The 144,179-nt window shown below is 41.0% G+C and overlaps 9 protein-coding genes across 12 annotated transcripts; 7 read left to right on the top strand and 2 right to left on the bottom strand.

The window, feature by feature from the left end:
• Positions 1-2,670: 2,670 nt before the first annotated feature.
• LOC308073818 (speckle-type POZ protein-like A) lies at positions 2,671-18,667 on the top strand. Its single transcript, XM_080412991.1, has 12 exons — positions 2,671-2,867; positions 4,400-4,482; positions 8,584-8,717; positions 10,357-10,478; positions 10,687-10,838; positions 11,009-11,136; positions 12,453-12,630; positions 13,542-13,597; positions 14,734-14,856; positions 15,755-15,897; positions 15,998-16,051; positions 16,791-18,667. The coding sequence occupies exons 3-12, from the start codon at positions 8,640-8,642 to the stop codon at positions 16,933-16,935; spliced, it is 1,179 nt and encodes a 392-aa protein (XP_080269117.1). The 5' UTR covers positions 2,671-2,867; positions 4,400-4,482; positions 8,584-8,639; the 3' UTR covers positions 16,936-18,667.
• A 10,284-nt stretch (positions 18,668-28,951) lies between these two features.
• LOC308106034 (neurexophilin-2-like) lies at positions 28,952-51,458 on the bottom strand (the record flags this gene model as incomplete). Its single annotated transcript, XM_080457031.1, has 2 exons — positions 51,408-51,458; positions 28,952-29,716 (listed from the first exon to the last, which is right to left on the bottom strand). The coding sequence occupies exons 1-2, from the start codon at positions 51,450-51,452 to the stop codon at positions 28,952-28,954; spliced, it is 810 nt and encodes a 269-aa protein (XP_080313157.1). The 5' UTR covers positions 51,453-51,458.
• A 10,390-nt stretch (positions 51,459-61,848) lies between these two features.
• LOC308073552 (UDP-glucuronosyltransferase-like) lies at positions 61,849-73,317 on the top strand. The gene is made up of 5 exons (XM_080412511.1): positions 61,849-62,799; positions 64,904-65,035; positions 67,326-67,413; positions 72,158-72,377; positions 72,658-73,317. The coding sequence occupies exons 1-5, from the start codon at positions 61,939-61,941 to the stop codon at positions 72,938-72,940; spliced, it is 1,584 nt and encodes a 527-aa protein (XP_080268637.1). The 5' UTR covers positions 61,849-61,938; the 3' UTR covers positions 72,941-73,317.
• Positions 73,318-73,456: 139 nt separating this feature from the next.
• On the top strand, positions 73,457-79,125 carry LOC308073556 (granzyme-like protein 1). Its single transcript, XM_080412515.1, has 5 exons — positions 73,457-74,153; positions 76,029-76,176; positions 76,748-76,886; positions 77,535-77,798; positions 78,156-79,125. The coding sequence occupies exons 1-5, from the start codon at positions 74,105-74,107 to the stop codon at positions 78,315-78,317; spliced, it is 762 nt and encodes a 253-aa protein (XP_080268641.1). The 5' UTR covers positions 73,457-74,104; the 3' UTR covers positions 78,318-79,125.
• Positions 79,126-86,398: 7,273 nt separating this feature from the next.
• On the top strand, positions 86,399-88,469 carry LOC308106064 (E3 ubiquitin-protein ligase TRIM39-like). 2 transcript variants are annotated; one of them, XM_080457072.1, is made up of 2 exons: positions 86,399-86,473; positions 86,684-88,469. In XM_080457072.1, exon 2 carries the CDS (start codon positions 86,693-86,695, stop codon positions 88,334-88,336), a length of 1,644 nt encoding a protein of 547 aa, XP_080313198.1. In that variant the 5' UTR covers positions 86,399-86,473; positions 86,684-86,692; the 3' UTR covers positions 88,337-88,469. The 2 variants fall into 2 exon arrangements, with proteins under 2 accessions (XP_080313198.1, XP_080313199.1); XM_080457073.1 differs by having other exon boundaries at positions 86,412-86,473; positions 86,691-88,469.
• Positions 88,470-90,478: 2,009 nt separating this feature from the next.
• Positions 90,479-94,191, top strand: LOC308073553 (granzyme F-like). The gene is made up of 5 exons (XM_080412512.1): positions 90,479-90,584; positions 91,687-91,834; positions 91,938-92,085; positions 92,481-92,747; positions 93,260-94,191. Exons 1-5 carry the CDS (start codon positions 90,536-90,538, stop codon positions 93,419-93,421), a joined length of 774 nt encoding a protein of 257 aa, XP_080268638.1. The 5' UTR covers positions 90,479-90,535; the 3' UTR covers positions 93,422-94,191.
• Positions 94,192-96,304: 2,113 nt separating this feature from the next.
• Positions 96,305-100,232, top strand: LOC308073557 (granzyme B-like). Its single transcript, XM_080412516.1, has 5 exons — positions 96,305-96,434; positions 97,666-97,816; positions 97,909-98,047; positions 99,113-99,376; positions 99,495-100,232. Exons 1-5 carry the CDS (start codon positions 96,386-96,388, stop codon positions 99,651-99,653), a joined length of 762 nt encoding a protein of 253 aa, XP_080268642.1. The 5' UTR covers positions 96,305-96,385; the 3' UTR covers positions 99,654-100,232.
• Positions 100,233-100,350: 118 nt separating this feature from the next.
• On the bottom strand, positions 100,351-114,151 carry rabl3 (RAB, member of RAS oncogene family-like 3). 3 transcript variants are annotated; one of them, XR_013932007.1, is made up of 9 exons: positions 114,087-114,151; positions 112,712-112,803; positions 111,826-111,955; positions 111,154-111,268; positions 110,751-110,901; positions 110,015-110,086; positions 108,260-108,298; positions 107,657-107,987; positions 100,351-100,741 (listed from the first exon to the last, which is right to left on the bottom strand). XR_013932007.1 is itself a non-coding variant. In XM_080412518.1 (8 exons), the coding sequence occupies exons 1-8, from the start codon at positions 114,130-114,132 to the stop codon at positions 100,991-100,993; spliced, it is 702 nt and encodes a 233-aa protein (XP_080268644.1). In that variant the 5' UTR covers positions 114,133-114,151; the 3' UTR covers positions 100,351-100,990. The 3 variants fall into 3 exon arrangements, 2 of the variants coding, with proteins under 2 accessions (XP_080268644.1, XP_080268643.1); XM_080412518.1 differs by lacking the exon at positions 107,657-107,987 and having other exon boundaries at positions 100,351-101,047; XM_080412517.1 differs by lacking the exon at positions 100,351-100,741 and having other exon boundaries at positions 106,602-107,987.
• LOC308073554 (granzyme-like protein 1) lies at positions 104,058-106,511 on the top strand (the record flags this gene model as incomplete). The annotated part of the gene is made up of 5 exons (XM_080412513.1): positions 104,058-104,106; positions 104,659-104,806; positions 104,890-105,043; positions 105,965-106,228; positions 106,353-106,511. 5 exons carry the CDS (start codon positions 104,058-104,060, stop codon positions 106,509-106,511), a joined length of 774 nt encoding a protein of 257 aa, XP_080268639.1.
• Positions 114,152-144,179: the final 30,028 nt, after the last annotated feature.

Genomic DNA, 144,179 nt, shown 5'->3' with positions numbered 1-144,179 from the left:
TTATTACAAAACACTATTTTGTCCATTTGAAAATAGCAGATCTACAAGCTCACAATGGGTCGTTTTTATACATTTTGAACTTGTGAAATGGGACATTCTGCACAATGAGTAAGCTACTTTTACTTTGGTACTTTAAGTATATTTTGATGCCGATACTTTTGCACTTTTACTCAAGACATTTTAAATACGGGACTTTTACTTGTACAGGAGTATATGTACATTGCAGAATTGATACTTTTACTTACTTTACTTTACTTACTTTTTCCACCACTGAATATATAATGTGACATTTTATGCAATGCCGGTGTTTCGCCAGTCAGTTTACGAGAGGAAGTGCATGCCTTACATTCAAGGCAAGAAACACCCCATGCTGCCTGTGTGAAGCGCCTATCAGCCAGTGTTGCCAGGTCCGCTTATTATAAGCTACTTTGGGCTTGTTTTTCTGTAAAGTTGCTATGCTAGTAAATATTGGTTATTAGTTGCGGGTTGAGTTTTTTGGGGTCTTGTTTCTAAAGTGTAGTTGCTTTTTGGGCTTGTTTCTAAAGTGTAGTTGTTTATTTGGGCTTGTTTCTAACGCGCTTATTTGGGCTTGTTTCTAAAGTGTAGCTGTTTATTTGGGCTGGTTTCTAAAGTGTAGGCCTAGTTGTTTATTTGGGCTTGTTTCTAGTTGTTTATTTGGGCTTGTTTCTTAAGTGTAGTTGTTTATTTGGGTTTGTTTCTAAAGTGTATTTGATTTGATTATTTGGGCTTGTTTCTAAAGTTTTGATTGATTGATGTACTTTATTTAGTAAGACATGAGAACAACAGTACATGGAAGTACAAATTCACAATACAAGGTCTACTAATCTGGAAGACTCATTAAGCACAAATTCACAATACAAGGTCTACTAAACTGGAAGACTCATTAAGCACTGAGCTTGTTTAAGATGAGATCCCCATGCACACAAATCATGATGAGTGTAGTTGTTTATTTGGGCTTGTTTCCTAATGTTTAAACCAGTGGTTTACAAACATTTTCATGTCAAGGACCCCCAAATTAATATGTATTTGTCTACAGACCTCCTGTGCCAGGGTCAGGGACCCCCTGTACCAGATTTGAAAACAGCAGATCTACAAGCTCACAACGCGTCGCATCGCGACTGCAGACCTCTCAAAACAAACTCAGGTTACTATAGGCCTCACACCCAGAACTCACCTATAACCCCTGGTCCCTGCTCATTATGCTGGGTGGGATGGCTCAGGGTAGAGGACAGAGTACAGCAACTTGCAATGGGCCTGGTCTGCAAGATACGTGAGAATACAGGGATATCATATCCATGTACCTGGCTGTACCAGTGGTTTTCAACCCTTTTCATATCAAGGTCCATTATTTGTTCGGCATTTGAGCCACGGACCACAATTGGATGAGATTTAGACTCTCAGAACCAAAACGTAGAATATTTTGTTATCGTTGGATACGATTTTGTCCACAATTCCATGCTGTATTGATGTGGTGCCATCATAGGAGAGACAGGCCAACGTTGATCAAAATAACAATTCTTTAATTAAGTAATGCAGGTGTTTAACAATAATTCAACTCTTGAGAGCGTAAAAATGAAACCAAATGGACCCGTAGAGGTCCATTTGGTTTAATTTTTAGACTCTCAAGAGTTAAAGATCTACCAACTCTCCATCATTTAGCTGGGGACCACCTGGAACCCCCTCAAGGACCACTGGTAGTCCCCAGACCACTGGTTGACCACTGACCACTGTGTTAGACTATTCAATAGCGTAAAAGACACACACAGGCACAACACCAGAAGGAGCCCCACTGATCTCACTCACCCCAGTTTTGGCACAAAAATGGGGTCAAATTTGGTCTACTGCTATGTCGCCAGAACCACAGAACCACACAGAACCACACACCACACACCGCTCTAAAAGAGCACCTGCTACCGGTGACTGCAAATTGTAACTGGCCCCTGTAAAAAGTAAAAGGTCTATCACTGGAAATGACCCCCCCCCCAACTGTTTACTGTACATATCTTTCTTTCTTATTATTACTCGTATATATGATGTTTTTGCATAGTATTGTAGATCTGTCATTAAATGTTTTGATGAATTGAGTACACAGGACCCTAATGGAAACAAGCCATAGCGCTTTTTGGGTTTAAAATCCTCTTAGCAGACCTTGTATTGAACTATACTTTCCTGTGCTTTTTTTTTGCAAACTGCTAATAAAGTATTCAATCAATCAATCAATCGATGAATTGAATACAGAGAGCAGAGGACCTTAATGGAAACAAGCCCTGAGGGCTTATCTGTGTTATCCTTTTAGCATTATTTTTGTATAAATCTGTGCCACTGTGCCTTGTTTTTACAAACTGTTAATAAAGCATTCAATCAATCAATCGATGAATTGAATACAGAGCAGAGGACCTTAATGCAAACAAGCCCTGAGGGCTTATCTGTGTTATCCTTTTAGCATTATTTTTGTATACATCTGTGCCACTGTGCCTTCTTTTTACAAACTGTTAATAAAGTATTCAATCAATCAATCAAAAAAAGAAAAAAAGAAGTGCTGCTGATGCGTGGCCTGTAGTTGTTTCTTTTGGGCTTGTTTTCATAGACCCGCGGCTGCTTATTTCTCACGCAAAACCTGGCAACGCTGCTATCAGCCCCCAACAAGCAGCCAGCTAGCTCGAAGCTTTTTAGCTAGCCGAGCTGCTACAGAGCCATCCTGAAACATTAAACTAGACAAAGAAAGCCTAGCACAGCACACAACAAACTGGGTGAAAACCAACACGCCAAACCGGTGAAGAGAGCCGCCCTGGTAACAACACCCATACCGGCTCTCTTCACACCCACTGGAAGCATGAAATATAAAGGTATTAATGAACGGTGCTCCTTTTCCTCTTTTTGTATCTTTAGCTTTATGGTGTTAGCTCTATGGGTGTTGCTACAGCTAGGAAGCTAACCTAACGGTTAACCGTTAGAAAGTGTTGTTTTCTCTCCAACCCGGCAGACTAGGCTAGCTTTAGCACGTATGGCTAATATTGTTAGCTATAGCACATCATTAAAAAAAGGCCTGCTTTTTGTTTCTTTTAATGTGATTTAAGGGGTTTTTAAACATCCTACGTGATGCAGGTTATAATAACTTCAGTTATGGCCGCAGTTAAAGGACATTTCGTGTAAACTGTTGATTTTGAGGATGATGTTGTTGACGACTCGTTGCTAACGGCTCGTCTGACAGTTATTTTATAACGCGAATCAAGTCGCGAGTCTGTCTGTCTGTCAGTCTGTCACACGACAGACAGCGACATAACTGTCGTATGTTCTTCTCCAACATAAATGACGTTTTATCTCAACGGGGCGACAAAAACCCCCGTCGACGTCAACACTTTATTCAGTCGAAAATGACGTCATATTAGCTTGGCGTTAACTAAGTATTATTATTAAGCGTTAAATTAGTGAGCAGCACAATTATAAGTGACAGTTGGTGGAAGTATTGCGCATAGAACATTACGTATGCGGTTGCAGTTTACTACTATAGATTATAACCTGGACTAAAGGTGTCATACATACAACTAGCTGTGATTATAAACGTTGTTAATTAAACGTCAAGAGCTGAGTTAGCCTAAGTTGACGTTAGCATCCCCATGTTGAGGTTTTTGAGAGGTGGTACTTTGTTATTGTTCTGGGTGTGGGGGGGGGGGGGGGGGGGTTCTATTCTAACCCTCACTGTTTTACAACCTGTTTTTTAATTGAATCAGATAACAGACTTCTTGTACAGCCAAGTCAGTCACGTGTGTCCTCTGTTCAATTAAGTTGTTAATTATTGTTTGCTAGCCTAGCTAGCCGACTAGCAATACGCTAGTTAACTTTTAACATGCCTGGACAAGAGGAGAGGTTAGCAAAAAACATCTGAATGGAAGCTAGTTGGACTTGCTACTCCCAAAGGCCCGACACACTAACCAATCAAAGCCTCACTGTTGATTTAACTCTGAGGAGGGTAGACACATTTTGACCAAATTTGGTTATATTTGTGCACAGTAGTCACACATGCATAGACTATTAGAGGATTTTACTTTGTAGGCAATCAAAATGACTGTCATCCCAATGGTGTTTGAATTGCACAACAGCAAATTAATTGAGTTGGTCTTAATTGTATAGTAGTATTGTGGCATATCTGTCAGGGATTATTACAGCTACTTACCTATGGTTACAAGAAACCAGTCGCAGTGTCAACTAAAATTATTCCACTTACCAGGCAAATAGTCCAATACATATTAGTAAATTAAGACATTTCTTGCCTCAGTGCCTCCAGTAGTAGTCACTAATTATTTGCAGATATGTTCAACAACAGGGTGACCAGCGTCTCTTTCCAAAGTCTTACCCTTTTGTATGTTTTTTCTTCTAGAGTGGGATCTGTTGATAGGGCCATGAAGTATCCAGTGATAACTTAGATATACCTCATATTTGCACATTTCAACCATTCAAAGGGTGAGTATAGCCTATATTCTTCTACAACTTGTGTGGTATGTCTTAGATTCTAAGACATAACATAAGTTGAAATGGAATTGTTCTACTTTCAAATGGTTTATTGGGGGCTCCTTAAACAAAAGTTGCATCGTTCATTTATTTCACCTCTCATACCAAATGTCTTGTAGCCTGCAACTGTAACATCGATAATTAAAGTAACTATTTTTCTTGGCAATAAACATTTGTAAAGTGATGTATTGTAGTTATGGCAATGACTTAGACAACAGGTTGGAAAATAAAGCCAGTGACAGGTGTGTAAAAGTGAACATGAAGTAATTTTTTGCCCCTCACTCTGAAATGAGTTTGACAGACACCCCTGTTTTAGAACATGGAAGCAGTGGTTTCACTGGTTTCTAGGTTTCTTAGATTGGGCTGATAAAACCTCACTTTTGCAAAAGGAATTCAAGTGCTTGGGAGTTGTTTAATTGCCTTTCTCCATTTCTTGTAAATGTTGTGTTGACTGTCAGGGCTTAATTTGGAACGGTATAATAACATGGCAGCCTTTTGATTGTCTTGCTTTAACCATTAGCTTAAATGTTTGGCTTTACTTCGATAAAGGTCAGTGGAGAGTAACGTACTCTACCACAGCAGCACATCTATCGGAATTCCTGGAAATTGTATGCCTGAAATTCATACATACAGATTAGTCACCCCATGGAGACTTGAATTCATGGATATTTTTTTGTTTTTGTTGCATTCCTAAACCAATAATTTCATGACCAGCAGACCGGTATGCAGCGGTTCCGGTAGGAGATACAAAGGAGACTCTTTGTGTCTCCTACTGGAACTGCTGCCGGTTATCAAATTATTGGCTTAGGAATGCAACAAAAACAAAAAAATATCCATGAATTCAAGTCTCCATGGGGTGACTAATCGATAGATTTTTTTTTTCATTTTTGGGGGTGAACTATCTCTTTAACTTTGACCGTATCATGTTTATAGCTTTAGACACACTAATTGAATCAAATCCATATCCACATTGTTTTAAACATTTGCCTCGATTACGATTATAAAAAAAGAAGTGAAAATAGCAGATCTTCCTATGTTTTTGGTTAATTTCCCAATCCTAGTCCTCAATTGTAGTCTCGTAGAGAAACCTGGGCAATCCCGCCCGGAATAAAACTCATGGCATTGCTGAAAAACATAAAAAACTAACCCTCTCGGTTAAGTCCATTGCATCCACTACACACATCAAGCCTACAAACGCTTCTGTTGCTTTCAATTCTGGGGTAACGCCTGCAGTTTTATGTGAGCTCAGTTGTAATAGTTTACTTCTAGTTGTGGCAGTATAATGGCAAACAGCATAATCTTGACTCAGCCCTTATATGTTACCATTTTGTAAAACCTCTTAGGAATTGTAGATTGTCTCACAGGTTATTTAACCCATTTAGACCCGAGGCTGATTTTAAAAAAGCCTTCTAAATCCTAACCTAAGTTTTCAGAAAATATATTTTTTATTCAAATCAGTTTTTGAATAATTCCTGTAGCTGTATACATGACAACATCTAAAATGACACGGATGCTTTCCCAGTTTTAAGACATTCACGTATAGGCTTTCCCTTAATGGATTAAAGGTAGGGTAAGTGATATTCTTTGGTTAAAACAAACCTTTTTTTGTTAAAAGGTTAAAGCACTATATTCTGATTAGTAAGAGTGTTTGTTCAGTCGCAGGGGTCTCTCTGTCTCTCCAGCTCTTTAATAATCAGAAATGTAAATGTTCAGGTAGGTTACAACATTTCAGCCAATCAGGAGAGAGTACCCATTCATCAGTTGTGTCCCAGTTCCAATAGGGCATAGCAGTGGTGGCCATTTTCTGGTTCCACTTCAAAATACTCAATGCATTTTTCCCATGGACATTTACAAAAATATTTATATCAATTAATTTAAGCTCAGAATCAAGCCATCCAGGGTCCTGGTGAATCATGACCATAAAACGTTTGATTCTGTGAAAACTTTTTTGAAAACGGCAAAACAAAGGGTATTTATTAAATATAGTATATCATATAATTAAATATAAAATAAAAAAAAATCACAGAAAAAAAATGTTTTATGGTCATGATTCACCAGGACCCTGGATGGCTTGATTCTAGGCTTAAATGAATTGATATAAATATTTTTGGAAATGTCAATGGGAAAAATGCATTGAGTATTTTGAAGTGGAACCAGAAAATGGCCGCCACTGCTATGCTCTATATTGTCTGCTCATTTCTTTGTGTCATCACTACCAATTTCACGTTTAATCTGTATCCTGACTGAGTTCTCTATCCTGATTGGGTAAAATTGGTATCCTGAAAATGCATTTTCTGTTGGAGAGACATGGAGGCTCCTGTTACTGAACAAACTCGCTATAGCAATAAGTATCAGAATAGGAAGTTCTCAAATTCTGCTCGGACCCGACGTTTTCGGGCTGGGCCCAAAATCTATGCTAATTAGCCGGGTCGGGCCGAGCCTCGGGTTCCGTGAAGAAAAAGAAAAAAAAAGAAATTATTTACCCCCAAAAAAGAAATTTCAACTGCCCCTAGCGGCCTAACGGTAAGGCCGAAATGGCAGTGGATGTGTTGGATGCAGCTTTAAAGGGTAAGACCACTTTGGTAGAGGTTTGGGTTTTGTAGTTACCTTGCCATGATGTAACTCCAAAGGTGGGCAAGAAATCAAAAATAATTGCTCCATTGATTAGAAATTGATTATTCAAAATATGCTCCTCATTGACTTACATTGTACGGTAAAACAGCTCTCAAAGTCACTCTTTTAGCACATAAATGAACCCAAACACGGCTGAATCAGACAATATAGAGCTTCACCAAACCCAGTACTGTTTGTTTTTTTAATAAAAATGTCAACTTCCTGTTGATTTTACTATTTGAAGTTCTGGATCCGGATCCGTGGATCCAGTCCGGGTTTTCTACTTATTAAAAATGGCAAAATCAACAGGAAGTTAACATTTTTATTTAAAAAAAAAAACAGTACTGGGTTTGGTGATGTTCTATATTGTCTGAATCAACTTTGTTTGCATTCGTTTTTGTGCTAAAAGAGTGACTTTGAGAGCTGTTTTACCGTACAAAGTCAATGAGGAGCATATTTTGAATTATCAATTTCTAATCAATGGAGCAATTATTTTAGATTTCTTGCCCACCTTTGGAGTTACATCATGGCAAGGTAACTACACAACCCAAACCTCTACCAAAGTGGTCTTGCCCTTTAAGTGAACTACTCAGGTATCTAGTTTGTCACCGTCCGAACTTCCTAGCCTGTGTTATTAAAGAAAAAACATTGACGATGGACAACTCAATCTGCGAAAGTTACCGTTTTCAAGATGTTTTGGCCATTATCTCTGGAACAGAACGTCCAATCTACTCCGTTTGAAGCTTGTTGCATGTGTAACTTTGAGGACATTAAAGGGGAATGGACCACAGTTTTTCTTACCTTTTCTATGATATGTCTTTAGGATGAATGGTACAGTAGAAATATTTCATAACTCCATCCCGGGTCCGCCACAGCTTAAAACATGTGCCAATAGGCCTTGCGTTAGATCGCGTATTTTAATGGCTTTTTTTATTTGTATTTTTTTTTAGGTCTGACGTTCATAGTGACAGAACACTATGCAACTGAAAAAAAGGAAGTCTCGCAAGACGAGATTAAAATCTCGAGATTTCAATCTTTCAATCTTGTCTAGCGAGACTTCCGTTTTTGCATAGTGCAAGGCCTATTGGCGCACGTTTTAAGATGTGGCGGACCTGGGATGGAGTTATGAAATCTTTCTACTGTACCATTCATTCAATGACATCGTTTCGCGTTTCCGGCCCTAAAAGTATGGCAATTGTTCGGGCCGAACCGAGCCTCGGGCTGGCCCAGTTGGGGCCGGGCCTTAATTTTCAGGCCCGTTTGGGAACTCTAAGCTATTTAACACTTATTTTAACCAAAGAAAATCTCTTACTCTACCTTTTTTAATCTGCAAATGAGAATGCTGGTGTTGGAATATCGTATGATATCCTTATATCAATTGTGTGCAAAACGTCAATCACCTCCCTAACCATTGTTCTTTGGTCCTTTTTTTTAATGAAGGTCAAGTGGGACGTGTTCAAGGGCATCAGTGGTTGTGCTGAGGGGCAAAGCTGGCGATGTCACGGGTTCCCACCCCCCCTCCACCGGGGGAGATGTCAAGTGGACCTGTGGCAGAGAGCTGGTGTTACACACAGGTATGTAAAACGGTGCTTCAGACACCCGCCTAAATGCTGTTTTGTGCATATGGCTTGAACTGCTTGAACCCTAGCATCCCTATTCTGGGCATGTCATAATGTGTGAACATTCTGCGTTAGTAGCAGATCTACAAGCTCACAACACTTTGCGATACGTTGTAGAGCTTGTGAATTGGCAATTTTTGGCAAAGAGTTTTTGGGCCATATCGTGTGGTGCCTTATCTGAGGCACCACACACATGTGTGTGAGGCCTAATCTTATTAAGCATCTTTTACTGTTTTGAAAAACATTTTTAAATACTGAAAATAGCCGATCTACAAGGCAAGCTCACAGCGCGTCAATGTAGATCGGCTATTTAGATAGGGCCCTTGGTACGACTGGCTTCAAGTACCACATTGGAAATAAGTGTTTCATTATGCTTTTCTGTGTATATCCTGGGTTTAAGTTTCTATTGTGATTACTTGTATTTCTTTCACCAAAATATAATCAAAATCAAATAGATGACTGACATTACAGGATTTCTACAGGATCCACTTTGGAGCCATTCCGTTCCCATGTGGATCCTGAGATGCAGAAAGATTGAATTTCTTGACTTAGTTCTCAAGTGCCGAAAAATAAATTAAATAGAAAAGCTATGCCCAATATTATGAGGCCCTAATTCAAACCACTATGAAGCTGTAATAGATTTTATAACTCGTGAATCTAAACCGGAAGTATAACAGGAAGTATTATGTACTATTCTGTTCAAGCAAGTCAGGGAGTTTTATTGGGCTTATTAGATGCTGGAGGAGGCAACGCTGGCTTTGCCAGGCCTCATTCAGCTACAGTTTGAAATGCATCGTCGCTTCAAGTTAGTGCAACCGATATTCAAACAAGGGTTGGGTCATAGAGCACCAAAGTCTGACGTAATTTACACATCCTACCTGGTTTGCGGTTTTCCACCCCCATTCTGAATTCCCATAGACGTGTTTAATATCGTGTCAAATAAGAACTGTGTTCCAAAAATAAACAAATGTTTGATATGAAGCATCAACTGACGGTGAGAAAACGATAATGTTACTTCCGCCGAATTAGTAACATTTTCGCCAGAAACAGACCATATCAAATATGAGTGACTGACTATCATAAACGATACAGAGCCTCCTCCCTGACAATATCGCAGAGACAGTTTGTTTATTTTTGGACCACAATTCTTATATGAGACGATTCTATGATGACCCAATGTTATTCTCCATAGAGAAATTACTTTACGAACCAGGGGATGAACGAGTGACGTCAGGACTGTCGTTGACATCAGTCAGAGCAAAGAATGTTAGATTATTGGATCACCAACATGACCATAGTCTGGACAAGTTGCCCATGTGCCTGTACTCTGTTCTTGAGTAGTATTCAACTTCTGCTTCAAGCTGCAATGTTGTATATACCGTAAATGTGTGAATTCTTCTTTATTTTAATAACCATCTGAGATACTTTTATCTACATTTTCTTATTGATTTTTATGAGACATAACAGACCGATACATCATCAAGACATAACAATAAGACAAACAAACACCAGACTATAATGCATAATAAACGTGAGTAATTTATCTCAATTATTAATTACGTTTTCTTTTATATTTTGTTATTATATTCTCAAGGTCAAAGTTGTGAAGTTTTCCTATATGTGGACCATCAACAACTTCAGCTTTTGCAGAGAGGAGATGGGAGAAGTGTTGAAGAGCTCAACCTTCTCCTCTGGGCCTAACGACAAGATGAAATGGTTAGTACTCAGATTATAAGCTGCTCAGAAGAATACATGGATTTATTGTATCCGTAATGGATCTCCTCTAAGCAGGAGAGAACATCACCCCAGCAGGCTTATCATGGCTTTGTGTTTTTGGCAGAAATGATGAATGTTGTTAATGCTGTAACTTGTGTAGTTTTTAACCATCATTGACATGCAGTGTTTATCTCTGTTTACTTGACAGGTGTCTCAGAGTCAATCCAAAGGGACTTGATGATGAAAGCAAAGATTATCTGTCATTGTATTTACTGCTTGTTAGTTGTCCAAAAAGTGAAGTCAGAGCAAAGTTCAAGTTTTCCTTATTAAACGCAAAAAGAGAGGAGACAAAAGCAATGGGTGAGTACAAGCCGGCAACACAATATTCAGTCAAATGCATGTGTTCGGTACTGCTTTTTTAAAATTGCCATTACTGCTTTTGTATTGACATTTGTGATGTACTAATTTCTCAAACTCTGAAAGGAAATATTGATACTTAACACTGTCGTCGTCGTCCCCCCTCTTTATAGAAAGCCAAAGAGCATATCGATTTGTCCAAGGCAAAGACTGGGGCTTCAAAAAATTCATCAGGAGAGATTTCCTGCTTGATGAAGCCAATGGACTGTTGCCTGATGATAAGCTCACACTTTTTTGTGAGGTAATTGATACTACAATACTTTACTGATTATTATTTACTGTCCTTCTCTTATGGCTAGTGGACAGTAATAACGTTTCCGTTTTCAATGCTTTGTTGAACCCTGGTTTTGAGGATAACCTTGTGACCAGATTGGGGTTAATGTATCAATAATACTTGGATTATTATCCTAATGGCCAATAAAAGTCAAGAAGGGGGTATACATTTGATTTTTCCTTCATGGTGTCCTTAAGCATAAGCAAACCCCAGTTTCTCCAGCGGAGGTATGGTGATCAAGAGTAGATGGATGGCAACTATAGGGCAACTATATCATGTGAATTTGTCTAATTACTCAATGGGAGTAAGCAAACTACTCCTCTGATTTATTGGGCCTACAACTACACAGACTTGAGAAACCTTTTGCACAGCAGTAGCAACATTGATTAACGGTGGTTATGAATTTCTATAGTAATTTATGGAACCTATTTAATCTCTCCTGGACCTTTGTCCAGGAGAGAGCCCAGACTTTGAGAAATCCTTCTGAAGAGTGTAAAGGTGATAGATAATGTTAATTAAATTAAATCTGTCTTATCTTATTCCTGTCGATATACATGCTATATTGTTGCCATTTTATCTTGAACATTGTTGCCAATCACTTCTAGGTAAATCAAAGTCTTAAAGTGAAATTGCGTTCCCCATGTGACAATTTATGTCACTAATTGCAATTGTAAAACAAATAATTGAATTCAACGTGTTGAGAAGAATACATGTTTTCCAAGGTGTCTCTTTAGAGGGAGTTAAATGAACTGTGAGAAAAAGAGGGGAAGTCTGTACACTGTTTGAGCTCCCAGTGGAAGAGTCTTTTTTTTTTAAATGAACTGTCCAATAATTTTGATGCAAACGCAATTAGTCAAATATTGCAACGACTAACTGCCAATATGCCTGACAACGGTCCGAGCAAGGTTTTAAATTTTGAGGGGAAATTGGCAATTTCATAAGCAAATGAGATTGAAATCGAGGATGGAATGTCTCTCCTCATTAATTAGGCGTTTCAGCAAAGTTAATTAATTTTGGTTACAATTGGCTGTGTTTTTGCAATTAAAATCCCCTCCTGTTTGTAGGTTCCTCAGTCTGCAATGGGTATTAAAAACACCATTAAGGAGCAGAAATTCGATTTGTTCGACCTTTTAAAAACTTTTTTACAAAAATAAATGACACTCTGTGCACTATAAGATGTCATGCTAGGACCTTGGACCTGAAAACCATTGTTCCTTGACAATTATTGTCTTATCGTTGTCATGCTTCAATACAGTTATCTCTGTGCGTGTGTGTTTGTTCAGGTGAGCGTGGTCCAGGACTCCGTGAACATTTCAGGCCAGTCCAACATGAACATGCTGAAGGTTCCAGAATGTCAGCTGTCTGATGACCTGGGGAACCTGTGGGAGTGTTCTCGCTTCACCGACTGTAGCCTCTATGTGGGAGGGCAGGAGTTCAAAGCTCACAAATCCATCCTGGCAGGCAAGACCTTTCTTTCTCCCACGGCTGCCGGCACTACTATACCCGAGTAGGATACCGGGAGATGAGCCCCGCAGTAGCTGAGCAAAGACGCCCCCTATGCCGCTCTTTTCTTCGATAGCCTCTCCTGGAAAGCCATAAGTACCTTGATAGGCTACCAAGGGTTTGGCTTCCTGGCTTGATTTTATTTTTTTGCAACAGCCCTCTTCTGCTGTGGGCTCTAATCCACTCGGCTAGCTCTGCTTGGCCCAGCTTGGCCTGGCCTGACTGCAGGATCAGGGAGATTTGGAGGGCTCTCTTCAGCTCTTTCTCTGCATTAGACATGGTGGCAGCTGGTGTGGCCACAGGGCTGTGGTCAGAGCACGAATGCTGATATAAAACGGCAACTGTTATGATTTATAGTAGCGCTTATTCGTTCACATTCCCTACTGATGTACATTGTACTAAGTCAAGCTGGTTTTGAAGGAAGATAGCCTTGCCTTTTTTTTTAAGCCACTTGCTTGTCAGACGAAGTAATATATTGTCGCTGTTGGGCAAACCTTGTATGAGCAAAAAACATTACTAGTTATTTCGCTACAAGCACTTGTTAATACTTTATAAATAAATAAACAGACAGACGTAACCTTTTTCAACCTGGCGTTCCTGTTTTGGGCATGTCATTGTGATGCACTGTGAGCTTGTAGATTGGCTATTTTCGCTACTTTTGTGCAACACTGTCATACAACAAAATGTAAAATAGGATATTAGTTGATTTAAGAAACATAAAAATGAGATGCAAGGTTTCTGCACGACAGGGACTATATCATAGGCCATGGTTGCCCATATAATTAACTTGTTATGCTAACTAATATGATAAATGCTAGTTATTGTGATTGTGTTGTAATGCTTGTTTCCCCTCCCTTCTTTTCTTACAGCAAGGTCTCCAGTTTTTAATGCGATGTTTGAACATGAGATGGAAGAGAGTAAAAAAGTAAGAATTAATAGTTTTATTTACTTAGTTGACAAATCTATGCTGTTTAAACAATATTTTTTTAAATGCTATTCTTTTATTTAAGTCTTGTCTTTGTATTGGTTTGCTGATGTGTGCACAAACCCACTTGTAACATACCTCACACATTGTGTGTGTGTGTATATATATATATATATATATACACACACTCACTCACTCACGCGCACACGCACATTAACCATTAACACATTCCATGCCAGAGTTTAATCTCATAATGTACTCACCAGTGCCAGCGTTTTATTGTTTTTTTCATGTCGCCACAGACCTCGCTAAATAAGTTAAAAGTGCGCGTTCATTTGGTTCTAAACACACAGCGGATCTGTGAGAAACGGCCAGCGAAAATAGTTTCCAAATCCGTGCCGCCATCTTGAAGATACAGCAGATCAACGCTAAACAGTGATCAGCGAGGAGAAAAACAACAACCGAGAAAATCGAGTTTTAAACAGGATCCCAGACAGGAAGCGGATACGATCGAAAAAACCGGAACCCGAATAATTCTGTTTCCGACCGGAAACCGGAAACGGAAATGGATCAAAAAAAATCGGAAAGTGCACCTGGGGCAATTTCAATGGGAATCGGCGGTTCGCGTAGATCTACGCGACTGGCACGCTGCGGCTTTAAATAGGTTCGCGTAGATCTACGCGACTGGCATTCAATGTGTTAATTACGGTATTTGTATTCCATTCTTAATTTATTGTATTTACTGCTATCTATAGCAGTGATTCTCAACCTTTTGAATTTCCAGGACCCCCAGTTTGATATGGCTTAGGCCATGGACCCCCATGTTTATATCCAGAATAGACAATAAAATCCTCTCTGTTAATTTAACTGAGTGTTCAAATGACATTTGAATGGGTCCATTTGGTTCCGTGTGTACACTCTCCGGTAAGGTCCCTGGACCTCTGGTGGTCCCTGGACCTGACGTTGAGAACCAGTGGTCTGTCTATTGCAGCTCCTTTACATGTAGCTTGAGCATAACGTTTAATGACGCATTAATCCTAATGTAGATACTTGGAAGAACATTGTTAAGAACATTTTGTGGTTCCTGAATAATGTGTCATAATATGGAACTGAACTTCTGACCTTGGTCTTTCCAGAATCGTGTTGACATCAGCGACGTGGACCCAGATGTTTTCAAGGAGATGATGGGCTTCATCTACACAGGCAAGGCTCCAAACCTGGAGAAGATGGCTGACAACCTGCTGGCGGCAGCAGATAAAGTAAGTCTATGTTCTGATAGTCTGGCGTGGACAGACTATGAGAGATCTCTGCCTGGCTACTGATACGTCTGGCGACATCACAATTCAATGTAGGAGCTAAAACGGGGTCGGAAGCAATATGAAAAAATAATAATAACTGCATTGTAGAACCAATGCAGACTTTTAGGACTGTGCTTCACATTGGGATGGTGATGTGCTTTCTTTTCAAAGCTTGAGTTTGTAGGTTTGTAAGCAGCCATTCTTGCCGGTGTTCTTGCGACCCACACATAGCTTGAATTTAGCTTTCCCCAGACATATCGGTAGGTGCGGTGGAGATCTCTGATTGTCTGCTTTCTTGAGACTAATGTTGTGCTAACATTTACAAAGAACATTACCTTGTTCTGAAATGTATACGATTTTTATCAGGGGGATTTGGGCTCAAGGTGTACAACTTTCTACATTCAGCTTTTCCCCCCTATAATATGCGGCTTTTTTTGTCTCATTATTGAATGATTGATTGATAAATTAATAATGTTGCCTAAAGACTCGGTAAAAGCACTGTTGTACTTTCCCTAGATACACCCATTCTTTGATAATTGCTTCATAGAATTAGCCGACTTTGAGGCCACTGATGTGAATATGATTGGCGCATCCCTAGTAAGTTTCACATTTTAGGAACAAGTGCCGAAGGCAAAGTCGGGAGTAATTTTTGTTTTTTTCTTTGAACTCTTTACTGAGATGTTCACTATGTCTTGTCCCTAATCTTCTGTCCAGCCATATACAGGCATAAAAATCCGTAGGCAAGCGACCATTATCTTTAGATTAGATGTGCATTGGGACACTGCAAACTCAAACTCATTGGGTCGCATGCATCATGGCCATAACCTTAGCATTCTGTGTTGTCCTCCTCTTTCCGCAGTACGCTCTGGAGCGTTTAAAGGTCATGTGTGAAGAGGCCCTGTGCAACAGCCTTTCGGTGGAGAACGTGGCTGACACCCTCATCCTAGCAGACTTGCACAGTGCCGAGCAGCTTAAAGCACAAGCCATAGATTTTATCAACAGGCGAGTATCTCACAAAAAAAAAAAACTCCCAGTGATAAATTCCCGCTGCCATTTCTGTTTACCAGCCCTGAATGCTTACCTTTTTATCTCCCCACCATAGGTGCAGTGTCCTGAGACAGCTGGGCTGTAAAGATGGGAAGAACTGGAACAGCAAGTATGTAATTAGCTGATATATGTGACACAAGATTTATAACGTACTCTTATCTCTTCCCCCGACCAGATGCATTAGAATTCATTGTTTTAAGCAAAGGCAGTTGAGCGCACTCTTTGTCGGTGAAGTGGCGTATCTTTGTATCCTATGAGTTATTAATAGACTCGCACCGGGATAAGCTGCAAAGGAATATTTCCTGAATTTAAATCAAAGTTTTTCTTCAGACTGATTTAGTGTGCTGTTGTTGTAGGACACCTTGAAATGTTTACTTATTAGCTCTAATGCTTGCGGTGTGTGGGGAGACACCGCACTGAAATTAATCTCGGGCGATAAAAGAAAAGTGTCAGAGCCTCACACGTTACCGATGGTGCTTTTTTGTGAATTCCTCAGATGGCTCGTCAGTCATGTCCCTCTAATTTCCGGTGATGCATACAATTGCAGACCTCAACCCCATTACTAAAGTTTGTATTTACATTAAAGATGGTGACATTTTGGTCAAGAGGCCTTCATCAGACCTGTGTAAACACTTGCTTTGTAATGGAGAGACGGTTGCTCTCATTTGTATGCATGGATTTCCCCTCTTTCAAAGCAGCACCTTTTTTTTTCTTCCGAGCTCAAACCTTTTTTGAAGCCTCTTATTTCCTTTGCCATTACGATCTCATTTATCCAGATTGATTTTTAATGTGCACATTCTTGACTGAGCGTTGTCTCTTCCCTTTTCTCTCTGTCTATGTGCTTACAGTCACGCTACGGACATAATGGAGACGGCAGGCTGGAAGTCAATGATCCAGTCCCACCCTCACTTAGTGGCAGAGGCCTTCCGCGCGCTGGCCTCAGCACAGTGCCCACCCTTTGGTTTGCCCAGGAAGCGCCTAAAACAGTCCTGACCGCCCCGCTGTGCACTCGGACTTTTACTGGAGGAGCGAGGCATGGGTTTACAAAGCAAGGACTGGGAAGAGTATGGCTTCTAATTCCACCACCACCCCAAAACCCATATGAACAGAGCAAGAACGGAACCTTCTGGAAGAGGGGAGAGTTGGGAGGCTGGCAGGTGGCTGACCCAACATCCACGAAGGGGGGGAAAGTGCAGTCAGTTGTCTGCTTGCCTCGCTGCCCCAACTGAATCCTCTTCAGTCTGGGTAGCCAGGCAAGTTGCTACTTATTGTTTTTCCGTAATTTTCAAAATGGCCTTAATATATCTGCCATTGCTCTGGAGCTGCTCTAGAGTACTTTTGTCTATTTTACTGTGTGCCTGCCTTGTCACACAGACCAGGCCTCCTCCAGATTGCACTAGTTCCCATGAATATAGTCATTTTGATATGGAGTTCTATAGGAACGTATCGAGGGTTTGATTAAATGGGAAATATTATATATTTGTAATGTTTAGCCCATTTTGCGACTAGACATTAGAAAAGCATGAACTCTTTCAGTGCAAGGTCAATTCTTTACACTTTTTAAAAAATGAATATGCCCCATATTGATGGCACCATTTCTATGTAAATGACAGTCGAACCCATCTTCAGAAGACCCGTGTACAAGAAAGTCTGTTCTATTGCATATGTGTGGGGGAAAAAATAATCATGCAGCATTATGAAATACCCTGTGTTGATAACCATTGTGTGTAAGACAGAAAAGAAATGTCTATACTCTGGCCCAAACCTGTTAAATCATATTGGAAGAATAGAAAAAGTATTTATCCAGTCTCCCATCTGATTGACATATTCCAGAACATTAAGTCTGTGAACTGTTATAGAGTCAATTTTCGAGATTTAGCTTTCCATAGTATTACCAACTTGCAAATATTATATATTCTCAATATATTGTGGTTAACAAAAAAAAAGTGGAAAGACTAATGCATGGTCCTGTATTTGTTGAAAAGAAAGTGTCCAAGTACCAATTATGTTGTTAACAATTTGTATTATTTTCTGCAATTATCTGGGAAAAAAAAGAATTGTGCGGAATTAATGATTTGAATATAGTCCATGCGCAAAATGTCCTCCAACATGCTTGGATTTGTATAGGATGCTGAGCATCACTTCCATTGGCACTGTTGAGCTTAATTTACACCCCCCATCGCAAGGCCGCGTCGCCAATTGCCGACGAGAACCAATCGCGACGTGTTGTTGGCGCGTAGGGATGGGACGATATGAAAATTACATGCAAAAATAATTGTGATTTAAATATATTATCGCGATAATCAAAATTTTCTTAAAAATGTAAAATGCCACTTTTGTTAACCACTTGAGCATCCATATTCTGGGGGGAGCGTTTGCCAAAAATAGCCGTTCTACAAGCTTGTAGATGGGCTATTTTTGGAGAATCGATTTGTGTAGAGTGAAATAAGCGTACCAAATGCGCTCCTTACAGGTCCGTTTTAACAAGTATTGTGGATATAAGTGGTACTGAATTTGCAGCTCAAAAGCTATGACCGAGAAATTCCACGATAAATTAACAATCTCCACGATACGATTATTGTGAGCTTTGTTTTTGTCACGATACATGATAACGATTATCGTCCCATCCCTATACACACCGGTTCTTATCGGCAAGCGACGCGTCATACTACTTAACGGAGTATGAATTAGGCTTTATTCTATGTATGTGTATGGATGATGGGGGCTGGGGGAGGGAGGGAGGGCGGGTGGGGTCAGGAGGTCACAACGTTGATTGACTTAGTTTCTTACGTGGCGTGGTTGGTATGACAGACGCATTGGAGGATTTTTGTAAATGAACTTGAGTAGCATCATTTTTACATGGTATTACTCTCATCATTCAGTGTCATGTTGAGATGTGAACCTTTTTTTTCCTTTTGAAGAAAAAAAAAAGACGAAAAAAACAATGAAGTTGTTGTCTGCCAGAATGCCTGCATTAACCCATTAAAACAGTTTTCCAGCATTGTAGAATTGCCAGTAGTTGTCATTTTTAAACGTAGAAATTGTTAGCCTGGAAACCAGACGAATCTGCCAGTGCAAAAAAAAATAAAAAATCCCTCGAAGATTTGGTCTGGCCCGCTCGGTTTTGACTAGATTTTCTGCTCCCTAATTTGTGGGGCACTAATCAGGGCCCAGTATGCAAATATAAGGCGGGTGTATCACCAGAGGCATTTTTTTTAATCTTCCCCTTGGAAATGCAGGTTCCACACAGAGATGCCAGACTAATATCTATGCAGTGATATTAGTCTGGCCATGCCAGGCTAAGACATTTTCACTGGTGGTTTTAACCCCCCCCCCCCCCTATATTTAGTAAAACGGACCTGAGTTGCAGCTGCGCTTTTTTTCCACGCTACACCAAATCTCAATGCTAAAAATGGAAATGTAAGTCCCCCCCCACCCCCCCCCCCCCCCCCCAGAATAGGGACGCTGGGGTTCAAGTGGTTAAGTTGCCCAGGGGAGCCATTGGGGGTTTTCAGGGTCCCTTGAAGACCATACATCAACTCACATGCTTGATATTTATTCAATCCTCTTTCCATATGTCTCTGTATATTTATCAATTTATTTGAGGGCCCCTGTCAGCTAGGTTCTATACGTTTTACCTCTATACATTGCCAACGCAGCTAGCTTTTTCTTCTTTCCTTTTAAAATGTATTGATTTTTCTGATCCAAGCATTGTTTTGTTGCTAGTTTGCACAATTCCTTTCTGTTCATCTGCTGATCAGCTCCCCGGGTTGAGCACATAACAGTATCTGCAATGCAGCACCACGACTGTTGGAAATGTGAAGGATGTGAGCGTTGCTTTGTCTCCTCCAGTCAAATGAAAGAGAAAATCAGGAATTCTAAGGAAGTATAGGTATGTCACTACTTCTCCTTCTGTTGTGCTCTCAGCAGTAAATGGGTGTCAAGAGCTGTTATTCTTTTGGTGCACATTAAACCGAAGGAAGTTTGGATAACATTTTAATGCCTTATACTCCCTACCTCAATATAAGTCCATTTTATACACTGACACTCACTCCTCACTGGTCACAAAAACTAGTGGCAGTATGGACTTATATTGAGGTACATACATAACTGTAACTTGTAGTCTTCTTCAGAACTTCCATATCGCTCTAAAGTTAACTCATAACACGAAATGGCGATTATTGCCATGTAGACGTCGGATTCTAACTACGTTGACGACTTATAAACTACTCCTAATATGTATCGTAAAAGTGCTCAGCTTACGTTGGGCAAAGTGGAAATCGTCTGTCGGGTAGAAACCTCATATGTCCGAAACGACAAAAGTAGCAGATCTTCAAGCTCAAAACGTGCCGCTTTGCGCCGCATTTTTTGCTTGAAGATTTGCTACTTTTGTGTGACGCTGTAGTATGATCAAGTAGGGCATTCATTTACGAAAAAAAAAGTTTCACCAAAGTTGAATATGGAGATGGGCGGTTTCTGCCCGACTGCAACGAAATATTAGATGGCACGACTAAATAGATGGACAGCTTGTTAAGCTGAGAAGCGCTATGTCAGAACTTGGTGTTCTTGTGGGAAGAAAGTAAAGCAATTGGCTGCTCGCATTAAAGCTATTATTTCATTTCGTGTGTGTGTGTGAGTGCCCATGAATAGGCCTCTAATTAACCCATTCAATCCGGGAACGCATCTTTGTCATTTTAGATTTCTTTGGCTATTCAAAAAATAGCAGATATACAAGCTCATAGCACGGCAAGAGCTATGAGCTTGTAGATCTGCTATTTATTTATTTTATCATGAAAATTTGTGCAAATCTTTGAATATATATATTTTTTTAAGCGAACATTTGTAACTCAAATCTTTGCTTCTGGGGGTCCCTGGAACAACATTTTGAGATGGGGGGGGGGGGCGGGGTGGGTACGTGGCCAAATACATTTCAAAAAATGTTTTCTAAATCCTAACAGTATGTTGCTATATCAGTGGTGCTCCAACTTGTCAAGGACACCCAAAATGATATATATATTTGGCCGCGGACCCCCATCTCAAAATATGTTGTTCCAGGGACCCCCAGAAGATCTGAGTTAAAAATGTTAGCTTTAAAACATATTTATTTGAAAAAAAATCCACAATCTTTCAAAAAATAGCGGATCTACAAGCTCATAGCGCGACACTCAGTGCCGCACTATGTAGATCTGCTATTTTTTAATGGCCAAAGAAATCTTAAAATGACACTTCCCGGTCTTAATGTATTAAAGTGAGCAACATGCAGCCTTGTCTGGCTGGAACAAGAGATTTCTTCATCAGCGGTGGGTGTACGCTGATCCATGTCCGCCCCTCTCACCGAGAAAAGCCCCGATATTATCTCCCGTTTTGTAGTGTACACCTCCCCAACCTTTCATCTCTTTTCCTTTTTGCCTGTTCTTCTGCTCTTTTCCTTTTTCTATAAACCGCATATAGCTTGAAAAGGAGACACCTTAGTGTGGTTGTCTGACAGTTGTTTGAGGAGCTGCTTGACCTGAATTCTGTTCTTCTGTTTCTGTGATGCGAATTTCAAGCTGTTGATGACGCGTCACACTGGTCAGCAATTGTGTCTGTTGTGCTATACTCTTGAAATCATAATCTCTGCCGGGCGGGAACGGCCGGCCGGGACCGCCGGGTTGGATTATGTTTTTTGCCCCCATGATGAGTTGACATTCTCTCTGCTGGAGTCATGTGATCATGACATGATTTATCAAGTCAGATTTTTTTCATATTCGAATCTGATGAGCTTTGATTGTCTTCCAATGTTTGCGGGAGGAGCCCGTTTAGCCAAAACAAATCCACAAATCATGCGACATTTTTCTGCCCCAGATTTTAATCACTCATTGAGGGGCCTCTAAACCAGTGGTTCTCAAAGTTTTCCATATCAAGGACCACCAAATTTGTTTGGCCGCGGACACCCATATGAAAATGTTTTGTGCCAGGGACCCTCAAAAGAGAAATCAAAATTATGAAAGAATTTTCAAATACTTTCAAGTTTTTTCAAAAATAGTAGATGTATAAGCTTGCAGTGTGGCACGAAATGATGCACTGTGAGCTTGTATATCTGTTATTTTTTTTAATCAACGTATAAAATATGGATAAGGGGTTAAAATGTATTAACATATTTTGCTGGCGACCCCCTGGAACCCCTCAAGGACCAGCAAGGACCACTTTGAGAACCACTGCTCTCAACAACACGGCACCAAAATTGATTTGACTTCCACTCATAGGGGTGCTACAAATGTTGCAAAGGCATTATCTTTATGTAGTTAGAATATGCAGTTGGAGCCATCTCTCATAACGTTGCTGTCAGGCAGAAACCTTGTACTGCATGTCCATTTCAACGGTTTATGCTAATTCATAAATCGCTGCACTGCTTTGTCATGTGAGATAGTGTAGCACGGCGAAAGTAGGGAAAATAAATGATCTACTAGCTCGTGAGGTATTTTTTGAAAATGTTTGGAATTGAAAATAAAAGTTTCTCTGCAGGTTTTATCAATATTAAACGAGATCCTGTGACTAATTGGGTCCATTGGAACACAGGTTATGTTTTCCATTTCCTGAAAAGTAAAACTTTGGACATGTGAGGTTTCCACCAGACAGTGACGATAAGTGACCAATCTCAGTCTCAATACCCTTAAAGGTTGAGTCCGTATTTTTCACGACCTGCCTGGGATTGAACACGAGTCCTCTGCACAAACGGCAAATTTTTACTTTGAGCGATCACAGAGAGCACATTTGGGAAGGAAAGTTCTTTTTTTCCATTTGAGTTAATTGTTGTCAACCCAATAGTACTATCTGGATCTATGAATGTCTCAATAGTAGAGCAGTATAGACCACCTCCAACCACCGCAGTTCTTAGTTATATTGCATTAAAGGTAGGGTAAGTTATTTTCTTTGGTTAACCCATTAAGACCGGGAAAGCCTATACATTGTTATACCTTTTTAAAACCGGGAAAGCATTTGTGTCATTTTAGATGTTCTTACATTTCTTTGAATAAAAAATAGAAGATTTTCTGAAAACTTAGGTTAGGATTTAGAAGGTGTTTTTAAAATCAGCCTCAGGTTAAAATAAGTGTTAAATAGCTCTATATTCTGATAGTGCTCATTGCTAGAGTGTTTGTTCAGTAACAGGAGTCTCCATGTCTCTCCTGCTCTTTATTAAACAGAACATGCATTTTCAGGTCAGGGTACCAATTTTATCCAATCAGGATAGAGAACTCAGTCAGGATACAGATTAAACAAGTGAAATTGGAAGTGATGACACAAATAAATGAGCTGACAAAATTGGAACTGGAACACTATAAAATTAAGCTGATAAATATATACTCTCTCCTATTTGGCTGAAATGTAGTCACCTACCTGAAAATATATTTTCTGTTTATTAAAGAGATTAGGGGGACCACTGTTACTGAACAAACGCTCTATAGCAAAAAAATGTATCACTAATCCTACCTTTAACATACTTTACCGTACAGATTGGTTTAATGTTTTATCCACTGAAAAGCGGCGGCTTTAAGAATAAAATGCCAAAAATTGCCTTGACTAGGAGAGGTAAAAGGGATTATGGCTATCGCTATCATCAATGATAAATGATCTGTCTTGACAACTGGAAATACAAGACAACCAAATATATCGTCTCTGTCGGGCGAAAACCTCATACGTCCAAAAACTGTTACTTTCCAGTATTCAAATACAAAAATGGCAAATGTGGCAGATCTACAAGCTCGTAACGCGCCGAGTTTCGAGCTTGCAGATCTGCTACTTTTGATGCTTTTGTGTGACGCTGTAGTATGATCAAGTAGGGGCATTAACATGGATGTAAGAGGTTTCTGCCTGACGGCAACAATATTGAAAGGTACTTTTACTCGTATAGTAATACTCATACTTTTTCCCTTGTTAGGATTTTAGTGAGCGACCGAGCGTAGCAGGAGTGTCTCGGTGTGACTTGATGCTTGAAGCAGAGAGGATGCCTCGCCCATGATCAGATAAGAGTAATGGAAGGGATTGAAAAGACCTCTCTGTCCCTGATGGCCCGCCGCTAAAATGGATGTGCTCCCTGGGGTGTACCTCTGGTATCTATCCACGCCTGTGGACACAGATTTATTGCCCATTAAAAAGCCACGCTGAAATGTACCTCTTAAAATGGTGTGTTTATCCTGTGGAGAAGAAGAACTGCTCGTGGGGAAGACTTTGAGATTAACCACTTTTAACCGTCGTGACCCTGTTTTTTCGGGGCATGCATGGGATTGCATGGATTAAGCCATTAATGTGTCATTTTTAGATTTTCTTTGGCTATTCAAAAAATAGCAGATCTACAAGCTCATAGTGCCGCGCTATGAGCTTGTAGATCTGCTATTTTTCGAAAATCTTGAATGTGTGCAAATCTTTGAATGTAGTTTTCAAATATTTTGTTCCAGGGACCTCTAGACGCATAGATTTTTGTTAAACATTTTAAAAAAAACATACGTTTTCAAAGATTTGCACAAATGTGGAAGATTTTTCAAAAAATAGCAAATCTACAAGCTCGTAGCGCGGCACTCTGTGCTATGAGCTTGTATATCTGCTATTTTTGAATAGCCAAATTATAAAATAATGGTTATAGCTCAAATCTAAAATGACACAGATGCGTTCCCGGTCTTAATGGATTAAAGTTCTCAGGCCGATTTCAGTCATTTGGATTCCATAGTAGAACCTTCAGCGTAACTTTTAACAGAGCTCCTCTGCAGCACCACGTGGCTGGTGAAGTCAAGCCCTACAGTAATATTAGATATCGTTGCTGTCGGGGCAGAAACCTCTTATCTCCATATTCTAACTTTTTGTGTTTATTCGTAAATGAATGCCCTATTGATCATACTACAGCGTCACACAAAAAAAGCAGATCCGCAAGCTCGAAACGCTCCACGAAGCGACACGTTTTGAGCTTGTAGATCTGCTACTTTTTTTTTTTGGAAAATCCTGAGAAGTAACTGTTTTGGACGCCCGACAGAGATGATATTTAAAGGTAGGGTAAGTGATATTTTTGGGTTAAAACAAAAAGTATTTTGTTAAAAGGTTAAAGCACTATATTGTGATAGTAATCATTGCTAAAGAGTGTTTGTTAAGTAACAGGAGTCTCCCCGTCTCTCCAGCTCTTTAATAAACAGAAAATACATTTTTTTTGTAGGTGACAATATTTCAGCCAATCAGAAGAGTACCCATTTATCAGCTTATTTTTTTTATAGTGTTCCAGTTCCCATTTTGTCAGCTCATTTCTTAGTGTCATCACTTCCAATTTCACTTGTTTAATTTATATCCTGACTGAGTTCTCTATCCTGATTGGATAAAATTGGAAATGAAACTGAAACTGAAACGAAAATGCATTTTCTGTTTTAATAAGAGCTGGAGAGACATGGAGACTCCTTTTACTGAACAAACACTCTATAGCAATGAGTACTATCAGAATATAGAGCTATTTAACACTTATTTTAACCAAAGAAAATCACTTGCCCTACCTTTAAGTTTAAAGGGATAGTTCACCCCCCAGAAAACGCTGCCTACCGGTCTGCTGGTCATCAAATTATTGGCTTAGGAATGTGACAAAAACAAAAAATATCCATGAATTCAAGTCTCCATGGGGTGACTAATCGATAGGGAAAAAAGCATTTTTTGGGGTGAACTATCCCTTTTAGATTAAAGGGTATTTGGAATTGGTCAAAGTAGCAATAGTCAATACAGAATACATGTTCAGAAGCATCTTCCATAAAACCCCTATGGTCTTTCAGGGTTAAAGCCTCGGTCTGTGATTTGTTCAACTGGTTGTCCTATGTAGAAGAGCAGGAACATTTGTATTGGTTTAGAACGATACCTTAACATAATTTAACATATTTTGTTAATTGTTTAGGGAACAGTGCAGTAGTGTGGGAAAACATTATGGCAAGATCTACAATACACAGCTTGTAGATCAGCTATCTTTCAAAGGCAACTTTGATTTATTTTCTCATATATAGATGTTTTCTTTTAAATAAGGCGTAAGTAGTTAACCAATACGAATTTGAAGAGTCAAGTTCAAATAAGGTTTAATGTCATAAAAACCTAAAATTGATCTTTACAAACAATTTCAATTTAATAAAACAAACCCCCTACTGAATCAAATATTCCAAAATGAACTTTTTTTTTTTTTTACTTACACTATACACACAGCAGTGATCTTATCCTATATTACAGGGGAGGAAAAACATACTTTGAAACAATATTAAGCAAGCAGAAAATGATTACAGCTGCTGTATACAGTGCGAGTTTTACAAAAACGCAGTCTATAAATGGCAATGAATATGACACATCTATATGATACCACTAGCTTTAACAAACACCAAAAAATAAAGGAACTATTTACCTATAGTTACGATATATTTCTCTGGGAAAATGAAAATAGAAGTGACATCATTTACTCTTTTAAGCCATAAGTAAAACACATTTAGATTTAGAATTACTGAGACTTGTACAGGTATACACTTTGCATTGCACGAAAGAGCTGGAACTAAAAAACATCAACATAGATCAACTTGGACTTAGTTGTTTCCCTTTATCACACTCCTCTCTTCACACGTAGCACGTTACAGTGTCATTTACAGTTGTGCAGGAAAAGACATCGTAATACAACAAAATAAAACGGCACTCTTTCAGACTTCAATATGTGTTTGACTCAAGTGATTGGTCTGTATTTTGGTCAGTGGCACAGGCCTTACCCCTAAGCCCTGGATGTGTATGACCAACGACACTGCTTATGGCAGTTACTGTGCAGATGAATTTACAAGCAACTATTTGGAATCTGATTTGATTGGTAAAAGATGATGGCATATTGTCATGATTTGGTCATCAGAGGGAACTCAATACTCTTTAACCACTTGAACCCCAGCATGCCTTTTTTTATGGGGAAACAAATTGCAGATCTACAAGCATCGCTTGTAGATCGGCTATTTTTGACAAAGAGATTTGGTGTAGGATTTTGGTGTAGAGGGTTTAAGTGGTTCAGTCTAGAGTCGGTCTAAATTAATACTTCGCAGTGCCTGAAATTCAGAATTTAAATCCCATTTGTCATTGTTGTTCAGGAAGAATTCTGTACATTTCACCTTTTTTTAATTTCTTTGTTTCGTCGCCGTTGGCAACGAGTAAATGAAAATTCTCTGCCTAATTAAAGCCCATTAAAGACAGGCGATGTCAGGGCTCGGTGGCAGAACCATGACAAAGTGCTGTTAATTGTCTGCCAGTTTCACTAAATCCACCTGTCCTGCAATTAACGCTATCACACACCTCTCCCTGACACATTAATTTGCCTGCATAGTGGCTCCTGTGGGCGGACATGCCGAGGCCACATCCAGGGAGCAAAAAAAATGTGGTTTTCACACTGGTTTAGTTCCTGCATCATGATCATCCCATGACTGCGTTGTCAAGACCCACACAGTCTATGAAGTAAACAAGGAAACCATCAGATCACGAAAGTATGGGTATTGAAGTGTTAAAGTCCTCCTCCAATCAAATACGTTTTTTTTTCTCTCTGCAGTTGACTCCTCTTGGAGGCATGACTTTGACTATACAGATTGTTTTATGTGCAGAAACTGCCATCAGAGCACCCATATCACATTCTTCTAATCCCGCGAACCTATCACGGTTCAAAATGCAAATTATCCACTTGCTGAAACCTGAAACACTTTGCTTTGAGCGGGTTGTGAGGCCTATGATATTTGCATTTTTTGATAATTCATAGATACATAATTTCTCAATTAGAGAGAGAGAGAGAGTAAATGAATGGCTTCCACTTTTTGTGAGAAAACCACGTTAAACATGATAAAGTATTCTTTACACAATTTAAAACATGTCTGGAGAGGGACATTTAACATTTAAATTACTTATTGCTATTGGGCAGAAACCTCTTATAGATTTGTTTCGTGAATTAACGCCTTACTTGATCATGCTACAGCATCACTCAAACGCATCAAAAGTAGCAGATCTGCAAGCTCGAAAAGTAACAGTTTTGGACATGAGGTTTCCACCCGACAGACGATGTGATGGTTTAGGAATATGCTTAAGATGCTGTCAGAATTGATTGGTCGTCATACTGACATTAATTTTGATTCAGAATTGTTGTGGGCACTTTGTTCTGTAACTAGTCGAGTCCATGCTGGTCCTGCATTAAAAGAAAATGCAACCGTTCAGTCAGAGTTTAGCAGTCCCAAGTTTATGAATGACAAATCTCCTCACGAAGGATAATTCAAATACCCTTTTAGAGAAGCAAAGTTTCTGCATCTTTTCATGAGCTGAGAAAAATCTTCAAACGTTAACATCCAAGCAAATCTACTGGTACAGAAGCAGAACAATGTAGTTTAAGCAGGAAATCCAAGTCTTGCCGGTAGCCTAGCCTAGTGGAACACATCTGGACAGAGTACTAATTACCAAGGCTTTACAGAGGAACACATGTGATGAGGAGGTGTCACAGAACATGGGATCGCCCAGGGGCTGTGGAGCAAACAAGAATACCAAATCAACCCCATGACCAGCGTTTCTCAACCAGTGGATCAGGACCCAGTTGTAGGTCCCCAGATATTCTGACCGACTTGTGGGGGCAATGATTTATGTTGTTGTTTAATGTTGTATCTATACATCGATTCCTGACTTCATGGTCAATGCAATACACTCAGGTCCCAGTGCAAAACCAGTTGAGAACCACTGCCCTTAGTTTCTAGTCCCTGGACACCTTGTGAGCCTAAAATCTTCATCCTATGTGCCGGTGTATAAGTATACAAAATATTTGAATAAATAAACCAAATTCCTCGGCGGCGCATCCAGTTCAACTCCATTTAGAAAGCATGTTAATTGCCCGTCCAGCTGTCTCATTGTGTAGGTTGGTATCAAGGGGATATGGGAGCTTAGAGGTTGATTTCAGGTTGACATTAGCTCTAAGGGAAGAGAGAGAAATCGGGGAGGGGGGGGGACACATGCTACCAAAACGGCCAGATCACCCTGTAGAGGAGTAGGGCTGGTCACTGTGGTAGTTGTAGTCGGGGCACACCTTCTGCACCAGTTTATAGTCCGCGCTGTAGAAGGCTATGTAGATGCATATGACTTTGAAGGGTTTGGAGCACAGCCAGGACACGTGACTCTGCGTGTGCTCCTGGTAGCAGACCTTGGACGGGTCGAAGCCGCACACAGCGGTCTTCTTGTTGCGGTCCGTCTTCTCGTACTCGATGCGGCAGTTGAAGGACTTGGTGTCTTTGGTCTCCAGCGAGGCGGTGGACTGCTGGGCGAGCTCGAACTCCACCACCTTGGACGGCGGCACCAGGCTGACCGACACGTTGCCCTGGCCCGTGGAGTTGTGGCGGAAGTACACGCTGAACGTGCCGTTGCCGTGGTCCACGATCTTGCCCGTGATCAGCAGGTTGAGCTTGACGGTCTTGATGTTGGAGTGGAAGTCGCCCCAGCCGAACATCTTCTTGAACTTGCCGGTCTTGACGATGGGCCGGCGCTTCGCCCGGGCCTGCACCGCGCCCCCCTGAACATCTGTCTGGTTGGATAACCAGTCCCAGAAGTCCTCCGTGTTCTCCAAATATGTCACTTCCCTCATGTGGCTCTTTAGCCCTGGGGAGCCCCTGGCGAACAGCCGCAGGGGGTTGAGGATGCGTGGGCTGGCCCCCGTGGGAGAGAACTTCTGCTCGCTCTCGCTCTCCCCCCACTCTATGATTTCCGTTGCCGCTCCTCCCTGCGCTGCTTTCCTGCACGCAACCTTCAGAGAGAACACACAAGGACACAGGAGAGAGAGAGTTCAGTGACACAGAAAGCATAAAGAAATTTGAAAAATATGTTGCTGTCGGGCCTAAACCTCTTATCTCCATATTTGAAACTTTTTGTGTGTTTTTTGTCGTAAATCAACGGCCCTACTTGATCATACTACAGCGTCACAGAAAAGCATCAAAAGTAGCAGATCTACAAGCTCGAAACGCGGCGCAAAGCGACGCGTTTTCAGCTTGTCGATCTGCGACTTTTGCAGTTTTTCAATTTGAATCCTGAAAAGTACCTGTTTTGGACATGAGGTTTCCACCCAACGGAGACGATATTAAATATTCAATCAAATAACCTCTGACAATTCTCCGTCTGCATTCGAAATGTTAAACCGCTAATCCCTATTCTGGGGAGAACGTTCAGGGAAAATAGCAGATCTACAAGCTCACAATGTGGTGTTGTCACAATGCGTCGTCAACACAAGAAGACCGAGTACGAAGCTGTCCCCAATCAACTAAGTGTTAGTTTACTTAAGTATAGAGATTTTAACCACATGAACCCTTGTATCCCTAGATTACTGAGATCATTCTGTGATCCTGGATTACTGAGGCACTACACTGTCTCTATGCATTTGATTACCTTGTGTTTACCTTGCTTACTGTAAATCGCTCTGGATTAAGTGTCTGCTAAATGCCTTAATTGTAAATCCCTATTCTGTGCATGTCAATAGGCAAACATTCAGCGAAAATAGTAGATCTACAAGCTCTTCTGACGCGTTTTGAGTTTATAGATCTGCTATTTATGGCAGACTTTAAACTTTTTTGTAGAGGGAAAAAAATGTGGGTGTCAATTATAGACCACTGGGCGACCCCTGTCAAAGTATATAGTGTTTAATTAATGGAGATGGCAATCAATTTCAACGCACACTAATAAAATTCACATTTTTGTGAAAACCTTCTGAGAATGACAGTATTTGGAATGACTAATCAGGTCAGAGAGAGTGCATGAAATCTCCCCAGGCCTTAATAGGAAAACTGCTCCCAGATCAGAACTATTCTGATACTGTGTGAATAATGGGCCCCATGGGTCTTCTAATCTAAAACACTAGTTCTCAAACTTTTTGGTGCCAAGGACCCCCAAATTGATGTGTATTTGGCCGTGGGCCACCATCTGAAAATGTTTTGTGCCAGGGACCCCCAGAAGAGAAGATTTGTGTAAAAAAAATGTCAAAATCATTCAAAAATGTTCCAATACTTTCAAGGTAATTTTTTTAAATGTTCCAAAATAGCAGATGTACAAGCTTGCAGTGCGGCACGAAGTGACGTGCTGCAATTGCCAATGTATAACATATGGATAAAGTGGTTAAAATTAGCCCCTGGATCCCTGGGGGGGGGGGGGGTCCAATTGTTCAAAAATAGGAGATTGCACTACATCTTTAATGTGTAACTAACTGTGTAACTTATGTGAATAGCTGAAGTATAAATGAGGGTTAAACTGGTTCAACTTTGATGATATATTAACTAATTATGCTGGGAAGGACCCCTCTGGGGGTCCCCGGCCTCGACTTTCAGAACTACTGTTCTAAATATTCCCAACAACAATAGCACAGACTTCAAAAGTCGTAAAGTGGGAAAACTCAAGAGTTCTAATCCAGACATACAGTGCAGAACTGTCATCCCTCCTTGCACCTCAAAGCCCGTTTTAGCTTGAGGAGTGATTCCTGGTCTACTTTAGATAAAACTTTAATAATTCATGGCAATAAGCTTAGCTAGTTTTATTAGTAATTAGTTGTGCTGGCTTTCCCCAGGCCCGGTTTTAGGGATCACGGCGAGAAACAGATGTGAAAGCACTGAGCAACGGCTGCTTGAAATCTCACAGAGCCTGCTAAACGCTACTTCTAGAGTAATTATAATTTTGCTGTAAGCTTAATTGAAGCACATGTGTACACAGCCGACAAAACCAGGTCCGCCTATACTTGCCATTTGTTTTGTTATACTGCATCACACTATTTCCGCCACATCTGTATCCATTTGTCAAATAAAAAATGCAATATGTGCCACGGCAGATGTTGAATAATTAAAATACCCTAGCGTGTTGTAATGGCGCATAACTTATGATGTGAATTTTGTTGTAAAGGAATGCTGCTGTCGCCGAGCTGAGCTGACCCACACTGCGGCGACACGTTAATGTGGAAAGCAGGGCATAATGGCTGTGCTATTTGAGAGCCCTGGACGTGTATAATGTGAAATCAATGCGTCTCTCCCACAGACGACTGGCTGGCCCGGGCCATCTATCTATCACTCCTCACGACGATGCTTAATTAAGACAATTCCCCCATAAACACAAATGAATGGGGAAACACCGTAATAACGTCCCGCCGCGTGGCTCATCAAATTCACAGGCATTTAATCAACCAATTCCATTCCCCCACATTTCCCCACTGATATCGCAATTTAACAGCATCTTGTGGCAGCTCTCGCTTGTTAATTCGATTTGGCTCCTTGGAACGCCATGAATAGTGGGGCACGATGAGCATTAAAGTCAGTGAGACAGTGTGCAGTCCCTATAGGGGGAACTGCTCCACTGCTGTGAAAACAGAAGGAATGGTACTAGTCTTTCCAGTGTTGCCAGATTTTTCGAGAGAAATAAGCAACCAGGTCTATGAAAACAAGTACAAAAGAAGCGACTAGGCCACATGAGCACTTTAAATCTACAGTATATACAATGAATTATACATCTACAAGCTCACAGCGTGTCGCGATGTGACTCGTGAGCTTGTAGATCTGCTATTTTCAAAAAGATCTGGAATGTTGAAATATTTGGAATACATTTGAAACATTTTAGGGTTGCGTGGCTCTCTGGCACAACATTATTTTCAGATGGGTGTCTGCGGACAGATACATATTAATTTGGGGGGTCCTTGACCTTGACATGAAAATGTTTGAGAACCACTGGTTTAAAAACAAGGCCAAAAAAACGCAACCCGCAACTACCAATATTTACAAGTGACTTTAACAGAAAAAACAAGCCCAAAGTCGTTTATAATAAGCAGACATGGCAACACTGTCGTCTATACCCTACCAGCATAAAATATTCATTACACATTGCGTGTCTCAAGCGGCGCAGCTTCAAGATATAGGGGGAAACCAAATGTTCCTTTTTTTCTGTGTAAAAACCTCAGGTGAGCTTTGTATGAGGATGATTATAATTTTAAATGAGAGAGAGGCATCTTTAAGTATGATGAGCAACTGGGGAAATTGCTGTGACAACACAGTGGATCACATAGCAGGGGACCTCTAAATACTAGCGCCCTGCGAGAGATGAGGCACAGAGACCCCGAAAGCCAGCACGCGCACACAAACACTGTGAAGGAAGTGTTATTTTCTTCCTAAGTTAAACTACAGGAATAAGAGTTTCTACGTAACAAGCCACAAAAAATCCCAAGGTCTAATGAAGGAGAATTAATCCACAAAGGCTTAATTAAGATTGCTTAATCTGAGTTGCTATGCTGGTGCTATAGGCAGTCCAGGCTAACTTGAAACGACACATTGTTATGATAAAAACCTCAGACTTACAGTATTGAGCTGAAAATCATTTCCACAGCACAAACCACAGTAAAGCAAGCACCCTGCCAACATCAAGGAACACTATGAACTGGTTGTACATATCGTTGCTGTCGGGCAGAAACCTCATATTTTCTCCATATTTTAACTTTGTGTGCTTTTTCCTAAATTAACGCCCTACTTGATCATACTACAGCGTCACACAAAAGCATCAAAAGTAGGAGATCTACAAGCTTGAGCTTGTAGATCTGCTACTTTTGATGCTTTTGAATTTGAATCCTGAAAAGTAACAGTTTTGGACATGAGGTTTCCATCCGACAGAGACAATATACAGTACTTACTTCCTTTCTGTAGGCATTAGGAGTAGATACTGCACTAAAAAAATTCTCACACTCTTGAGTGTAAAGAATAGCCCCATGAGGGTCCATTTTAAATTAACAGGTTTTTTTTTACTGTGTTTGGCACTAATTGCCATTGATCAGTAGATTATGGTTATGTGTTATGAGTCCATACAGCTGTCTAGCAAACCTTAAGAAATAATATAATAAGTTTCTCAAAATGAACCACTTGAACCCTCTAGTCTCAGTGAAACAGCTGTCTACACCAAATCTCTTTGCCAAAAATAACAGATCTACAAGCTCACAGATGCGTTGTCGTGAGCTTGTAGATCTGTACTTTCAACTTCAATCGAGTGTATAAACTTGCAATAATGAGGAAATTCTATTGACTCGATTAAGCTTTTCTAATGTGATGTGCCACAATTTCCATAAAACAAATTAATTTGATTAATTAAAAAAATACCTCAAAATTGTACATAAGTACAGTACTTAAGTAAATACAGTACTTAGTTACTTTCCTCCACTGCCTTACAGCACACACGTGTGAGTTGATAATGCGGCAGTCAGTAATAACTAGAGGTGATGGTGGGACTCGTGGACTGACAGTGGAGCAACGATAGGAAGCCAGCCACACACTGGTCAGGATGAATCAGGCTGGACATTCATCTGTAATGAGCATTATGGAGCTGGCTGCCTGCTTGTCCCATGGGCAGACATATCTTTTAGAGGCCTGACATAAAGGTAATTGCCACAGTGACCAGAACTAGCCTCTAGAAAGTTATTAAGAAGCCAGTGACATCTGGCTCGCTGGATCATCCGAGGAGATGCCGTTAAATTGCATTTTTTTTTGTGGGCGAGCCGAAGCCTGGCCGGCGACATATAGCGCTCCGCAGTGATGGGTTCTGGGCCGCGGGCTAGGCTGCAGACCTGGTTTTTGATGGCGTCACTGGAAATCTGATGTTTAGCTTTCTCAACTTGGCACACACTCGTGACGATTCAAAAGCACCCCCCACCACTCCTATCTCTTTTCTTTCTATTTATCAGTGCTATGCTGTGTCATACTCAGAGTTGTAAAGTAACTAAGTATATTTACGTACTTACTCACTATATTTACTACTTAAGTACAATATTGAGGTATTTTTCTTCTTTACTTGAGTATTTCCAATTTTCAATACTTTTACTTCTACTCCACTACATCTCAGAGGCAAATATTGTACTTTTACTACATTACAATTATTTGAAAACTTTAGTTGCTATAGTTACTTTGCAGATATAAGTTATTATATTATAAAACATACATTAACCACTTTAGCCCTGTTTTATATATAGGCTATTTGAAAATAGCCGATCCACAAGCTCGCGTTGTGAGCTTGCAGATCTGCTATTTTGAAACATTTTAGTACTTTTACTTTTGGTACTTTAAGTATATTTTGATGCCAATACCTTTGTACTTTTACTCAAGTAACATTTTGAACACAGGCCTTTTACTTGTAACAGAGTATTTCTACATTGCAGTATTGATACTTTTACTTAAGTTAAACATTTGAGTACTTTTTCCACCACTGCCACCACCCCTCTATTTTCTGTCTATCAGTGCTATGCTGTGTCATCCTCATTGTCTCCCCAAAGTTCTATTTTTTGCACCTTGCTACTTGAGAACGACAATAATCATCTGTCGTGTTTTTTTCCATGGACCCGATTTTTCTTCCCCCCCCTGCCTCCAGCACATAAGGCAGGGGGGGGGGGGATGTGCCTGGGGAGAATTGGTTTTAGACATCTTCCTCACAATAAACAAAATGGGCAATTAACCTGCTCGTCGGTGCAAGCAGTGCAGCTCCGACGATGCACTCCACTGTTCTTCATGGATTTATCTGTGCAAATTGACCTCACGTTGGTGGTGCAATTCATTTCTCTGCTAATTTTCTGCGTCTGAAGCGTCATTAACTTGATGCCTTTCGTCGGTAAGAAATGTGGATTGTCTCGCGCAAATGATACTGGCTTAATAAGCCGTTATATACTTAGTTGACCAGAGTCGCCCCGGGGGTCTATAATACTTGGTACGCTCCTTCTTTCCCTCTACACCAAATCTCTTCGCCGAAAATAGCTGATTGCAACGCAACACATTTTGATGAAGGCGTTGTTGCCACAACGCGTGTACTGTATGTGTATATTTTATTCTTGCCATGCATTATCCAGACTATTATAAGCTTTTAAATTTTTCCTTGGTTAGTCTCTTCCTTTTTTCGCAAATCAATTTTGTCACCCACTTGTACCAAAGAGCACCTTATTGGGGATTTTTAATCCAGCCAAACAGATGGTGCTCCTTTCTCTCTTTTTTTTCTATATTCTGAGCTTGTTGATCAATGAAATGACCACAGAACCGGTCGCTGCATGGCCACAGTGCTATATAGCGGCAACCTGCAGTTTGCTGAGGGATCGACTCAAGCCTCGTTCTCTCAAGCATTAAACATGACAATCCGCTTCATTCATACTAAGCCAGTCTGTCTCTTCAACCCTATCACCCCCACGAAACCGCCTATGACCCGTCCTCTCCCTGACGTTAACAGGGGGCATATCATCTCTGTCGGGTTGAAACCTCATATGTCCAAAACTGTTACTTTTCAGGATTCAAAAATAGCAAAAGTAGCAGATCTGCAAGCTCGAGCCGCATTTCGAGCTTGCAGATCTGCTACTTTTGATATTTTCGTGTGATGCTGTAGTATGATCAAGTAGGGCGTTAATTTACCGGGGGAAAAACACGCAAAAAGTTTGAATATGGAGATAAGAGGTTTCTGCCCGTCAGCGACGATATCATTTGTAGTGAATGATTCACACAAAGAGCCTGGGTTCCAGGGGGAGAGAGAGAGAGAGAGAAAAGAGCCCTGGAGGCTCTCCGGGGCAGCTGGGCAGCCGGGGCGCTTGCAGTCAGTCCTACGCCGTTCCTGCAGAATAGATTGCTGCCCTGATGGTTGCAACAGCCTCACGCTCCACGGCAATCACTCTTAATCAGAGGGCCGGCCAGGGGAGCACATGGCAGGTGTTTCAGCCCGCTGAAGAGGAGGATCGCAACAGCAAATCCACACTGCGGGCATCTTACCTGTCACTCAGGGCTCCGGTTGATGCATGGATTGCATGCGTTTGGAACGCGCGTTTGTGGGTGTGTTGCATTACCTGCTTATGTGTCTGCAGAGCCTGTGTGTCAAGAACAGTGGTGTAAAGTAACTAAGTGCATGTACTCAAGTACTGTACTAAGTACAATTTTGAGGTATTTTTACTTTACTAGAGTATTTCCAATTGTCTTTACTTTTACTTGTACTCCACTACATCTCAGAGGCAAATATTGCACTTTTACTCCACTACATTTATTTGAAAACTTTAGTTACTTTGCAGATATAGATTATTACATTATAAAACATACATTATCCACCTTAGCCCTGTTTTATACCTAGGCTATTTGAAAATAGACGATCTACATGCTCACAACGCGTGTTGTGAGCTAGATCGGCTATTTTCAAACATTTTAGTACTTTTACTTTTAATACTTTAAGTAGGCCTACATTTTGATACCAATACTTTTTGTACTCAAGTACATTTTGAATTCTGGACTTTTACTTGTAACAGAGTACTTCTACATTGCAGTATTGATACTTTTACTTAAGTAAAACATTTGAGTACTTTTTCCACCACTGGTCAATAATGTGTGTGTGTGTGTGTGTGTGTGTGTGTGGGGGGGGGGGTGTGGGGGTGTGTGTGTGTTTGTGTGCGTGCGTGCGCGTGGGTGCGTGCATGTGTGTGTCGGCACGTTTATCCGTACAACAGCGCAAGTTTGTCTGTGAGTGTGTAGCCTACTGTATGTATGTGCAGCCTATCTACAGTCCCATAGTATAATCCCTATAAGGCCATTACCACCTGACCCCTATGAGAGTGCGATAGGCCACAACGTGGTCCAGCTTGATGCTGCTTAATACTCAGACTTTAATACCATAAGTCTTCTGCTGCAGGTGTCATGGGTCTAAATGGGTATCGACCCGCTGGCTTAAATGCATGATTATGGTATTTAAGATGCGTTCTTCTTATTGAATATTCACAGTGGCCGGCAGGATCTAATGACTTGACTCTTAACACATTCCATGCCAGAGTTTAATCTCATAATGTACTCACCAGTGCCAGCGTTTTATTGTTGTTTTTTAGTTTTTTTCATGTCGCCACAGACCTCGCTAAATAAGTTAAAAGTGCGCGTTCATTTGGTTCTAAACACACGGCGGATCCGTGAGAAACGGCCAGCGAAAATAGTTTCCAAATCCGTGCCGCCATCTTGAAGATACAGCCGATCAACGGTAAACAGTGATCAGCGAGGAGAAAAACAACAACCGAGAAAATCGAGTTTTAAACAGGATCCCAGACAGGAAGCGGATACGATCGAAAAAACCGGAACCCGAATAATTCTGTTTCCGACCGGAAACCGGAAACGGAAATGGATCAAAAAAATTCGGAAAGTGCACCTGGGGCCATTACAATGGGAATCGGCGGTTCGCGTAGATCTACGCGACTGGCACGCTGCGGCTTTAAATAGGTTCGCGTAGATCTACGCGACTGGCATTCAATGTGTTAATGAGGAAACAATTGATGAATATCCGTCTGACATGAATGTGGTGCGTGTGAGTACGTGTGTGTGACTGTGAGAACACTGTAACTCGGTGGTTTTCAACCCTTTTTATATCGAGGTCCATTATTTATTGGGCATTTGAGCCACGGACCACCGTTTGATGTGATTTAGACTCTCAGACCTAAGACTTGTATTGTATTGATGTGGTACCATTAGGAGAGATAACAGGCAAACGTTGATCAAAATAACAATTATTTAATTAAGTAATGCAGATGTTTAACAATCATTTAACTCTTGAGAGCATGAAATGAAACCAAATGGACCCGTAAGGGTCCATTTGGTTTCATTTTACGCTCTCAAGAGTTAAAGATATATAAGGGTCCATTTGGTTACCAACTCTCCATCATTTAGCTGGGGACCACCTGGAACCCCCTCAAGAACCACTGGTGGTCCCCGGACCACTGGTTGAGAACCACTGCTGTAAGTGACCAGTCGAAGACTCACATTGGATGAAAACATTGTCAGTAAGTAAGATGTACGTAATAGGAGCTTTGCCGTCTATTTCTGACAGCTCCGAACCTCACCTCGATGGCTATGCTTTACAACTCACATACAGTACATTGGGCTGCTGTGTTAAGTAAGTGGTCAGATGGGTGGGCCGCGAACACACGATTTTCAAGTGGGCCCCAATCTATAAAAGGTTGGGAACCGCTGTTCCAAGTCAACAATGACAACGTGTTATGTTTCTTGTCATACAGTACCTCATCGTCTCTTAGTGATGACAGCTTCTGCAGGGCTTGCAAATGGGGTATCAGCTAATTGAGTACATGTCACCAGCTTTGTACACATTAACAGTTCAGCTAACCCATTCAATCCGGGAACGCATCTGCGTGTCATTTTAGATTTTTTTTTAGCTATAACCATTATTTTATACTTTGGCTATTAAAAAAATAGCAGATATAGCAGCTCACACCCAGTGCCACGCAATGAGCTTGTAGATCTGCTTGCACATTTTTGTAAATCTTTGAATACATGCAGTATATGATTTTGAAACATTTTTAACTCAAATCTTTGCTTCTGGGGAGGTGTTTAATGTCAAGGACCCTCAAAATTATGTTTTTGGCCGCCGACCCCATCTCAAAATATCTTTTGAATTGCCAAAGTATGAAATAATGGTTATAGATACAATCTTAAAAGGACACAGATGCGTTCTCGGATTGAATGGGTTAATGTGTCTACACATTTTGCAAAGGTGTTGACAGTGAATGCTGAGACAGAGTAAGCAGCTGTGAATTTGATGCTTTCATCAGAGTAGTATCCACATCTCGCCTACTCCACACCACAGTACAGCTCTCTCTGGCTCTGTTACTGTTGACAGCTTTTTGGGATGGCCTGAACAATATGTGCTTATTGTTGGGTTATATAAGAATACAAAAATCAATCTGGTCTGAGGAAGAGCCTGGTGGCTCGAAACGTTACTTAAGTAAAATGCACATTTGGCAGCAGCAATACAGGTGTGCAGATTTTTTAATTCTTATATACTGGTACTGGTTGGCTGTTAATCAGCTTCTCTCTCTCAACAACGTTAGGTTAAACATATTGAAATGTTGTGTTGTGTGCTTGTAGATCTGCTATTTTCGCTATAGAAAACAACAATCAATCGATCATTAATTGTAATCGGGGCAAAAGTCTGAAATAATTGTGATATTGATTTGAAGTCATATCGCCCAGACCTACTGTCTTGTGTATTCATTATATGAATAATGGACTATCACCTATAATACAGTAAGCACATACATTACGTATTGCAGACGATACTATTTTCAAATCCATTCTGTAGGCAGTTACTGATCTTTAGTAAGGTTTTATTTCTAAGTACTGTAGCAGTGTTGCCAGTCATCTCTTTACCCAGATTGTCTTCCAGTTTTATAATAGATTCTAAGTTAGTTGTATAATTGATTCTAAGTTAAGTTTTATAATTGATTCTAAGTTAAGTTTTACAATTGATTCTAAGATGTATTGATTAGGATTCCTGGGCTTGGTGGTGTAGCTCCTGGCTATATCTGTATTAACCCCTTATGAGCCACTGAGCTCTGCTGGCCATACAGACATCAGTGGCGATGTGTCATTGTACAGTTTAGGCTGCATAAAATCAGTGCAAGGTTTTAAATACATTTTTTCATATCTAAAATAATATTGTTTTACTGTTTTAAAATCATGCCTGTAACTCCTATTTATTATTGCTTACTGCCTGTGAATTAGACATCATTTTACAACACTGATGATGATTATTATTATCATTAATATTATTATTATTATTTTTTCTGTTGTTGCATTAATCACTTAAGTTAAACTCTATATATTCATTGATGTGGGTCCCCCAGGCCTCAAAATTGGACCGCTCCTTTTCTCCCTCCATCTCCCTCCAAATGTTTTAGATCGACAAGCTCACAACGCGTCACAAGAACACACCATGCTGTGAACTTGTAGATCTCCTATATTTTTGCTGAATGTTTGCCCCCCAGAATAAGGATATGATGATGGGTCATGTTAACTGCAGGGACTATCTCCCAGTATGCAGAGACAACTTGCGAGCCTGTGTAACATGTTGCCTCGTTTTCGGCCAGTAGTAACTAGGGTTGGGATCGGGAACCGGAATCGGTTCCATCACATTTTGGAACCGTCTCTGGAACTGGTATTATCACACTGTCAGAGCTGGTAATGTGGACTTCACGTCTGCTATTCCATTGGTTCTCAAAGTGGGGTCCGGGGACCCCCAGGGGTCCTTGAGGGGTTTCCAGGGGGTCCCCAGCAACCCCTTTATCCATATTTTATATGTTGGCCATTTAAAAACAGCAGATCTACAAGCTCACAGTGCGTCACTTCGCGCCGCGTTGCAAGCTTGTAGATCTGCTGTTTTTGAACATTTTCGAAAAATCTTGAAAGTGTTCTGACAGTTTCTTTGCACCTCTAAGTCTGGTGAGTATGCTTTCATACTCACACGCACATGCACGCGCACACACACACGCACACACACACGCATGCGCACGCACGCACGCACGCACACACGTCACGCACACACACACACACGAGTACAAAAGGAAAACACACTATGATGCCCAGACCAAAATCATTTCCTCTTTTATCAAAGTTGAAACCAAACATAATCCTGGCTGAGGTGAAGTGGAAAGTTTATTTTTTGTGTTGCTTGGGAAGTTAGTGTAGTGTGCAAAAGCTTGTGTAAAATGTAGGATGTCAGGTGTTTGTGATGATAATAACTACAATTGATAACCTGATGATAACCCACTAATAATAACCCGTCTCTCATTAAGATGGTGACGTGCTAACAAGGCGTGCTCTCTGCTGACTGTTTGAAGGTGTGCTAAGAAGAGCCTCAATGATTCACCCACCCTGAGAAGAGAGGAGAGCAGAGGGGAGGAGAGGAGAGAGGAGAGGAGAGGAGAGTAGGGGAGAGGAGAGGAGAGGAGAGGAGAGGAGAGGAGAGGAGAGGAGAGGGGAGGGGGTGGGGAGAGGAGAGGAGGGGATTGGGGAGGAGAGGGGAGGCGAAGAGACGGAGGCGAAGAGAAGGGAAGGAGGGCGAAAGGAAGGGAAGGAGGCAAAGGGAAGGGAATTTGGAGGCGAAGGGGAGGAGGCGAAGGGAAGGGAAGGAGACGAAGGGAAGGGAAAGGAAGGAGACGAAGGGAAGGGACGAGACGAGAGCCGTCAGGTAATCTGGAATACTTGTGTTATCTCAGCAGCTGCCACATCTGACAGCGGTAAAGCCGTGAACACTTCACTTTCAGGCAGGTGTTACCTTTTAACGCATCATCACTTTCGTAATCCCCTTACATGGTCAAAGCACTGACTCCTACCATGCCTCCCGACACCTGCAGCACACCTCCTCGGGTCTGATAGGAGGGATTCAGGTGGATAATACTGTATCACATATACCACACGTGTGCTTAATTATCACTTTCTTGACCAATAATGTACATTTCACTGCCTGCAGAAATGATGGCAAACAGTGCTTGTACTGTAGAACTCCTTGGGTGTTAAATGAGCTGTGGTATTTTATCGCGTAACACACACACACACACACACACATTTTTAGTGTTCAGCTTTCAGTTTTTTCTCGCTTTCATCTCAGACGTGTAATCCTGACGTTTCTCTCGCAGAGCGATTTCTCTCTCTCTCTCTCTTTTCTTGACAACCTCAATTTCACGTTTTGTTCACCTCAGAACTGTGTATAAACGGGGAGATAAATTCAAAAACGTTTTGGCTGTTTTGTGCCTTGATTCGTTCCTGTACGTGCGTCTCGCCCTGACAGATACGCTAAATTTGACAGAGCAAAATGTTTCTGTTCTCTATGCAGATTGAACCTTGACTGATTTAGGAGAAACAGCTGCCCTTTGCAAGAAGAATCGAGAGAGGGAAAAGGCATCACTTCTGTTGTTTTCTTTTACTTGGAAACAGCTCTGAAAACAGGTACTTCACAAGAAATAATTATGCAAAGACAGAAGGGAGCTGACAGCACTTGGTTAGGGCTAAAAAAGACATGGTAAAACGGAGAACTCACACTTCAGAGGTGTAGGAGAGAGAACGCACAACACCGGGAACAATCAGAAGGCATGTTTATTATGTTTATTCTAAAACTGTCACATCGCGACTCATACAGGCACCGCAATACAATTTTTAATTAAAAAAGGTCACTTTTGCAAAGCTCTCAACGTGGAAATGTGATTGCCTTTTTTTAACTCCAGGTGGTAAATACCAACTTTGTCAAAGACATAGAGCAGTGGAGGTATGACATTGTTGAACCATCGATAGCCTGATTATCATGCAAGGCCAGACCCCAGGTTTTACACTGTAACGCATGTGATTACCGCTTCACAGCATAGGCTATGCCAAGTTTGATTGGCCACGAGGAGAAGTTGTCTCAGCGGCCTTGTGTTCATACCAAAGACTAGAATATATATATAAATGGTAAATGGTGCATTTATATAGCGCTTCTATCCGAAGCGCTTTACATTGATTGTGCCATTAACCCTTTCACACACACATTCATACACCGATGGCGGAGGAAACCATGCAAGGCACCAACCTGCTCATCGGGAGCAATTAGGGGTTCAGCGTCTTGCTCAAGGACACTTCGACACTAACTCTAGGGGAGCGCCCCAGCCCGGGATCGAACTGGGAACCTTGTGGTTTTCCAGTTCATTCTACCCGGCCACTCTACCCCTGAGCCACTGCCGCCCCCATATATAGTTATATAGGGAGAGAAAGGTTGGGGTGGTCCTTGAGGATTGTTTAAAATATGCTGGTGGTTCAGAGCTTATAAAACAGGTTAAGAATCCCTGTTCTACACACACAGGAGTTGGACAAAGACAGAAACTACCAGTAATTAATGACTCGTTTTTAGCAGCATTGACTAAGTGTGTGTGTGCGCGTGTGTGTGTGTGTGTGCGTGTGTGTGTGTGTGCATGTGCGTGCGTGTGTGCGTGCGTGGGGGGGGGGCTCAGCAGAGTAATGCTGTGAGGGGATGCGGACTCTAAAGCAATCATTTTAACCACTGTATCCATTTATATGTTGGCCATTCAAAAATGGCCAAAAACATTTTGGAAAAATATTGAAAATGTTTGGAAAATAAATCTTCTCTCCTTGGGGTCCCTGGCAGAAAATAAATTCTGATGGGGGTCCGCGGCCAAATACATCAATTTGGGGGTCCTTGACACGAAAAGGTTTGAGAACCACTGGTCTAAAGGAGCAGAAACCTCATATATCCATATTTCAACTTTTTATGTATACCCTACTACAGCCTACTTCGTCATACTACAATGCCACATAAAAATTTGCTAAAATGGAAGATCTACAAGCACACAACGTGTCGGGATGCGATACGTTGTGAGCTTGTAGATCTGCAATTTAAGATTTTATTTTTGTGAAAGTGTCTGTGGGTGTTTTTTTTATAAATATTGAACCAAAGGAAAGTACTAACAAGAGCTTGTGACTCAATTATAACTACACTGGATCCATTGGAACACATGTTCTTTTCCCCCATTATCTGAAAAGTAAGCGTTTTGGACATACAAGGTTTCCATCCGACAGCAACGACATCCTGCATGGCGCTGCTGAGGAGGGTGTAGGATGGCGCTGATCCTGCTGAGAGTTAATGACACCGCCATAAGGCAGCGGAGCTTCTAGATCTAACGCCGTGCCTTGGGCTTCATGTCTGCCATAAAAATTCATCGCCGTGGACCAAAAAGCGGCCAATTCAACATCATATTTAAACATAATGTCCCTGGCGCCAGAGCAGGTGTGACCAGCAGAACAGACCCCCCCCCCCCCCCCCCGCCCCCCCTCTCTACCAGAACAGCTCAGCACTTTCGTTCATCGTAAGCATTAACTATTGCGGGAGGAACTCGGAGAACTGCAAGACTGCAGTTGCTTTGATGGCCTCTATCATCGTTGAGCATTAACGACTTTCAGCCTGGCATCCCTGTTTTGGGCAGGTCATTTATCGGTGATGAAAAAAGTAATTGTAAAAATAAATAAAAATGTCTACGTCTAACGATTTCTAAAAAGGTCTAAACAATTTCCAAAGATTTAAAAGTTTTAAAAGTTTTCAACAATAGTAAAACAAAAATGTGCTGTTTTTGCTATTTGTTGTATGACGAAGTATATTATGGTCAATAGGGCGTAGCAGTGGTTGCCATTTTGTGGTGCCACAGATAGAAACCCCATTCATCTTTCCCATAGAGGTTTCCGAAAATATTTATATAAATAATTTTAAGCCTGGAACCAAGCCATCCAGGCTCCTGGTGAATCATGACCATAAAACATTTGATTCTGGGTCAAAACATTATTTTTTTTGCGGTTTTCAAATATAGTTTTTACACAGAATCAAATGTTGTATGGTCATGATTCACCAGGAGCCTGGGTGGCTTGGTTTCCAGAAATCTCTATGGGAAAAACAAATGGGCTTTCTATCTGTGGCACCACCAAATGGCCGCCACAGCTATGCCCTATTGGTTTAACTATTATCAGAGGAACTCGGAGAAGTACAGCATTGCAGGCTTTGACGGCCTCTCCTGCTGCAAGACGTTCTATCAGGGGTCATCGTTGTCAATACGGTCGCCATATTGCCAATCGCAAGAGGGCCTATCAATCACGCGGACCTCCTCTTGCTCTTCATTTCAACAGCTGAAACGTATCAATGGATTTATTGCCAGAGCATGCAGAATTATGACTGATGAACCGAAGACGTGATATTGGTAGGTCGTTGCGGTCCTTGTCAATACCGGGCCCGTGGTGGTGTGGTGTGGTTACTGTCGCTCAAGGCGGACGGAAAGCCATGCGGGCTGTGGAGGATTTCTCCAGCAGGGAAATGGCCAACCTTTGGTTCAGCGGGCCGAGGAGACCAAACATATGGGCTGAGAACTGCAAATGTCACAGACGGTTTTTGTTTATGAGGGATTACCACGTCGAGCCTTCTGGCTAGAGAGACTGTGACCCCAATATGAGTCGCCGATACACATCGGCGGGGATGGTAAAGCTCCAAAATGATTCCCTGGACGGACGCCGTGTCCCGTGTCCACCTGGTCTAATACACACATGCAGGCATCAGTCGATCCGTGTTTAATCAATACCCACGCACAGATGTTTTCTAACAGTCTGCCAGCCTGAATGCCACAGTCCCTTCAGAGACCTTCTTTGGTCTTCTTCTTCCCTATAAATTTCACTGGTATTTATTTATTTATAAAGAGATTTTAGAGATTTTAACCACATAAGCCATACAGTATATATACTTTGTCGTACGATGATGAATAGTGATAGCAAAAACGGCCTAAAAAATCGGTGTGTGTGATGCAATGTGAGCTTGTAGATCTGCTATTTTTGCAAAACCGGGAAAGCATCTGTGTCATTTTAGATTTGAGTGTTGGCTATTCAAATACAGCAGATCTACAAGCTCACAGCGCGTCACGTTGTGCCGTGCTGCGAGCTTGTACATCTGCTGTTTTTGAACATTTTCGAAAAATCTCGAAAGTGTGAGAACTGCTGATTTGGAAGGCATTTGTAAAATCGGCCTCAGGTCTTATTGGGTTACATTTTCTTTTGCATTTTCTGGAAAGAAATTTGACATTTTCGCCTAAAACACATTCGCCCCAAAAACAGGGCTGCCAGGTTGAAAGTACTGAAGACTCTCACTCTCTTCCCCCCCCTCCCTGCCCCTCCCTGCCCCTCCCCCCTCTCTCTCTCTCTCTCTCTCTCTCTCTCTCTCTCTCTCTCTCTCTCTCTTTTACAAGGCAAATCCTGAGAGAGGGGTGTGAGGAGCAGGACCATTGCGCCAGGGGTGTGAAGAATATAAACACTGATTCTTTTCTCTTTTTTCCCCTTTTTTTCTTATTGTCCAGAGGGATAGGGAGGGAGGGGGTTTGTGTGGGGGGCTTGGGGAGGGGGGGGGGGATAGGATGGGATGGGCGGGTGTGGGGTGGGGGTGCTCTGAAAGAGAACGAGGACCTTATCACAGCCCAGCAGCTCTGTAATTCGCCGCCATGATAAAGTGGCGGAGCAACGGAGGAGAGGGGAGAAAAAAAAAAAAACCTTACAAGGCTGTGGCACAATCCAAAGACGGATTAGGTTTTTCTGACATAAGCTTCCTGAAAAACTAATCAATCAGCCCATGCCGTATTATCAGAGGCGTCGAGATTAAAGAGGCATCCTGCTAATCCCCACAACCACCACTGTACATTTTATTACACGTCGTCCCGCCCGGTGTCGGTTGCCTTTAAATATACAATAAATAAATAATGAACTCAGACCTAATTGAGCGTGAGGAAGAAGGGGAAAAGAGGGTGAAGGGGCCCTTGGAGAGAGAGGGAATTGATGCAGACTCTGTGTTTTGTTAGGGAGACGGGGATAAACATGTGGAGAAAAAAAAATAACCACTTTTTCCGACTTTGAATCGAGCTGCGCCGTCTCATGCCTAAGTTACATGCTCCGTCGTCGTAGGATGGCGTCGTCGACCGAAAATAGCAGATCTATAAGCTCACAACGCGTCGTGGACGCGACACATTGTGAGCTTATAGATCGGCGATTTTCGGGCTGCAACGCTGTCATACAACAAAGTCTAAATTGGGCTTCAGTCTTCAAAAAGATTTATGGGATAAAAAAAGGCTCTGGTAGATTATTAACCTACGAGAATACTAAACTGCACAGTTACTTAACAGTAACAATCTATTTCTGATATTGTCATTCTATAGAATTTCCAGGGCAAACATTTCGAATGAAACATTGAAATGAAATAAATCTGTTTAACCACTTTCAACACTGCATGGCGTACCTATTTTGGACATGTCATTATATAGGCAAAAATGGACCAAAAAGAAATTATCTATAACAGTGAAAATAGCAGATCTACAAGCTCGCAGCACGTGGCATCATGATATGTTGCAAGCTTATAGATTGGCTATTTGTTTTGCTATTCGTAGTACGGTGAAGTATATACTATAGTAGTAGGGTTAAAGTGGTTAAATGTGATGCCTGTTCACGTTGTAGGACGGACTCTAATTGGTGTAGAGCCCGCAGACAAAGAGACAAGATGTCTTCTCCTGCTCGCTCATGCACAGCCGGAACCATGTCACTTTCATGCATCACGCCCTTATGTTCACATATCATTGGCCATGTGCTGGGCCTTTTTGCGCTATATGCTAACAAAGAAAGGGAGACACGCAATAAGATTAGCCAGATTTTGCAAGAGAAATAAGCAACTAGGTCTATGAAAACAAACCCAAAAGAAGTGACTAATTGGCCACAATTGGATATTTGAAAATAGCCGATCTACAAGCTCATCGCGATGCGTTGTGAGCTTGTAGATCTGCTATTTTCAAAACAAATCTTGAAAAAAAGTGAAACATTTTGAATTTTCATTTTTAAAAACACATTTTTAACAACACAAATCTGGTACAGGGGTCACAACATGCTTTTAGGTGGGGGGGCAAATACATATCAATTTTGGGGTCTTTGATGTGAAAATTTGAGAACCACTGGTTTAAACAACATTAGACAACAAGCCCAAATAATCAACTACACTTTAGAAACAAACCACAACCCGCAACTAACCAATATTTACATGTGACTTTACAGAACAACAAGCCCAAAGCTAGTCGCTTCTAATGAGCAGACTTGGCAACACTGCACGCTATGCATTTCTATGCTAGCACTGATCCTCTTGACACGGGCCCATTCATGGACGCTTTGTTGTGACATAATATTACCAAACAGCGGCGCTTCCCTAGCAGCCAGTCAGTCAGACAGACACAGAGGCCTAATAGACTTTGTCATCGTCTCCTCGCCACGCTAATCCAGAGCGGTGTTGCGAAACACTCTCTCCACGTTTAAACTAACACACTCAGGATTTTTCTTTTGCACAAACACACAGATTCCACCCCACTTCCCTCTCTCTGCCTTAAAAATCTGCAGAATGAAAGCCAGCAGAGTGGTGGTGGTGGGGAGGGGGGGAGGGGGGTGGGGATGATGGCAGAGAGCAAAAAGCTCAAGTAGGTTTTGTCCTCATCTACATTGTTCCGCTGTCACTCCTCGGAGGTTGAGACTGCAGAAGATGTCATAAGGAAGAATGGATTCTCATAGCGAAGCTTTGACCCTCTTATCTGTCCCCGGGGTACACGGCACACAGATGGATGCCGTGGCCACACTTCTTTCTCACTGTACGATGCATGTTTTGCGCGCGTGCGTGGGTGTGTGCATGTGTGCGTGCGTGAGCGTTGGCTCGCTGCTGAAGCATCTGCCAACATCCGTGACATAGGGTGGTATTTAATAAGGGCCAATATGTCCCCGGCAGCCAGCAGTGGGTTCCGCTGGGAGGGGAGGGGGGGGGGGGTGTACTGAGGCGTGTGAAGGAAGACACTCCGGGGAGCCAGGCTCCAGTCTCTCTGGAGGGAGAAGAATTCCCAAAGGCACGAGGCCCATTACAACCTCAGCCCAGACCAGACAGACAGCACGGTCTGTGGCTATAGCGTCGGCACACCTCAAGGCTATCTTTAAACAGGCACCTCGCTGAGGATGGCGTTGATGGGGGAAAAAAACGTATTCAATCATTTTCTGGTTCGGGTTCGGGGCATTGCTAAACTCAATAAAGCACTGAGGCCGATAAAGTGTTCGCTGTATTCAGCTACCCGATGCGGGACACAGTATCTAGCTATCTGCAGCCTTTGCTGGGGAAAGAAATGAACATTAAAACCTTTTTTTAGTATGTCCCTAAATCGCGTGATCTTTCTTTGGAGAGCTTAGTCACGCAATGAAAACAGCATTAAAGGCCACAACGGGGCTTTCACCCAACAGCTTAAGACGAGCAATCTCCGGTAAATACAAAATAATTTCCCATGGCTAAGCGTGGATTTATGATTCAGTCATATTGTATACGTTTGTCTCGTGTAAATACAGACTCGAGAGCTTTGGAAACAGCTTTTGTGGCATGTGATTCCTCACGACCGCGCATCGCACTTGACTGTCATTTTCTTTGGCCCCCGCTTGTCGTTGACCCAGACCTATCTCATTACAGCAAAGACAATTCGAACATCAAAAGCCTGAGGTTCAAACCAAGAGGGTCAAACCTGCACAAGTGCATTGATTGCCATTGACCACAAATGGCCACATGATGAAGTGATTTGTGAAAGCGGATAATAATAATACTGCTGGCCTGGTCACGAATGATGATTCTATAAAGCAGGGATTCATACTTGGTTGCTGCATTGTCTCACACTGATAATAGCTGATCTACAAGCTCACAACGCCGTGAGCTGTGTAGATCGGCTATTTTCGGTGTGATACATATAAATCAGGTGTTAAATGACAGAGGCTGCCGTCCAACATACGGTGCCAGACTGCAGTCTGACATATACCTACTTGATCATACTACACCGTCACACAAATGCATCAAAAGTAGCAAATCTGCAAGCTCGAAACGCGGCGCGACACGATGCGTTTTGAGCTTGTAGATCTGCTGCTTTTGCTATTTTGGGGATTTGAATCCTGAAAGGTAACAGCTTTGTCCACCCGACAGAGACGATATAAGAATAGAAAGGAATAATAACTCCTCAAGAGTTGGCTAAAATGAAAACCCTGCGAAATCTTAGCAGTGGGGGATTTTCTGAACTATTATTTAACTACATTTAAATTTTTTAGAATAATACGGAATGCTTAACGACGCAGTGTAATTATAAGTGTGATGAATGACAAATAACCCTTAATTGGAATAAGGTAATCCGTTTGGATTTCGGTACAACATTTACTGTTTTACGAATTGTACAGTTTCTCAAGAAAGCCTTACAGTGGCAAAAAAAGATAAACATAGTTGAATGCTTCGTGAGTATAAGGAACATAAGAGTTTATGCATATTGCTGAATATTATTCAACAATATATAACACATATAGCCTAATTGTTGGCCATGTGCCAACATCACAGCCCTGCAAATTTGGAATCCCAGTTAACAAAATTGGTATTGACATTTCTATAACAGGTCACCAAAATACAGTTATTAAACTGAAACATACACGCATGGACACACACACACACACATATATATATATATATATATATATATATATATATATATATATATATATATATATATATATATATATATATATATATATATATATATATATATATATTATATACACACACACACACACATTTATTTTACTTATTTTAAATTAGTAACTACTAACTAGCCACTTGTTTTTATTATGATAGTGTTTTAGAAAATTGCCAACACTTCAACTAAATAACATAACATGTTTAAAACAACTGGCTAAGCATCGAAATATAAATAAACAAGACAGACTGTCAATTAATGTCAAGCCTAGTCTAAATGTGAATTTACACTTGTGAAGACGTAATTGTTAAACTGCAGTGTTAATGACATTTATTGCGAAGACTATGATAATATAATAAATCATTTTTAGACAGGTTAATAGGTACATAATGAATAATGAATAATAATTATACACCTGCTGGGAAAACTGCAAAGCCTTCTCCGCAGCTTCAAGCCAACAATAAGGGGAAATAAAATAATATATGTAGCCTATATAATATGCCAGCAGCACCTGAATGCTGCTCTCCGATCATAATATAAATCACTTGTCATATAAAATTGGCCACCACCTCACCTGGTGCAGGACACAAAGAAACAGGAGCGTTTGCAGTGTTCTCATGTTGGATGAGGATGACTTTCTGGGTTTTATTCAAGATGAGCGGTGCTTAAATCCTCTTTGGAAGGTTGAGGGAGAGACATTATGCTGTGATCACCTGGGAGAGGAGAGAGGAGGAGAACAGAGACATTTGGAATTAAAAGTAAAAACAAAAAAGAATGTTGCAGTTTGTGCATCTTAATGTAAGATATGTAAATGCATTTGAGCAGTGGTATATAAACAACTTTTTCTTACCTTCCTCCAAAGGCAATATTAACCTCACTCAATGGCAGGTGGAACCATCCTCTTCCATTCATTCACAGATGATGTTCTAATCCTCCCAGAGGTATCCCTCCATCCCCTAAAGTTCTGCTCTTCAAAGTCAACCTAACCCCCTTAGCAAAAAAAAATACACCTAAGTGTGTTTTGTTTTTGGGGGGGAATTAAATGTCAATGCAAATAACGTGTCTCTCTTAAAGTAGCTTTCTGTACAAACAAAAAAAAGTACAAAAAAATAGACACCTACGTGTTGTTTTGCAGTTAAATTTCAATGCAACAACTAACGGGTTTCTCTTTTTGTCGATTTGAAACGGTGCTCGCGAGTTGCGCGTCTAATAGTCCAGTCAAAAACAGTTTTTTAGGGGGGAGTGCTTTACTTAATCCCAAACAACGCCATTATAATCAACACTAAAGACTCGACAACTAAACAAACAAAGTGTAAAAAGATGTCATCATCTGATGAAAGCCTCCGTCCGCATTGAGCCGTTTATAGTAACGAGGGTAGCCTCGGTAGAACGCGGTCCTCTCGCCTCCTCTCTCTCTGGTTCTAAGTGCTGCTGGTTGTGAGTCTCTTCAGCTGGAACGTCATCCTCCTCCTGCGCTGCGTCTGGAGACTCCAAGGTCGGCGCGCTGCGCTGCGCAGTGGTGGAAAAAGTACTAAATTTTTTTACTTGAGTAAAAGTTCAAAAAGTATTGGTATAAAAAATGTCCCTTTTCAGAAGGTATCATTTTGAAATCTTTTGAAAATCTACAAGCTCACAATGCCATGCTAGGCATTGTGAGCTTGTAGATCTGCTATTTTCAAATGGCCAAAGTTTAATGTATGTTTTGTAAAAAAAAAGATTTCAAATCTACAAAGTAACTAGTAACTAAAGTTTTCAAATAATTGTAGTGGAGTTGCCTCTGAGATGTAGTGGAGTAAAAGTAAAAGTACTCGAACTAACACTTCACTTTAGAATGTAGTGGTTCTCAAAAGTGGGGTCCGGTGACCTCCTAGTGGTCCTTGAGGGCACTCCAGAGGGTCCCCAGCAAAATGTGTAATAGCATCAAAATTACTTTAACGGTTAACCATATTGAAAACAGTGGAGTAAAAGTAAAAGTATTGAAAATTGGAAATACTCCAGTAAAGTAAAATAACCTAAAATTTGTACTTAAGTACAGTAGGCTACTAAGAGTAAATGTACTCAGTTGTTTTTTACACCACTGGCCAATGAATTGCCACTCTCAGCATGGGGGAACTGGAGATCATGTTGTTTTTGTGGGCGTTAATTAGGCTATTATGTTCAAAGAGATGATGGAGCAATAAGAGCAATAATGTGATTAAATGCTCATAATAACAGACAGAATCACGCCTCCAAACATACTTAGAGACTAGATTTTAATGTAGGCTAAAAATGACAAGTCAGTCATGTCATTCTTATTCACAGTGGTGTAAAGTAACTAAGTACATTTACTCAAGTACTTTTACTTCTACTCCACTTCCACTACATATATCAGAGGCAAATATTGTACTTTTTACTTCACTACAATTATTTGAAAACTATAGTTAGTTTATATAGTCTAGTTACATTGAAGATTTTGAATATATTATAACGAAACATACAGTAACCACTTCAGCCCTATAGGCTACATTTCGGCCATTTGAAAATAGCCGATCTACAAGCGTGAGCTTGTAGATCTGCTATTTTCCCACCACTGCTAATTCATTTGTATAATGTCACACCAGGCAGCGTCAATGCTTCACTGCTCAGACAGACAGACAGACAGACAGACAGACAGACAGACAGACAGACAGACAGACAGACAGACAGACAGACAGACAGACAGACAGAGAAGGTCAACGCATTTTGCATTGTTAGTACAATGACATTAAGGAACGAATGACTGAATGGCTGTTGAGGACATGCTGGTTCTCATTGAAATGGATGAGCGTCTTGCGCCACCATGTGGTCAAAATGACAAAGGTACTTTTTGCACAGAAAACTAATATCTAGGCCTATTCAGCCAGCACTTGATTTGATCACATTCACAGCATGACACTAAATGCTTGAAACGCTTTCAGAAGTTGAGGATATTGCAGTGGTTCTCAAACTTATTTTGTGTCAAGGACCCCCAAATTGATATTTATTTGGCCGAGGACCCCCATCTGAAAATGTTTTGTGCCAGGGACCCCCAGAAGAAAATAAATAAATCAGCAGCTAGCGTAGCATGCTGTGAGCTTGTAGATGTGCTATTTTTGAATAGCCAATATATAAATGGATAAAGTGGTTAAAATGATTAACTAGGCAACCTTTGTGCAATGGGACCCCTGGAACCCCCTCAATGACCCCTGGGGGTCCCCAGACCCCACTTTGAGAACCAATGGGATAGGCCTACTAGTGGGAATGTACTATTTTATGGAAATGAATATTTGTATAATATTTGCATTATGCAAATATTTTAACACAGCAGGAGTCCCTTATGGCCACTCATGCTTCACGCACTGTAATTGACTTCCAGACAGTTGTATCACACACAACCCTAGTGGAATTTCCTCATGGGAAAATATATTGGGTATTATTTTTTTCCCCTTTTTTCTTTTACAGTAGAACAGTGCTTAAACTTGTGTACCACTTCGGGCATGTCATTATAGGCGAAAACTTTCAAACATTTTGAGTGTATTTCGTTTTAAACTGTAGTCTAAATTGTTCTGACACAGTGAGTCACACAATGCTGTTTGTTGATATAGCCACTCCAAATGTACAGCACGACCTCTAGTGGTTATTTGCTGCAACGACAGGCACCGCACGTAGCGTGAAATCACCTGACAACCTCGACGCTAATTTCACAAGTGTGTGTGTGTGTGTGTGTGTGTGTGTGTGTGTGTGTGTGTGTGTGTGTGTGTGTGTGTGTGTGTGTGTGTGTGTGTGTGATAGGAAAAGGATATCAAACGGAACACAACCACCCTAAAGACTAATCATTGGGTATATTCCGGCACTATACCTGCACCCAGTGATCTTGGTACATAGAAATTGATCTATTGAAGATTCTGACTTTCAAATGTACATTTTTTTTTTTGATTGTATTGCTGTATTGTTGTATTATGCTTTCTGCTTTGGCAATGTAAACGTATGTTTTCTCATGCCAATAAAGCCCTTTGAATTGAAAATTGAATTGTGTGTGTGTGTGTGTGTGTGTGTGTGTGTGTGTGTGTGTGTGTGTGTGTGTGTGTGTGTTAACGTGGGTTGATTGATGTACTTTATTTAGTAAGACATGAGAACAGTACATAACAGTACATGGAAGTACAAATTCACAATACAAGGTCTACTAAACTGGAAATCTCATTAAGCACGCAGCTTGTTTAAGATGAGAACCCCATGCACACAAATCATGATGACATATAAGAGACAGACAGATATACACACTACTATACAGAATGTCATACAATCAGCTTTCAGGTTACTGGTATGAAGAGAGAAAAAATATATATACAAAAGAGGAAAATGAAGGAGGGGGGGGGGGGGGGGTAGGGGGGGTAGGTTAAGACTTAGACAGGGGCCATTTTCGAATTGCAGCCTCCTGAAGGTGTATCTTTAGGGCAGTTTTGAAAGTGAGTAGGGTTTTACACTCCTTTACTCCTATTGGTAGGGCATTCACGTGTGTGAGTGTGTACACACCGGTCCCACTGCACCCAGGAGCCTTGTGAGGAGATTGGTTTTTTTCTTGCTCGTAGGCCTATCTGTTGGATTAATAGGCTAACTAACCAAACATTAACCTGGCCAAACCTTACCCTGCAATAGGCTAGGCTGGAACACACCTCGACGTCTATAAATAAATCAATAAATATCAGTGCAGCTGATAACCCAATCAAAGATCTTCAAAAAGTGAGTAACCTATATAACCAATCAAATATCACTCAGCTATGTTTATTGTTTCTGTTGGCATTGCTGCGTCTACTTTAAAGGGGACAATTGGCTGCCAATATTTCCCTAAACCCTTTGTAAAATATTTGCATAATAAAACTCCTGTGAGCTTGTAGATCTGCTATTTTTATTTATTATATTTTAAGAGCCAACATATACATGAATAAAGAATAAATAAATTATTGTGTTGCTACATTAACTAATTTAGTTGGGGACCGGACCCCTGCATAAAACACAACAAAAGTACAACAAAATGTTACATAGCTCTATATCCTGATAGTAATCGTGTTTTTTTTTATATCCTTTATTTATCCAGGGTAGGTACGCTGAGCATAAATGCTCTTTTTCAGCAACGCCCTGCTTCACAATCACAGTGACACACATTCACACCTGGGAGCTGGCCAGTACAACCAACCACAGCCCTATAATACTGCTGTGGCCACTGAGCAGCTCCACTGGACCAGTTGGGGGTTCAGTGCCTTGCCCAAGGGCACTTCAACAGTGTTGAGGGAGGGGTGAGTGTTGTTAATTCAGTTCTACACCCAGATGTCTTTCCTGCCAGTCTGGGGATCGAACCAGGAACCATTTCTGCCACAAGCGAGCGCACTCCTCTAACCTTTAGACCACAGCTGCTATAGAGTGTTTGTTCAATGCAGAGTGTTTATTTAATAAGGAGGTCTCTCAAACTCTTAAGTAAACATAAAATACCTTTTCAGGTCGGGATAGCAATTTCATCCAATCCGGTGAGAGAGAACTCAGGATAAACAAGTGAAAATGTGAAGTGATGAAACAAAAGCATAGCACGTACAACATTGGAATTGAAACACTAATGTGTCACATTGCGACGCATTGAGACTGCAGCTCTGCTATTTTAGCTATAGATTGCACCTACTGTATTTAATGTGTTTAAATTATATCACATAAGATCAGTGGTGTAAAGTAAGTACATTTACTCAAGTACTGTACTTAAGTACAATGTTTAGGTACTTTTACTTTACTGGAGTATTTCCAATTGTCTATACTTCTACTTCTACTACATCTCAGAGGCAAATATTGTACTTTTACTCCACTACAATTATTTGAAAACTTTAGTTACTAGTTACTTTGTAGATATAAATTATTACATTATAAAACATACATTGACCACTTTAGCCCTATTTTATACCTAGGCTATTTGAAAATAGCCGATCTACAAGCTCACGTTGTGACCTTGTAGATCTGTTATTTTCAAACATTTTAGTACTTTTGCTTTTGGTAGGCTACTTTAAGTATATTTTGATACCAATACTTTTGTACTTTTGCTCAAGTAAATTTTGAATGCCGGACTTTTACTTGTAACAGAGTATTTCTACATTGCAGTATTGATACTTCTAGTAAAACATTTGAGCACTTTTTCCACCACTCAGACACTGCATAAGATTCAACAATATTATACAATAAAGCCACATTGGTCTTTGGGAGAAGACAACACCCTGGAACTGGAACCTTCTGGGTAGAACACCCAAGTGTCTAAACCAGGGAGCCGTGACAAAACCCTGGCTTTGTGTCATTGTCATGACAAAATGCCACTGCTTGTTTACACAACATGGTAAAAAAAAAGAAAAATGACTCAGAATTCCAAACCCTGCATTAGATCAGCCATTCTAACAGTGGTGGAAGAAGTACTGACATGTTTTACTAGTAAGTAAAAGTATCAATACCACAATGTAGAAATACTCTGTTAGGGCGTGCCCCCACCAAGAGTTGGCTGGCCGCTGATTGCAGAATCTGCCAATGCATTGTCAATGCAAATGCGTGGATTCTTGGAAAAAATCTGCAAGACCAGGAATCCACGCATTTGCATTGACAATGCATTGGCAGATTCTGCAATCAGCGGCCAGCCAACTCTTGGTGGGGGCGCGCCCTTACAAGTAAGAGTCCGGTGTTCAAAATGTACTTGAGTAAGAGTACAAAAGTATTGGCATCAAAATATACTTAAAAGTACCAAAGTAAAAGTACTCATTATGCAGAAATGTCCCATTTAAAGTTTTCAAAATGTATACAAATATTTTGAAAAGTAAAAGTTAAACTATTGAAAATTTGAACTCAAGTATTGTACTCAAGTACAATACTTGAGTACATGTTCTTAGTTACTTTACACCACTGGGAGCTTTATTGGCATGAGAAAAAGTTTACATTGCCAAAGCAAGTGTCAAAACTTAATAAAACAATTAAAGAAAAAAATATGTACAGTTGGAGGGGGGTACAGCATTGTGTTAAACAGAGCTATGTCACATTGCGACATTGTATACATGTTGCTAAGGGTATAAAGCTATTTGTTTTTAAACAAATAGCATAAATCTTTCAAGATCACTTTTGGGACAATTAGCAGCATTTTCCCCAAAACTGTTTCAAATAGTATACAAAAAGCCTCAGATTTCAAATGTGTTTAAAGGTAGCAGCTCCGTTTATACAGTATGTGCAGTAGGTCTATGTCAGAGGTCCACTCTGTACAGATAGTGCAGGAAACACATTGGCTAACCTCCTTTTATCACAACAGTTCACAAATGTTGCTGCTGTGTTGGCACATTGTTGTAATTTTTTTTGTCGTTGGTCATGTTTTCAAACTCACTTTGGGTGTAGCCACTGAATTGGCTCTTGCCCCCTGGAGACCTCTGGCTGCATTCCACTGCTAAGTTGTTTACAATGTGCACCCATGACACATATGTAAACAAACATGGAACCACGACTGTGTGTCATTGCTGCACGAGGCCACACAGACAGTATCTCTCCTCCTGACAGTCTCCTAATGAGTCTCTTTCTATGGTTCTATAGTTCTTGCGTTACGTGTGCGTGTGTTGAGAGAACCCGTCTATATAGGTCAGTCTACTATCTAATGCGCTAAGCGGAGGGAAGCTCACCTCTGACGAATCGACAGTTTGGTGAGCCATCCACACGATACAGCACCCCTCTGTGGTGCAGTTCCCATACCAGGCAGTGACGCAGCTCCTCAGGACGCTCTTGATGGTGCTTCTGTAGAACATGCTGAGGATTTGAGGCCTGCATGCCTGAGGCTGTACTGGGAGGAGAGGGCTCGGCATGCAACCCCGAGGGGATTCCATGTTGAGGGTCAGTTTTCGGCAAGAATGTTTGGTGTGGAGCAGGGATGGTCAGTTGGGTGTAGGGTCTTGCTTGTAGATCTTCTATTTTAGCTGTTCTAGAATGTATTTATCAACAATTACCTAATTTTTCATTTGTTTTATGCCATGTTTTCAAACCCTGTAGCACTTTGAGTCTTGCAAAAATGTAAAGTGCGTTATAAATAAAATGTATTATCATTATTATTATTAATTAAGTTCTGAGTTCAGGGTTAGTACCACCTCCTGAGCAAGGCCCGAATTAGGTTTTGAAAACCTTATCTGTAGCACAGCGGTAGCGTATTGGGGGAAAAGAAAAACAGAACCTGTGAAATATGCTGCACGGCACGGTTCACTTGGTTCTTTTTATTCACATGAATAAAAAGAGCTACAAGAGAAGAACTGTACAGGCCTGAATGCCTGAATCCGACTCTGAGGGGGTCCGGTGGGTCTGTTGTGTTGTAGGGGGCATTGTCCGGGCATCGTTTGGGTCCACTTGTCCCCTAAGAGCAGGGTGTCCCTGAGCGAGACACGTTAACCCTATCTTCTCCCCGAGGCGCTGCCCATGTAGCGCCCACTGCTCCTGATACTTAGGATGGGTTAAATGCAGATACCATATTTCACTGTATATGTAAATATACAGTGACATACAGTATACCGCAAAGGAGTGCAGACCAAATTATTAGTAGTAGTAGTAGTAGTTATTTAGTCACAAGCTCTTGTTTATACTTTTCATTGGTTAAATATTTATAAACCCGACAGGCACACTTAACCACTTGTCTTTCACTTTAAAACATAAAAAAAAAAATAGCAGATCTACAAACTCACAATGCTTTGCAATGAGACATGTTGTGATCTTGTAGATCTGCTTCTTTTGCTACTTTTGCATGACACTATCGTACAACAATGTAAGGCATTCATTTACAAAAACAAGTATGGAGATGCAGGGTTTCTGCCTGACAACAGCGATATGCTGTGACCAGATGTTGGACTGGTTATCAAAACCAAATTAGGAAATGTAGAGTTCAGTTCCAGAGACTTGTACAATCTATGCCACGGTACCACAGAAGCTGCTCTGGTAGTTTGTGATTTCCCATCACATTTTATTAAGAGACTTTGTTGGTTTTTACTTAAATTTGTTAGGCATCTGTGCCGTGTGGGCTGCATAAAAATGTCCTAGAAAAGTATTTCGTCCAGAATTGCCCCACCAGCGATAATATCTGGCCCGGCAAATTATATTGTAATCAATTTACAATATCTGACTGTCTGACTGTAGGGTATAATGTCCAAATCCACCCCCACCTGAAGAATGCTTTTGTCCATGTTGAGAGACGTGAATGACAGGCAGGTGTTTCAGACTTCCTCTCCATATCTAAGAAGAGCCCTCAAGCTATGAAAAAGCGTGTTTACTGTATCTCTGTTTGAAAGGGATATGACTGTCTCTATCCAGATAAAGTTATTTTTCTTTTTGTTTTTACTTTATGAACTAAACGTCCTCGTGCAACATTCAAGGATGTGGCCTGCACAAAAATTATTACCGAAGCATTTCTATTAGCACCTGTTATACATTTGATTACGGTTCAATCGGTATGCATCTATACCACAAATCTTTATTTATTAACTTTTACATCAAATAATATGCGTTATTATAAAAGATGGTCTGTTGCAAGTTTCTGAAATTAGCCATTTGATTATGCTCTGGCCCACTATCTGGTGACTTAGAAAACAATTTGGCCCCGAGGCCAAACTTACTTGCCGACCCCCCTGCACCAAAGTATCAATACTGTTTTGAGGCGTTTAAGCTTTCCTATTTAATTAGTCTTGTAGGGGCTTATGCCTGAGGTGCACATGTAACTATGGGTGAAATTCCACGAAGGATATCGTAAATCTGATGTTATCTCCCACAGCGAGTGCTGTGTGTGGGTGTTTGCTTCCACCAAACAGCTGTCTTCGCACGCCACTTCATGCTTTTGAAGAGGGTGTAGGTGTGTGTGTTTGCGTGAGAGAGAAAAGAGAGAGGAGTGAAAGATAAATAGAAGGAGAATCTGGGTAAGAGGGCACATGCGGTAGCACGCAATTACGCTACAGTATGTGTGAGTGTTTGCGTGAGAGAGAAAAGAGAGAGGAGTGAAAGATAAATAGAGGGAGAATTTGGGTAAGAGGGCACATGCGGTAGCACGCAATTACGCTACAGTATGTGTGAGTGTTGTGCTGTTGTTGACTGGGAGGGGAGGGACCAGAGATAATGGGCCAGATTGTGCATGAAATGGCGTGCGTGGCCAACATGACTTGCAGGATTTACAATGAGCTTCATATCATGTTTCCCCGCATGCAACACACAACGAACAAGGAGCAGCGCAGGTGTCATCGAAATGGAACTTTAGTGAATGGCTTTATTCCTTCAAATACAGCTACGTTTCAAACTTTAAGTAGTTAAATGCATTTTCTTAGCAGTCAGTCACTGCTGACTTTTAGGTGCTATAAGCCTTATAGCACCTAAATGTCAGCGTTGATTGACTGCAAAAAGACAATGCTTGACCCCTTTAGTATAAGGAGTCAGAAGCAACTACTATAGTGGCTATGGAACTTCAATGTGATGAATGCAAATGTTCTTCCTTTTGTATAAGGGCTTTTGTCTGCTATAAGTTTGTTTTGAAAATAATGTATTTTGCACACACAACAAATCTATGCTGTGTGAGTAAGATAAAAAAAAAAACACAAAAAATAAAAAAAAACACAAAGAACAAATGGAAATGCACGTAAGAGAATGATTAACTGGACCCCAATCTCTTAACCGCTAAATTCGACTTCAAACTCCACAGGGAATCTATACAATTTAACCTCCCAGGGTTATATAATACCCAACAGCAGACTGGGCTTCCTGTAGGAGGAAAACACATGTGCGCGCGCACGCACACACACACACACACACACACACACACACACACACACACACACACACACACACACACACACACACACACACACACACACACACACACACACACACACACACACACACACACACACACACACACACACACACACACACACACACACGCTTCCATAGTACAACTTCAGCCTTGCAAAGTCCAGCCCCCTCTTAACAGCACCCTCCCAGTAGATCTTCCCTCTCACAACAACCACCAGAACAGGCAGGCTGAGGCTCGGGCTCACACAGTGCAGAGTCAGTCTGCAGAGACAACAGAAGGAATGGGCAGGACACCGTGGTTTCCTCCTGCCGTGGGCCTGCTGGCCTGGCTGTGCTGCTGCTCCGCTCCGGGGCCCGTTCAGGGGGGCAGGGTGCTGGTTATGCCCGTGGACGGGAGCCACTGGCTCAGCATGAAACTGCTGGTGAAGGAGCTGGCCGAGAGGGACCACGAGGTGCTGGTCTTGGTGCCCGAGACCAGCTTGCTCATCGGGGACTCGGCCAGCTACAGGACCGAGAAGTTCTCGGTGCCGTACACCAAGGCGGACCTGGACAGCACCCTCAAGAACCTGAACCCGTTCCTGAAGTCGGCGGGGTTGACGGACGTGTTCGTCAACATGCAGCGCTTGATGAACTTCACCAGCCTTCAGGTGGTGGGCTGCGAGAGCCTGCTGTACAACCAGCCGCTCATGGACCGAATGCGGGAAGCGGACTACGACCTCGTGCTCACGGATCCGTTTCTCCCCTGCGGTCCCATCCTGGCGGAGACTTTCAAAATCCCGGCCGTCTATTTCCTGCGGGGACTCCCCTGTGGCCTGGACGTGATGGCCGCCCAGTGCCCCGCTCCGCCTTCCTACATCCCCATCTTCCACACGGGAAACACGGACAGGATGAACTTCCCGCAAAGAGTCAAGAACTTTCTCATGTACATGTTGGAGTCGGTCCTGTGCCGCATCATGTTCGCCAGCTTCGACGAGCTGGCCGGCAGGTATTTGGGCAACGGCATGACCTACAAGGACGTATTAAGTCACGGCGCTATCTGGCTGCTCAGGTACGACTTCACCTTCGAATGGCCCAAACCCATCATGCCAAACATGGTCCATATCGGTGGCATCAACTGTGGCGGGAGGGAACGTCTGCCTGCTGTGAGTGTGTAAAGAGCCTGTGCTTAATACCACTTAGAACCTGGCGTCCGTCATTTTTGTGTACTGTATGTCATTATAGATGAAGAATCAGAAATTGTAAAAAAAATTAAAAGGAAAAAAAAGCTGATCTACAAGCTTGCAATGCGGCACATCGCGACTCGTTGTGAGCTTGTAGATCGACTATATTTTCCGTGCAACACTGTCTTACCATGAGAGAGGGCTTAAGTGACAAACCATGTGTGTGCTCCATACTACAAATGACAAACCCAGGCATAAACAATCCATAAACAAGGCATAAACAATCCCCTAAAACTGTCCAGTCACAAATGGCTGAAAATATGCACCAGCTAACTTCACCATATGGTCCATTTGTTGTGAAAGAACATTTTTGAATGATGCAAGTTTTGGCTTAAAGACCTATGTTTACACTCACACTCTCACTTGAGCATGCGAGCAAGCACACACGCAAATACATATCCATATTTTCTGCAGCGAGACTGACTGCGCAACATTTAAACTAACATTCAAACTCAGGGAGCACACCAAAAACGACATGTATTTGTTAGGCAATACACAAGAAAGGTTGCACTCTGCAATTCTTCTCTTTCAGTGTTCTAGTACCTAGCCTAGCCTGAATATTATGGTCAAGAGATCATTATGCATCCTCATCTTACGAATAGCAGCTCGATGTTCCGTCACCAACTAGTAGGTTGCATTGACAACTTTTCACGAGGGCAAAATGCCAATGTTGAAATGATTATCAGGGCGGCTGCAGCTGTGTGTGTGTGTGTGTGTGTGTGTGTGTGTGTGTGTGTGTGTGTGTGTGTGTGTGTGTGTGTGTGTGTGTGTGTGTGTGTGTGTGTGTGTGTGTGTGTGTGTGTGTGTGTGTGTGTGTGTGTGTGTGTGTGTGTGTGTGTGTGTGTGTGTGTGTGTGTGTGTAGGGAGTTAGCTTGCAGTGTGATAACAACGTGAATGTGGGTGTTGCTTCCACTGCTCTTGTGACTTGTCCTCTGGAAACACTCACAGTGCAGGCTGTGAAATTTGAACCAGGAAAAGGCAGTCCCTTGGACTCTGGCCATTGTTAAACAGAGGAACTTTGGGAGCCTTGTTAGGTTTGCAAGCAGCTGCACGTATCCTACAAATTAAACACTTAAGCCCCATGTTCAAAATTTTTCTAACTTTTTCATTCAAACTTGATAATATTTTTAAAACCCTTCTTTTTTGAGTGTGAAAGAACGGTTTCGCCTACAATGTCATGCCCAAAATGGGGACGCCAGATATAGGTGCACATGTACTTTTATGTTTACTGAATCAAACATGTACTTCAAATATTCAGCCTATGTTTACTGAATCAATTATGTACTTCAAATACTCAGTATTTGTTTACTGAATCAAGCATGTACTTCAAATACTCAGTCTTTGTTTACTGAATCAAGTATGTACTTCAAATACTCAGCCTATGTTTACTGAATCAAGTATGTACTTCAAATACTCAGCCTACTTTCACAACGTTAGTGTCTCTGAAAATACTGATGGAAGTAGAGTCATGTCAACACCAGTATCCCACGTGACTTGTCTGAAAATGATGCTTTATATACTGTATGTGTGTGTATCTTATATAATACGTGTTTTGAAAACATAACTGCAGTAAACTGCCACAGCATTTAACCCATCCAATCCAGGAACGCAGCTGTGTCATTTTAGATGTATTTGGCCATTCAAAAATAGCAGATATACAAGCTCATAGCGCGGCACTCAGTGCCGTGCTATGAGCTTGTAGATCTTCTATTTTTGAAAAAATCTTGAAGATTTGTGCAAATTTTTGAATACTTTTATAGCAATTTTTTTTTAACTCAAATCTTTGCTTCTGGGGTCCCTGGAACAAAATATTTTGAGATGGGGGTCCGCGGCCAAATAGAAATAATTTTGGGGGTCCTTGACATGAAAAAGTTTGAGCACCACTAGCAACATATCAGAAAATTGTTATTTAGAAGACATTTGTAGATGCGTTCCCGGATTGAATGGGTTAAGAAATCATTACATACATGTATTGTAATGAATGGCTCTCGAGATTAATGGTCTCTCATTTCCCATCTCCCTGCAGGACGTTGAGGAATTTGTGGAGGGCTCAGGAGAGCATGGTTTTATTGTCTTTACTCTGGGCTCCATGATATCCTCAATGCCTGAGGAGAAGGCCAAAGTGTTCTTCGATGCCTTCAGACAGATTCCTCAAAGGGTAAGAAGTAAGAACAGACAGGATCCCACTAAGGCCTGCATTTTGTATTGTGTTATATCGTCGCTGTCGGGCAGAAACCTCCTATCTCCATATTCTAACTTTTTGTGTTTTTTCGTAAATTAACGCCGTACTTGATCATACTACAGTGTCACATCAAAAGTAGCCTCGATCTCCAGGCTTTTATTGTTTAGTTTTGCTAAAAAATAAAAGTCTGGACCAGCGCGTCGGTGTACCCGGTATGAGGAAGTGTTCATTTCCCCAACCAACCAGAGTGCAGTGGGCGTCGCTCGTAATGTTGTGTTAACGGGGCGGGGGTAGACGGACAGATCGGTGAACCAATGGGATCAGGCGCAGTCTCTCTGCGCCTCTATACACGAAATCAGGAACGTTGGTGCAGCCTACATCAAAAGTAGCGGATCCACAAGCGCGAAACGCCACGCTAGGCAACACGTTTTGAGCTTGTAGATCTGCTACCTTTGATGCTTTTGAATTTGAATCCTGAAAATTAACATTTTCCACCTGACAGAGACAATATCCAGCTCATGTCTAGATCCAGTTGAGATGGGTTGCCGTTCACACTAGGGTTGGGCAATTAACCCAAAATATATCGAAACCGATATTTAGAAGAACCAATAACCGAATAATCGAGAAGGATCTTTTAAACGTATTTTTTTGCTACAAAGGTTTTCGTAGATATATATATTTTTTTTATAATCGACTAAATCGATTAAGGCCTTTGCAGACAGGGTGAGATTTTTCGCACGGAAAAAACGGACAATATCATTTTTTAAAAGAACACATGGTTCTCTATGACCTCATGCACACCGGCTCCGAATTTGCCGTGCGGCAAGTGGCTGCGGCGGTGCGTTTTTTTTTTAATCGAACCCAGTTCGATTTGTGCGTCGCGGTAAAAACAGATTGACCAATCGCACCCTGTCTGCAAAGGCCTTTAGTCTGATTAACCACTTAACCCTGTATTATACTTTGTTGTTGTACACGGTGGTGTGCAAAAATATCAAAAATAGCTGATCTACAAGCTCGCAAGTTGAGAGCTTGTAGATCTGCTATTTTCTCTGGAAATAGTAAAAAAAATCCTCAGAATTGTAATTACTTGAGTAAATGTACTTAGTTACTTTCCACCTTTCCAGAATGCCTCTAAATTGTGTCTCGGGGTGACCACTTTTGATTAGGTCCTGCATACACTACTAGGCAAATAACTGCTGAAAATCCAAACAAAACCGTCTATCATTGCCTTCCACCAGGCAAACCGTCTCGCTCAACAATATAATAGGCTGCTGTATAGCGCTGTTGTCGGGCAGAAACGTCTTATCTCCATATTCTAACTTTTCGTGTTTTCGTAAATTAACGCCCTACTTGATCATACTACAGCGTTACACAAAAGCATCTAAAGTAGCAGATCTGTCGCGACGCGTTTTGAATTTGTATCCTGAAAAAGTAACAGTTTTGGACATATGAGGTTTCCACCCGACAGCGACAATATACTAGGCTACTGTTTATGGACAGTAAATGAAGTAACCTGTGCGCACAGTTCCACAGGTGCTGGTTGATTGGTTGCAGGAACATTTAATCAGTTCAATTATATTATATTGAGTATATTCAAGTACTGATTTAAGTTCCTTGTCAACACTGAAACAGAAAATTGTTTGGGACATTTGTTTGCAGAAACACAAATTGTTTATTTTACAAAGCTGATCATTTTCATAAATCTTTCTGCAATCTTTTCCTGCTTAAGCTGTGAGAGATTTGTCCAGTCAGCATAATCCTGTAGGTTTATCCTAATCCTGCCTAACTGAGACACAGAACTTTGACCCTGAACTTGGTTGGTCATAAAAATGTAAAAGAAAGAAAGAAAGAAAAAAAAAAAGATACAAGGCCAAACACTGCATGCTTTACAGCAGTGGTTCTCAAAGTGGGGTCCGGGGACCCCCAGTGGTCCTTGGGGGGGGTTCCAGGGGGTCCCCATTAAAATTTGTTATACAGCATCACAATAATTTTAACCCCTTTATCCATATTTTATGCGTTGGTTATTCAAAAATAGCAGATATACAAGCTCACACCGTGTCACTTCATGACGCGTTGCGAACATTTTTGAAAAATCTTAAGTGTTTGAAACATGAATTTTTTTAAACACAACCCTTCTCTTCCGGGGGTCCCTGGCACAAAGTCTTTTCAAGTGGGTGTGTGGCCAAATACATCATCAGTTTGGGGGCCCACATGAAAACGTTTGAGAGCCAGTGCTTACAGTAACCTGGTGCTGTTGATGTTTCAGGTTTTATGGAGATACACTGGTGTTGTACCTGAAGATGCACCTAAGAACGTCAAACTAATGAAGTGGCTCCCTCAAAACGACCTTCTAGGTACGTACCTAAAGATGCACCTAAGAATGTCAAACTAACGAAGTGGCCCCCTCAAAACGACCTAAAATTGTCATGTCACCATGACTCAGTCATAACCATATAAGGAGTTCCCAATGCAGCTACGCCCAAATATGGAGTGTGTTGTCTAGCCTCAATGTGTCGTCATGGCATCGGCAAACAAATCAGTCAGCTCCATATATGGGCACAAAAGGGGGCATGCCCATATATGGGCATATACTGATGACATCAGGGATTTCCATATATGGGCATAAAAGGGACAAGGACTGACAGATACAGAGATCTCCATATATGGGCATATCAGTCGGATGTGCGGCGTAGGTGTGACTCGATTTCTTTTGTATTATGATCAGCCTATGTATTTTATCTACTGTATGATAAATTGATATGTGATTTGGATGGTGTACAAGAATGGGAGGCCACACAGATATGCCAAAGTGCCACACTAAATTAATTAATACAATTATAAGCCTAAAGTAAACTCTTAACAAAGCCACAGGGCGTCAAAGTCCTAAAAACTGTTGGGTGTGGACGTGGTTGTGTCAGCGGTGAATGTTTGAGTTCGAAATGGGATGTGGGGCGTTGCACAACTTCAAACAAAACCTGGAGGCTAGTACCGCTAGGCACCAACTGCTGCTACTCAAAGCACCTGCACCCAGTTTGGCAACTAACTACCGTTCGTACAAGGTCAGACAACTCTTATCTAGAGTTAATGCAGTGATTTATTTTTACCTTTTAAATTTTCACGGGGGGGGGTTCCAGGGGGTTCCCAGCAAAAGTAGTTAATACTGTATATAGCATCAAAATCATTTTAACCACTTAATCCATTTATATGTTGGCTATTCAAAAATAGCAGATCTACAAGCTCACAGCGTGTCACTTCGTGGTGGTCCATGGCACCAAACATTTTTGAATGGGGGTCTTTGGCCAAATACATATCAATTTGGGGGTCCTTGACTTTAAAATCCTCAGTTTTCATTTAACTCTTGAGTGTGCAAATGGATCCAAACGTTTGGTTCCTCTGCAACTGTACTGTAACTCCTCAGAGTTACAGACCCGTAAGGGTCCATTTGGACCCCTGGTGGTCCCCAGACCTAACGTTACATGAGAATCAGTGAGTTAGGAATTCAGTGTCTTGCTCAAGGACACTTCGACGCAAAGTCGGGAGGAGCCTGTGCGAACCTTCCGTTCCCAGACGCTCCCTCGAGCACAGCTGCCTGTAAAGGCCATGAACCTCCAAGCTGAGGTGTAGTCGGTCCCTCTCAGTTAACGTCGATTAGCATTTGTGCCCTAAACATGGGTCATATACATGTGAGGTGTGTATCATGCTATCGGTGTCATCCAGGCATGTGCAAGGGTCGGTCACCTGGTTTTCGCTGTGTCACTTACTTGCTGAAAAGTGTTACTTTTCAGGGAGTAAGTGACACTTACTTATTACTCCCTGAAAAGTGTTACTTTTCAGGGAGTAAGTGACACAGCGAAAACCAAATATTTTTTTTCCATTTGGTGTGTCATTTACTCCCTGAAAAGTGTTACTTTTCAGGAAGTAAATTACACACCTGGAAATGGAAAATGATCTGTGTTCCAGTGGATCCAATGTTGTACTTTTGTAAAATCACACACGGATTCACAAGCTCTTGTTAATACCTCTCATTCGTCATTCATATAATTTATAAAACCCACAGACACACTTATTTATTTTTTTCAAAATAGCAAAAATAAAAGATCTACAAGCTCACAACAATGTGCCGTGTTGTGAGCTTGTACATTGGCTATTTTCACATGACAACCTCATGTAGCCTCATCTCCAGTTGCGACTACGTGCACCAGGTGAACCTTGCCCTGACCAACTAGTTTGCCAAGATGGGTCACAGTGGCTTTGGCAAAGTCAAATTTGAACGTGTGAATGGCATATAATGTATTACTACGGCAACCAAACAGGATGTGTGGCCACTAACACCAGACAACACCACTCTATTCACAAGGTGCTGCTGAAATGTCACTGGAGCAATCCATAATCCAAAAGGGATGACATAAGAAGTATAAGAAATTATATTCTGAATTCATGAATTATGTCATGCTCATTTAGATTGGCACGGGATGGCATAAAATAAAATAAAATAAAATTGTTTGGATACCTCAAATAAACCTAATCAGTTCCTCCCGCTTAACAACCACCAAACAATCCAAGTTACTCACAGGCAGTTTTGGCATTTTTTTCACCTGCCCTGCGAACATGGGACTTTGTGTGAACAGGAGTATCAATCAAGTGTACAAGCTCAGAAACTTGTCACACGGCAGTAAATGATTAATGGATCCACTACATTTTAGCTTGAGACAGTACGTGAGTCAACAAGTGCCAGCAGGCCAAGAACTGTTTCACCTGGGCTGAACTTTATGCCCAACGATCATACAGACTTTCCTTTTTCTTTTTGAGAGGATTACAGTTGTTTTCTCTTTTGCTAAGTCTGTCTGAATCCATTAAATTCATGCGTTTTATGTCTGCTGTCTCCCTCTCCTGATGAAGAGAGGTAATCGCAACAATGTTTGAACTACACGGAATATGGCGACACATCTACAGTATGTGGTGTCCAATCTGGAACGCTGCCTGCTTCAAATAACTTTGACATTGTCAATCAGTAGATGTCCTAGCCGACACCAGGGTCTAAATGTCTCAGTAGAAGAGTAAGGAGACCACCTCCAGCCACTGTTATAAAGCAGTAAAAAATAAATAAAATAAAGTAGGGTCCAGGGCCAGGCATCCTCAGGGTTCCTTGCAGGGGTTCTAAACGGACCCTTAGCTGGTTCCATTTGTATAGGCTACTCTCAGAGTTATGGGGGTCCTTGAAATTAAAACATGTTTGAAAACCATTAACATACTCTACCATACAGATAATGTTTTATTAATTTAAATAAGTTCTGAGTTATAGGCTTTAAACACAACAAATCAAGTTTATAGGTGGGTCACTCTCACGGCAACAAGCAGACCCTGGACATTTTGTGTTTGGACTGAACTGAACCCTGTGTGCTTTTCCTGTTCAACCTCTTGTGCGGTCAACATACAGTAACCATGGCGACCCCTCCTCTCAATCCCACTCCAACTCGGTACAATAACAAGCGACTAACAATGACTTGAAGGTTTGATGGAAACCTTCCAAACACACTCCCTTGATAGCGTTGCCAGATTTTGCAAGAGAAAAAAGCGGTCTATGAATCCCAAAAGAAGCTTTAAGTTTTACCACTTTACATCAGCTATTTGAAAATAGCTGATTTTTTAAAATAGCAGATCTACAAGCTCACAATGCGCCGACGATACGTTGTGAGCTTATAGATCTGCTATCTTCAAAAAACACAAATCTTGTATAACCCTAACCGCGGACGTATCTGGGGGTAAAAAAAAACAACTTAATTAGAAAACAAGCCAAAATAAGCTGCTACATGTTAGAAACGAGACCCAAAAAAGAAGCTATATTTACAAGCAACTTTACAAAAAACAAGCCTAAAGTCACTTATAATAAGCAGATTTGCCAACACTGTCCCTTGCTTTGTGCATGGCATGCTGTAGCTTGGTTGTGCTTAGTTTACACAGAGTAGTTTAACCACTTTCAACCGGCCGTCCCTATGTTGGGCATGTCATTAATCTAGAGGGATTTCTTTTATTTGTCACTTTAATACAGGTAACAAATATTGGTGTGGCGTGTTGCACATAGACTGTACTATTGTGTTATATTATAGGCAGTGGTGGACCTTAACAAAGTACATTTACTTGAGTACTGTACTTAAAGCTGCACTATGTAACTTTCCTCTTCTACCCCGGATTTGAACCTGGTTTCCTGCGCAAGGAAACTGGGTTCTTATTTTTGTCATTTTTAACATTGAGCTAATGGAGCCTACCTGCTTGCTCAGGGGATAAATTGAATATTGACCTTCAGATCAAAATCTGTGTCAGATCCTGTGTCTAGGTGAGACATGACATTTGACACGATCTAAATGTCAAAACACTTTGTGGGTACAACAAATAATCTGAAACATAGCTTCACCTATAAAACACTTTGTGTGTACAACAATAATCTGAAACATAGATTCACCTATAAAACACTTTGTGGGTACAACAATAATCTGAAACATAGATTCACCTATAAAGCACTTTGTGGGTACAACAAATAATCTGAAACATAGCTTCACCTATAAGGTTGTCCTCATGAGGCACCCACCTTCTTTACAAAAGATCCATCTCGAGAAATTAACATAATAATAATAATAATTGTCCTTATTGCCCCCTCAGGGATATTCCTCTTCACAGTCTGTTCTAACGGAAAAACACATAACCACGTAGCACAAAACATCATAGCACACAACAACATGACACCAAGACAATACATTAAATCCCCCAAATACACAAAAAACATCCTATCAGCGAGGCAGTTTGTTTAATGCTGCAATGGCTGAAGGAACAAAACTCCTACTAAAATGAACTTTTTCCCATTTTAAATCTGTATCGTCCAGATGGGCATGAGTCTGAAGTGACGATGTAAGGGATGATGAGTGTCATTTGCTATCGTGAGTGCTAAACGTGCGATGGCCTTATTGTTCATAGCAGAAAGTGTGGGTGTGGGAAGTCCAATAATCTTAGAGGCAATACGGGTAATACTGAAAAGGTTCGTTTTTGTTAGACATGGAGAATATGCATTGAGTGTGTGTGTTTTGTCCATGGTCTACTCCTCAGGTCATCCCAAGGCCAAAGCCTTCCTGACTCACGGAGGGACACACGGCATCTACGAGGGCATCTGCAACGCCGTTCCTATGGTGATGATGCCGTTGTTCGGGGATCAGTCGGACAACGTGCACCGCATGGTGTCCCGTGGCGTGGCCGAGAAGGTCAGCCCGGTCGACGTGACCACTGAAGAACTAGTGGCGGTGATCAACAAGGTCATCGGTGACAAAGGGTACGAAAGCAGCACTACACACAGTGAAATCCCAAGGGTTCATTTAACACAGATTGAATTTGCATCTTGCATTGATTTAACAATGCGCTCACTCTGATCTGCTACAAAGGTAGCAGATCTACAAGCTTTGAGCTTATAGATCTGCTACTTTTGATGCTTTTGTGTGACGCTGTAGTATGATCAAGTAGGGTGTTAATTTATGAAAAAACACAAAATGTTGAAATATGGAGATTTCTTTCCGATAGGCCTATAATACATCTCTCTCTCTGACCGCCCACAGTTATCAAGAGAGGATGGATACGCTGTCTGCGATCCACCTGGACCGGCCCGTGGAGCCCCTGGACCTGGCCGTGTTCTGGACCGAGTTCGTCATGAGACACAACGGCGCCGAGCACCTGAAGTCCGGGGCGCTCCACCTGAACTGGTTCCAGTACCACAGCCTGGACGTCATCTGCCTCCTCCTCGTCATCGTCGTCACCGTTATGCTGGTGACGCTGAAATGCTGCTTGTTCTGCGGCCGCAAGTGTCACGCCAAGGTGACCGCCAAGAGGAAGAAGGAGTAAGCGCTCGCTTTGCAGCGCGGCTGTTGATTACGGCGTATAAACAACACACTAATGAGGTGAATGGTGAGGTTGAAGGAAATAATTACTGGACTGAGAAAAAAAAACTGCTGTGCTGTGAAAACGATTAAAGTGTGTGTGTGTGTGTCTGCGTGTGCGTGTGTGTGTGTGTGTGTGTGTGTGTGTGTGTGTGTGTGTGTGTGTGTGTGTCTGCGTGGGTGGGTACGTGTGTGTGTGTGTGTGTGTGTGTGTGTGTGTGTGTGTGTGAGAGTGTGAAATTGCAGTATTGTCATTGCATTGTCCTGATAGGTGACATGCTGCAGGCAATCATTACAGCTTTTTGTTGACAAAATAAAGTTATTTTTTACAATATTGCCAGATTAAGACTTGTGGTTGAATTTATTTTTGGTGGACAAATATCTGACAACATCTTGAGTACATTTAAAGCTCTCCCTCTCTTCATTTAATGTATCTTTAAATGCTGGTAGAGCCTTGTGGAAGCCTTCGTTGGCTGGTTCTGTAGTCGTCTTCTTTCTTTCCTTTTTACCCCTTTTTCTTCCCAATTTAGTCGTTATGCCAATTGATTACTCCCCTGTACCCACAAACATTTGTGTGTGTTGTCACTGCTGTTGGATCTACTGGCTAACCTGCCAGTGAGGAGCCCCCACCGGGAGGACGTAGAGCCTTTGTCCTACTCCTCCCGCCCAACACTCCTGCCGCCCTCAGCCCGCAAGATTACGTACAATGACAATTATCACCCTCCCCGCCTGGCGGGAAATTGTGTGGAAAATGTTTAATCATTTTAATTTGTTTAACACAAATCCTCTCTTCTGGGGGTCCCTGGCACAAAATATTTTCAGATGGGGGTCCGTGGCCAAATATATATCAATTTGGGGGTCCTTGACTTTGGGAACTACTGGTGTAAAAAGTACCCTATTCGGATTTGTTTTTTTTTTCATGTGCATGGAAAACAGGCTAACCACAGACAAAAGAGCCGTTTTTACACAGACGTGCTTCAGTGTAAAGGTGTGATATTTCCCCCTCACCTCATCTCTGCATGAGTCATATTATGAACAATGAACATGGACCCCCAGTTTCCTGTGGAGGGTTGGAGGGTAGAACACTTGTTGGCAGATCACCAAATCCAGCTCAAACTGTTCACATGCAATGATGCTCCTCTACTTCATAGCTGTGCTTCAGCTGCTGTCCCTCACTGGTAAGATTACAATTTTATTGGCTTTCACAAAAATACAAGTTGATTGCTGGTTGATAACACTATCATCTCGTTGTTGTGTGGCAGAAACCTCTTAAATCCATATTGTAACTTTTTGTGTGTTTTTTTTTTTTGTAAATTAATGCCCTACTTGATCATACTGCGTCACACAAAAGCATCAAAAGTAGCAGATCCACAAGCTCCGAAACGTGCGTTTTGGTCTTGTAGATTTGCTACTTTTGCTATTTTAGAATTTGAATCCTGTAAAGTAACAGTTTTGGACATATGAGGTTTCCTCATGTCGTTTTTTCAGTAAATAATTATACTTGAAAAGTGCCACAACGTTTCAGGCAGAACACTCAGACTTAAGTGCTTCTAATTGTCTCATTCAGTTGAATCATTGAATATAATGGAAAATGTTGTTCAACCCTGATATTGATGACCCTCTATTGAATGAGGCTAAACAGTAATTTAGTGTGATGTAATTAAAGATAATATCATATCTTTTTCATTATCTTATATAAAAAATATAATTGTATTATTTATTGTTTTACTGATTCAATAAAAATTCCCTCACGGGCAGGAAGTGAAGTTTGAGAATCACTGCATAGAATCTATCTACTGTAGGCCTAGCCTAGTACAGTTCACACATGTACCACAACCTTCAACCTATCTAGACATGAACCATGTGACAGATGCCACCTAGTTACAGTACAGCCACATGATCACTCAGGCTGTTGAAACTTTTGTTTATTTACTTTATTTTTTTGTTTATTTACTCTGAAATACTTAAGATTTGTATTATTGCCAGTGGCATTTTTGTGGTAACTGAATGACAACTGTTTCACATTACTTTTTCCTGTTATTACATTTTTTTAAAAATAAAAATGTAATCTCAGGGGCATGCTGGTTGGTAGTTGCTGGCTACAATAACCACGACTTCCTATTTTCGGTTCCGCCTGTAGATCTGTGTTTGCATGTATCGCAACCCCCCACCCACCGCCCCACACCCAATTTCCTGTTTCTCTGTCAGTGCTGTTGGGCAGAAACCTCTTATCTCCATATTCCAACTTGTGTTTTTTCCCCGTAAATGAATGCCCTACGTGATCATACTACAGCGTCACTCAAAAACATCAAAAGTAGCAGATCTGGCCCGGGCCGCTGGCCTAGCGGTTCGGGCACCTAGGCTCCAAAGTAGCCTCACAGCGCGTCGCAGGTTCGAGTCCCGATCCCGACGGCCTTTGCTGTGTGTCACTCCCCCTCTCTCTCTCCCCATTTCCTGTCTAACTTCATTTCACTATCAGTAAAGGCAAAAAAGAAAAAGTGCCAGATCCACAAGCTCAAAACGCTTGATCTGCTACTTTTTCTGTTTTTGAATTTGAATCCTGAAAAGTAACAGTTTTGGACTTATGAGGTTTCCAAAACATCACATTTAGGTTCCATCTTCTATTTCAGTGTTTCAGTGAGTCAAGACTCAAAAGTGGGTCAAATGTTGTTCTGACAGGGTCACGGACAGGGATATTTATTTTGGAATAGCACATTTACAAGGTCGCAACACGGCACATTGTGACCTTGTAGATCGGCTGATATTGATATTGTTGGCGAAGATATTTAGTGTAGTAGAGGCATAACAGGAGGGGGGCTTGTATAGCACTGGTTCCCATTTGTGTGTCGTGGAGAAGTAGTGCTATTTTCACTAGTTTGGGTCCCGGGGAGACATCAAATGTCTCTTTTGGGTCTTGAGCTAAAATGTTTGGGAACCACTGTTGTATATGGTTTAGGTGATTAAGTTGGTCACTAAACTAAACCGATATGAAACAAACAGAGGCCCTGTCCTAGATAATGTGTTTTACATTCAGTTTGTGTTTTTCATGTAAGGGGCTTCTGAGAGCGGCATAGTGGGAGGAAAAGAATCCAAGCCTCATTCCAGACGCTACATGGCGGAACTTCAAGTACGAGGAGGACATGTTTGTGGAGGCATTCTCATTCGAAAGGACTTTGTTCTAACCTCGGCACATTGCAAACAGTGAGTTCATTTTTCTTATTGAGAGTAAAACAAAACCTGATTTATACAATGAGTAATGTAATATATCACGGCTATTTATTTAAAGGTAGGGTAAATGATATTTTTTGGTTAAAACAATACGTTTTTATTAAAGCACTATATTCTGATAGTAATCATTGCTAGAGCGTTTGTTCAGTAACAGGGTTTTCCCTGTCTCTCCAGCTCTTTAATAAACAGAACAAACCTTTTCAGGTAGGTGACAACATTTCAGCCAATCAGGAGAGCGTACCCATTTATCAGCTTCATTTCCAGTTCCAATTTTGTCTGCTCATTTCTTTGTGTCATCATTCCAATTGAATTTGTTTAATCTGTATCTTGTCTGAGTTCTGTTTCCTGATTTGATAAAATCGGCATCCTGACCTGAAAATGCATTTTCTGTTCAATAAAGAGCTGGAGAGACATGGAGACTCCTGTTAACAAACACTCTATCTATAGCAATGAGTACTATCAGAATATAGAGCTATTTAACACTTATTTTAACCAAAGAAAATCACTTACCCTGCCTTTAACCTTCATTTCTGTTAAATTTCAGTAAGGACTTGATGGTGGTACTTGGAGCACACAACAGAACCAAAGATGAGAAGAGTCAACAAAAGATCTCAGTGGCCGAGTACATTCCACATCCTAAATATTATGATGGCAAATTCAAAAATGACATCATGCTTCTGAAGGTAATCATCTCTCACTGTGTAAAATCAACTAATATCACTTATGGACTGTGACTTATTTAGAAGCAAAAGTAATGTTAGTACAGTAGTCATTAAGACTAATGTGGGAAATGCTTGAAAATTAAAACTGAAAACTTTAATTATGATGCTATACGTAGCTATACATCCCCCACCCACACACTGGAATTTCTGGTACATTCTCCCTTTGTGGTTAGTCAATGGCACCTCTAATCTTGTTCAGTAAAGTATTGACTCTTGCAGCCATGGACATTTCACCTGCACCACTGAAGTAAGATTCTCATGGTATTATTATGAGCTACTTGAAGCCTCTGTAGACCTGTTTTTGCAGTTTGACCACAAGAGTGCAGTATAGAGTTATGTACAATATTTTCTGAACAGAGAATGTGAGAGAACGTTTGCTTGTGCCTGCTGTACTGTGGCATTGCCTATAAGTATCATCTGTCATTTGTTGTGTAATGTTCAAGATATTTTAAAATGTAAAAAAATATATATGCCTCCGTATACTGCAGATTCCACCTGCTGTTGCCATGTGTTCATTAAACATAATCTAATGTGAGGAAAATTAAGCCAGTTTCTCTGTATCTTCACACATAGAGCTGATCTGAGAACTGTTCTGTTTTTTTTTTGCAGTTAAAGACAAATGCCAAACTGAACAAGAAGGTGCAGACGATTGGACTACCCAAGTGGAATCAGAAGATCCACACCAACACCAAGTGCTTAGTGGCTGGCTGGGGCCGAACTGACCCCAGTGCTGACTCCCCTCCCTCTGACGTACTGAGAGAAACCACCATCAAGATGGCCGGTGCTGAATGCAAAACAAAGTGGCAAGACTACTTCTCTACTGACCAGATGATATGCACCCACACTGATGGAAAGAAGGCAGGGATCTGCCAGGTAATTGAACAGAAATTTGAAGTTTATTGTGTTGTAAGAAATGCTGCCATCAGCATTCCAGAGATAAATATTGTGAAAATAGCAGATCGACAAACGCCTGTTGTGAACTCTTAGATCTTTCTTATATTATTTGACAATTTGGCCAACGTTTCACCAGTTTTGTTTGTTGATTACTTTTGATTCAGTAATGGTCTTTTTTTTTTATTAAAAAGGTCTTGAAAGTCCTTAAATTGTCTCGTAACTGTCATCTGGGGACCCCCTGAAAATCATGTGGTGACTCCCCTTGGGGTCCCGACCCACAGGTTGAGAACCACTGTCCTACAAGACTTGATGTCTCTTTATTTTTTTTCCTTTTAGGGAGACTCCGGTGGTCCACTCATCTGTGCCGGCAAACTACATGGCATATCTGCCTTTACATTACGACCTGAAAATGGTGGATGTGATGACCCCAGCTACCCACATGTGTTCATTAAAGTCCCCTTCTTCAGCCAGTGGATCAAAACAGAGATGAAGGGGTGAGGATGTGTTGCATATCGTTGCTGTCAGGCAGAAACCTCTTATCTCCATATTTTAACTTTTTGTGTTTTTTCGTAAATTTAACACCCTACTTGATCATACTACAGCGTCACACAAAAGCATCAGAAGTAGTAGATCCACAAGCTTGAGCTTGTAGATCTACTGTAGAGCTACTTTTGCTGTTTTTGAATTTGAATCCTGAAAAGCAACAGTTTTGGAGATAATGTGGTTTCCACCTGACAGAGACGATATAAGGCCATGGAAGAGGTTAACAGAATGTTACCACAGAGAAACACACACTGTAGGCTGCAACAACAACAAAAGCCATTTTGATTTTTTTTTTGTAAATCTTGTCAAATCATGTGAATATTATACACACAAAATAAGCAATCCATTTCTTAATATAGAAGCAAAACTTAGGAATAAAGGTGGTTTATTGTATTAACCGAGTTGTACTGAACTCATCACATTTATAAGTATATTTCCCCACACTCTATCATTCAGCCATCTTTCACTGCAAGTTCTGTAATGTTTTAAAGATGATACAGATAATGTATGCAAAATATAATCATTAATGAAAAACGTGTTGGTCCCTTTTACACATTCCCTGTGTCAAGGTTTAAATACTTTTCTTTACACCATCTGCTCCTCTTTGTGAATGAAATTCAGTAGCAATTAATAAGCTTTCATCTGCCATGGTCTATTTGACAATTTCATGGAAAGACCAGGCAGTTCTACTGTATAGCCAGTTTAGAATTAGGACACATGAAATTGAACTGTGCGTAACATAAAGTTAATAAACATAATTAAATACACAAGGTTCAATGTGTTCTCCTTTATCACGTATCACGCGCAGGTACACACAAACTGTGTGCAAGGTCATAGGTTATCAACATATATTATAAACATTTATGTGTGCATGTAAAAGCTGTTATGTGACCGTGGCATTGTTCAACACACAGACAGGCTGTCGGTTGGCATTTGAAATAAGCCTTTACTGTGCTTCATTTTCTTTTCTCTGGACAGATTTTTTTATATGCCTGATTGTTTGGGGGAAAGAAGCTATTTAGCTTTATTTATCTACTGCCAGTGCCTTGTAGCTATGGATCCTATATAGAGTCAGACCAGAAGTATTGTCATATTGTCAAGAGTGGGTGAGGTAGGTGTATTAATGAGAGTTTATAGAATAGCATGGTTGACCACAGAGCAGCTCCTCAGTCATAGTGCAAGCTTTTGAAGTTGAACCGTTTCCTTTCTGTGAAACCTGTCATCTGCACAGAAACGATCGATAGGTTTTGTGCTACTATGTGAGTTGATTGTGGTAACACTGTGTGTTGTGTTATTGTCAATATGATACAGACAAAGAATGATAAATACAAATTTACCTGACTCTGATTTCTGGTGAAATAACTCTCCTCTGTTAACTATTATGGAGAGGGGGGAACAAATCATGTATGTTCTCTGGTGCTCCTAAGGAAACACGCAGGCCATTGAGGCCAAGAACCACTGTGCACTGTGCAGCATTACATTTCAGACAGCAACAATGGCCACAGACCACACAGTTTCCATACATGCATGCTTCAGTGTAAAGGTGTGATAATTCTCTTTCACCTTGTCTCTGCATGAGTCATTCGAACAACAAACATCGACCCTCAGAGTTTCCTGTGGAGGGTAGAACAGTGGACCGATAGATCTCTGAGGCCTGGCTCACACAGTTAAAACAATCGTTTTGACGCTGCCTTTTGCCTTACGTGAAGCATAAGGCCGTTTCAATTCATTCCCTATAGAAGTCACGTGGTTTGCTGTTTTATGCGTGCCTAACGGCTCTCTGGCTTTAACCACATACAGCCGATCTACAATGTGACACGTTATGAGCTTGTAGATGAAATTGAACCGTGTGTAATATAAAGTTAATAAACATCATTAAATGCACATGTGTTCTCCTTTTTCACATATTGCGTACAGGTACAGACAAACTGTGTGCAAGGTCATACAGTAGGTTAACATCTTTTATAAACACATGTGTGCTTGTAAAAGCTGTTATGTGACCTTGGCATTGTTCAACCCAGGCTGTCGGTTGGCATTTGAAATAAGCCGTCACCGTGCTTCATTTTATTTTCTATGGACAGATTGTTTATATGCCTGATTGTCTCGGGGGAAGAAGCTATTTAGCTTTATTTATCTACTGCCAGTGGCATTGTAGCTATGGAGCCTGTATGTAGTCAGACCAGAAGTTATTGTCATTTCTGATGTGGCTTAAAGACAAGAAGAGTGGGTGAGGTACTGTAGGCGTATTAATGAGAGTTTATAGGCAAGCATGGTTGACCACAGAACAGCTCCTCAGTCGTAGCGCAAGCTTTTGAAGTTGAACCGTTTCCGTTCTGTGAAACCTGTCATCTGCACAGAAACGATCGAGAGGTTTTGTACTACTATGTGAGTTGATGGTAACACTGTGTTGTGTTATTGTCAATATGATAAAGACAAAGAATGATAAATTAAAACTTGCCTGACTGGGATCTCTGGTGAAATAGCGCTTCTCTGTTAACTATTATGGAGGGAGGGGAAAACATATTGTTGTATGTTCTCTGGCGCCTAAGGAAACACACAGGCCATTGAGGCCAAGAACCAGTGGTGTAAAGTAACTAAGTACATGTACTCAAGTACAGTACTTAAGTACAATTTTGAGGTATTTTTTACTTTACTGGAGTATTCCCAATTACTTTTTACTTCTACTCCACTACTGTATCTCAGAGGCAAATATTGCACTTTTGCTCAACTACAATTAATTGAAAACTTAAGTTACTAGTTACTTTGCAATTATCAATTATTATATCATAAAACATACATTAACCACTTTAGCCCTATTTTATACATAGGCTATTTGAAAATAGCTGATCTACAAGCTCCCAACGCGTCGCATCGCGACATGTTGTGAGCTTGTAGTCTGCTCTGTAATCTGCTATTTTCAAACATTTTAGTTTTACTTTTGGTACTTTATGTACATTTTGATACCAATACTTTTGTACTTTTACAATTCAATTTATTTTTAATTCCGGACTTTTACTTTATATTTTGCAGTATTTCTATATTGCAGTATTGATACTTTTACTTAAGCAGTATTGAGTACTTTTTCCACCACTGCCAAGAACCACTGTGCACTGTGCAACGTTACATTTCACACAGCAACAATGGCCACAGACCACACAGTTTCTACATGCATGCTTCAGTGTAAAGGTGTGATAATTCTCTTTCACCTTGTCTCTGCATGAGTCATTCGAACAACAAACATCGACCCTCAGAGTTTCCTGTGGAGGGTAGAACAGTTGACTGTCAGATCACTGACAGACAAACTGTCCATCTATTCTGTATCATAATTCTGCCACAGTGTTGGCAATGTACACAGATTTGTGACATGACTTGTGGATTATGTACTCAAAATAAACTGGTAAAATATACATCCATTATACATTATATACATTATTTTGTAGCTATCTTTCATGTCTGACTGCAGGGACAACCACAGAATGACACCCCTTGGTGCTTGTTATGCACTTTGATGCCTTGCTCAATGACACTTACAGCAAGAGGACAGTTTCTCCATTTATCTTATAACTTTAAACCCTAGGCCTAGATAATGACAGTATTGTCTTTCTACATGATGCCCTGGTTCAGGTGAGGTCCAATTCACATATAAAATGTGTTCAGTAAGTATTAGATAGGTGTGTGTGTGTGTGTGTGTGTGTGTGTGTGTGTGTGTGTGTGTGTGTGTGTGTGTGTGTGTGTGTGTGTGTGTGTGTGTGTGTGTGTGTGTGTGTGTGTGTGTGTGTGTGTGTGTGTGTGTGTGTGTGTGTGTGTGTGTGTGTGTGTGTGTGTGTGTGTGTGTGTGTGTGTGTGTGTGTGCGTGCACGCACGCCCACAGCAAGCCCTTCTGCACCTCAGTGTTCTGATTGATTGATTGAATACTTCATTAACAAGATTGTTAACAGTACATGCTGAAAGTATAACACAACAAGCTTGGAGTGGCTTGTTTCCATTGTGGTCTGTACCTGCACCCGTAGAGAGGTAGGTTAATATGGAGGTTGAGTGTGTGTGATGTCCTATACTACTGAAGTTGCAATGCGTGCAATGGCTTTGTTGTTTAGTTCTGTGAGGTTGGGTGTGGGGAGACCAATTATCAGAGGTGGACAAAGTACTCGACCCTAGTACTTGAGTAAGTTTGCTTTTAAATATACTTAAGTATTCAAAAGTACATGCTTTTAAAAATACTTAAAGTACAAGTAAAAGTAAAAGTAGCAGTACATTTCTTAATTTTTATATGATGAATTGCTGTAATGTTTTCACAATTAATTCATAGGACCTCGTAACTCTTGTTTCAGAGAAGTAACTGCATGCACTGATGTGCTTGCTTGTAGAATCACTATGTTATACAAAAGCCTGCAGAAACACCTATAAAAACATAGAAATGACTGAGGAACCAGAACAAAATAATTGTACTCCTATACAAGATGTAATAATACAGAAACATTGAATTAGTATGATTACTAGATTAACATCAAATATATTGCTTTTGCTTACTAAGAAGTGTAAAAGAAAGGCTTAACAAGGGGGTCGAGTGCCATGTAGTAGCCATGTTCGATTCTGCTTCGATAACTGGATGTCGTACGACAAAGTATACGTCCAGCTTAACCACCCCAGAGCTGCCTTCCTCTTGGATCTGGTCCTATTTAAACAGCATTTCTCAGTAATATGGCAATGGATTAATTAAGGAGCTGTGTCAGTGTCCTAACAAAGCAAGGGGGTTGACTAGTGGTCACGTTGACGCATCACTCCAATGAACAGCAGCAGCCAGTGCGGTACAGGGTATCTACGTGTATAATTATATCTATGGAATACCACTACTAAAACTCCTCCAAAAATGTAAGCCACAGACCAGGGGTCATCACCATGCCAGCTTGTGACGGACATTTTGATAAATATTTTATTTTTGTCACGGACATACAAAATAACTGGTATGTATATATGTATATATATATATATATATATATATATATATATATATATATATATATATATATATATATATTCTTTCCTTTTTTCTGAAAAGTTCAGAACGAAACACATTTGTGACGTGAGTGCTAATTAAAGAAGGTTAGAACAGAAGGTCCCCCCCCCCAACAGTTTCATTGTGGCCATGAGATCTATTTAGCCACTGGCTTTTCATCTTATTATAGACCCCTAATTCAAATAATGTAAAGATAATAAGTCAATAGTTCAAGTATAATTATGAAAAAGGTGTAATGCACACCAAACAATAATACAAACATTATTTATGCTTAACATACTGATGATTGCACTTGACTTGATATTTCTATATGGCAATGGTTGAAATTTCAGTTCCTTAGTTTATTTATTTTTCTCAGTTCTCTGTCTGCTGGAAATGTTTAGTCAAACGACGTGTGGTTTGTCCGCAAGTTCTCTTTTTTCCCCATCACTGTGCAGTTCTCGCTGATGAGACAAATACTTACAGTAGAATAATGATGAGAGAGCTCTATCCAGTTCCATGTATGGTATACAAATACATATGGCTGAGATAAATGGTAAATGGTGCATTTATCGCACTTTTATCCAAAGCGCTTTACATAGATTGTGCATTACATTCACCCATTCACACACATTCATACACCGATGGCAGAGGAAACCATGCAAGGCACCAACCTGCTCATCGGGAGCAATTAGGGGTTCAGCGTCTTGCTCAAGGACACTTCGACACTAACTCTGGGGGAGCCCCCAAACCCGGGATCAAACTGGGAACCTTTCGGTTTCCAGTTTACTCTACCCGGCCACTCTACCCCTGAGCCACTGCCGCCCCCGAGATTTCAGTTTCAGTTCACTTTTTGTCTGTCTTCTTCTTTTCTCTGTCTGGTGGAAAGGTCTAGTCAAATGATTTATGTTTTGTCAGCATAGGCGGCGGGTGAGCTTGACAATTGGGAAGGCTGGGGTTCGGCCGTGCGCGAAGCGCACGAGTGCCGAAATCCCTGCACGCGCGCGAAGCAGGGAAAAATTGCGTTTTCTGGGCGGATTGTGTTAGTTTCTTTTTGGTTTTTGGTTACTTTATTTCGGCTTTACGGTTAGGGTTAGGGTTAGGTTATGGTTAGGTTATTTAATTCTTATTTTTGCCTGATTTTATACTGATTTATTATCAAAGAATTAACTAAATAATGCTGCGCACTTATATATATATAATTTGCCCAATTCCTAGAATTTCCCAGCATAACATTTGGGAAGGCTTAGCCTACCCTAGCCTTCATTACCCGCTGCCTATGTTTGTCAGAATTAAAGTGTCTTTCCAAGTTCCCTTTCTTCACTTACTGCATAGTTTTCCCATCAAATATAATGTGTTGTATACTATGTCTTTTGTCTTATGACATCTGTTCCCAAACTCATTCAACTGATGTCTTGTCTCATTAGATGTGGTTGAAAAATAGTAGTAGCTTAATAAACAGGTAACACACGTGTACCAATGATATGCTGCCAGGGTCAATCCTGTGTTAATTCACACTGCCCCACTCATTTGTTAGTTTCAAGAGTTGTGGTTTCTGTTAAGGTGAACAAGTATTCGATGTTGATGAGAAAGTCTCAGACCATGTGTAGGTGGTATGATGTAAGGTATGCCAGTGTAACAATTAAATAATTAAGGCAGCTATTAGCAAATTACTTACATTACATTACATTACTTCTAGCTGTCTGTCTTGCATCCTCACCTGAGGCAATCATGTACGGGTACCAACGCAACAAATCTCCTGCAACATATTAATGAGCAAGTCATCCCGACACTTTACGAGTCACCAAAATCATTCAAACAAATTGTTTAAAAAATAATATTGTGAATATTTAAGATTATGTACACATTATAAACAAAATACAAAATGTGCTACGGACATGGACAAGTATTGCCACAGACACGTTTGTCCGTGTACAGACATGTTGATGACCCCTGCCACAGACATAGACAGTGCTATAGAGCAGAAGTGTGACCAATTGCATTTCTGGAAGAAAAAAAAACCAACCTAAAAGTACTCAGTACTTTACAGCCTTCCTAGAAATGTACTCGAGTAAAAGTAAAATATTTATCTTGGAAATGTACTCGAGTAAGAGTAATAAGTATCAAACAAATCTAATACTCAAGTAAAGTATAGATCCTCAGAATCTGTACTTAAGTACAGTACTCAAGTACATTTACTCCATTACTGTCCACCACTGCCAATTATACTGTTGGCAGTGTTATGCTTGTGAATTTGGCCCGATTACGAACTAATAGCTTATAGCGGATAACGGATTGCATTTAAAGCTCTCCCTTTTTATGAATTTCATGTATTTGTTAATGGAGGCCTAGGTGGTTCTGTAGTTTAGTGTGAATTAAGATTTTTTTTTTGTGATTTCTCTTCCCAGTGTCTGTCATAACTACACTGCTTAGCTAGTGTGACAAGCTGAGCTGGTCCACATAATGCCATACTGCAGCACAGACCTGCTCGCTTTGTCATGGGTTCGAATTTGATTCACGACATATAGGTTATAATGCTAAATGACTTGTGTTTGACGAGCGACACCAATATGAAAAAACAAAGCCTAAATTAGGCTTAAGACCGTGGTTTTGAATCGATGAACTGCGTGACTGTGAGGAAGTAAAATATTGAAAATTGGAAATACTCCAGTAAAGTAAAAAATCCTCAAAATTTGACTTAAGTACAGTACTTGAGTAAATGCACTTAGTTACTTTCCACCACTGCATGTGTACACAGACATGAATCATAAATGCAAAGGTGGGCTGTAAACACGCCCCTAAAGGTAAAAACAGATGAAGTACAGAGAAGAGTGGAGGTTGTGAAGGATTAACAGCAGCAACAGAGCAGCCTCTCAGTCAGTGACGCAATCTGAAGTGAAACTTCAAGTGTTCATGTAGTTTGGTGGCAGCACACACACACACACACACGTAGCCTGGTAAACCCCCCTCCCTCCGGAAATTTCATTTGTATTTTAAAATCAAATACAAATGAGATTTCCGGAGGGAGGGGTTTACCAGGCTAACACACACTCGCTCTCTACTAAAAAACCTTCAGTTCAACAGGATATTTGCTGAAACATTGGGAACGTAAAGACAGGTGAGTACATGAGATATGGATGTATTATTCTGTAACAGAGAACAAAGGCATATTAAACTGCATCCAGACATGATCTCCCCTTAATTTCGTTGTGTGTGCCAACATTATTGAGGTCTATTCTAATGTGATGATCCAGATGAGATTCATAACTATTAATCTGTGAGTAGTAGCATTCAAGAATTACATGTTTTTCCCCATGTTTATTTTCAGTGTATAGTAATGGCATGTGCCAGCAGTCTCCTGTCTGAAGAGCAGTTCCTGTGTTCTATCTGTCTGGAGGTGTTCACTGATCCAATCACCACTCCATGTGGACACACCTACTGCAAAACCTGTATCACACATTACTGGGACACTAATGATGTGTGTCAATGTCCACTATGCAACGAAACCTTCGATAAGAGACCAAAGTTCTCTGTTAATAAGGTCGTCTCTGAGATGGCTGATCGGTACAGGAAGTCAAAGCAGCTGAAAAATAATTCCAACGTAAACCAGGAACCTGCTGAACCAGATGAAGTCTCCTGTGACGTCTGTGCTGAGACCAAGCTCAAGGCCGTGAAGTCCTGCCTGGTGTGTCTAACCTCCTACTGTGAGACTCACCTGGAGTCTCAGCACAGAGCCACACCGTTAAAACGACACAAACTAATCGACCCTGTAAAGAACCTGGAAGACATTCTGTGTAAGAAACATGAACGACCTCTGGATATGTTCTGTAAGACTGATCAAATGTGTGTTTGTCATTTTTGCACCGAGTCCGACCACAAGTTACATCAAATTGTATCTCTGGAAGAGGCATATGAAGACAAGAAGGCTGAGCTGGGAAAGACAGAGGCTGAAGTTCAGCAGATGATCCAAGAGAGACAAGTGAAGATTCAGGAGGTCAAACACTCAGTACAGCTCAGCAAGAAAGATGCAGACAGAGAGACAGCAGACAGTGTGCAGGTCTTCACTGCTCTGATGAGCTGTGTTGAGAGAAGCCAGGCTGAGGTCATTGATGTGATTGAAGAGAAGCAGAAAATAACAGAGAAACAGGCTGATGGTTTCATTATAGAGCTGGAACAGGAAATCACTGAGTTAAAGAAAAGAAGCTCTGAGCTGAAGCAGCTCTCACACACTGAAGACCACCTTCACCTCCTCCAGAACATCCCATCCATCAACACCCCTCCACCCACCAAGGACTGGACAAAGGTCAATGTCCATCAGTCTCCACATGTGGGGACAGTGAGGACAGCTGTGGCTCAGCTGGAGAAGACACTCAGTCAAGAGATGGAGAAGAGGCTGGATGATGCTAAGCTGAGGAGGATCCAGCAATATGCAGTGGATGTAACTCTGGACCCTGATACAGCACACTGCAATCTCATCCTGTCTAAGGATGGAAAACAAGTGAATGATGGAGTTTTAAAGAAGAAACTCCCAGATAACAAAGAGAGATTCTCTGATTGTTCCTGTGTCTTGGGAAAACAAGGATTCTCCTCAGGAAGGTTTTACTATGAGGTTCAGTTTAAAGGGAAGACTGAGTGGGATTTTGGAGTGGCCAGAGAGTCCATCAACAGGAAAGTGGAAATCACAGTGACCCCTGACGATGGTTACTGGACTATAGGGTTGGAGAATGGAAATGATTTTTGGGCTAATGCTGGCCCTTCTGTCCCCCTCCCTGTAAGAAAGAAGGTCAAGACAGTGGGAGTGTTTGTGGATTATGAGGAGGGTCTGGTCTCCTTTTACGATGTGGAGACCAGAGTTCATCTCTACTCTTTCACTGGCTGCACCTTCACTGAGAAAATCTATCCATTCTTCAGTCCATGTGACAATGATAGTGGTAAAAACTCTGCTCCTCTGATCATCTCTCCTGTCATTCACACTGATTAGACTCATTTAATCCTCAGTTTTACATGAAAATGATATGGAAGGACTAATTTGCATGTTTATTTTTCATTAACTGTTATTTCAAATTAAGCCATTTACTGTAACAGTTGTTCCTAACAGATGTATTCTATTGGCAGTGGTGAAAAGTACATATACTTAATTTCTACTCTACTACATTTCAGAGGCAAATATTGTACTTTCTACTCAACTACAATTATTTGAAAACTTTAGTTACAAGTTACTTTGTAGATTTAGATTATTATTACAAAACATACAATAACCATGTAAGATCTATGTTATACTTTGGCTGTTCGAAAATAGCTGATCTACAACCTGTGGCGAAGCTTGTAGATCGGCTAATTTCGATAAAGTTTGACACATTTCTACACGTTTTTGTGCTTTTACTTTGTAAAGTATTTGATGCCAAAACGTTTTTACTTTGAATACAGACCTTTTACTTATAGCGTTGCTGTTGGGCAGAAACCGCTTATCTTCATATTTTAATGTTTTTTCATAAATTAACGCCCTACTTGATCATACTACAGCGTCACACAAAAGCATCAAAAGTAGCAGATCTACAAAAGCTCGGAACTCGCCGTGAAGCGACACGTTTCGAGCTTGTAGATCCGCTACTTTTGCTATTTTTTTATTTGAATCCTGAAAAGTAACAGTTTTGGAGATATGAGGTTTCCCCCCGACAGAGACGATAGAATAGTATTCTTATATTGCTACTTTTTACTGAGTACTTCTTCCACCAGTGTCTATTGGTGCATTAGTCCAACTGACTGAGAAACTATTCATTCTTCATTCTTTATTCCTCATCCTAATAACAATGGTAAAAACTCTGCTCCTCTGATCATCTCTCCTAGGTTAGACTTTTCCTTACAATGTCTAAAAGAGTTGTAATTATTGCATTATTACATAATGTTGATTTGTAAATTTTATTTTATATTACTTAAAACTTACATTCAAATACATGCAAATCCTAACATTACCATTTTTGCCACCAATTTGAAGAAATAAGCGTTGTAAAATAATGTAAAAATAGAATTCTGTGCATGTATACAGTATATTAGAAACTTACCCTAACCCTTGACTATTCATACAAAATTAATATGGACAATTAAATATGAATCCTTAACTTTTATATTACTATTATTTTATTATATAAATAAAGTTGAAGTTGTCTACATGTGTCTCTGTGTGTCTCTGGACAAATATGAACAGGCGTGATGTCATATCTGACCTCGAACTAATGTGCAGAAACCTGGGTACCGCCGGATAGTGATATATAATATATATTATATTATAATATATAAACAAGCACAGTACTGAGGTCATAGTAGGCTACTATTATCATAGCAGTGACTTCATGTTGGTCGTTTTCCAAGTACTATTTTGGCTGCACAATGCCAGGCAAAATGGTTGCTGATATACAAACAGACTCAGTACTGACAGTATAGTACTGATGACCAGGGGTGCAATGCTCACGGGACGGCCTTGCACGCCGTGCCGGAACCTATTTGACCAGGAGCACACGCAGGCACACGCATAGATTTAAAACTACTTTAAATTCGCACCTCAACAAAGTTTTCAAAGGCTCCCGACTCACACCTAGCGAATTAACATGGGCCTAGATGCATATCAATTGTCCATTGTGTGACTTGCAGTGTAGGTGTTAAGCGACGTGCACGTCACGTCATTGAAATAGAGTGCAAGAACATACCAAATGAGCATTGCATGCCTGGTTATAGGTGCTCTCTCTCTCTCTCTCTTCCCTCTCCTTCCTGTCATTCCCAATATTCTGGTCAAGCAGAAATACATGTATCCTGAAATATATGGCAGCGCTAAAGAACTACCGTGGTTATTGATGGTTTTCGAGTAAAAAGGCACCATGTCAACGTGTTACACTACCAGCAATAAAAATCAGTTAATTATTTTAGTAAATTCATACACAGCTAAATCCTGAATTAATTGAACTTGGTGTAAAGAATGACCATATTAGGGATTTTTTTTACACTCGTTCAGGTGCACGAAGAACAGACATGCTTCAGGGTAAATGTGTGATATTTCCCCCTCACCTCATCTCTGCATGAGTCATATTATGAACAACAAACATGTACCCTCAGTTTCCTGTGGAGGTTTGGAGGATAGAACACTTGTTGGCAGATCACCAAAACCAGCTCAAACTGTTCACATACAATGATGCTCCTCTACATCATAGCTGTGCTTCAGCTGCTGTCCCTCACTGGTAAGATTACATTTATTATCATTATTATTACTACTACTAATTGGCTTGGCTGTTAAGATAATCAGCCAAGCTACAGTTTCATTGCAAAAATATATACCACCACCATGTTTAAAGAAAATACAAGATTGCTAATGTCATGAGCTGTTTATTAACATTGAATTATTCTTACAAATTTCCTATTTTTGCCTATGTAGCTTTTTTTCCTCTTTTTTTTAACTTACAAAAATGTTGACGAGAACGTTTCAGGCAGACACTCATCCTCAATATGTGCCTGTCAATTGTCTTATTCACGTCAATATCGTTGAATATACTGGAAGAACATTTAGAAAATGTCTCAAATCAAACCTGACACTGAAAGGTGGCATCTAGCTACAGCTTCATGACTACTCACAGGAAAAAAAGTCTAGAATATGGATGGACGTGTCCCAAATAAACCCTTTATATACAATATGTAATTTTTTTTTCTAGTTTAGTGTTTCCATGAGTCAAGACTCAAAAGTTGTTCTGACAGGGTCAAGACAAAGAACAACTTTAAAAGGGTTATTTCACCTCTAGTGTCATTTTAATAACATCTATTCTGGCTTTTGTGAGCACCCCAGACCATTATTTGATATTCGTTTGATGAAACACACCCCCTTCCTATACAACCCATTGTAACTTCAAACTCCATTTTTAATTCATTGAACCCATCCTTGGTTCTGGTGATTGATGTCCTTATAATGTGTGAGGGGGTTGTTTTTTCAATTACTTTTTTCATAATGTTTTTAAAAGAAATTGTTTTGAAAAAATATATTAAAAAAAATTAAATACAAAAAATTACGAACGAAAAAATGAATAAAAAAAAAAACATGACCCCCTCACGCAGTAGAAGGACAAGATTGTTGAACATTTCTGAATATAATTTCCTTTTTTTCATGTTCTAAATTTTAATACAGCAAAGCATTAATATTGAAAAGAAAATATACTTTGTGATTAGTACTTTTGAATACTTGAGTATTTACTTGAGCGTACACTTTGACACCATACACTTTGACGCCATACACTTTGATGCCTTGTCCTAGGTAATGTGTTCTACATTAATGGTCTGTGTTTTTCATGTAAGGGGCTTCTGAGAGCGGCATAGTGGGAGGAAAAGAATCCAAGCCTCATTCCAGACGCTACATGGCAGAACTTCAAGTACGAGGAGGACATGTTTGTGGAGGCATTCTCATTCGAAAGGACTTTGTTCTAACATCGGCACATTGCAAACAGTGAGTTATTTTTTCTTATTTAGAGTAAAAATAAATCGGATTAATACAGTACATTGAATAATGTAATCATGGCTATTTAACTTTCACTTCTATTATATTTCAGTGATGACATGCTGGTGGTACTTGGAGCACACAACATAACCAAACATGAGACCAGCCAACAAAAGATCCCAGTTGCTGAGTACAATCCACATCCTAAATATGACTACACTGATGACACAAACTCAAAATATGACATTATGCTTCTTAAGGTAAACTCACATTGTGTAAAACTAAACTTATCACTTCTGAAAAGTGTCTGTCTTATTTAGATATAAAAGGTAATGTCAGTATAGATATTCATTAACAATAATTTAAGAAATATTAAAGCCCCACTATGCAATACCTGATGTACCCATTGTCAGAATACCTTTTGTCCAAGATATTCCTCCTTATATTTACTTACTTACTTACTGTATAAATGCGTAATATATACTATAATGTGTCAGATATACCCATACTACCGAAAGCAAATTCCACCTGCTGTTACCATGTCATCATTAAACTAAATCTAATCTCTGCTAAATCACGAGGCAAATTAATCCAGCATCTCTGTGACTTCACACATAGAAAGAGCTGATCTGAGAACTGCTGTGCTCTTTTGCAGTTAAAGACAAATGCCAAACTGACCAAGAACGTGAAGCCCATTCAACTACCCAAGTGGAATGAGAAAATCAAAAACAACACCAAGTGCTTAGTGGCTGGCTGGGGCCGAACTAACTCCAGTGCTGGCTCCCCTCCCTCTGACGTACTGAGAGAAACCACCGTCAAGATGCAGGCCCGTGCTGAATGCAAAAGAATTTGGCAAGACTACTTCTCCACTGACCAGATGATATGCACCCACACTGATGGAAAGAAGGCAGGGATCTGCCAGGTAATGGAACAGAAATTTGAAGATTACTGTGTTGGAAGAAATGCTGCCATCATCATTGAAGTCCCCACTTCTCTCCTACAACAGTGGTTCTCAACCTTTTTAGGCAGCGACCCCCCCCCCCCCAAATAATCTGGAGACCCTGACAAGTACATGGAATTGTAGGAGTTGAGGCATTACATTTAGTTCGACTTGTTTCCACAGATAAATATTGTGAAAATACGCTCACAACGCCTTGCTACGCGAGGCGTTGTGAGCTTGTAGATCGGATTTATTTATTTTTTTGCCTCTTTCTTATATTATTTGACAATTTGGCCAATGTTTCACCAGTTTTGTTTGTTTGTTGATTACCTTTGATTCAGTAATGGTCTTTTTTTTAGGTGTTAAAAAGGTCTCTTGACTGTCATCTGGGGACCCCTGAAAATCATGTGGGGACTCCCCTTGGGGTCCCGACCCACAGGTTGAGAACCACTGTCCTACAAGACTTGATGTCTCTTTATTTTTTTCCCTTTTAGGGAGACTCAGGTGGTCCACTCATCTGTGCCGGCAGGCTACATGGCATATCTGCCTTTACATTACGACCTGAACATGGTGGATGTGGTAACGCCAGCTACCCACATGTGTTCATTAAAGTCCCCTTCTTCAGCCAGTGGATCAAAACAGAGATGAACGGGTGAGGATGGGTTGCATATAGTTGCATAAAAGTAGCAGATCTACAAGTTCGAAACGCGGCACGAAGCGATGCGCTTTGAGCTTGTAGATCTGCTACTTTTGCTGTTTTGGAATTTTAATCCTGAAAAGCAACAGTTTTGGAGATATGAGGTCTCCACCCGACAGAGACTATATAAGGCCATGGCAGAGGTTAACAGAATGTTACCACAGAGCCATACAACACACTGCAAACGGCAACAACAACAAAAACAATTTGGAATTTATTTTTGTAAATCTTGTTCAATCATGTGAACATATACACACAAAATAAGCAATCCATGTCCTAATATAGCAACAAAACTAAGTAATAAAGGTGGTGCATTGTATAGACCGAGTTGTATTGAACTCGGAGGAACTCATCACATTTATAAGTATATTTCCCCACACTCTTTCACTGTTAAAAGGACCATACTAAGAGTCTGGCATGTTTTGAACATTGTTTATGTCTCACAATACACTGGACATTACTGATAATGATTTGACTGGTAAGCATTCCGTCCATTTCAATACAGTATGAAATCAACTTGCAGTTATACTCGATACTTGCTTCATATATGTTCTGGTAGTTGCTGTAGTGTATGTTGCCATTGTGTTTGTATGCTTTTTGATGAAAAAATTGTTGATGAAAATTGTTGTTGAAAAAAGTCGCTGGAAAAAAGATTGATTCATGAACAAAATGTGTTTCTTAACTTCTAAACCAATTACAATATGTTTAGCCATCTCTGACTCAGTTATTCAGCAAGTTCTGTAATGATTTTTAAAGATGATAGAGATAATGTAAGCAAAATAAAAAAAATATAATCATTAATGGAAAACTTGTTGGAAATTGATTTAATAGCAATTAATAAGAGATCATAGCTTTCATCTGCCATGGTCTAGTAGACAATTTCATGGAATGACCAGGCAGTTCCACTGTACAGCCAGTTTAGAAACTTAACTGTGTGTAATATAAAGTGAATAAACATAATTAAATGCATAAGGTTCAATGTGTTCTCCTTTATCACGTATCGCGCGCAGGTACACACAAACTGTGTGCAAGGTCATAGGTTATCGACATCTATTATAAACATATATGTGTGCATGTAAAAGCTGTTATGTGACCGTGGCATTGTTCAACACACAGACAGGCAGTCGGTTGGTATTTCAAATAAGCCTTTACTGTGCTTCATTTTCTTTTCTCTGGACAGTTTGTTTATATGGCTGATTGTCTGGGGGAAAGAAGCTATTTAGCTTTATTTATCTACTGCCAGTGGCCTTGTGGCTATGGATCCTGTATAGAGTCAGACCAGAAGTTATTGTCATTTCTGATGTGGCTTAAAGACAAGAAGAGTGGGTGAGGAAGGCGTATTAATGAGAGTATAGGCAAGCATGGTTGACCACAGAGCAGCTCCTCAGTCGAAGTGCAAGCTTTTGAAGTTGAACCGTTTCCGTTCTGTGAAACCTGTCATCTGCACAGAAACGATCGATAGGTTTTGTACTACTATGTGAGTTGATTGTGGTAACACTGTGTGTTGTGTTATTGTCAATATGATACAGACAAAGAATGATAAGTACAAATTTACCTGACTGTGATTTCTGGTGAAATAACTCTCCTCTGTTAACTATTATGGAGAGGGGGGAACAAATCATGTATGTTCTCCGGTGCTCCTAAGGAAACACACAGGCCATTGAGGCCAAGAACCACTGTGCACTGTGCAGCATCACATTTCAGACAGCAACAATGGCCACAGACAACACAGTTTCCATACATGCATGCTTCAGTGTAAAGGTGTGATAATTCTCTTTCACCTTGTCTCTGCATGAGTCATTCGAACAACAAACATCGACCCTCAGAGTTTCCTGTGGAGGGTAGAACAGTTGACTGATATATCTCTGAGGCTTGGCTCACACAGTTAAAACAATTGTTTTGACGCTGCCTTATGCCGTACGGAAAGCATAAGGCCGTTTCAATTCATTCCCTATGGAAGTCAAGTGGTTTGCTGTTTTAAGCGTGCCTCACGGCTCTCTGGCTTTAACCGCATACAGCCGATCTACAATGTGATGAGCTTGTAGATCTGCTATTTTCTGATTTTTTTTGTACTTTTACTTTGGTACTCAAAGTATATTTTGATGCTAAAACGTTTGTACATTTCAAGCTCCAATTTAACACTAATGGTGTGTATTGGTCAACATAATTTTTTTTTTTTTACCCCTCCTCCCCACTAAGTTGATGATGAATCGAATGGTATAGGTCTCGATTTCTCTAACCTTTGGGAAAGTGGTTAAATCAAGCATTGAAATATCCCCCAGAAATCTGTAGTGTTGAGACCAAAATCGTAAAAATAAATGTCATTCCCAATCTTCTGGTCAAGCTGAAATATCCTGAAATATATGGCAGTGCTAAAAAACTACCGTGGTTATTGATGGTTTTCGAGTAAAACACACCATGACAACGTGTTACACTACCAGCAATAAAAATCAGTTAATTATTTTAGTAAATTTATACACAGCAAAATCCTGAATGAATTGAACTTGGTGTAAGTAAAGCATGCAGGGTTTTCAACAGGTGGTCCGTGGACCACTGGTGGTCCGTGAAGGTATTGCATGTGGTCCCTGACCATGCATTTAATAATGAAGGAAAGTGAAAGATTTGTATTTATCCCATGGAACAGTGCGTTAACGACATGGTGACCTATGACGACGCGTCAATGCTGTCAGTTACTGTGAAGTCGGAGGTCAAGAAACTCCACTCTGTGTAATTTTCTAATTCCCTTTTAAATACACAGAAAAGGGAATTAGAATCTCAAGAAGGGGAAGTGTACCAGATTGTCTGGTTGAGTAATCATTATTAAGAAATGTGCCCATATAATCACATAATGTGTCTGCTTACTCATACATAAGTACAGTAGGTACTGTAGGTCACCCATACCAGCTCAAACTGTTCACATTCAATGATGCTCCTCTACATCATAGCTGTGCTTCAGCTGCTGTCCCTTACTGGTAAGATCACATTTATCATCATTATCATTATCATTATTATTATTATTATTATTATTATTATTATTATTATTATTATTACCCTTATTATTATTATTATTATTATTATTATTACTATTATTATTATCATAATTATTACTACTACTACTACTACTACTACTACTACTATTTTTTTTTATAAATCTATAACATGGTTAAGATAATCAGCCAAGCTACAGTTTCATTGCAAAAAATATATACCACCACCATGTGGAAAGAAAATGCAAGATTGCTCATGTCATGAGCTGTTTATTAACATTGAATTATTCTTACAAACAATTTCAGTTTATGTAGATTTTTCCCCTCTTTTTTTAACTTCCAAAAATGTTGATGAGAACGTTTCAGGCAGACACTCATCCTCAATATGTGCCTGTCAATTGTCTTATTCACATCAATATCGTTGAATATACTGGAAGAAAATTGCATGTCTAAAATCAAACCTGACACAGAAAGGTGGCATCTAGCTACAGCTTCATGACTACTCACAGGAAAAAAAGACTGTCCAGAATATGCCAGAATATACCCTTTGTAGGCTATACAATATGTAAACATTTTTACTAGTTTGGTGTTTCCTTGAGTCAAGACTCAAAAGTTGTTCTGACAGTCAAGTACGAAGAACAACTTAAAACGGGTTATTTCACCTCTAGTGTCATTTTAATAACGTCTACTCTGGCTTTTGTGTGCACCCCAGACCGTTTTTAAGTTGCTTGATTCAATATTTAGATGTTTGATATTCATTTCAACAAATACTCCCCCTTCCTACAGTATATAAACTCATTGCAACTTCAAACTCCATTTTAACCAAGATAGATTCATTGAAAACACCCATCCTTGGTTCTGGTGACTGATACGGTCCTTAGAATGTGTGAGGGGGTTGCTTTTTCAATTTATTTTTTTATAATGTTTTTTAAATAAATTGTTTTGAAAGAATATATATATAAAAAATTAAATTAAATGGAGGTCAAAAAGAGGAATAAAAAAAACATGACCCCCTCACACATTAGGATACAATTGTTGAACATTTCTGAACATAATTTTTGTTCTAAATTTCAATACAGCAAAGCATTAATATTGAAAAGAAAATGTACTTCGTAATTAGTACTTTTGAATACTTGAGTATTTACTTGAGTATACACTTTGAGGCCGTGTCCTCGGTAATGTGTTCTACATTAATAGTCTGTGTTTTTCATGTAAGGGGCTTCTGAGAGCGGCATAGTGGGAGGAGAGGAATCCAAGCCTCATTCCAGACCCTACATGGCAGAACTGCAAGTACGAGGACATCATACTTGTGGAGGGATACTCATTCGAAAGGACTTTGTTCTAACCTCGGCACATTGCCATGAACAGTGAGTTCATTTTTCTTTAAAACTGAATCTGATTTCTACATTGAATAATGTAATATCATGGCTATTTAACTGTCACTTCTATTATATTTCAGTGATGACATGCTGGTGGTACTTGGAGCACACAACATAGCCAAAAATGAGACGAGCCAACAAAAGATCCCAGTTGCTGAGTACCATCCACATCCTAAATTTGATGTCAAAACCAAGAAATATGACATTATGCTTCTGAAGGTAAACTCACATTGTGTCAAACTAAACTAAAATCAGTTCTGAAATCTGTCTCATCTTATTTAGATATTTAAACAAGTAATGTGAGTATAGTCATTCATTAAGATTAATTTGCAAAACCTTCACTTTCATTATGATGCTAGCTCGACAACTTCTGCTTCTTATGTAGACATTAAACACCTTGTCATCTAAATTAGTAGACACTACATATTACTGCCATGCTCAGACATCCTGTTTTAAAAACTGTTTTAACCTCTGCTATACAGACATTAATCTTACTAAAAGTATATCTTATTGACAACCTCTGATCTCATGAACTTTTGTCCTGCTGATATTCTAATTTTATATCAGACTCAGGATCCAGATAAAAAAGACAGTACATACAGAATGACATATACAAAATATCAATCGAAGATAGTTTAAAGGAGGGGGGAAACAACATCTTCAACGAGACAACTGTACTAAATTTCTTCTCAGCTGGGATTGGCAGTGTGTAGTATTAAACCTTATGTTTGATAAAACCAAGATGATTTAATTATCAGTCATTAATCCAGCAAATACATTTGGACGATGCATTTGTAAAGTATTAACTCATGCACTCACAATTTACTTGCACTACACCATGTAGGTCTCTTAGATAATATTATTATAAGCTATTGAAGTCTCTGTAGACTTGATTGTTTGTAGTTTGACCACAAGGGCGCAGCATAGAGTGATATACATCTTCTCTCAATCTGTAGCCTACACAATACATACTGAGGTATTGCCTATACTTGTCATCACAGGTTTTACTTTTTCTGTAATAAATGTGTAAGCTATTTTAAAATGTACAAGATGTGCCTCCTTATACTGTTAAGTGTATGTGTACTCTATGTATATAATAGGCTGTATGTAATATAATGTGACAGTATTGGAACCTGAATCCAAATGTTGCCATGTTTTCATTAAAATGTCTGAATCTAATAATGAATCGAATCACTGATAAATCACATGAGAGGAAAACTAAGACAGTTTCTCTGTAACGTCACACGTAAAAAAATCGGAGAACTGCTCTGTTCCCTTTCACAGTTAAAGACAAATGCCAAACTAAATGTGAACGTGATGACCATTGGACTTCCCAAGAAGGATGAGAAACTTCCTGCCCAGACTGAGTGCTTAGTGATGGGCTGGGGTCGAACTGGACCCAAGACCCCTCCCTCTGAAGCACTGAGAGAAACCAAAGTCAAGATAGAGTTCAGTGATGAATGTAAACACAAGTGGGGGGAATACTTCGCCAGGGACCAGATGATATGCACCAAAGCCAACAAGAAGACGAATGTGGGAATTCAGCAGGTAATGGAACAGTATTTGAATAAGATGATTTAATCTGTTCGGTGAAATGCTGCCAATATCATTGAAGTCCCCACTCCTCTCCTCCAAGGCTTTGATGTCACTTTATTTTTCTCTTTAGGGAGACTCCGGTGGTCCCCTCGTCTGTGGTGGCAAAGTGCATGGTATATCTGCCTTTGTTGATGATCATTATGACTGGAGGACTGACAAGTACCGCCCGAATGTGTTCATTGAAGTCTCTTTCTTTATCCAATGGATTGAAACGGTGATGAAACGGTGAAGATGTGTTGCATATAAGGCCATGGAAGAGGTCTGCAGAATGTTCCATCCTTTTGTCATGCACATAAAAAATATCACAGAGCAATATAACACACCGTAAACTTTTTTTGCAAATCTTTTACAAATAGTCAACCACAAAATAAACAATCCATTTGCTAATATAGCAAAACTAAGGAATACATTGTAGACTGATTTGATTTGTACTTAGATCGTTTTAAGTATATCCCTACCCCCTCTTTCAGTCTTAAAAGGACCATACCGACGGTCAGTCTGGTATGTTTAGTCGATTGACTATGACGCACCATACACTGTACACTTCTGATGATCATTTTACAAAACATTCCATTCTTTTCAATATGGTATGAAAATGTACTTATAGAGACTTGGAAATTGCTTAGGACACACTGAACTTTGTTGCACACATTTTTTTGTTAAACATACGTTATTGTTGTGTTTTAATACATTTTAAAGTGTGTATTGATTTTAAAAGCATAGCTGAAAACAATCCCCAGAGAGAAGGTTAAAACAAAATTCACAACTTCTTAACCAATGATGATTAGCCATCACTGACTCTGTTATTATGGTAATGAAAATGGATATAATGTAAACATATGCAAAATCGAAAAATAAAGCCTTCAACTCAAACAGTCTGTTTATGTACAATATTATGTCCGAAGCTGTGGAGACAATTACATGTATTGAGGGTGTCAAGGTCCTTTATTTACTGTAGAAAATATGAATACAGTTTATGTCCCACTTCACACACTCCCTATGTCACGGTTTAAATACTTTTTCTTATACCATCTTCTGCTCTTTGTGAATGAAATGGATTTAACTGCAATTAATAAGAGATAAAAGCTGACATCTGCCATGGTATTTTTTGACAATTTCATGTAAAGACCAGACCGTTTAAATGTACAGCCAGTTTATAATTAGGTCACATGAAATTGAGCGGTGTGTGTGTAATATAACGTTCATAAACATTAAATACACAAAAGAGTCATACCAGGAGGTACTGGCTGCCACTTCTAATCTGTTGAGAATAGAAGGGACAAGAGAGTGGGCATATCGTTGCTGTCGGGCAGAAACCTCTTATCTCCATTTTGTGTGTGTTTTTTCGTAAATTAACTTGATCATACTACAGTGTCACAAAAAAGTATCAAAAGTAGCAGATCCGCAAGCTCAATGCGTTTTGAGCTTGTAGATCTGCTACTTTTGCATTTGAATCCTGAACATTAACAGTTTTGGACATATGAGGTTTCCACCCGACAGAGACGATATGATGATGTATAGGTAAGAATCATGGTTGACTTGGAGACCAGACCGCAGAGCTGCTCCTCAGTCATAGTGCAAGCTTTTGAAGTTGAACCGTTTCCGTTCTGTGAAACCTGTCATCTGCACAGAAACAAGAGAGAGGTTTTGTACTACTATGTGAGTTGATTTTGGTAACACTGTGTGTTGTGTTATTGTCTCTATGATACAGACAAAGAATGATAAATTAAATTTTACCTGACTGATTTCTGGTGAAATAGCTCTGTTTACTATTATGGAAAGGGGAGAACAAATCACGTATGTTCTCCGGCACACCTGAAGAAAAAACACAGGCCAAGAACCACTGTGCACTGTGCAGCGTGACATTTCGCACAGCAACAATGCCACAGACCACACAGTTTCCATATACAAGCATGCTTTAGTGTAAAGGTGTAATTCTCTTTCACCTTGTCTCAAACAAACATCGACCCTCAGTTTCCTGTGGAGGGTAGAACAGTTGACTGTCAGATCACTGTCATTCAAACTGTCTATTCTGTATCATAATTCTGCCATGGTGTTGGCAATGTGCAAAGATTTGTGACATGACTTGTGGATTATGTACTCATATTGAACTGGTAAAATAAACATCCACATGTCGGAACAGGGACAAGGGGAGTTACCATTTTGTCTACAGTAATATTTGTTAATACTAATACTGCTTTTTTTGGTTTGAATCTGATTCACGACTTGTGTTATGGGTGCTCTTTCTCTCTTCCCTCTCCTTCCTGTCATTTCCAATCTTCTGGTCAAGCAGAAATATCCTGAAATATATGGTAGCGCTAAAAACCTACCATGGTATTGAGGGTTAACGAGTAAAACACACCAATGTCAACCTGTTACAGTAACAGCATCAAAGATCTGTTCAAATTCATACACAGCAAAATCCTGAATTAATTTAACTCTGAGCAAAATATTACCATAGGGATTTTTCATTACACTCATTCAGGTGCATGAAGAACAGGCTGACCACATACAGGGCCGTTTTTATGCATACACCTTCAGTGTAAAGGTGTGATAATTCCCCCTCACCTCATCTCTACATGAGTCATCATGTGAACATCAAACATGGATCCTCGGTTTCCTGTTGAAGGTTGGAACATTTAGTGGCAGATCACCAAAACCAGGGGCCTGTTCCTCGAAAGGTGAATTAAATAAGCCTGGATTTAAGTCAAATCCAGGCTTGACAAAGTCGGGTCCGTATAGCCTGGTTTATTCGGTTCCTGGAACGCCAAGCCAGGCTGAAAAGGAGCGACTTTGTCGAGCTAGGCCTTGTCAAGCCAGGCTGTGTCGAGCCAGGATATTGAAGCCAGGCTTCACTTATTTCTATAAAAGACCATGAAAGTCGATAGCAGAATCCTTGAACTTGACCAATCATGGAGCCCAAAACCAGAGCGGCGTTCTTCTCTGTGGCTGAACAGCAGCACTGCAGCAGCTCATGGAATCTTACAAGGAAGTAAAATTTATAATAAGCAAGAAAGGAAACACGGCCGCAATAAATATAGATCCAGGGAGAAAGCGTGGCAAAGTATTGCCGACAAATTAAATGCACAAGTTGTCCAAAAATATGCAATTAATTTATATACAAATCCATAAATATATAATTCAGTTAGGTTTAAACATAAGGAGTTTAAGTGAATGTTGGAATTATAATTATAAACACTTAGAATAATTTTCTAATTTCAAATTTCTAAAATCGAAGATCTACAAGGGAAAAGCTTGCCTTTTGGCGGCCGGGGGTCCACGGGGGTCAACGGGGGTCCGGGAGTACACGGGGGGCCGGGCCCCCCGTGTACTCCCGGCCCCCCGTGTACTCCCGGACCCCCATTGACCCCCAACAGAGGTCCGGGGTATACGGGGGTCCACGGGGGTGGGGGTCCACGGGGGTCCGGAGGTCCATGGGGGTCCGGGGGTCCGGAGGTCCATGGGGGTCCGGGGGTCCATGGGGGTCCACGGGGGTCCGGAGGTCCATGGGGGTCCGGGGGTCCACGGGGGTCCGGAGGTCCATGGGGGTCCGGGGGTCCATGGGGGTCCGGGGGTCCACGGGGGTCCGGAGGTCCACGGGGGTCCGGGGGTCCATGGGGGTCCGGGGGTCCACGGGGGTCCGGAGGTCCATGGGGGTCCGGGGGTCCATGGGGGTCCGGGGGTCCACGGGGGTCCGGAGGTCCATGGGGGTCCGGGGGTCCATGGGGGCCGGAGGTCCATGGGGGTCCGGGGGTCCACGGGGGTCCGGAGGTCCATGGGGGTCCGGGGGTCCACGGGGGTCCGGAGGTCCATGGGGGTCCGGGGGTCCATGGGGGTCCGGGGGTCCACGGGGGTCCGGGGGTCCACGGGGGTCCGGGGGTCCATGGGGGTCCGGGGGTCCACGGGGGTCCGGAGGTCCATGGGGGTCCGGGGGTCCATGGGGGTCCGGGGGTCCACGGGGGTCCGGAGGTCCACGGGGGTCCGGGGGTCCACGGGGGTCCGGAGGTCCACGGGGGTCCGGGGGTCCACGGGGGTCCGGAGGTCCACGGGGGTCCGGGGGTCCATGGGGGTCCGGGGGTCCACGGGGGTCCGGAGGTCCATGGGGGTCCGGGGGTCCACGGGGGCCGGAGGTACACAGGGGGCCGGGGGTACACGGGGGCGGGGGTCCACGGGGGCGGGGGTCCATGGGGGGCCGGGGACCCCCGGCCGCCTTAAGACAAAAACATTTCGGGCTTGTAGATCTTTGATTTTAGCATAAGAATTGAATAAGTGTAGAAAAACTCATTGGTTTATGATTGGAGTCATTGGACTAACAGCTATTTCACAAAACTTGAAGAACAAGGCACTGGATTAATAAAGCTTGGCTGTTAGCCTGCTCCTGACCAGGCTAACTTCACAGCTAAATTGCCATGGTAACTAAGCTAGGCTTGCTTCAATTCTCTTTTGAGGAATCGGATAAGGCTAAACTTAGCCAGGGTGAACTGGCTAAACTAATCTTCAAGATAATTCACCTTTTGAGGAACCGACTCAGCTCTAATCCTGGCTAAATTAAGCCAGGATAGGTGGTAAAGCCAGGCTTTAGCTCTAATTCACCTTTTGAGGAACAGGCCCCAGGTCAAACTGTTCAGACACAATGATGCTCCTCTATATCATAGTTGTGCTTCAGCTGCTTTCCTTCACTGGTAAGATTACATTTATTATTATTATTTATTTATTGATTTAAACATTTATTCAATTTTTTTCGCCAGTTTTGCTTAATTCATAATACTCTCAGGGCCCTGTCTTGGGTGCTGCCTTAACCCTTATCCCTTAAATAAAAGTATTATTTATTTTAAAATAATTCAACTAGCCGATCTACATTGACACGTTGTGAGCTTGTAGATTGGCTATTTGAACTATTTGAAAATGTTTTTCGAAATAGTAAAACATGGCAAAGAAGTTTAGGGACAAGGGGTAAGATGGTGCCCAAGATAGGGCCCTCAGTGTATGTGGTGACATCAGGGACATTATTCTTGTCTCTTTGATGTAATTGACAGCAAGAAAAATATGGGCATGTTCCCAATTCATATTTTACCCATTTTTTTTTTAACTCCATCTTCTAGTTCAGTGTTTCTCCATCAGTGAGTCAAGACTCAAAAGGTTGTTCTGCAGGGCCAGGGGCAAAGCACAACAATTTTATTTAGTTGACCCTGTCCTATAGGTAATGTGTTTTACATTGGTGTTGTTCATGTAAGGGGCTTCTGAGAGCGGCATAGTGGGAGGACAGGAATCCGAGCCTCATTCTAGACCCTTCATGGCGTCACTTCAAGTCAAAGGACGGCATACATGTGGAGGGATTCTCATTCGGGAGGACTTTGTTCTAACCTCAGCACATTGTAAAAAGTGAGTTAATCTTTCTTATTAAGAACAAAATTCATACAATGATATATCACGGCTATTTAACCCTCACGTCTCTTATATTTCAGTGGCACTGACGTGATCGTGGTGGTACTTGGAGCACACAACCTAAACAACAAAGATGAGAAGAAGAGACAACAAGAGATCCCAGTGGCTGAGTACCGGTACCATAAGCATCCGAGCTATAATTGCAACACCACATATGACATTATGCTTCTTAAGGTAATCTCACATTGTGTTAAACTAAACTAAAATCAGTTCTGAAATGTGTCTTATCTTATTTAGATATTTAAACAAGTAATGCGAAGTATAGTCATTCATTAAGATTAATTTGCAAAACTTTCACTTTCATTATGATGCTAGACAACCTCTGCTATGTGGACATCAAACACATTGTCATCTAAATTAGTAGACACTACATATTACTGCCTGCTCAGACTTAAAAACTGTTTTAACATCTGCTATACAGACATTAATCTCACTAAAAGTATATCTTATTGACAACCTCTGATATTCAATTAAAAATTTATATCAGACTGATAGTAGTACATACAAAATTACATACAAAATATCAATCAAAGATAGTTTAAAGGAAAGGGGGGAAACAACATCTTCAAAGAGACAGCTGTACTAAATTTCTTCTCAGCTGGGATTGGCAGTGTGTAGTATTAAAGCTTGTGCTTGATAGAACCAAGATTATTTAATGATCAGAGTCATTAAGCCAGCAAATACATTTGGACGATGCATTTGTAAAGTATTAACTCATGCACTCGCATTATTATAAGCTATTGAAGTCTCTGTAGACTTGATTGTTTGTAGTTTGACCACAAGGGCGCAGCATAGACTTATGTACATCCTCTCTCCATCTGTAGCCTACACAATACGTACTGAGGTATTGCCTATAATAGGCCTACTTGTCATCATAGGTTTTACTTTTTCTGTAATAAAATGTTTAAGCTATTTTAAAATGTCCAAGATGTGCCTCCTTATACTGTTAAGTGTTTGTGTACTATATGTATATAATAGGCTGTATGTAATATAATGTGACAGCATTGGAACCTTAATCCAAATGTTGCCATGTTACAGTTTTTCTGTAACGTCACATGTAAAATAAATCTGAGAATGCTCTGTTCCCTTTCACAGTTAATGACAAATGCCAAACTAAATGAGAACGTGACGACTATTGGACTTCCCAAGAAGGATAAGACAATTCCTGCCCGCACTGAGTGCTTGGTGATTGGCTGGGGTCAAACTGGACCCAGAACCCCTGCCTCTGAAGCACTGAGAGAAACCAAAGTGAAGATGGAGTTCAGTGATGAATGTAAATACAAGTGGGGGGAATACTTTGCCAGGGACCAGATGATATGCACCCACGCCAACAAGAAGACGAACGTGGGAATTTGGCAGGTAATGGAACAGAAATTTTAAGTATTTGAATAAGATGATTTAATCTGTTGGGTGAAATGCTGCCAATATCAAGTCCCCACTCCTCTCCTCCAAGGCTTTAATGTCACTTTATTTTTACCTTTAGGGAGACTCCGGTGGTCCACTTGTCTGTGGTGGCAAAGTGCATGGTATATCAGCCTTTGTTGATGTAAGTTATGGATGGAAGACCGGCAAGTACCGCCCGAATGTGTTCATTAAAGTCTCTTTCTTTATCCAATGGATTGAAACGGTGATGAAATGGTGAGGATGTGTTGCATATAAGGCCATGGAAGAGGTCTGCAGAATGTTCCATCCTTTTGTCATTCACATAAAAATATCACAGAGCAATACAACACACCGTAAACCCCACGTTTTATTTAAAATTAAAGACATAATTTGGACATTGTTTTGCAAATCTTTTACATGTGAAAAATATACAACCACAAAATAAACAATCCATTTGCTAATATAGCAAAACTAAGGAATACATTGTAGACTGATTTGATTTGTACTTGTAACCTTAGATAATTTTAAGTATATCCCTACACTCCTGTCCTCAGCCCTCTTTCACAGTCTTAAAAGGACCATACTGACGGTCAGTCTGGTATGTTTAGTCCATTGACTATGACACACCATACACTGGACACTTCTGATGATCATTTTACAAAACATTCCATTCATTTCAATATGGTATGAAATGTACTTAAAGACTTGGAAATTGCTTAGGACACTGAACTTTGTTGCACTTTTCTTTTTTACATACGTTATTGTTTTGTTTTAATACATTTTAAAGTGTGTATTGATTTTAAAAGCATAGCTGAAAACAATCCCCAGAGAGAAGGTTAAAACAAAATTCACAACTTCTTAACCAATGATGATTAGCCATCACTGACTCTGTTATTATGGTAATGTTGTAATGACAATGGATATAATGTAAACATATGCAAAATCGAAAAATAAAGCCTTCAACTCAAACAGTCTGTTTATGTACAATATTATGTCCGAAGCTGTGGAGACAATTACATGTATTGAGGGTGTCAAGGTCCTTTTATTTACTGTAGAAAATATGAATACAGTTTATGTCCCACTTCACACACTCCCTATGTCACGGTTTAAATACTTTTCTTTATACCATCTTCCGCTCTTTGTGAATGAAATGGATTTAACTGCAATTAATAAGAGATAAAAGCTGACACCTGCCATGGTATTTTTTGACAATTTCATGTAAAGATCAGACCGTTTAAATGTACAGCCAGTTTATAATTAGGTCACATGAAATTGAGCGGTGTGTGTAATATAACGTTCATAAACATTAAATACACAAAAGAGTCATACCAGGAGGTACTGGCTGCCACTTCTAATCTGTTGAGAATAGAAGGGACAAGAGAGTGGGCATATCGTTGCTAAAACCTCTTATCTCCATATTCTAACTTTTTGTGTGTTTTTTCATAAATTAACTTGATCATACTACAGTGTCACACAAAAGTATCTAAAGTAGCAGATCCGCAAGCTCGAAACGTGGTGCGAAGCAACGTGTTTTGAGCTTGTAGATCTGCTACTTTTGCATTTGAATCTTGAACATTAACAGTTTTGGACATATGAGGTTTCCACCCGACAGAGACGATATGATGATGTATAGGTAAGAATCATGGTTGACTTGGAGACCAGACCGCAGAGCTGCTCCTCAGTCGTAGTGCAAGCTTTTGAAGTTGAACCGTTTCCGTTCTGTGAAACCTGTCATCTGCACAGAAACAAGAGAGGTTTTGTAGTGAAATCAGCTGAGTGTGGTAACACTGTGTGTTATGTTATTGTCACTATGATACAGACAAAGAATGCTAAATGTTTACCTGGTATCCTAGTTTCCCTCTACATTATGTGACTATGTACCTTGTTGTTTGTTGACTAAGGTTCATGCTTACACTGCTTACACTGATCTCGCACTCGTAAGTCACTCTGGATAAGAGCGCCAGCTAAAATGTGTAAATTGTATCATGATTGTAAATGAAAACTTACCTGACTTGGATCTCTGGTGAAGTATCTCTTCTCTATGACCTATTATGAAAGAAACATAATAAGCTGTATGTTTTACTTTCTCTAGTGCTCTCGAGGAAAACGCACAGACACGCATCTGCTGTGCATTTAAATAGGTTCTAATATTTAAGTGCATTCATTAAGATTAATTTGCAAAACTTTCACTTTCATTATGATGCTAGACAACCTCTGCTATGTGGACATCAAACACATTGTCATCTAAATTAGTAGACACTATTATGTAGACACTATTATGAAAGAAACATAATAAGCTGTATGTTTTACTTTCTCTAGTGCTCTCGAGGAAAACGCACAGACACGCATCTGCTGTGCATTTAAATAGGTTCTAATATTTAAGTGCACACCAATTCTAATTCTTAAAATGGGAACAATAGCATGTTGCTAGTATTCATATTAAACTGAACTCCATATCGTTGCTGTCGGGCAGAAACCTCTTATCGCCATGTTTTAACTTTTTGTGTTTTTTTTCGTAAATGAATGCCCTAGTTGATCAATTCAATTCAATTAAATCTTTATTTCAGACCCAAGGCGATCCATATCACAAAATAAAAAAACACCATACAAAATATAACAATACAAGAAAAAGAAATACAATAAAAAGAATTCCACCATGTTCAGTTTCGAACATACAGACAAGTGCGCCAATGGTTCCACAGTCTAGAGGAGAACCTGACAGAACTACGTAACGGGTTACTTATGACAGAAATGATGTCATTTACTGACTCAGATGCCCTACACATAAATCTATACATAAGATTGCGTAGCACAGCAGGGCAGGTGGGTACCCCAAAACTAACAAACATCTGGCTTGCACTGGAGCTTCTTGGAGCTCTCAGCAGCAGCCGCATACAGTCATTATAGGCCACTGTGAGTCGTCTGATGCTGCCTTGCTTGTAGCGACACCACAGGTGGGCAGTATACAGAGGTGTACAAAAAGATTTAAAGAGTGAAATCTTCACCGGTACTGAGCACATGCTAAATTTGCGACACAGCATGTTCCCTTGAGCATACAGCTTCCGACGCTGTCTATACAGTATATGTCCTTGTCATCAGAGAGGTCATACTACATCATACTACAGATCATACTACAGCGTCACACAAAAGCATTAAAAGTAGCAGATCTAAAAGCTCTAGGCCAGAGGTCTTCAACAGGGGGTCCGCAACCCCTAGGGGGTCCGTGGAGGTACTGCAGGGGGTCCGCGAAATTGTTGTTTGATTAAACAATATTTTTGTTTGAAAAAAAAAAAAAAAAAAAAAAGTTTTTTTCCCCAAAATGTCAAATTGTCTTTAAACATAACATGAATCCATAGCAAACAGATAAATGGAGGCACAATACACAATAACATGGTATGTTTATACATATTTTGTAGAGATTTTTATTTTGCACACCTACTGGGGCAGGTGCGTATAGGAGCAGGCGATATAAAACACAATTGTATACATAAATATACAATATATGTGGTAGCCCCCCCTACCCTACGAGGTAGGGGGTCCCTGCTCCATCTCCCCATCAGTTTGGGGGTCCCTGGCCTGAAAAGGTTGAAGACCCCTGCTCTAGGCGCTATCAGACTATTTCTGAAATATCCTGAAAAGTAACAGGTTTCCACCCGACAGAGACGATATACTTTGTTGACCGGGATTTACCGGGGTTTTTGTAAAAAGAAAAGCAACCACAATAAATGTGGAAGGTGCGCGGCTGCACTGTGCGTTTCTCACCTTGTCAAAGAACCTGCTCAGCTTCACTGCATTAGATGTGCCTGCAGCAAGGTATCGTGGGTTGGTGGAGTCCTTAGAAACAACATAATGCCTTTAGACACAAACCTCAAACATGGCTGTACTCAGGTTAGCACTCTGAAAAATAATCTCCATCCTCCGTTCAGCCGTACCACTCATAGCCAGTTCTCCATTAAAGACAGAAGTTCTTTACTCTGGAATACACACTTATTGCTAACTCCTCATCTTCACTCAGTAACTTTAAACATATATTGAGGGACAGCCTGATGAATCAAGCCTCTCCACTTGCTTCTACCATTATAATGTAGCCCTACTTCTGCACACACACACACACACACACACACACACACACAACCACACATGTGCAGACACATGCACAAATACGCTCTCTCTCACACACACACACACACACACACACACAGTACTTGTTGTTTAACGTGTTATGTTTGACTACTATTTTAACTTACTACTTGTTAATTTTAGGTGAGAACCTAGTAGAAGACCTATATGGGTTTCCTTTCTCACCTGCACTTATTTCTGTGTCTTTTAATAATGTTACTTACTTTGTACTGTTGTTATTTTGCGAATAAATGAAACAAAAAATTTTTTTTTACCTCGGGTATCAATATCTCACTCACTCACACACACACGCACACAGTCTTCTTTTCACTTTCATTTCATAACCAGGATGTATTTTAAACTGCCATTTTCAGCATACCAGGTTGATTTCCTCTGCATTGAAGTCTTCTGACAGGAAGGCTGTTCGGGTGAGAACGTCGCTGCGCTTGTTGTCTGGGATTTGGTCAAACTTGGTGCCAATCAGCAGCAAAGGCACTGGGTTCTCGGCAAACTGTTCCCTGTCATAGTCCCTGTGTGTGTGTGTGTGTGTGTGTGGGGGGGGGTTTACAAGTTTCACACCGAATAGTGACATTAATTTTGATCAATGTCCTAAAACATGTTTGTAACATCAATTACTTTGTTTACATCCTGTACTAAATACGCTAATACTGCTTCTCAGATGTATTGCTTGAAATCATTAACAAAATATTTTACTACAACCCTGACAACGTTGTGCCATTTACCTATTGCACATCACACCAAGTTACACTATTCGTACGTACCCATTGGAGACTATAACTCCAGTTGGAGAGGAGTCTTTGTTCAAGGCCTCTAATGACCAGCGATAGAGATTCTGGGAGGATTTCTTGTTTGTCAAGTCATGTACCAAGACAATACCTGAGGGAGGGAAAACCATAAACAACCATTATCGATCCATACATTTTCTTAGTCCCATCTGTGACCGCAACCTTCACTGTAGCTCCGGGCCTCTGTCACATAGCATTACCATCTGGCATAGGGGGAAACGGCCAAATGGTCAATCTTTAACCTGTTTACGAACATTGTAACAAAAATGTATAGGTAATCCCGGAATCCTACAGATGTCTGTAGTTTCGACTGGTTGGTTAAATTAAAAGACAGACTGAAACAACCTTTTAAATCTGGGTTTTGACAGCCTGTGCCAAATTTAACAACAAAGTACTGTGTTAGAATTCACCACCCTGTTACGGATACAACGTTTGAACAATTTTTTTATTGTCAGTTGTGTTGCAGTATTATATATAGCATCACATACATGAACCTATTGCATTGGAAATGGGTCAAAACTTGACAGTTTCACCATTCCCCCTATACCAGACAGAGTCCCAAAGCAAAGGATGAGGTCACATATGGGGCAGACATTTTCTATCTGGTCTTCACTGAAAAGGTCCAAAATGATAAAAGTGTAACTTTACCATTAACTGAATTGTAGAAGACGGCCCTGGTGGTTTTGATACTGCTTGCACTGCCGAGAGACCCTCCCACATCCCAGAGTTCAATGTAGAAGGCCTTCTCCTCTGGGGTCCCCTCCTTATAGTCGTGTATCTGGAATTCAGTCCAATTAACCACATGAACCTTAGCGTCCCTTTTCTGGGCATGTCATAATAGGCTAAACATTTGGTGAAAATAGCTTGCAGATGGCTCATTCAATGTCCCGAGTAGGTTACCTCTTGTGTCTGCATATTGCACATCGTTGCTGTCGGGCAGAAACCTCTTATCTCCATATTTTTACTTTTTGTGTTTTTTTTGTGTGAATTAAACAAAGTGCGAAGCAACACATTTTGAGCTTGTAGATGTGCTACTTTTGCTATTTTTGAATTTGAATCCTGAAAAGTATCAGTTTTGGACATATGAGGTTTCCACCCGACAGAGTGATTTCCAGTGAGCTCTCCCAAACACGAGGTGCAATATTTGTGAGTTTATCGCAGTTCAATACAATCAGATAGGACTTTTCTGTTTCATGAATGGGCTGTCAATGGAGGGTGCTGCAACTTAGATGCAGCGAGCATCTACTTTCTCTCCAACTACATACATGTGTTTGACATTGTGCCTTCTTTGTTTTCCCTCGTTTCTTTCTCTATTCTTTATCCTTATAATAACCCTTTTCTTGAAAACTGCAAAACAGTTCTGTACACTCCTTTACTTCTGTAAACTTAGGATGAGACAATAACATTGAAGTTGAGATATACAGTACACATTGAGTGTTAACTCTGTGTACAAATGGAACCAACTGGACCATTATGGGTCTATTTGGTTCCAAACAGCCGTAGTAAATTATAAGAAGTGTTTAGTGCTGCTTACCCGCACATCCACAGAACAGCCAACAGTCCATGATGGGTTTCCTAAAACTTGGTTCTGACACAGCAGATGGACCAGTGAAGACTTCCCTACACCTGGCAAGGAGAACAGAGGGTTGGTAAATACAGGGTTTTATTTCTTCCTCAATTGCTTTAGCACAAACTTTTGGTCAACATTCTCAAAACTGTAAGTTGGCAGTTGAAATATTGCATTCGTCACATCAGATTATTATCATTAAATGGCACCAAAAGAGTTGGGGCCTTTTAATGATAATTTTTTATTTTTCTAATTTAAATAAATCTACCAATTCTAACACACACACACACACACACACGCACAGTGATGCTATACTTCACAATTCAATTCAAGATGTGGTGTAAAGTAACTAAGTACATTTACTCTGCACTTAAGTACTGCACTTAAGTACAATTTTGAGGTCTTTTCTACTTTACTGGAGTATTTCCAATTTTCTGTAATTTTATTTCTACTCCACTACATCTCAGAGAGAAATATTGTACTTTTACTCCACTTCAATTATATTAAAACTTTAGTTAGTTACTTTGTAGATTTGGATTATTATTACAAAACACACATTAACCAGCCCCAAATATATTTCGGCCATTTGAAAATAGCAGATCTACAAGTTCAAAATGCGACAATGTGAGCTTGTATATCTGCGATTTTCAAAAGATTTTTCATACAATTTGAAGTTGTGAAATGGGACATCCTGGACAACTAGTACTTGGTACTTTGATACTTTTACTCAAGTAAATTCTGAATTCCGAACTACATTGTATTGACACTTTTACTTAAAAAGTAGGGTAAGTGATATTTGTTTTGTTTTCGTTAAAAAGGTTAAAGTACTATATTCTGATAGTAATCATTGCTACAGAGCGTGTGTTATGTGTCACAGGGGTCTCTCCAGCTCTTTAGTAAACAGAATATAGTACATTTTCAGGTAGGTGACACAATTTAAGCCAATCAGGAGAGAGCACTGAAAATGCATTTTCTGTTTGATAAAGAACTGGAGAGACATGATGGGAGACTCCTTTTTACTGAACAAACACTCTATAGCAATGAGTACTATCAGAATATAGAGCTATTTAACACTTATTTTAACCAAAGTAAATAACTTACCCTACCTAAACATGTGTAAAACATGTGAGTACCTTTTCCACCACTGGCTATTTCACAATATAAATATCACCATGCACTATTCTCTGGGGGAAACGGACGACTGATGATGGGAATATTCTGCCTACACGTACGTTTGCTATGGTAAATGTAGCATTATGTGTGCATTCATTCACACCATCAATACTTAACAACAATCTGTTAATCATGATTATTGTTAATAAACAATCATGTAGCTACTGACCTGAATCCCCTAAAACTAACACTTTGACTCTGTCCAGAGCAGCCATGTTTTGTTTTGTGACAGTAGGTCCCTGACGCCGGCTTTTCCTGGTTTCTGTTTACTGTTCAATGTTCAGATCCGGTCTACTGGATTACTGTATCCGGTACTTTCTACACACACATACATGCTCGCACACGGTTCGAATCCGTATCCGCTCTACACCGGATCTTGCAAACTGCAAAGTGAATTGATCCCAGTCGGACTTGTACCCGCCTTTAATTAACGCTTCTCATTATGATTGGCCGAGAATAACTACTTCCTTGTTCAGTGTAAAACGTCTCTCACAGGAGTTTCATTGGTTGGCGACCATGTCAATCAAAAAAGTTTATTTCAGCAGTGAAACCAAACGGCCACAAGATGGCGATACTGTATCTATGGACAGATGACCTCGCGTCACCAGGCTTTCCAGGAAAACTAGACTGATAGACAGTCAAAACCCTAAAGGTGCCTTTAAGATTATTTTGATACAGTACAGAAATACCATCCCTGGATATTATGTCTGCCTTCAACATGACTAACAACAACTAACACAAAATAATTAAAATGAATCAAGGGCACCTATAAGACACATCACAAAAAAATACAAAAAAAATCGGGAGAACTACTATTTTGTTTTTTTCCCTCCATTTTGTGTATTTATTCACAACAAGACATTTCCTATTTCACGGCGCTGGCCACGCTGTAGCCACGGCAGTTAAGTCCCTGAAGTTTACAGACAAACAACCAATGGTGGAAAAAGTACTCAAATGTTTTACTTAAGTAAAAGTATCAATACTGCGATGTAGAAGTAGCCTACTCTGTTACAAGTAAAAGTCCGGAATTCAAAGTGTTACTTGAGTAAAAATACAAAAGTATTGGTATCAAAATGTACTTAAAGTACCAAAAGTAAAAGTACTACAATGTTTGAAAATAGTCTGAGAACCACTGCGTTACTCTAGAACCTTCATTAGTATCATTGGTAACACCTGTGAAGGAAGTGATACTATGGCTGCTGTGCATAGAGCCTATTATTAATACGTGTTAGTTCAATTGAACAGAAAATCGTGATTGCCTCCACAAAACGACCAAAACGTGGACTGCAGCAGTGTAGGCCATTATGGTTACCGTAATGTCTTGACTTGAGAGGTGATTGTGCTCTAAGTATTACGGTAGTGGTGGTGGTGGTGTGGTGAGGGTTCTCCATCTCCACTGTGACACACTGCGCTCCGCTACAGAGCATTACGGTAGTGGTGCTGAGGGTTCTGACACACTGCGCTCCGCTACAGAGCTCCAGGAACCAGCCGCTACTCTCAACAGAAAAGGTAAAAAAATCGTCTCTTTATTTTCTCTGACAAAGTGACGCTAAGTACAGCCGTTCAATATGAACGTGTATGGATAGATGACATACACTGTCATGTCATGGGGAGTTTCCCCACACCTTGAAACATAAAAATCTACTCATCAGCATGCATGCAGCAGAGCTGAAATGATGAGCTTCTCCTCTCCTCTACTCTCCTCTTCCTCTCTCCTCTTCTCTGTCTTGTCTCCTCTCCTCTCCTGCTTTCCTCTCTTCTTTTCCTCTCCTCTCTCTCTCCTCTTCTCTTCTCAGTCTTGTCTCCTCTCCTCTCCTCTCCTCTCCTCTCCTCTCCTCTCCTGCTCTGTCTCTCCTCTGTCTCTCCTCTCCTCTCCTCTCCTCTCATACTCCTCTGCTCTCCTCTTTCCCCTCTCCTCTCATACTCCTCTGCTCTCCTCTCCTCTCCTCTTCTCTCCTCTTCTCTCCTCTTTCCCCTCTCCTCTCATACTCCTCTGCTCTCCTCTCCTCTCCTCTTCTCTCCTCTGCTCTCCTCTTTCCCCTCTCCTCTCCATCGACGGAGAAAGGACGCATTGTTTGTGTTGCTGTTGTCTTGGTTGGTATTTATAGGATACTTATTTGCGGCACACCGAAAATAGCAGATTGTCGGTGTAGGACACCTGCGCACAACTAAAATCAGGCATAACCTATTTGGAAGATGTTGGGATCCGTTACAATGTCCCGCTGTGGAGAGATGAATGAATGAATGAAAAGCATCGAGCAACAGGAAAGGAAACAGATATCATGGTTATAGACTAGAGCTATTGAGTTGCATATAGTTCAATGTTCTATCAATCCAATTGATTTGGGAATTTGGTGATTTATATGACATTTCTGGAGGGGTAATAAATCCCACTAATGTCAGCATGATGATGATGTTCCATGTATCGTGGTGGTCACTGCGGGACACTTGCCTCGCTGCAGTGACTTGTCTTTGAGGTCCAGCTTTACAAGGTGTTGTTGAAATAAATGTCACCGGACAGAAAGCTGTGCAGCCTGTCTCCTGGCATTATGCTGCTGCTTGCCACCACATTGCGACACTTTTCTCTTTTAACCCTGTTGACTCCTTCCAGTAGGTTGTCGTGATGTCACTGTGTGTGTGTGTGTGTGTGTGTGTGTGTGTGTGTGTGTGTGTGTGTGTGTGTGTGTGTGTGTGTGTGTGTGTGTGTGTGTGTGTGTGTGTGTGTGTGTGTGTGTGTGTCATCATGGCCTGGTCTGCATGCCTTTGTGTATAGGTATTAGGTAGCTATTGATTAGCAATGGAATGTGATTGTGAAGCAAAGGCATGCTTCTGTGCCAAAATGGCATGTCTCTGCACAATAACATGGGGAGAGGAAGAGAGAGAGAAGAGAGAGAGAGAGAGGGGGGGATAGAGAGAAAAAAGAGAGGGTGAGATAGGGAGGGAGAGACAGAGAGAGGGCGGGGTACTAGGGATAAAATGAAGAGAGAGGGAGAGGGGGAGAGAGGGGTGGTGGGTGGAGAGAGTAGAGAGAGAGGGGGGGAGGGAGAGAGAGCGAGGAGGAGGAGGAGGAGGGGGCGGGGTAGTAGGGATAACAGGAAGATAACAGGTGCTGCTGAGTCACTCACCCAGCTCGTCTCTAGTCGATCAGAGAAATCGTAGCCTGTGATAGGTGATCTAAATGATTACCATGGCGACGGCGTCGTTACCCTTCAGGCGTTCTTTGAGAACAGAGGAAAAGGCCATACTGGATGGATGGGGAGACGGTGGAATGTTGTGATGTGGATTGCATAACACCTTTTTCTGAATCAGGTCCCACCTCGGAAGAATGCATTTTTTTCAGAGCATGTTTATTTTAACCACTTAAACCCCAGCATTCATTTTGTGGGGAAAGCTTTCGCAGGAAAATAGCACATTGACAAGAGATCAGTGACGGCTCGTCCATTTTGTCCAATGGGAGAAAGAAAGAGAAAATGTTTATTCTGCCATGTAACTCTAAAAGCTGTGACAGGCCATTGTATGGTCTTACACAAATGTCACAATCAGGGTCAAGAGTCCTGAGCCGCAGGCCCGCCCCTTTGGGGGGCACCTGGGTGCAAAACTTGATTTGCACCCAGGTGGTCTCATTGACTTCAATGTTAATGTCATCCCCTCCTTGCCAGCCATTTCAATGCATTCTCAATGTGCTCCTGTGTGCTATAGCCCACAGCTTGATAAACCTGTTTTATGACAGGTTCTCACTGATAACTACCACCCCCCCACCCCCCACCCTGGAGTTCTATTCTGATAGTAATCATTGCTATAGAGTGTTTGTTCAGTAACAGGGGTCTCTACAGCTCTCTATTGCACAGAAAATAGCTACATTTCCAGGTTGGGATACCAATTGTATCCATTCAGAGACTAAACATACTGTATTTGTAGTCTGTACTGTACGTAGGTAAATTACATTCGAAAATGCAATATGACAATGTCAAGTTAACTAGCTGCTCTCAGTCACAAAACAACATAGCACACAACAACATAACATAAGACAAAACATAAAGTCCCCAGTATACACAGAACCACCATATCAGCGAGGCAGTTTGTTTAGTGCAGCAATGGCTGAAGGAACAAAACTCAAACTCCGTTATTAAAACAAACGTTTTGCCAAGTTCTGTATTTTCGTTTGGACCTCTGGGGGGTCCTCGGACTAGACGTTGAGAACCAGCGATGTATTGGAAGACATCCAGGAGTCTCTGACAGTATATAGAGCCTTAGAGGTCTATCTCTCTGCTGAAGAATAGATATTGAACGGAAAGCTTTCGTTCGGATCGAGTCTCATTTAAATGAAGTGCATGGTATTGATTTCTTTTGTGTGTCGTGCCCCCACTCACCTGTGGTGGGCGTCCGTCCATCCATCCATACAGTAGATGTCTGGTGCATTCCTGGTGAGGCTGTGGATGCGAGAGAGAGCACTCTGGTTCTCAATTTTGATGATTATCAGATTTTGCTTGGGACCCCCTGGAACCCCCTCAAGGACCCCTGGGGATCCCCGGACCCCACTTTGAGAACCATTGTGATGATTGTTAGTAAATCAGGGGTCTTCAACAGGGGGTCCGGGACCCCTAGGGGGTCCTCAGAGTTACTACAGGGGGTCCGCCAAATCTTTGTGTGATATGATCGTATTTTTTTACTTTAACCATTTGAACCCTAGCATCCCTATTCTGAGGAGAACTTTAGCCGAAAATAGCAGATCTACAAGCTCACAACGCCTTGCAGCGTGAGGTGTTGTGAGCTTGTAGATCTGCTATTTTTGGCAAAGAGGTTTGGTGTTGAGGGAAAAAGAGCAGACCAAGTACAGAGCCAATGGTCAATTTTAGTATTGAGGCTTTAAGGTTAAATGTCTGAAAACACTGATGATAGTTGCTGTCAAAGGAGTCTATGAAGCTGTCTATGAAATCAACAAAAAGGTTTAATTTGCAACATAATTTCATACTGCATGTAGTGGGGGTCTCTGCATCATCTCTCTCTCAACTAAGGGGTCCTTGGCCTGAAAAACGTGGAAGACCCCTGGAGTAAATGATGGACGGCTCATGCAGGCGGCTTGTACAGCTCCTCTGCATCGTAGCGGAGGAGTCTGGCTCACTGCAGCAGCGCTCATGTAACCCGAGGACTGGCCTTGAATTTCAAACGTCTCCTTCTATCCACTGCTACTCCTTGTTGGCTTCCATCGCTCTGCTCTGCTCTCACCTCTGTTCACTTTCTGCTCCCTGAAACACTTTGAGGAAAGGAAACTTACTGAGCTAGGAAACAAAGGAATCAAAGTTTGACCAAAAAGAACCAAGGTTAATATAGAAACAAAGAAGGAGAGAGAGAGAGGGGATATGTTACAGGAAGATATTTTAGAGCAGTGGTTCTCAAAGTGGGTTTCAGTGTTCTTATGGACCCTTACATGTCTGTATCTCTGAGAGTGTATAGATGGACCCGTACGGGTCCATTTGGTTCCATTTGTTCACTCTCTCAGAGTTATGGCTTATGAGCGTGGCGCTTGGCACAGACAAGTTCTGTCATGGAACTCAGTCCAATCACACGCTCATTTCATTCTCAAACGGCTCTATTTAAACTGGAAGTTTGCACAACTCACCCCGGCTTGCTTTTGCTGCTGCTCATGCTAATGCTGCTGCTCTCACCACTGCCGTCTTGCAAATCTTTTTTTGGGATCTGCTGTTTATGTACGGGAGTCGATATGGTTGGGAGATGCGCTTTATCAGAGTACCTAAAAGCAGATCCAATTCATTGCCAAACCATAAAAAATATCTTATCCTTCATGAGTTGACTTTATCCATTCATGAGTTGTCCTGACAGAAATGGGGGTCCTTGAAATGGAAAAACAGAACCACTGTTTTATAGGTATTACTGAGGAGGACCTACTGTCTTCCTGTAGCTGTTTATGGTGGCGTTGGAGAGATCCAGAACGTTCTTCAGATGTCACTGTGCCTGCTGACATTTGCTTGCTGACATTTGTGTTTCGTCACATGTAATCTTCAACACAGAGTAGATCACACACAGTAGATTATAGAAGATTTGGGAGTATGGTTCCTGCAGGAATCAGTCCTTATAGCCAACAGGGGTTTCCAGGTTAGATGGTTGCAGAGAAGGGGAAAGGGGGAGTGGTATCTACTCCATGAAGACGTTACCACTCCACCCTGAGTTAGCCTAGTGTTGAATACTGTTAATTCCAGATGCTGCACGACGATGAAAATTGCTTTGTTAAATTTGATCATTTACACGTACTGAGAAGTTATTGTGACTGTGTGTGTGTGTGTGTGTGTGTGTGTGTGTGTGTGTGTGTGTGTGTGTGTGTGTGTGTGTGTGTGTGTGTGTGTGTGTGTGTGTGTGTGTGTGTGTGTGTGTGTGTGTGTGTGTGTGTGTGTGTTTTGGAGGGGACTTTGAGGGGAACGGGACCCCTGACGTGCAGGGCTGCTGGCCTCTGCAACAGGGCTGTCAACACAATGACCTGGCTGTTCTCTGCCAGGCGAGGCGAGGGGAGCAGCCTGATGGCTCTGGTGGCGAGGGGAGCAGCCTGATGGCTCTGCTGTCCCAGCGAGCTGGGAGGACAGACTGACCTTCTGATTTCACATTAAGTGTTCGTTTTGCAACACATAGCTAGGGCTGTCACGGTCATGACATTTTACCTCACGATTAATTGTCTTTCAAATAATTGCGATTAACGATTTTAATTGTGGTTTCCCATTGAACATGGGAAAATATGAAAAATAATGCATTATGGCAAAAACAGGCCATATTTAATAAATGTATACGTTTAATGAATGTATGCTTTAAAATTGCGGAGACGGCCGATCTACAAGCTCACAACGTGACTCATCGCAGCTGTTTCTGTTTATTTCGTACTTGACAAGGTGTGTGTACTTTGCACAATGTGCAGCTCATTCAGCTTAACGACATGGCAGAGACTCAGAAGGCAGAGGAGGTCAGCCTTTATGTCGTGAAGTATATTCACATTATTTTGTATTTGTTGGTGAAAGGAGTAAAGATCATCAAATGCAAGTTTATGCCTGGGTGACAACCTGTCAGGTTCCATTTGAAGAAGCATCTCCAAGCCAAAGCATAGCCTCCTGGCCACTCTGGTAGGCTGCCACTCTTCATTTTATGTTTACCAAACATAACAGTAAAGCTGTAAAATGGATAATGCATATGTTATTCCAAGAAATAAAGATTGTGGGCTGCAGATCAGTGGCGTAAAGTAACTAAGTACATTTACTCAAGTACTGTACTTGAGTACACTTTTGAGGCATTCTTACTTTACTGGAGTATTTCCAATTTTCAGTACTTATACTTTTACTCCACTACAATTGTTTGAGAACTTTAGTTACAAATTACTTTGTAGATTTTGATTATTATTACAAAACATACCTTTTGATACCAATACTTTTGTACTTTTACTCAAGTACATTTTGAATACGGGACTTCTACTTGTAACAGAGTACATCTACATTGCAGTATTGATACTTTTAGTACAAAATGTGAGTACTTCTTCCACCACTGCTGCAGATAAATGACGATAAATGCACAGTAGGCTCATTGAGTAGCCTATATTACTCTCCCTCTGGATAGGAAATCAGATTTGGGCTGGATTTGGGATTTGGCCAGGCTGAACAGGGCCATAGACCAGTGGTTCTCAAAGTGGGGTCTGGGGACACTTTGGGAAGTCAATTATTTTTTTACCCCCCCTTTCTCCCTAATTTAGTCGTTATCCCAATTGATTCCTCCCCACACACATTTCTGTGTTGTCACTGCTGTCGTATCCTACTGACTCACCTGCCAGGGAGGAGCCCCCACCGGCTTCCCTCCCCTGAACACGGGCCAATTGTGTTTGTGTAGTCGCTCGACAAAACTGGGTGCACCACGGTGGATTCGAACACACAACCTCTGTGGTGGTGGGCAGTGAATTTACCCCAAAAAACAAACCATATTTTATACTTTGGCTGTTCAAAAATAGCCGATCTACAAGCTCATGTAGCCCGTCACGAAGTGAAACATATCTAAAAATATAAAAATTGAATTTATCATTTAGAAATTTCTTTTTTTCTAAAAGACAAATGTTCTATTCTGGGGGTCTCTGGCACAAAGACTTTTTAGATGGGGGTCCGCGGCCAAATATAATATCAATTTGGGGCTCCTTGATGTGAAACAGTTTGAGAATGAGGTTGAGAACTTTGTCCAGGACAAGACAGGACAGGTTAAGTTCGGAGGCGAGCAGTGGTGTGGTATACACACCATTCCAGAGGTGAGCTTCTTAATCTCTGGACTGTGGACACACAATGGCGTCCTTTTCTTCCTACTGCTTAATATTTAAAGTCAGCAGAGCGTAAAATGTGCGAGCCAGAGAGAGAGAGAGAGAGAGAGAGAGAGAGAGGATTTTGTGAATGAATGAATGAAGGAAGAAAGATGTTAAGAGAAACTACAGTAGAGAGAGGGAGAGAGAGAGAGTGCTGAAAATGAGAAGTGTCAGTGCCTGGTGGTGTTAGCCAGCGGTGTAAAGTAACTAAGTACATTTACTCCAGTGAGGTCATTTTACTATACTCGAGCATTTCAACCTTCTATGCAGCAAAACACCAGAGTGTTAATGTAACACTCCGGTCCGGACAGTGCTGTGTTCTCCAGTGCAGTCCAGTGCCAGGATTTTGAATCTCAAGCCAAAGCAGCTGCAGGAGCCAGTGTAGCACACAGGTCCAGTCCAGTGCACCTCAAAGGCAGCATTCACTTCATTAATTAAATGATCCCCAATGGCCAACTTGGCTCTAAGGGTGTCCAATCCAGGCAGTTGTTGGCATGACTGGCTAGTGGCTATAGCCTAGCACAGAGATTCTCAAATTAATTTCAAGGACTTAAAGGGGAAATCCACCCATTTTCAATATTTAACTATGTCATTAATATAGCATAAAGGAGTTGTGTGGAAATAAGAAAAAATTTAAAAAAAAATTAACATTGCAAAAAAATGTAACATTGCAAAAAAATTAACATTGCAAATTACACCATGATGAGTCATCACAGTGTAATTTGCAATGTTAATTTTTTTGCAATGTTACATTTTTTTGCAATGTTAATTTTTTTTTAAATTTTTTCTTATTTCCACACAACTCCTTTATGCTATATTAATGACATAGTTAAATATTGAAAATGGGTGGATTTCCCCTTTAATTTTCAAGGACCACTTTGCTATACATTAGGCCAATGGTTCCCAAACATTTCAGTGCCGCAACCCCCAAAATAATCATATTTAAACTGGGGACCCCCCACCCTGAATTGTAGGCATATACATTTAGCTTGTTGATCAGCTATTTTCACAATGTTTGCCTCTTTCTTATGTAATATTTGACAATTTGTTCCATTTGGTATTAAAAAGGCCTTAAAAGGCATTAAATTGTATCTTTAGACACATACAGATATTGTATACACTTATACTGTATGTTGGTTTGCTTGAATGAGATAACAATGTTGCACATTAAGCTAATCATCTGGGGACCCCCCAAAATAATTTGGAGATCCACCTGGGGGTCCCAACCCCAGTTTGGGAACCACTGCAGTAGGCTACTGGTACGGACCCCCATAACTCTTAAGAGTTACAGACCTTTTAAGGGTTCATTTGGTTGCTTCCCCTAACTATCTAAAATATAGCCGGGGACCCCCTGGAGCCCCCTCAAGTTCCCCTGTGGGTCCCCGGAGGCCCAGACCCCACTTTGAGAACCACTGGCCTAGCAGCAGTAATGGTATAGCAGGGACAGTCAGGTTCACACATCATGTAGCTAATGCAGTGCTGCTGGGTGACATGGGTCACCTTTACATAAGCTGTGTTGTGTGTATGTGGCAGTGAAACAGAGCTAGCCTATAATCCTGATACACACACACACACACACACACACACACACACACACACACACACACACACACACACACACACACACACACACACACACACACACACACACACACACACACAGGAGAGGAGAGGGAGACACGAGCATCTGCATGCACTCTCCCACGTGCATGATGCCAACAGACTCTGCACTGCTTGCTTTCTTCAGCCAAAACCTGACGTAATACGCAGTGTGTGTGTCAACGTGTGCTCGCTCGCGTCCTAAAACTGTACCAGAGAGAGAGAGGGAGAGTGTGTGTGTGTGTGTGTGCGAGAGAGAGGGAGAGGGAGGGTGGGGGGTAAAGTACTACTGCAGGAGCTGTCGCAGTAGCAACCGGAGCAACACAGCAGCCAACTTTGGCAACTCCTCTCTCTCTCTCCCTCTATAGTTCAGGGGTCTTCAACAGGGGGTCCGGGACCCCTAGGGGGTCCTCAGAGTTACTACAGGGGGTCCGCCAAATCTTTGGGGAACATTAGCCGAAAATAGCCGATCTACAAGCTCGGCGTTGTGAGCTTGTAGATCGGCTATTTTTGGAGATTTGGTGAGGGGACAAAAGAGCAGACCAAGTACAGAGCCAATGGTCAAGTTGACTAAATATTGGGGGTTTAAATGTGTATCTGAAAATAACACATTAGCATCAATCCTACTAGTTATGAAATCTCTGAAAAAGTTGAATCTGCAAAACATTGAAGACCCCTGCTCTAGTTAATTCACCAGCGTTATACCCAAAATGCCAAATCCCCTACTTTGCATAGGGCTCAGCCACTCTGTGTATTGTGGTGCTTTTAGAAATAAGGTAGCTCAGCTTCTTTGTATGTATTGCAACCTAAACCCATTAAAACCGGGAAAGCGCATCCGTGTCATTTTAGAGGTTAGTGTTGGCTATTCAAAAATAGTGCCTACGAGCTTGTAGATCTGCTATTTTTGAAAAATCTAGATTTTTTAAAAATATAATATTCAAAGTAAATAATATTATATACTTTGAATATAATTTTTTTTTTAAGCGAATCATTTAACTCAAATCTTTGCTTCTGGGGATCCCTGGAACAAAATATTTTTCGAGATGGGGGTCCACAGCCAAATGCATATAATTTTGGGGGTCCTTGACATGAAAAAGTTTGAGCACCACTGATATAGCAAAATACGTTTTTCAGAAAACTGTTAGCATTTAGAAGACATTATCCCCTCTCTGGTCTCAGTGGTTGAGGTTTTTAAGCCTATTAGTTCAGATATGTATCACATTTGTGTAAGTGTCTTGTTGTCGCCATGGCTGCCAAGCTGCATATGTCATAATAATCCCAAACATGTCGTTAATCCCCAGTTTGTACGCTCGTTGTTTCTCTCCTTCAGACCGTATTGAAGTCCACTTGTGTTCTCTGGGCGTACTGTCCATGTTAACCTCTTGGTTTCGATTTCAGTGGTACGTTCATCAGTTCATAGCCTCGATCTCCAGGCTTTTATTGCTTAGTTTTGCTAAAAAATAAAAGCCTGGCCCAACTATAGCCTGTACTGGGTATGAGGAAGTGTTTCATTTCCCAACCAACCAGAGTGCAGTGGGCGTCGCTCGTAATGTTGTGTTAACGGGGCGGGGGTTGACGGACAGATCGGTGAACCAATGGGATCAGGCGCCGTCTCTCGCCGGCTCTATACACACGCCCCTTTATACACGAAATCAGGAGGGTTGCAGCAGGCTAATCAGTTCATGACCTGATGAAGATGTACCACTGATATCGAAACGTTGTCATTCCTTTTACTTGTACCTTTAACCCTCTGGCGTCTCACATTTTGTTTTATAATGCAATTTGAATGGGCCCTGGGTCATGGGTGTCCTGGCCGACTTTAAAAGGCTTACATTTGCCCGAGTTGCTCTAGTCCAGTTCTTTACTACTGCTTGTGTCCTGCTCTTGTGATGCCAGTGTTTTAGACAAAGTGTTTGACTGTACTCGTGCTGTTTTGCATTTATTTCTAATAAGATATTGAATCAATCAATACCCTGGACCTGCCATAACCTGGTTTGAGGTGTGGTGAAACTCCTTCTTGCTAAATATAGTGAACACCTTGAGTCTGACATCATTTAGAAAAGTCGAGAAGTTGCGTATGATCCCACGGGCAGACGGACTCCGAGGAAGTTGTGATGTAAACGCCACAACATTTCCTCGTCTTGTTTACCCAATCATTGAACCAGTGTTGATTTTTGACTAAAACTATGACGAAAAATGTTCGTCGAATACCTTTTTTCACTGACGAAAACCCAAATAACAACTCATAAGCTATGATCAGCCATTACGACGCCATCAAGTCCCGCCAAAATACATTTAGTCGACTAAATCAAATGTAGATTTAGCCTGCTACAATCTTATATTTAGTCAACTAAAACTAGACTAAAACATTTCAGATGACTAAAATATGACTAAAACTAAATGGAATTTTATTCAAAAGACTATGACTATAACTAAATAAAATCAACACTGCATGGAACACCTACAGTACGTCATTTGAACCCTCCCACCCAGCCCGGTTCCTCTGCTCTGAATCGAGCCAGCCTTGAAGCGAATTCAGGGCTGATCAGCACTGTTTCAGCGCAGTTATTTGGTTCATGACCGAACCGGGCTGAGGTGGAAACACCAGCAGGACCGGTTCTCCACCGCGCCGAACCGAACCGCACTGCTCTCAAAACCGTAGTGGAAAGGCCATTTATAGTGACAAAATGCTGGCTCTGGCTGCCTGGTCAGTGTCCTGCTCTGGGGCTTAGGCTTGCAGTGGTAGCAGAGGACAGAGCGAATGGCATATCTGGACCAGTTGTTGCTATAAATAACAGATGGTTAAATCACACACTACCGGATGGAATGACAATTTAATATATCTTCGTCAATGAACAGCATGGGAGACTTTTACAGTCAACTTGAAGCAAATTTTATGACACTGTTAAGAGATTGGAATCGGAAATATGTGTGCGTGCGTGTGTTGATAGGAGTGAAGTTAGTTAGTTACTTCGACACAATTATATTAAACATTGGGTCCAAACAATAGTCGAAAACCCATGATTTAAAAACGGTAAAAGGTACGATACATTAAAGTATACATTACACCAGTGGTCCTCAAACCTTTTTGTGCCAAGGACCCCTAAATTGATATATATTTGGCCGCGGACCCCCATCTGAAAATGTTTTGTGCGAGGGACCCCCATAAGAGAAGATTTGTGTTAAAAAAAAATGCTGAATTCTTAAAAATGTGTACTCTTTTTCCAAACACTTTCAAGATTTTTTCGAGAATGTAAAAAAAATAGCAGATGTACAAGCTCGCAGCGTGGCACGAAGTGACACACTGTGAGCTTGTACATCTGCTGTTCTGTTTTTGAATAGCCAACGTATAAAATATGGATAAAGGAATTGCTGGGGACCCCCTGGAACCCCCTCAAGGACCCCTGGGGGCATGTAGCCTACACAAAGCTCCTCTGTTGGTGCCAACAAAAAGTGAGCTCAGATCAGTGAACTCATGTGTACATGTGTAGCTAAACTAGGCCTGATCACAATTATTTGAGATAATCTCAATATTTTTGCATAATTATTGTCAGAATTGTTTCATTTGTATACAATTATAATCTGTTGAAAAATATTCAATTATTTTCAAACATAAACTATAGAGATGAAGGTAGAAAAGGGGGATTAGAATTAGGTGGGGAATGCGAGTCTGAAAAGGTGGTGGGTTTTGAGTGTATTTTTAAGGGTGGGGGCACCCCAGTTGGTTTCTTTGTCTTGGGGATGTCCAGGAGGTTGGCATCACCAGACCTGAGGGAGCGGGAGGGGGGTTGGAGGAGTTCAAAGAGGTAGCGGGGAGCGTGGTTGTTGAGGGCCTTGTAGATGGTGATTAGTATCTTGAAATCTATTCTACAAGCTCACAACATGTTGCGATGCAAATAATGGGTTCTGATTGAACAGTAACAAAACACCATTGGTCGTCATTGAATAGAGAACATTCACCCTTGTTGTTATGGATGGTTCCCCCGTGGTCCTCACTGAGCCCCTAGGAGTGCTCTGGGAGTGGGAAGTACAGCATCTGACCTGTGTGTGTGTGTGTGTGAGTGTGAGTGATCAGTCAGGCTGAAGACTCTGCCCCAGTGCTCTGAGTCTATATGTCTTCTTGACAGCTGGGAGTTCATAGGATCTACACTGGACTCACACAAGTCGCTCTCTAATAGAGACATACTGCGATAATCAGCAACTATGCAGTCAATGTTCTTAATGTAAAACATCTAGTTTTTTTTCTTCTACAGCATTTATTTGTTTGCTCTCTATCTCTCTCTCTCTGTATCACTCTCTGAGGGTTGAAGTTGGATGACTTAATGATTTTGGCTACAATTGACTAATGAGGAAGTTGGGGAGAGAGAGAGAGAGATATGAACATATCATATCCTAGATAATATGTGTTGGAGTTATGAACATACTATCAGGTCCTACAGTAGACAAACACTGTGGGACCTGTAGGAAAATAGCCGATCGACAAGCTCACAACGCGTCGCAGAGCAATTCTTTCGGCTATTTTCCCCCACAAGAACAGAAAAAATACTGGCATAGAGCCCTGAGGGACTCCGCTCAAATATGGGGTTTAAGTGGTTAATATCAGGTTCTACAGTAGATGTGTGCTGGAGTTCTGAACATAGTATCAGGTTCTAGATTTGTGCTGGAGTTCTGAACATAGTATCAGGTTCCAGATGTGTGCTGGAGTTCTGAACATAGTATCAGGTTCTAGATGTGTGTTGCAGTTAGAACATAGTATCAGGTTCTAGATGTGTGTTGCAGTTAGAACATAGTATCAGGTTCTAGATGTGTGTTGGAGTTAGAACATTATCAGGTTCTAGAGGTGTGTTGGAGTTATGAACATAGTATCAGGTTCTAGATGTGTTGCATTTACAGTAGAATGAAGCTGGTGATGTTGTTGTGGAGGTGTATAAGTGTGTGGGCTCAGCCTGGAGGAACATAAGGAGACCAACATGACTCACTGTTATTATAGTCTCACATCGCAGGCTGCAACTCTCTCCCTCGCTCTCTTTCTCTCTCTCTCTCTCTCTCTCTCTCTGTCTCTCTGTCATTCTCTCTCTCTCTCTCTCTCTCTCTCTCTCTCTCTCTCTCTCTCTCTCTCTCTCTCTCTCTCTCTCTCTCTCTCTCTCTGTGTCTCTCTGTCATTCTCTCTTTCTCTCTTCTCTCTCTCTCTCTCTCTCTCTCTCTCTCTCTCTCTCTCTCTCTCTCTCTCTCTCTCTCTCTCTCTTCCTTCTTTATCCCCCTACCTCTCTTTTCCTCTCTTCCTTCTTTATCCCCCCTACCTCATCTCTCTCTCCCCCTCTCTCTCTTTCTCCAATTATAACCCTCTCTAATTCTCTTACTGCCTCCCTCTTTTTCTAATTTCTTTCTCTCTCTCTCTCTCTCTCTCTCTCTCTCTCTCTCTCTCTCTCTCTCTCTCTCTCTCTCTCTCTCATATTCACCTTTACCATCATCCCTCATTCTCACTTTTCTTTCATTCAGGTGGGTGCTGTTTTCTTTCTTTCATCTGCCTCCTGCTGACTATTGTCATCCTTCGTGTGTGTGGGTCCGTCCGCCTGCGCCCACACGTTATTTCAGTGACAACGTCACCTGGCGTCCGTGACACTACGTTTCTGTTCGTTTTGCAAGGACAAAATGGGTGATGGTCATGGTGGGTGGGTGGGCTGTGGTACTTCAGTGTGGGTGTCTGCAGCGTGTACGTTGGCCCGCGTCTCGCGTGGCTCATTAGCAGACAGATCGTGAGTTCTCCTCCTGTCTCCCCTCCCCTCTCCCGCACGAAAAGATGTCTGCTTTCCTAAGCTGATGCCAGCCGAGTTCCCGGCACCCACTTAGTTTGCTTATGTGTAGGTGTGTGGGTGTGTGTGGGTGGGTGGCTGACTGGTGTGTATGTGTGGGGGGGAGGCTAGAGCTAGACAGCCAGCCCAGAGTAACAGTGACACACGCAGTCCAATCCAGACTGTTCATCTCATTCTGACAGTCACAGGGTCCACTTCTTACACAATAAAAAGTCATGCAAAGCTATATTGTCATCCAAACCCTGCCCATAGTAGCTACATTTTAGAGGATACCTAGTATGGGTGTAATATTTATTTATTCTCTATTTTGCGTTTACAGGAAGTAATTAAAAATAACATTTTGGGGATTTTTTGGTGATAAAATACACAAAAGAAAGTGTGAAAAACATTTTTCATTTCGCCACGTCTTTAATGGTTTAGTTACAATACGGTCTTTGTTTATTTCTAAAAAACAGTTAACTCATTCACTGCCACTGACGTAAAAAACGTAATTTGTCCCGTTTACCAATCCTGCCACTGACGTAAAAAACGTAATTTTTTTTTTTTCAAAAAAATTAATTTTTTTTTTTTTTTTTTTTTTTTAGTTTTTTTTTCAAATTTGACCCAAAGACCAAGGAGATATGATTGTTTAAAGATCTACACTCCCATCCACTTCCTTGTTAACTTAAAACTTAAAAATTCTGTATCTCGGCTCCTGAGTACTTTTTTTTTTAAATGAAAAATCTCTGGCAGTGGGCAAACGCGGTCAGCAATAATTGTGGCAGTGAATGAGTTAATAGGCCAATTATGCTGTTGTAACCTAGGATCGTCATTTGATGTAAAAACGAAATAAATCCCCAGAACAATTTCACCCAAACAATCCCCCATAAAACATAAAACATTAAAATAAATAATCGTATAATAATCGTTATATACATACAATAATCAAATAATCGTTTTTTGCAAATCTTTGAATATATATTTTTTAAAGCGAACATTTGTAACTCAAATCTTTGCTTCTGGGGGGGCCCTGGAACAAAATATATTGAGATGGGGGTATGTTGTTCCAGGGACAGAAGCACAGATCGGAGTTAAAATGTTCGCTTTAAAACATACATACTGTATATATTCAAAAAAGATTTGCACACATTTTCACGATAATATAAAAAAATAACCGATATACGAGTGCCGCGCTATGAGCTTGTAGACCTGCTATTTTTGAATAGCCAAAGATATTTAAAAAATGGGTTAAGTCACTCTTAAGGCGGTTACACACCGGCGAATATGCGAAGATACGCAAAATTCGTACTCGTTCCGAATAATTAAAAGACGCTTTTTCGCTTCGCTTTTTCGCTCCATGTAAGCGTGCATTGACTTTATAAGGTTTTAAAAAAAAACGTATTATTCGCATGAAAAAAATCGCCCCGGTGTGTAAGGACCTTTAGTCTTTCTCTCTTTTAGTCTGTCTTCCTCTTCATGTAATAACCCCCCCCCCCCCCCCGCACTTTCACACAGTACTTCACTCTTCTGCAATAAAGACAATTTATTTGTCCGTCTGCCTGTAGGACTGGGGGCGCTATGTTGTATACCCCGTCTCTGTCGGGGGGGAAACCTCATATGTCCAAAACTGTTGCTTTCCAGGATTAAAATTCCAAAAACAGCAACAGCAGCAGATCAGGTAGTTTTGAGCTTGTAGATCTGCTACTTTTGATGCTTTTGTTTGACGCTGTGGTATGATGAAGTAGGGCCGTTAATTTAGGAAAATACACAAAAACTTAGAGTGTGGAGATGAGAGGTTACTGCCCCACACGCACACGCACGCGCACACACAGGGCACCCAAGGTGGTAAACACTGGTATATGGATAGCAAGCACCCACAGACAAGCACTTAGCCACACACACACACACACACACACACACACGCACACGCACGCACGCACGCACGCACGCACGCACGCACGCACGCACAGACCCTGGTGTTACTCCAGTGTAACACCAGTGTTTATTAGATTATGAGGATTAGGAGCCAGCTTATACGTTATTAAGCGTGAGTAAGGAACCTCCCCACAGACGGAAATGACAGGATTAACTGCAGGAGAACACTGCAGCGTACAGCGTGAGGTCACATCTCTGTACCAATGCAATCCTTACACATACTGTAATACCTGCAAACCAGTGGTGGAAAAAGTACTCCAATTTTTTACTTAAGTAAAAGTATCAATACTGCAATGTAGAAATACAAATATAAGTCTTGTATTCAAAATGTACTTAAAAGTACAAAAGTATTGGTATCAAAATGTAATTAAAGTACCAAAAGTAAAAGTACTCATTGTGCAGAATGTCCCATTTCAAGTTTTCAAATGTATAAAAATCTTTTGAAAATAGCAGATCTACAAGCTCACAATGTGTCGCATCGCAGCGCATTGTGAGGTTGCAGATCGGCTATTTTCAAATGGCCGAAATGTATATAGGGCTGAAGTGGTTAATGTATGTCTTGTAATAATAATCAAAATCTACAAAGTATCTAGTAACTAAAGTTTTCATATAATTATAGAGATGTAGTGATGTAGAAGTACAGAAAATTGGAAGTACTCCAGTAAAGTAAAAATACCTCAAAACTGTACTTAAGTACAGTACTTGAGTAAATGTACTTAGTTACTTTACACCACTGGGTTTATGTGCCTTGTCTCGGTCTGGAGCACAATAATAGCCTGCAGTGTATCATCTCTGTCGGGTGAAAATGTCCAAAACTGTTACTTTTCAGGATTAAAATTCCCGAATTAGCAAGAGTAGCAGATCTTCAAGCTCAAAACATCATATGTCCAAAACTGTTACTTTTCATGATTCAAATAAAAAAATAAAATAGCAAAAGTAGCAGATCTACAAGCTCAAGTTTCAAGCTTGTGGATCTGCTATTTTTGATGCTTTCGTGTGACGCTGTAGTATGATCAAGTAGGGCATTAATATACAGAAAAACTCAAAACTTTTGAATTATCATGCTTACAGCGTCAAGCTGAGGAGAGCTAGCCTTGGACAGCCCAGCTTCTCTGTGTACGTACGTCCATCCGCTCTCTCTCTCTCTGAGTAGTTTTGCTGACGCATATCAATCTGCTGTCAAGTGTGTTTCCTGCTCTGTTGCCCCAATGTCTCCATCAAGTATCTACCACTTTCTCTGGCCTCCATGGCAACGTGCTGCTGCTACCAAACCAACCGTTGCTGCACAGATGTCATAGGTTTGCTATTGGATGCTTTGTCCTCTCATAGTACCACACACACACACACACACACACACACACACACACACACACACACACACACACACACACACACACACACACACACACACACACACACACACACACACACACACACTTAACACAGCTACCATTTTTGGTTGCCATGTCAACTGTTAACAGTTTTTAGCTTTTTTTTATTTCTTGATACTTTATATGCCTCTACGCCACTTTAGTTTTTTACTCTATTGCAATTATTTGACAGCTTTACTGTTAATTGGTTACTTTGCAGATTTAGATTATTAATACAAAATGTACATTAACAACTCAAGCACTATTGTATACTTTGGCTATTCGAAAATAGCTGATCTGTGAGCTTGTCTGCTACTTTTTCAGTTTTAGTTCTTTTACTGGTACTGTAAGTATATTTTGATGCCAATACTTTAGTTATTTTACCCCAAGTCCCCCAAGTATTTTTTTTGTATTGTGGTATTGCTATCTTTACTTGAGTAAAAAAAATACTGAATTATTTTTCCACCACCGCCACACAGCACAGCAGCCATATTGGAAAGAAATTGGGCCTCTTCCTTACTTCCTTCACAGGCGTTACCAATGATTCTAATGAAGGCTTTGTTCCATTTATTGTAGCACAGTGCTTCTCAAACTTTTACATTTCAAGGACCATCATAACTACAGTATGAGCGTGTACAAATGGAACCAAATGGACCTGTGACACTCTCAGAGTTACTCACCCATAAGGGGCCATTTGGAACTCCCTCAAGGAACCATGAGGGTCCCTGAACCACACTTTAAGACCCACTGGTGTAGCAGAGTGTTTCCAGTGAGCCAACATGCACAATATCAGCACCCTGACTCTTGTTTGACCAGAATTGAACAGAGCCTTCATTAGTATCACTGGTAACACCTGTGAAGGAAGTAAGGAAGAGGGAGGCCCAATTTCTTTCCAATATGGCTGCTCTGCATATACTCTATAATGCTCCCCTTCTCTCTTTCCCTTGTAATTTCTTTCCGTATTCATGCACTGCACTATACCTGCCCTTCTGCTCACAGTGATGAATGTGGTGGGAATGAAAAGGCAAAAAGCAAATCAAGGTCACGCTATTGTGATACAGTGTCTCCATGCAACCTGTGCTGCTAGGTCGGTTGTGTTTTGTGTTAATGGCGTTCCATTTCACACTGTGCATGACTGGTATATACAAGCCGTTACTGTGGCAGGGTGACAGAGACGCGTTGCTTCAGCGTCCTTCATTGCCACGGTGTCGAATCTGTCGATTGTCGTAAAGAGATTTGGTGGCTGTCTCGTGCTGCGTTCTCTTTTGTCGTTTCCATTTCTGTTCCAACACAAATTGTTACTGGATAATACGGGGTGCTGTGTGGGCCCATAGCCTTGGGTAGCTCTGGTGCATAGCGCTAGGAGTTATCTTTAACACTATGTGACTCTTCGGTTATTTGTTTCATACCGCCGCTAGTGCAGTCTCTCGACTTTAGTAAAAAATAAATAATACACTTTTGGTGCTCACCAAAACAAAGACGGTTTTAAGGTGATGAAAGCCTACTCTCCGCGGTGGGAACACTCTGTCCAGCAAAAGTCATTTTCTTAGATTTTTTTAAATTTACATTTGTACTACAAATACAGGCTACTCAGGGCTTCATCAGCGTTTTTTCCTCATAACTGTTTTTATTTTATTTTGGTCAATGGTATTTTTCTATTGACAAGATCTGTATGGAAGCACTGGAGTAACTAAAAAAAATATTTTCGGTCCAAAAAGTGTATTAGATGGAAGGTGGGGAGCGCCTTTCCACCGAGGAGAGTAGGCATACAACACCATACGTCTTTGCACGCCTGGTGGTCCCTGAACCCCACTTTGAGGACCGACGATGTCTAAAGACTTTTGGGCGAGTCGTCCCGTTCCCTTCAGGACACTTTGGCTGGGGGATATTTTTGGGAACATTCTTTGAGAAAAATCCTCCGCTAAGCCCTCTCAGGGGGGACCTCATCTCCCGTTTTGTAATCAGCATCCATGCAGCGTTTGAAACCCATTTCCATCTCTCCCACACCAACCCTCGGCTCGAGCTGATGCAAGTATAGTGCTGTTATTGGTCGCCATGGAGACTGACTGACCGAGTCGGGTTGTTGCCGTGGAAACAGAGTTGAGAGCTGCTGCTGGATTCACCACCTACACCCCCCCCACACACACACACACACACACACAATACACTCCACCGCACATGCCTCTTTACCCAGAGAGCCTGAACGTCCCACAGTCAGAGGGAGAGAGAGAGAGAGTATGTAATGTTTAAAAACATGTTTAAAAAAATAGTTTTCGTTGTGATGAAAAGACAGACAGACAGACAGACAGACACACAGACATGAACAGACAGACAGGTAACCTGACGACGGGTACGATGGGTATTGCATAAGTGGGTGGGGGTCATCCATTCCCAACGATGCATCATTCCCAGCTTTTGTGTCGTTCCCAAGTAGGTCTAGTAACTCTATAGCCCAGTTTCCAAAAAAACACCTTCGCTACCCTTGAAATATCTTTGTCCGTTGGCCAATAACCTGTGCCAAGAACACCGTTGTGTTTCAGGGAAACCCAGCACACACATACATACACATCCTCCCACCTGCACTATTGATTATTTTCGGAGCAATTATTCTATCGATCACTTTTGATTAATCGAATAATCAAGATGTGTGTTTTTTTAAATATATTTTTGTTTATATAGGCCTATCAAAAAATCTATGAACCACTTTATTTTATATTTCGTCTCAAGACGATATCATGCAAAGTGATACGTCCACGCACGCACGCACGCACGCACGCACGCACGCACGCACGCACGCACGCACGCACGCACGCACGCACGCACGCACGCACGCACGCACGCACGCACGCACGCACGCACGCACGCACGCACGCACGCACGCACGCACGCACGCAGTGTTGTAATGTTAAGATCATCATTCAGTCCATTATATGCATCTAGCCTGTCCCTTGTGTCCTGGTCTCTTCTAGCCTAGCTTCAGATCAATGCCCCTTGTCCGTATCCATGGAGATGGTACTGATCTGTAATGTGATTTATCTTGACTTAACAGAGATGTAAACCATACATTGACATCCCCAGTATCTTCATCTGAAGGGCCGTTGCTATTTTCCTGCAACTCTCCATTAGCTTTTTCTTTGTTATGGTTTTGACTCCATTGTATAGTAGTTTTTCTAACCGCTATGAATAAATCTGTCCCCGGAACAGTAAAAGGGTCTTTGCTAAATAGATGCAGACCACCTCAATGCAATGAAACGCAATGTCATTGCATCATGGATAGTGTTGTCGCGTTGTCACAGTATAGTTTATGTAAAGGAAAACGGCAGTGATCACACACACTTATTGTGTGTTTTAAATCAGTAGTTCTTAAACATTTTTGTGCCAAGGACCCCCAAATTGATATTTATTTGGCTGCGGATCCCCCCCCCCCATTTTGTGCCAGGGACCCCCAGAAGAGGAGATTTATGTTAAAAGAGAAAAATCTGAATTTTACAAAAGTTTCCAAACATAGATATTTTTTTTAAATCTTAGAAGACGTACAAGCTTGCTGTGAGCTTGACTTAAAAAATAGCAGATGCACAAGCTTGCTGTGAGCTATTTTTTGAATAGCCAACGTATAAATGGATAGTGGTTAAAATTATTGTGATGCTACATCGACTTCTTTTGCTGTATTGCATCTGTGATAATTATAATACACTATAGTGATCCTTGCAATAAAAAAAAGAAGTAAAAAGATGTCTGAGTGTCCAGCAATTATGAAGTAGGCCGATTATAATGCTTCACCTATAAGTCATTATAATGCACATTGTGGCATGATTGTTGTTATAAAGCATTATGAGTATTTGTGAGTTCTCATAACTATAATTACACAGTGTTATAAGCATAGCATCTAAGTATGCTTATAATGCATTATAGACACGGCATGCATAGCATAGTGTTATCGTTAATTTTACGTAACCCATTAAAACCGGGAACGCATCTCTGTAACCACTTAAACCATTATTTTGTACTTTGGCTATTCAAAAATAGCAGATATACAAGCTCATGCCGCGCTATGAGCTTGTAGATATGCTATTTTTGAAACATTTAGAAAATTTGTGAACATTTTTGAATATATATATTTTATATTTTATAACATTTTTAACTCAAATCTTTGCTTCTGGGGGGTCCCTGGAACAACATATTTTGAGATAGGGGGGTCTGCAGCCAAATAATATAATTTTGGGGTCCTTGACAGGAAAAGGTTTGAGAACCACTGATTATAGCAACAGTTTATTTTAAAAAAACTGTGCATTTAGAAGACATTAATGTAGAATCCCCAGAAGCAAAGATTCGAGTTATAAATGTTCGTTTAAAAATTATATATATTCAAGGATTTGCACAAATGTTCATGATTAAAAAAAAAATAGCAGATCTACACGCTCATAGCTATGAGCTTGTATATCTGCTATTTTTGAATAGCCAAAGTATAAGATAATGGTTAAAGTGGTTGTGACAGATGCTTTGCCGGTCTTAATGGGTCAATCAGAGTACATCTTTCAGTACTGGACAATAAAAGCGAACTGGGCTCTGCAGTCCTCAGAGATGGAGCCCACTAATTAACACTGAGGGATTGGAGCCAGCAGCACTGGTTAGGTAGGTTTTAAGAACTAGGCTTTGAGGTCAGGAGATACAGTGTATAGGCTTTGATGTCATTTCTGGGTTAGGACAGATGGTAAAGTCAGCCACTACACACAGAAAAATAAGCACGGGATAATGTATGGGGAGGTTACTACGGCTACTTAATAAATAAATAAATAAATTGACTCAAAAGTAACATCAAAACAAAGTATTTCCTTGCTTACGCCAATGAAAGTATTCCATAAGTATTGGACTGGGCGGACAAGTTCGCCTCGGAAAACAAATGACAGTATTCCATAAGGTAACGGGAATACTCGCCCCAAAACACACTCGCCCCCATTCTATATACCGCTGGATTTGCCTGTAATACCGCTGGGTTTGCCCCGGGGCGACTGTGTTTTGGGGCGAGCGTTTTGGTATTCCCCCGTTGTTGTGCCACGATAAACAAGGAAGTGTAGTGGATCAAATAGAATCACGTGTTGGTTATTGCATCGTCTATTTCTCACTTCAAATGTTTTCAAAAACATTCTTGAGAGCAACGTTTAGTTGTAAATGACATTGTTTGTTTGTTTACATGGCTGTCATGTTGGATAAAGCATAAAACCAAGCAGTGCAGGTTGATATGAGCAGGTGCTCTGCGTCTCTGATTAGACAGCGGTCCGTTATAGAGCTCATCGGTCATTATCAAGAAATAATGACCGATGATTGACCAATCAGAATCAAGCATTCAACCAAGCCGTGTAATAATGGTTCTTAAATGGTTCTTTAAAAGGCTATATGGTTCCACAAAGAACCATCAACTACTAAAGAACTATTTGATCCCAGTGAATGGTTCTTCATGTTCCTCATATAGTTCTAGAGAACCTTTTTTATGTAAAAGTTCTTTGAGGAACCTTTGAACTCTTAAACCATGCCTTAATAGGCAGACGTTCTTCGAAAATAGCAGATCTACAAGCTCACAACGCGTCTCAGTGCGACACGTGAAGTGAGCAAAAAAATGGTTCTTCTATCTATGGCATCACTCTGGAGAACCAGTTTTGGTTGCAGTTGGCACCTTTATTTTTCTGTGTGATATGGTGCCCAGATGTTCTGATTGCACTCGTTTATAATCCATGACCTGACATGATACAGTACTATATTCTCTCGTATCGTGCATCACTCTGGAGAACCAGTTTTGGTTGCAGTTGGCACCTTTATTTTTCTGTGTGATATGGTGCCCAGATGTTCTGATTGCACTCGTTTATAATCCATGACCTGACATGATACAGTACTATATTCTCTCGTATCGTCGGGTGGAAACCTCATTATGTCCAAAATACATATTGCGGACAAAATACATATCAATTTGGGGGTCCTTGACACAAAAAAGTTTGAGAACTACTGTCCGGAGTATTCTGCTATAGTCATCAATGTCATCAGCTGTCCGTGGCAGTGCCCTCGCCTCACACCACCGCCTAACGACTTTGAACATGTCGTTAACACCTTCATATTGGCCCATGGAAATCGTAAATATCTCTACTAGACCGAGAGAGAGAAATCCAATGCACCGTTAAAAAGATTGAGCTATAGCGGAGATTGATCCCACTCTAGATTTATTATTGCAGCCCTTCAAGTCCTGACTCCTCCTCACTGGCACCAAGTGCTGCTTCTTCACCCCATTGATTCAACAATGCCTTAAACGTGTCGCCCACGATGTGTTAAAGGGATAGTTCACCCAAAAAAAGTGTGTGTGTGGATACAGGTCTAAGCTTGTGGGCACTGCAACATTTTTTTTTGCAAATTGTAAAAGAAATAAAGAATAATTTATGCTTTGGAAAATGATTGGAAATAGTATAGTATATGATTTGAACATGCACGGTACATCATTATCGGACCTAAAGTGACCCTTCAATTTCTTGTTTATTTTCCGAAATGACAATGAAATATTGGGCCTTAAATGTAATTTTAAAAATACTATATGTATTTGGCCCCTCCTTTATAAAATAAATCTAAATATAAAATCAAATATAAAATACAAAATAAATTAATATATATTTAAGTACCGTGTGTGTGTGTGTGTGTGTGTGTGTGTGTGTGTGTGTGTGTGTGCGTGTGCGCGCGTGCGTGCGCGCGCAGGAGAAACAGTGCATGTGATTTTAAATTATATATAATATAAAGAACAGTGTTTGTGCAAAGTGTTGTTTCTATTCTCATGCCAGAACCCTGAACAGTGTTTGTGCCAAGTTTGGTGTGGATCAGTGGAACGGTGTGCCTGTGGCCCCTGGGGGCCTCATGCACATTATGGTCCTTGTATGGTCAACCCATTCTCACTGCCAAGACGGCTTGACAGATCTACAAGCTTGTAGATCGGCTATTTTCAAATGGCTGAAATGTACATAGGGCTGAAGTGGTTACTATATGTTTTGTAATAATAGTAATAATAATAATGGCAATAAAATTTTTCAAATCATTGTAGTGGAGTAAAAGTAAAAGTACTGGAAATTGGAAATACTCCAGTAAAGTAAAAATACCTCAAATTCTTACATAAGTACAGTACTGAGTAAATATACTTGGTTACTTTACACCACTGCACCTTGCAAGTCCTGACGTTACGTTCACAATGTCGACCCACTGTCCATCGCCGACCCATTAGGCAATTCTAATATAGGACGATATACTGTAACTTTTTTATTTATTCTGTTATCGGCATGAGCACTGGCGCACAATTAACAAAGTAAAGTAAGCATTACTCTTACCAGTTTGTGTATCTCATTCTTACTACTATTGCTACCATGTCACCTGAACCCCCCCCCCTCCCTATCTTATCTCATGATAAGTCTTATCTCATGATGAACTACTGTACTGGCATAGATTATGTGGTGTTTCTCATAGTGGGGTCCATGGGGACCCTCAGGGTGCCTTGAGGGGGTTCCTAATGGACCCTTTACAGGTCCGTAACTCTGATAATGGAATGGCTCACTGACTATGGAAATGCCTGTACTCTTGTAAAGAGAACACGCACACGCACACGCACACACGCACACACACACACACACACACGCACGCACACGCACCGCACGCGCACACAGCAGGAAAGTGCTGCACAAAGAGCTGGTTCCCGGCGGGGGTTACTGTAGGAGTGTAATGGACCTGGCTATTAGACCTGGCATCACTACCACTACTGATGAATGCACTTTGCAGCTAGAATAGAAACCCAACTTTACCTGTGACTAGAGTTTGATTTGATAACTACTAGTTTAGATGATCATGTCATGCAGAGAGAGAGAGAGAGTGTGAGACATTGTCTCGATTAAAGAAATAATTTGTCTCTATCAGGGTAATTTAGTCTTTCATCTTTGTAAGCCACCCCTCCCTTCTTAGTGGTGGAAGAAGCATTTAGTTATCTTTTACTCAAGTAAAATTTGCAATACCTCAATACAAAAATACTATGTTATTTGTAAAATGTATTATACATTTTATTTGAGTGAATGTCTACTGAAGGTTAATGTGTGTTTTGTAATAATAATCTAAATATGCAAAGTAGCTATACATGTAGCTATAACTAAAGTTGTCAAATAGCCTAATTGTAGTGGAGTACAAAGTACAACATTTGCTTCCGAGACATAGTGCGGTAGAAGTGTAAGTACCTCAAAATTGTACTTAAGCACAGTACTTGAGTAAATGTAGTTAGTTACTTTCCTCCACTCCCCCTCCTCTCTCCACTCCTCACAGTGTGAGTCATAAAAGGTGTTAATGGACGACAAGGACAAACTAGAAGAAATGCGTGTTGCCTCCTACGGTCACAAATTGGAGATATTGAAGAGAGACATAGAAAAGCTAGAAAAGTTTGCTCCTCGGAGCACAGGTCTCCGCCAGGCCGGGTTGCCTACCCAGGATCCGCAAACTTTGGTTACAGCCATTGGCAATGGGATCTGAAAAATCTAACTTGACCCCAGAAATAATGTGTACCGATTTGTGTAGAGTTTTGGACAAAATCTGTTGGAGTAGTAGAAAAAAGTGTGATTTGAAGAAGACACGGTTTGGCCAAATGCAAAATGGTCTGGGGTGCCAGCCAGGTAGCTAATCTGACAAAATGTTCAATAATAGTAGCCTAACCACTACATAAGGCTGTGCATGAATTGTCCGTCTTCTCTACACACCCTATAAATACACACTGTAACACACAATAAACTTCAGAAACCAGAGATTGTCGTTCAACGTAGTTATATTAATATAGTTCAGGTTATATGGTACAGTTCAGTTTCATACATAGTTCCAGTGAGTTAGGTCGAGCCCACAAACATTTCCCACGTAGACCGACGGGTCCTCGTAACCCTGCACGTAACAAAGAAACCCTCCGTTTTGTCGCGGCCTTGTCTGTGAGGTTGCTAGGCTACTACTCACGGTCGCTTCGTTTCGTTTCGGTTTCGATTTAGAATCCACTACTCCGAGGGTTACTCCCGCGATCAGAAAGTGATCTCCGAGTACTGCGTCCTCTCCGTGTGATCCTTTATTTCTGTATCCTCCGTCCCGAGCAACACGACACAACTAACTGTGACTAAATAAACAAACAAACAAACGCACGGCGGCAGCGAGCCCAGGCTGCTAGTCCTCCCGTCACTCCGACAAGACGCCAACTTTCCTCTCTCTCTGGTAGAGTGACGTCACGCCATTCATAAAAGCCGGTGTGGCTGGCCGCCGTCATCACGTGAATGAACTGACACATATAATAAGTCAGGGGTAGTGGCGATGCACCGCTAATCGCCACAACACACTATGGCAGAAAATGTAATCTGGCACAAACAGGGCCTATAAGTTGTGTCATGATCAAAGGAATCCAGGGGGAAAAAAAGATGTTGATTGCACAACCTACGGTTCAAGAGTTATAGGCCAAAACGTGAGCGTGAAGATCACTACAGAGAGAAAACATACCGAGTGAGGTTTGGACAAAATGTTTAGCAAAAATCGGTCTCATGGTGGCACTATAACTGGCTGATTTGAAAAATGTATTGGGTGGAGATTCTTCCTTGGCCTACTGGGAGTGTGCGTGCAAAGATTCCTGACAGATACATCTTGATCACATGGCTACAGAGATGATGTGTACCAATGTGGGTGAGGTTTGAAATTGGTAGGAGTAGTAGCAAAAACTGTTTTGCTAAGAAAACACAACATGGCGGAAAACTTTTCAGGTGGAAATGGGTGTGGCTTATTTGGGGACTTCCGTGATGATCCAAGGAATCCAAGGGGAAAATAATTTGATTGTATTACCTAAGGTTCAAGAGTTATAGGCCAAAACGTGAATCGGCCTGTTATAGCGCCACCATGAGGCCATTTAAACAATTGTAGGGTGCCATTTCTTCCTTGGCCAATTGGGAATGTGAGGTCAAAGTTTCACGACAATCGGACGCTGCGTTCATGATTTGAGGCATTTTGCACAAAACTTTGGAAGCCATTTTTTCTTGATCACATGACGACACACACACACACACACACACACACACACACACACACACACACACACACAGCGAAAACATAGTCTTGGCCACGCCTTCGGCCTGCCAATAAAATGAACAGAGGCACCGTTCTCTCGTTCTATTTCACTCTCTCCCCAAACCCTTTTTTCAATCTTTTCTGTCTCTGTTTTCTGCGTTTTACGGAAAAAGGAAATTAGGGGTGGGCTTCACAGGAACACTTGACTGAAGGGTTCACAGCGCTAGAGCAGGAAGCTGCTGCATCTAGGCCTCGCCTCCCTAGTCCTGCATAGCCAGACAACTATTCCACAATCTCCTGAATACTATATAGTGTCTGGAACTACACCTCCTGAATGCTATAAAGAGTCTAAAACTACACCTTCATAGAGTCTGGACTACACATCCCGAAAGCCGAGAATAGAAGCTGTCATCTGTTCGCCATTTCCGTTCACAAAAATGTATTTTAAAATAACTTTTACATTTTATATTCGAATTTACATTTGTGATAAGCAGCAAGCTGTATGCTTCGCTTTTCATTTATATTAGGACAAAGTTTCGCGACTGTAAAGACCAAGAGTTGTCACATCCGCTTTATTCTCTGATCATTTTCAGAGCTTCCGTTGCTCCAGACTGTATGACGGAAGCATTTGAAAATTGTGGGAGGCAACAGTCTGGCTCGCGAGACTATCCCCACCCCAACACCAGTCAGTTGTCATGTGCAGAGAGATATAGAACCGAGGCTTGTTCGCCAACAGAGGCGTTTGTGAAATGAAGAAGAGTCCATCTCTTCGGCATTCTTGGACATTCTCTGACACACTCTCCTCTCTTTTGTTCTTCTTTCTCCTTTCTTGTGCTCTGATCGTTGACGGCAACAAAAAGGAGTCTGGAATCTATACATCCATCTCATCCAATCCTCTCACGTCCTCCTCTGTTTCATTGACAGGCCTGAAGATACACCGGAAATTCCTCAGGGCCATATATCTTCCGCCTGGCGTAATTGCGGTGCTAATGGGAAGCGCACGTGTTGTCCAACCAGCGCAGGTCTCATTTTTACCCCTTCCACCCCCATTGTCTACATACCAAATGATCTTGCTGTCGTGTTGGTCTTAAAATCAGTTTAACCCGCACATACATTGGATATTTAAACATAGCCAATTGGATATT

Source organism: Gymnoscopelus braueri (genome assembly GCF_963280865.1).
Source record: "Gymnoscopelus braueri genome assembly, chromosome: 18".
In the NCBI taxonomy this organism is placed as follows: domain Eukaryota; kingdom Metazoa; phylum Chordata; class Actinopteri; order Myctophiformes; family Myctophidae; genus Gymnoscopelus; species Gymnoscopelus braueri.
Note: the sequence above shows the minus strand (reverse complement) of the source record. Positions and strands in the feature narration are given on the sequence as shown.

What these genes read in the sequence shown, in the direction of transcription:
- LOC308073818 (XM_080412991.1), top strand. Translation starts at nt 8,640, where the DNA reads ATGTCACGGGTTCCCACCCCCCCTCCACCGGGGGAGATGTCAAGTGGA. An exon ending in CCTAACGACAAGATGAAATG is followed by an intron (nt 10,479 to 10,686) that starts GTTAGTACTCAG and finishes TTTACTTGACAG; the next exon opens with GTGTCTCAGAGTCAATCCAA. An exon ending in AGAGGAGACAAAAGCAATGG is followed by an intron (nt 10,839 to 11,008) that starts GTGAGTACAAGC and finishes CCCTCTTTATAG; the next exon opens with AAAGCCAAAGAGCATATCGA.
- LOC308073552 (XM_080412511.1), top strand. Translation starts at nt 61,939, where the DNA reads ATGGGCAGGACACCGTGGTTTCCTCCTGCCGTGGGCCTGCTGGCCTGG. An exon ending in TCAGACAGATTCCTCAAAGG is followed by an intron (nt 65,036 to 67,325) that starts GTAAGAAGTAAG and finishes TTGATGTTTCAG; the next exon opens with GTTTTATGGAGATACACTGG. An exon ending in AAGGTCATCGGTGACAAAGG is followed by an intron (nt 72,378 to 72,657) that starts GTACGAAAGCAG and finishes GACCGCCCACAG; the next exon opens with TTATCAAGAGAGGATGGATA.
- LOC308073556 (XM_080412515.1), top strand. Translation starts at nt 74,105, where the DNA reads ATGATGCTCCTCTACTTCATAGCTGTGCTTCAGCTGCTGTCCCTCACT. An exon ending in ACCTCGGCACATTGCAAACA is followed by an intron (nt 76,177 to 76,747) that starts GTGAGTTCATTT and finishes GTTAAATTTCAG; the next exon opens with TAAGGACTTGATGGTGGTAC. An exon ending in ATGACATCATGCTTCTGAAG is followed by an intron (nt 76,887 to 77,534) that starts GTAATCATCTCT and finishes TTTTTTTTGCAG; the next exon opens with TTAAAGACAAATGCCAAACT.
- LOC308106064 (XM_080457072.1), top strand. Translation starts at nt 86,693, where the DNA reads ATGGCATGTGCCAGCAGTCTCCTGTCTGAAGAGCAGTTCCTGTGTTCT.
- LOC308073553 (XM_080412512.1), top strand. Translation starts at nt 90,536, where the DNA reads ATGATGCTCCTCTACATCATAGCTGTGCTTCAGCTGCTGTCCCTCACT. An exon ending in TCAGCTGCTGTCCCTCACTG is followed by an intron (nt 90,585 to 91,686) that starts GTAAGATTACAT and finishes TTTTCATGTAAG; the next exon opens with GGGCTTCTGAGAGCGGCATA. An exon ending in AGAAGGCAGGGATCTGCCAG is followed by an intron (nt 92,748 to 93,259) that starts GTAATGGAACAG and finishes TTTCCCTTTTAG; the next exon opens with GGAGACTCAGGTGGTCCACT.
- LOC308073557 (XM_080412516.1), top strand. Translation starts at nt 96,386, where the DNA reads ATGATGCTCCTCTACATCATAGCTGTGCTTCAGCTGCTGTCCCTTACT. An exon ending in TCAGCTGCTGTCCCTTACTG is followed by an intron (nt 96,435 to 97,665) that starts GTAAGATCACAT and finishes TTTTCATGTAAG; the next exon opens with GGGCTTCTGAGAGCGGCATA. An exon ending in CGAATGTGGGAATTCAGCAG is followed by an intron (nt 99,377 to 99,494) that starts GTAATGGAACAG and finishes TTTTCTCTTTAG; the next exon opens with GGAGACTCCGGTGGTCCCCT.
- rabl3 (XM_080412518.1), bottom strand. Translation starts at nt 114,132, where the DNA reads ATGGCTGCTCTGGACAGAGTCAAAGTGTTAGTTTTAGGGGATTCAG. An exon ending in CTTCTACAATTCAGTTAATG is followed by an intron (nt 111,269 to 111,825) that starts GTAAAGTTACAC and finishes TCCCTCCCTCAG; the next exon opens with GTATTGTCTTGGTACATGAC. An exon ending in TGAGCAGGTTCTTTGACAAG is followed by an intron (nt 108,299 to 110,014) that starts GTGAGAAACGCA and finishes CTTTCATAATAG; the next exon opens with GTCATAGAGAAGAGATACTT.